Source organism: Coptis chinensis, chromosome 9 (genome assembly GCF_015680905.1).
Source record: "Coptis chinensis isolate HL-2020 chromosome 9, ASM1568090v1, whole genome shotgun sequence".
Classification (NCBI taxonomy): Eukaryota; Viridiplantae; Streptophyta; class Magnoliopsida; order Ranunculales; family Ranunculaceae; genus Coptis; species Coptis chinensis.
The window spans coordinates 5074615-5218793 of record NC_141464.1 but is presented as its reverse complement, the minus strand read 5'-3'; the positions used below and the strand labels follow the sequence as shown (position 1 = coordinate 5218793).

At 36.2% G+C, this 144179-nt stretch overlaps 1 protein-coding gene, 3 long non-coding RNA genes and 2 pseudogenes across 7 annotated transcripts in view; 5 read left to right on the top strand and 1 right to left on the bottom strand.

Moving 5' to 3' along the window:
- Window positions 1–36681: 36681 nt before the first annotated feature.
- On the top strand, window positions 36682–46985 carry LOC147474510 (uncharacterized; annotated as a pseudogene). The gene is made up of 3 exons (XR_015208642.1): window positions 36682–37184; window positions 37614–38819; window positions 46311–46985. The product of XR_015208642.1 is annotated as an uncharacterized LOC147474510 (transcript).
- A 3086-nt stretch (window positions 46986–50071) lies between these two features.
- LOC147474509 (uncharacterized) lies at window positions 50072–72465 on the top strand. 2 transcript variants are annotated; one of them, XR_015208045.1, is made up of 7 exons: window positions 50784–51065; window positions 51151–51298; window positions 52323–52452; window positions 60138–60234; window positions 65227–65288; window positions 65412–65483; window positions 71930–72465. It is a non-coding gene; the product is annotated as an uncharacterized LOC147474509 (long non-coding RNA). The 2 variants fall into 2 exon arrangements; XR_015208046.1 differs by lacking the exons at window positions 65227–65288; window positions 65412–65483; window positions 71930–72465 and adding an exon at window positions 50072–50137 and having other exon boundaries at window positions 50940–51065; window positions 60138–60249.
- On the top strand, window positions 71093–77835 carry LOC147474508 (uncharacterized; annotated as a pseudogene). The gene is made up of 6 exons (XR_015209658.1): window positions 71093–71674; window positions 71930–71941; window positions 74295–74931; window positions 75756–75842; window positions 76353–76540; window positions 76966–77835. The product of XR_015209658.1 is annotated as an uncharacterized LOC147474508 (transcript).
- Window positions 77836–79155: 1320 nt separating this feature from the next.
- LOC147474507 (uncharacterized) lies at window positions 79156–82396 on the top strand. Its single transcript, XR_015209248.1, has 3 exons — window positions 79156–79348; window positions 81475–81785; window positions 82000–82396. It is a non-coding gene; the product is annotated as an uncharacterized LOC147474507 (long non-coding RNA).
- Window positions 82397–141980: 59584 nt separating this feature from the next.
- LOC147474506 (uncharacterized) lies at window positions 141981–142748 on the top strand. The gene is made up of 2 exons (XM_086585100.1): window positions 141981–142223; window positions 142297–142748. The coding sequence occupies exons 1-2, from the start codon at window positions 141981–141983 to the stop codon at window positions 142729–142731; spliced, it is 678 nt and encodes a 225-aa protein (XP_086441226.1). The 3' UTR covers window positions 142732–142748.
- Window positions 142749–143952: 1204 nt separating this feature from the next.
- The window catches only part of LOC147474505 (uncharacterized), a 1188-nt gene continuing 961 nt past the window's right edge, over window positions 143953–144179 (bottom strand). Inside the window, exon 4 of the long non-coding RNA XR_015209555.1 lies at window positions 143953–144179. This exon is cut by the window's right edge and continues 214 nt beyond it. This is a non-coding gene — a long non-coding RNA (uncharacterized LOC147474505).

The window sequence follows — 144179 nt, the reverse complement described above, 5'->3', positions numbered from 1 at the left end:
GGTAGTTACTTCAGTCACAACACTCCCATCTTGATTCATCTTTTGTGAATACTCCTCAAAGAGTTCATACAACGTAACTCTATAATCCTTCAGTTTTGGATTCTCTTTACGAATAGGATTAGCTTCGGTAACAGGAGGGGCAACATAGTCATAATTAAGGTCCAAGAACAACTCTAAGACTGTGAGCTTATAATGAGGGTCCATGCAAGAAGCTGAGCCAAGAACCTTTGGAATGTCCTTCCAATATTTGTCATACTTCAATTTTATGCTTGTAGACAGATTCCTAAAGCTAGATTCATGTTCATACCTTTTCAAAAGCATTGCAATCTTAGTCAGCTGAAAGCAAAAAAACACTAGAGGTGACATATTTCATCCCAGAAAACAGCTTAGTCGACTCATAAAATGGTTTCAAAAAGTCTCGAATGACAGCTGCATTATGCCAATCAGCATCAGAAAGTATATATATTCACAAAATCTGAATCATAAAAAAAGTAGATCGAATGCACCCTTGTATGGTGCAGCAGCTAACAACATGAGGTAAGTCAAATTCCACCTTGTTTGAATATAAATGGGAAACCTTCCTTTTTTCATGTTGGAACTTTCAAAAGCATCGAAAAACTTCTCAAGCTTCGATTGAGAAGACTTGGCATGTCTCACACTTTCTCTTATATTATGAAGAGAGCTCTTAACAAATTTCAATCCATCTTTCACTAACAGGTTCAAAATGTGTGCACAACAACATTGATGGAACAACTCTCTACCCACCTTATCATTTCTAAAAAGCGAACTTCACAGCCTAGACACACACAAATCATTATTGGAAGCATTATCTAATGTTATAGTCCCTATCTTATCACATATATTCCACACTAACAAGTTAGCATAGATGGCATCACCGATTGCTTTACCAGTATGAGGTGAAGGCAGCATAGAGAAACTAATAATTCTCTTTTGTAATGATATTAGCCATTTTCAGTTTCTTTAGTAATTTAAATTTACTTTAACTTTACGTGCTAAAACTCAATAATTCCTTACTGTTTTTCGATTTTCTAGATCGAGTAGGGATTTCGTTCCAACTCCTAAGACAAGAATCTATGCTATCACAACTAAAATTTATCCTTTAGGGGAACTAAGTGAGAAGGATTGATTAGATAGATTTATGTTTCCTAAAAGTGAAATACTACACAATTTATCTAAAGATTACAAGTTCTTTACTTAAATGAGATAGAGATAGAAAGATAAGGAAAGGATTAACTCCACTCATGCAAGAATTAGTACATCTACTTAGGAAATCAATTTACTACATCTCTAATTCATTTTTGGTTCGTAGGAAACCCAAAAATGGACTCCAGTCGTGAATCCCTAGCACGACATACTTATCTCTAAGCATATCATGCTAGCATGTGGAGTTAAAATGATATTTCATCTCTGAAATATTACTCCAACACCTAGTTTTATTTTCCACCAGCCGGACAAGCATAATATTCGGAATTTTCAAGGTCTCGCGCACGTGACTAGTCTAGGCCTGAAATGGGTCGCGTGCGTGAGTTAATATAAAGCTCCAGGCTCTACTTTTGGTCGGACTCCGTCATTTTGTGACTGGATATCAAAGAAAACCCTAACTTCTAAGTAGTGAATCTATATTCCTAAAACGTACATTGATCCTCACATGAACATCATTAACCCTCCCCTTGGGAGGGTTTTAGCTCATGATCCTTGGAGTTATATGCAATATGTTTGATTTTATGATAAGTTTTAAAAGAAGAGGAGAAGAAGAGTTTAAATAACTGAATTTAAACTTCAAAGAACAAGATTTATTTAGAGAACACTAAGGTAGCCATTAACACTATTACACCAAAATTAAACTTAGCTAAAAATATGAAATTGCATAAAACATGGAATGAATACTCTTTTTTCTCTTTACTACATATAAGAGCATTTTTTCCTCAATCCCACGTGATACCACCTCCCATATTAACTTCCATCTTATCTAAAAACCAAAGCAAATTCACACCTTGAATTTTTTTACTATTAGCACCTAAATCCATCTAACTCCATTAATGTCATGCAAGGTGTCCATTTTGTGCCAATTATTTGCACATTTTGTCTTGACTTGCATGATGACTCATCAAATATTATGGGCCCGCATAGTTGGTCAACGTGCTGTGTTTAATAGCGGGCTGGTCTTTTGGCATTTTTAGAACTTCTCGCCTTTGCTTAGAGTTCATCACACTGATCGTCTGAGCAGCTCACTTGCCGAATTCGGAGCCCTTGTTCAAGAGATATGAGCTTTGGAATTTTGATGCTTCTGTGCACGTAATCCTATTTCTGACTTGATTCTATCATGTTTGAGCCTTTGGGCTTTAGTTCGGCTTCGTTGGGCTTCACATGGGATTAATTGGAAAGCTTTGCATATACTCACTATTTTGTGCTTAAATACTGGCTTTATCATCATTTTTATGTTGGTTGCGCAAACCTGCAAAAGCACAAAAATATGATTATTTCATGATTATTAAGCACATAATTAACCGAAATGTTATGTCTCTACGGGGTTTTATAATATAATTTTGGGTGCTTATCACACCACCCCCAAACAGCAATTTGCTTGTCCTTAAGCAAAGAAGAGACATATATACAGATAAGTGGCCAAAATGTGAAATCCTAAGCTAATTCTCATTTCGCAGAGTGTGGTTGCATTGACCGTTTGCAATAAGGGCTTAAACCACTAGGAATTCCCTAGTGGATGAGTTATAGCCTCGTAAGAGTTTTCCAGAGAAGATACTCATAAACTTCATCTATACTACAACGACTCAGTAGCAAAAGCTTGTTTCCTAAATTAATCTCAGATATCTATACATCTCCTTAGCTAGGAACGAGGATTAATTCCTTTGAAACTCAAGTTAATATGCATACAATAATTAAAACATCTACATATGAACATACATATAGTGAACTTTACATTGAAATGTACAAGTAGGGCCGTTTCTGGATCCTTTGGAGAGCCTCCCTAAATAAGTTCTTACAGGTATGTGTCGAGACACAAATTCGCTCTTAATTTTTCCACTAAGGTTTTGCTAACTCCAGTGTGCAGTGGGCACATGTTTCCTCACATACTCGATGACAGTCAGAGGAGCCAAGGTCGATCAATCACATCTACTACTTATTATCACACCATCTTACTCCTAATTGAGCTAGAGGTCTTTATTAGGTATTGTGGGGCTTAGGTGGTGGTGTAGAAGAAAATAAAAATGGAAAATAAAAAATGACAAGTATGAGAGAATAAGGTCTTTATGATATTCACACTAGAGAAATCGTTGTTTTCTTTTCCTGCTTCTACCTAAGTTTTGCTCTTAAGCTTTTGGACTCCTTTTTATCTGATTTTTCTTTTTTTTCAAAAGCTTAAGAAACATAATTCTATTTTTCTTTCCTAAAGCAAGTAACTGACTTTTATTAAGGACAAGTCTTTCTCTTTATTTTTCTACATTTCATCCTATTTCTCATACTTATCATTTAGGTAGGTTTATTTTATTTGGGGTAGATGGGTAAGGAAGTTGTGGTGAAAGTGAAAGGTTTCATGAAAGGTTCAGTGGAGTGACTAGCGGTAAAATTTGTAACAGGTATGAGTTTTTGGCTATGTCGATCTAAAGATAGCCTAAATTCTCGCCTAGGGTTTGGATGGTGATCAAGTAAGTAGACGCGTGATTTTCTCTATTTGGAAAAACTACTCATCTATGTCATTACGCACATATCACACATATCAAGGCTTTTTTGTTAGATTCTCACAGGATTGATGATTTAAGTAGACTAACCGTGGGTTCCATAAACTTACTGCTATGTATAATCGATAATACTTAGTGCATGAATACTCATGAAAAGATGTAAAAATTATTGCATACATATTATCTTAAGTTTCTTAAAAACAAATCCTAATTCGAATACTAATGTGAGATTTCTAGACGATTTTCATCATTAAAAGGGAAACAATACTTCACTAAGTACATTCACTAACAAGAAAGTAGAAACTATATACAGCCTACAAGTTGCCTAATTTTTTCTACAGGTTTAAAGCACCCCCAAACTGAATGATGCTTAGTCCTTGAAGTATCAATAAATAAAGAAAGAAATTACCTAAGAACCATGAGCAAAATTAGGACTAGATTGCTATAATAGAAAGTTATTATAGCATAATATATTATACAGAAATAAACAAAGAAAAATAATAGCACACTATAAACAACTATATACAGTTAGATATATGTACACAATGGCCTATTCAAATTTACCATCCAGTAGGTCCTGATGGTCTGGCGTCCTCTAGAGTGAAATGCATTTCCTTAGCATCGCGCCAAAAGATAATAGTTTGCCAAATGGTGCTCTCGGTCAAATGTGCCAACATTTTGTCATCGTTCGGATAACAACAAACATGCCTCAAGTACCATGAAGGACGTCGCCATTGCCGAAACCTTAATGAACGAATCATTTTGTTCGCCGGGCACATAGAATCTACTTTGACCCATTCATGAAAAGTAGCTGAAAACTATGGGAAATGTGTCCTCATAATTCGGCAAGCGGTTACAAGTAAAAGTATATACTGATGGCGAACAGTGCGAGCTCATTTCAGATTTGAGATAACTCAGTTTAAGATATCAAATAATATATGACCTTGAGCAAGCGAATTGAATACTACACAGGCAGCATCATTGGCAGTAGAAAAATGCCAATCTCCCATGATGTTCAGAAGGATAAACAACATTGCATTCCCCACTTTCATGGTCATGCTTGCTAAGGGAATGGTGATGTCTGGCCATCTGCCAAGTCCATCTCCTTCTTCTTTAATTTCAAGACCATCACCGTATGTTGCGCAAAGAGCAGGCAATGAAAAGGAACGGGGAGAGTTGTGGAGGATGTATGGCCATGTTGTTGCCGGCTCGTGATATGGAAGATCCAAAGTTAGGGCAAGCATTGGTTCAGAAAAGATATGTCATGTGCCACTAACTTGGATTGTGAACCCGTCTAAGAAGAAGTCGTGTGCATGGTTAAATGCTGGTGTGTCTTCCATATTAGCATAAAAGTATGCATCCAAACTTGGAGAATAAGTTTGGTCAGGTTGAAAAACTAGAGAAGACCACCCGATGTTGGTGATGTAGTCATGGAAGTACAAGCCATAAGCATTGGAATCCATCATAGCCTAGAAGGATTGCTCAGGAATGATTTTTGGAGTTTCCATGCTTGATGAAGATGATCTTTGATGGAGTAGAGAGAGGGCAAAGAGTCCTGGCAGACTATCAATCAGTGCGAGAAAACGTCCAAACTGAAGTAGCCACATTACGTAAAGCAACATAAGGGTCCTACCGGAAGGAACTCAAGTATGTCTCCCACGCCTGATGGATAAGGATATATATGAAGAGAAGTGGCCAATAAAGTCTGAATGGATGGATTAAAAAGTACGAAAAAAGATAGACCCCTCCTGTAATCAAATTTAAAATAACAGGTTAAAATTTGATGATTGGATATTAATAACAACTTGAATTATGACAATCCTAGTAGGCATACTCATTAAACTTTGCTTACAAAAGAAGACACAAGATAACAACAAATTTTTTATTATTCGAGCACACAACGAAAAACTTAATTAATAATTTAGTATTATTTTATTTATTTACTTATTTATTATTTATTTATTATTATTTATTATTATTTTTACTATTTATTTTTTTATTTAAGAAAAAAATCATGGATCACGATGATGACGATGATGGTTATGGGGACGCAGATCGTGCACAAGACTGTTTAGTTTATCAATTTGTTGGCTGAGCTAAAGCTGAATGGCCCCCTGGTTGGCAGATAGCGTAGTTTGATTCTCCATTAGGAGAGCGTGATTTTCCAAGGACTGAGGGTGATTTTCCAAGATTTCCTCTTGTTCAATGTTGTGCATTGCTTGACGTTCTTGAAAATCCAAAAGACTTTTGATGATGATTTCCTGGCGTGCGTGTAGTTCTCGCATGCCTTGGTGAAGAAAATGAATGTCTTCCATAGGATTAAAAATGTTCTGCATGACATTTTCATCAAAGAAATGTTCAGAGTATGAGCTTTGGTCTTCTTGTTCATCTGTCAGAGTATCTGGAGTCCAAAAACCAACGGCACAGTCTGTGTGAATTACAGTAAGGCCTGCTTTTTGAAGAGGTATTTTTGGATAAATATCTGGATAACCCCAATGCAACATAATTTTTGTGACTAGAGTAGGCAGAGGTGCTAACCATTTTTTAGGCCTGGTGATCGCGTTCCAGAGATATTGTATTATGCAAAAGTCATCCCTTTGATTATGCATAATCCAAAGTAGGTGGAGTTGAGCTTTTGTCACTTCAGATGTTTGTGTTGTACCTGCCACATTGTGTCCAAACTAGTGGAGCACAGCTCATTGATTCTGTTTCAAAGAGCGTTGAAGAACAACATGATGTATGTTTCCGATTTCACCACGAGATACAGTGGCATGTAGTAGTTGTTTGACGGTATCAAAGGGTGACTCTGGAATATGGAACTCCAGGTTATTCATTGGAATTTGAAGTATGTCAGAGATAATTTCCCTAGTCAATTCAAAACGTTGTCCATGGGCATGGAAATAGAATCTACCATGTTTAGGTCCGCTAAATTGGTAGAACATCAAAACCAATTCTGTGGAATAAGAAGCTTCCGAATGATATAGCAGAGGCATCCATCCTCGACATACAATTTCTGTGTCAAAATATGGAGAAAACAGGTCATCATCAAAAAAATTCAAATAATTTTCCTCGGGCACTATCTTTCTTGGTTGATCCATTTGAAAGTATAAGTGAAGGAAGGATATGAAAGAATGCGTGAAATGAAGATGGCTAAAAAGAAAAGATTTATAGCCAATATATGAGCCTTTATGAATCAAGATGGCAAGTGTAGTTAGATCCATAATTAATATGTGGAAAACATAAGTGACACATGTGTTGTTGTTACACATAATTATGTAACAGCAACTATGGGTATCCATAATAGGTTTTTTCATGTCAGATTCCCAAAACAATTAATGAGGTGTTCACAATGTTAGAAAATATGGAGGAAGGTTTCACATGGCAGTTGAACCCACACATATTTTCTATCATGAGTTGTTAAATAGGGTATTGAAAATAATGCCCCTAAGACTGTTAATGAGGTATGCAAAGAGATAGAACGTACGGAGGTACAGTAGCCACAGTATAGTTAGGCCTACAGGTAAATTCTGAATTGATGTAGCAAACCTCAATAATGACCGATGGATAGAATGATAAAGCTGCGTGCGCGACTTGTGTTAGGCTTACTGTGTAGCGTGCGCGACTTGATATGAACACAATGAGTCGAGATTGATGTATTTTTGTGAGTTATTGATTTTTTTTTTATTTGTTATGGTTTTTATGATGTTTTTATGTTTATGACAAGGTAAAAATACAACTAATACACGCAAATATTAAATAGAGGACTTCTCCATTTAATACGTAAACCGTACAAATGTTTGAGAATTATTTAACACACCACACTAATATACAAAGCGACAAAAGAAAAGAGAGATGTAGGTTACATAGATCCAAATATTCTGGAGGATGTTATGCATGATTAACAGTATCACAACGATAAATACTATTATCAGGAAGACCCGGAATGCCGCATCACATTGCTACTTTTCGAATTTCTCGATCAGATCCATTATGTTGAAGAAGATGAGAATTTGTGAAGATTAAGTTAGAGAGTGAGAGAATGGGATGAGTGAAGTTTGATGAGGAGTGTCAGATTTTATAGGCGAAAATCTGACCGTTTGTAGATATCTGACCGTTGGGCCTAGTGAATAAATCCGATAGAGTTACTATTTGAATCAGTCCGTTAGTCCTAAAGCTTAGGCCCAATGCATAAAGGAACAAACTAATATATTTATAGTAGGAAGACAATAATCTCATAACATAAATAATTTCTCATTTAATCCGTCTGGAGATACAAAATTATGAGAAATTAATCGATATGCCGTTTTACATTACTAGAAAAATAAAATGCAATACATAAGGGAAACAAATGACAGAGTCATTTTCAAACTAAAAGAATGAAGCTACTACTGTGAATCTTCAAGGTTAGCTAAAGATGAACTAGGGTTCCAACGACGACAGTTACTGCGAGCTCCTAAATTAGCTAACTGGTCATGTATGTTGCCTAAAGGCTGAACCACTTGTTCCTAAAACTGCTGCTGATTAGCCATCAACATGCGCTGGAAACGGCTCTGACGATTACGCATCTCTTGCTGAAAATCACCCATGGAAGTTTGCATCTATTGCTGAAAATCAACCATGGAAGTTCCAGTGTTTTCACAGCACCCTTCTAAAAACACAGAATTCCAGTGTTTTCACAGCACCCTTCGTAGCTTGCTTCCACCGCTTGAACTCGATTTGGATGTTTCCAAAAGTGATTAAAACACGGAAAGGAAGCTTTCTAAAGCAGCTCCAAGGCTTGTACGCCCTAAAGTATCTCTATATAAAGAAAGGAAGAAAAGAGCTCTCTCTCTCTCTCTCGCCCCCTACACACAAAATCCCAAAACCGCAGGATAGAACCACTGGAGAAGAATAAGAAGACTCTGCTGGAGACGAAGCCGCCATATAGAATGACGGTTTTGTCAATGACTCCCCTTCTTTACTGTCTTGTTTCTTCCACCATGTTTATGAGTAACTAAACTCAAAGCTAGGGCTTTGGTGAAGCCCTAGACTTGCGTAGGATATCTTTATTTTGCTGTTACTGTTCTTAAGCCAATTTTAATTGATTTAGATATTGTTTTCACACTGATGTTAGTGGTTTACTTACATTGATTATATCTTGAATGATTAAATTTCATATCTTGACTAGTTAATTATAGGATTACTACTCCATTAGCATTATATCATGGCTTTTAATTGTATATTGAATCTGTGAGGAGTTGTGTCCTAAGAAGACAACTCTTGCTAGGGATTCATATATTTACATGCTGAAATTCAATTCGACTTCATGTATAGATGCATATTAGGGCTTAAACGAACACATATTCGAGGAAGCTAGGGTTTCCTTTCCCTTATGCTACTCGTACTTACATGAGAACTTTAAAACAGAAAATTAAGAGAACCTACAAGAGTCTAGGGTGGAATCAAATGCCTTAGTGTTTCCACCATTCAAAAGTTAATACAAGTTTCATAATTTTTATAGTATAATTAAAATAGAAGTATTTAACCACTCTTTCAAATCAACCACCATTATATTCGGATTAGGTTAAATAGTATTTTAAGCATTCAGTTATTCCTAGATTACAATCCCTATCGGTTCGACCTTGTTCTTGTACACCTACTACAATAGACCTTGTGCGCTTACAAGTAGTAATAGTAATAGGAGTTAATTAACATATTTATTTAGGTTGGTTAAATCGCTATCAGTATGCATATCGCGTGCGCGAGTTTTTGAGATGGGAACAAGATCCGGATATTAAGGGGGAAGAAATAGAAGAGGCTGACGCAAGGGATGGGTCGCGTGAAGGTTTTATTGGCTGGGCACGTGACTTGGGTCTGTTTAGAATTTTTGGCCCAAGCCCATATAAAATCCAGAAATTCCCATTATGTCCTGAAATGTCCGAAACTTCCAATTCGAAATCTCGATTCGTTTCAACTCCAAATGGAACGAATGAGGTGCCAAAATGATCGGCATTAAAAATGCCATCCAATGGAATATGGAAAGGGCACATTCAAACTTATTTTTGAAAAGGTTGAAGAAGATTATAACATATGGTAAGGGGTTGAGTCCTATAGAAACAGAACTCAACCTTTTTTCTTTTTTCTTTTTTCTTTTGTACAAATTTACAAGGGGAGATTAACATGTTAACAACACAGGACGTCCAGAAGAATCACCACATATAGTACAATCAGGCAACTGGTCATGTCGGCTCTGGAGCGAACCCAATCCAGCCAGATTGTGGCTTAACCTTTATGTTTTGGGGGCCTAGGGTGCAGGACGGTACCATCCCTGACCGTTGTGCAATGGTCTAATAATAATATTACCCTTAGTACATATGGTATAGCCTTAAACTGCCCCGAAATGAAATCAAATAGCAAACAGCTACGGGTTGACCTGGTGAAATCCATTACCCGTCCGAATTAGGGAACATCCAATGTTGCACATCACCAATCTCTTTGTGCACAATGCTTAGTGCAAAGGAAAAAGAAAAGACACGAGTATATACATGTTGAGTATTTTTACGTCAGATCCTCAAGACGAAAGTGAGTCTTTTAACGTCAGATCCTCAAGATGAATGTGAGTCTTTTAACGTCAGATCCTAAAGACGAATCCCAACTTATGGGAGCAACGGGGCAACGATGAAGTTTATCCTTCTCAGCTGGTGTCTGACAAAAATATACCTTATACCGGCAAGTATCGGATAGTAATTTAAGACCCGGACAGAAAGGTGTTTGACAATGAATACACCCATCCTTCGCACACGTCGCTTACGAGCAAAAGTACTACGACCATTACCTATTCGAGATGGGTGAGATTTACACCAAATGATGAGCTGAAGTTCGCGAGGAAGAGAATAGAAAAGGGAAGAGAAGGAAGGAGGGAAAATTTTTGGTACCCATTGTTTACCAGAAGGCACGTTTGCTCAATTATCAGAAGACATTTATACTCAGTTCTAAAATAGAGTTATTGTGGACTATGGTTCTGGCGCTTGCAACCACACACTCTAAGAGATTTGAGAGAAGAAAATAGAAGAGGGCACGGCTACCCTAATGGTTTACTTCCCCTGTTTTAAATACATGGAAGGAAGTACACCAGCGAATCTATTAGTCTTTGTAGACTGGATCTTGGAAAAGAGTCTTTCCGACATCTGGAGAGCGCAACTCATGATAATGTTTAAGGCGTTGGCCATTTACTTAAAATTCGCTGTTATAGTTTAAAATTTTCAAATAGATAGCCCCATAAGGGGTGACAGCAGAGATAGTGAAAGGCCCAGACCATCGTGTGTTTAATTTTCCTGGAAAAATGTGTAATCTTGAGTTGTACAACAAAACTTTTTGACCAATTTTGAAATCTTTTCTCAATATGTGCTTGTCATCCACTCTTTTCATGTTAGCTTTATAGGACTTCAAGAGATCATAGGCATCGCTCTGAATTTCTTCAAGCTCATTTAATTGCAATTTTTACTTTTCGCCTGTCCCATTGGTGTTATAATTTAGGCTTTTGATGGCCCATAGAGCATGATGCTCATGTTCAACCGGTAGATGACAAGGTTTTCCAAAAATGAGGCGGTAAGGAGACATGTCTATATGTGTCTTAAAGGCCGTTCTATATGCCCACAAGGCATCAGATAATCGGAGAGACCAGTCTTTCCTAAATGGATTAACTGTTTTTCTAAAATGGATTTAATCTCTCTATTGGAGACTTCTACTTGGCCACTGGTCTAAGGATGATACAGAGTTGCTACCTTATGAGTGACTCCATATTTCTTTACTAACAGCTCAAAAAATTTATTACAAAAATATTTTCCCCCATCACTAATGATAGCTTTGGGAACCCAAAACGAGAGAAAATATTTTCTTTTACAAACAAAACAACAGTCTTATGATCATTCGCACAACATGCCATTGCCTCAATCCATTTGAACACGTAGTCAACAACTACTAGTATGTAGAGAAAGCCATGAGAATTTGGAAAGGGACCCATGAAGTCAATACCCACACATCAAAAATTTCCACAATTAAAATTGGATTTAAGGGCATCATATTACGCTGAGTAATGCGTCCTAGCTGCTGCCAGCGGGTACATGCTTTGCAATGATCATGTGCATCTCTAAATAGTGTTGGCCAATAAAACCCATATTGTAAAACTTTGGTCGCAGTTTTCTTACTACTGAAATGACCACCACAAGATTGTTCATGGCAGAAGGATAACACATCATTGTGTTCCCAGTCAGGAATGCAACGACGTATCAGTTGGTCAGAACAATACTTGAAGAGGTAAGGATCATCCCATAAATAAAATTTCACAGTTGATTACCCGTAAAAACTCAACTAGATTACCCTAACTTTATTCTTACGGTATCAATTTATTTATTTCCTACTCTCACATATAATGAAGTAATATATAAAGAGTCAGGATTCGTTCCACTCCTAAACTACCAAGACTAAATAGAATCTAATTAATCAAACACAAAGAAACAATGGTGAGAGTAATATTATGTTGAGAATTTATACTACGAGATAATACTATCAATTGATCTTATACTAATATTAACTAAAGTAATTAAATAAAGATGAATCAAATATGGATAAAGCTAGAGAGAGATTGAAATCCACTTTTTAATTTCTTAACATCCTATCATAGATTTGTATAGAAAACCCTAGTCTAGATATTCTCACACAAGGTTAAAATATAAAGATTAGACTTTAATGATCCCTAATTACTTTATACTATCTCTAGTCATAAACTAATTAGCATGAGAGAAAGTTTGTTCCCATTCTCATGGCAAACTCATTATTCTCTAGTTTAGGTTAAACTCTTCTTATCTCTAAGTCAAGAAAAACCTAAACTTAAACTTTAACAACTAATCTATACTAAAAAATCGAGTCCTCTAAAAGCTTCATTCAAACTCCCTCTAATGGGAGTTTAGCTATGAATCATGGGACTATCATGGACATAATAATAGAAAGAAGAAAACATAATGAATAACTACTTTATTAAAGATAACTTGAATTGAATTAATGGTGGCTACAAACTAAACTCATAAACTAAAACTAAAAAAGAGAGAAAGAGAGAGAACCCTAATTTATTCTAACTAATGGAAGGGAGAGAGAGAGTTTAAGGTTTTTATTCTTTTATATAATGATACAAAATCGTGCATGGATTTTTAGGTTAGTTTATGGACCCAGAAATCAAGTCCATAACCTAATTGGTTGAATCCAAGACTTCTAATTCTAGTCATGTTACTGTAGCTTGAGTTTTCACCAACTTGTACTATTCTGATCGAGTCAACACCTAGACCATTGAAAAGAGATTTTCTAGCCAATCATTTTGATACAAAATGGGCCTAATTCCGAGGTCTGAGTCCAAGGATATGGCATTTTGAAGTTATGTTGACTTTTCTTCAACTTTCTGATCCGGTTTGACTTTCACTTAGCAGTGTTGACTTGGGCTTTTTAAGGGCTTTTTCTCAATTAAACTTGGGATTTCTTTATGGAACTTCCCTAGCAATCACTTTAGCTCCTTTTAGTGCCTAATTAGTAACGAATTGACATTTATTCAACTCTGAAGCCTGCAATAGTCAAAAGCACATAATTAGTGATAAACCTATATTATTAATAACATAATTGGCTAACTATAAATACTATTAAAGGGTTTAAACTACAGTTTTGGGCTCTTATCAAACCACCCCCAAATAGCATTTTGCTTGTCCTCAAGCGAATATGTGAAATTAAAATAAGTGACCAAAAATGTATTTTTAACTAGTCTCGTTTCGCTAAATGCAACTGCATTGACCATATGCAATAAGGTCTTAAACCACTAAGAATTCTCTAGTGGACGAGTTATAGCCTCGTGAGAGTTTTCTAGAGAAGGTACTCACAAACTTCATTTATACTACAACGACTAAGAAATAAAACTAATTGTTCCCTAATTTTATCTCAGAATCTATACATCTCACTAGTATTTAAACAAGGATGATCATTCTAAAACTTAAACTAATACATGCATAATAATCAAATCATCTTAAGATAAACAACTATACAATGAACTATGATATGAAATGCAATGGCAGGTCCGTTTATGAAACTTTTGGGTAGTGTGCCTAAGTAGGTTCTCACAAGGAATGTGTCAAAACACATAACACTCTGATTTTTCCACTCTTGTTTGTTAACTCCAGTGTGTAGTGGGAACACGTTTTCTCATAATCTCAATGACAATCCAAAGAAGCCGAGGTCGATCAAACACATCTACCACTTACTATCACACCAACCTAATCCTAATTGAGCTAGATATCTTTATTAGGTGATACGGGGCGTAGGTGTTGATTAAAGAAGAAAAGAAATGGATATTCAAAAAGACAAGTCTGAGAAAATAGGGTCTTCATATTATGTAACTAGAGAAAACCTTATTCTTTTGCTTCTACACTTTGTTTCCATCCTTAGCCTTTTTATTTTGGCTTTTTTACTCCTTTTATTCTATTTTTAGAGTTTTTATTTTATTTCTATTTTTCTTTTCTTTTCTTTTCTTTGGATGGAAACTTCTTTTCTTTTTCTTTTCTATAACAACTAACTAATTTTTGTTTACACAAGTTTTTCTCTTCTCTTTTCTTCACTCATCCTATTTCTCATACTTATCTAGATAGGTAGGCTAATTTTATTTTTTATTTTGTTTTATTGGGTAAAGGATTTTTGGTTTGTGAAAAGGCTAATGAAAAGCTTAGTGGGGTGACTAGCGGATAATAAATTTCATATTGGTGTGAATTTCTGGCTATATCGATCCAAAGATGGCCTAAATTCTCGCTTAGGATATGGTATTGTGATCAAGCAAGTGGATGTGTGATTTCTCTACTCGGAATTTACTTCTCCCTTGTGTCATCACTCAGTTATTTCACTCTTATGAGGCTTTTAGGCTAGATGCTCACAGGATATGTATTAAATACTCTAACCTAGGTTTCAGAAAAATACTGCCAAGTACAATCAAAGATGCTCATGCAAGATGTTCATGAAAAGATGCAATGACTATTACCTATATATTAATCTAAGTTTCAAAAATTAAATCCTAATTCAAGTACTATGTGAGATTTCTAAACTAATATCATCATGGAGAAGGGAACAATACCATTATCACTAAGTGCCTAGTATAAACAATATTTATGATTTTTAATATTTTATAAAGAAAAGTGCCTAATTTACATCCTAAAAGTGCCTAATTTTTTTCAAATATTTCTATCCCACCCCCAAACAATCGAACACTTTGTCCTCAAAGTGTAAAGGGATAAGGAAAGAATTTACCATAGAAACATGGCAAAAATTGGCAGTACCTGTAATAGAAATATTGTAAAAATGATATGATAACATGAAGCACAATTAAACTGTTACGTACTAACTAAATTGGAGTAAACATGACAGACAATGGGTGGCAAAACATTTTGAAATGAAATACCAAAATACGCTACCCCCAAACAAAATTGGAAAACTCTTTGTAAGTTTGAAATTTTTTGTTTGGCCTATACTCTATAAAGGTGGTATTGTACAAAAACTTGGGTCTTTTAAAGTCAGATTCCCTAGACTTACTAATATATGTTTATGTTTTTATTTTATTGTATTTAGTTTTTATATGTTTAATTTTTAGAAAAACAAATTACGAAGAAGAAATAAAAAGGAAACTCACTCCATAGATAAACACTACTCAAACAATAAGAAAAAGTGCAAGAGATGAATACGTTAGTCACATAAAACGTGGACTAAGGATCCGACACTTATAACCACTCACTCCAAAAGGAGGGTCCGATTACCTTAATGGTGCATTCCCATAACATAAGATTGGAATAGAGTACACCGAAGAATAAAATGAGTCTGTTATAGTCAGATACTCTAGACTTTATCTAATATGTATGTATTAAAATACAGTTTACCATATATCAATAACCAAAAAAGTTGTGGGTCTTTCCATTTATAATTAACATGGAATGCACCCCTAAACAGAATCAAACACCAAGACTTTCTACGATGCAACTTAGTTGAATTAGAGGGTGTCCAAGTGAATGATCGTGAGAAAATGAATGGTCGTGGAAAATACTTGGAATGTGAATAAGTGTTAGAACAAAAGGATGGGAAGAATGATTGGATTTTATAAGGGATTAGCTCAGGTGGATGGTGGTCGGGTGGTGCTCTAGGTAGTTTTTGAGAAGGTGGATAATCACAGGCTCTTAGAAACTCATAGAATTCCTCATCTAGCTTGGTCACATCCATATAATTATGGTATTCATCTGCATCTTTGAAAAAGTCATCAATCTCGTCTAAGGAGTCGAAATTGTGATCTTTGTCTTCTTCTATAAGAGGGGTATCTACTAGTGTGGGGACGAAAACGCCGGCCACACTAATGTGAGATACAAAACTGTCAATGGACTTCACTTCTCTTTCTACAAGCAAACCTAGTTGTCTCTACTTTTGTCTAAACATGTTAACTTCTATAGAAAGATTTCCAAAAGAAAAAGTCATTGAGCCATCCCAACAATTGATTTGGGCATTGGCAGTTGCCAAGAAAGGAAGCCCTAAGATGATGGGAATAGAATCATGAGCAGCTTCTGTGTCGAGAATAACGAAGTCAACGGGGTAGTAAAAATCCTAAAATTTAATGAGAATGTTTTCAATTACGCCTTTGGGATACTTAATAGAACAATCGGCTAACTGCAAAGTCATTTTGGTTGGTTGAAGTTTTGTTAGACCTAGTTGTTTATATAAATAAAAACGGAGTAAGTTAACACTCGCCCCCAGAGCAGTTGTTATGAAGGTATCACCTAAGGTGCATTGTACAGTAGGACGACCAAGGTCCTTGTACTTAACAATTCCGTTATGTTCAGATAAAGAGGGATATTGTTCAGTTAAGAAGACTTTGTGGGGTATGTTGGTTTTCCTCTTCTTGGTGCACAACTCTTTTAAAAACTTAGCGTGTCCAGGTAAACTTTTTATAGCATCTAGAAAAGAGAGGTTTATAGTCAAATTTTTAAACACTTTCCTAATCTCATCAAAATTCTTGTCCTTTTTAGACACAACTAGTCTCTGGGGATACGGTGGTTTATCTCTAGATGGTTGGACTGGAATTAAGGCTTGTTGAGCATTCATGCTTTGATGTTGATAGTTCTGGGTCATGGGCACTAAACCTCTATTCTGGTCACCTAAGTTTCTTTGTCCTTGATATGGAGTTAACTGGTTGAAGTTTGATGGTTGTGGTGGTGGTTGTGCATAGACAAGAGAACAATAGAAGTCGGAATGCTCAAGACTAAAACAGACATTACAACGAGTAGAGTTAATGTTCATGACTAGAGTGGGTTGTTATTGAATAGAGAGGGCATCTACCATTTTAGTGAGAGCATCAATAAGAGTTTTAAGCTCGAGATCAGGTTTAACCTCAAAAGAAGGAGTGGAGCGGGAAGAGTCGTTACCTCCCCAATTGTTGTTCCTCTTAGATTGATCTTCTAAGAATTTATAAGCCTCCAAGGCTCCTTTACTAAGAAAACTACCCCCCAGTCATGATATCTAGAACCTCCTTATGACGATGTAAATGCCCCTTAAAGAAGGCACGAACAAGCATGTCTTTCGCAAGATTATGATGCGGGCATTCAATGAGAAGATCAGTGAAACGATTTCAGGCCTCTGAAAAGGATTCATGAGGATTCTGGCGGAAGAAATGAATCTTTTGAAGCATTTTATCTGTTTTCAGGGGTGGGTAAAACTGTTCCATGAACAATTGAACAAGATTAGCCCATGAGTCCACAGAGTTTGGTATTTGGGCAGTTAACCAAGACACCGCCTTGTCGGCTAGGGTGAATGGAAACACCCAAAGTTTAACTTGATCCGGACCTACGCTAGGATGATGGAATGTAGTGAGAACTTGTTCTATCTTATGCATGTGTTGATAAGGCTTCTCGTGGTCTAAACCATTGAAAACCGGTAACAAGTTAAATATATTCGGGGGAATTCAAAAATCCCCCACTAGGTCCGTAAGAACGAAGCACGACTGCCTGAGGGCCATCGTTTAGTGCTTTATAAAAATCAGATAGAGGAGTCTCTGGTTCTTTAGCCATTGATGCAGGTGTAGTGTGTAAAATTCTAGATAGGCATGTGGTATTACGTTTACAAAAAACAAACCTGATTATACTATAATTAAAACTCTTCTAACAGAAGAACCAAGGAGTGGAATAAAGAGTACCTAAATGCCTCCTTGCTACACGTATTAACGTCTTGTATACGCAATCTCAGTATATTTAAGAAGTTGGAAACACTTAATAACTTAAACGAAGAAAGTTGGAAACTAACCTGTAAAAATTGGGCTACCTCAAAAAGGGGCGTGGGCGCGCTTGGAATCAGGCTAATAAGGGCACGTGCACGCTCTTGCCTGACTCGATGTCCAGTATTTAGAACGCGGGCGCGCTTCAAAAATAGGCGTAGAAGGGTGCGGGCGCGTGCTCCAAAAAATTTGAAATTTTTAAAGTAGTTTTCTAAGACGTCCAGTAAGTCGCCTGTAAAATTTCAGATCAATTGGAGTTATGAAAGTCCTTCTACTTCCCTACAAAGTTTGTGAAACAGTTTCGGACACAACACAAACAACCGAATGGTTAGCCAATCAAAACAGAGCCAAAAACCTCTAAAATTTTATTGGAGACTCCTGACAAATCATGTGTGTTCCTATAAAACATTTAGAGCAATTGGAGTTCTATAAACCCTCCTTATCAGTTGTTGTTCCAGAAATTAAGTGTTGCGAAGCAGCAGAAATACACTGGAAACAATCCACTAGTTAGGTGGTCAAAACAAATCAAAAGCACTTCAAATTTTTACTGTAAACTCCTGACTTATGATAGATACTCCTATAAAAATCTTAGAATTTTTGTAACTGCATAAGTAACCTTACTCATCAGTTTTTTGCGAAACTTACAGTTTGAAAGCTAAAATGCAGCACTGTAAATATGGTATTAGTTTGCTAGGTAACATAACTTGGAAAAATCTGAAAATATTTTAGTAAATCAATAACACCTTAAGGATTATGCCTATACATATTCAGAATTTTTAGAAATTTACAAATACCTTTGCTATAGTGTTCTTCACTGTGAATCCGCAGACACAAGGGAGGGCGGGTGCGCTCTAAACAATGCAAAATGGAGGGTGTGCACCCCTGTGCCTAAAACAGTTAACAGTACATAAAATACAAGAAATAAGAAAGAAAAATTAAAAGGGTGGGTGGGTTGAGAATGGGGGATTGCCCCTTGGATTCAACCAATTGAATTCTTGTCCTTAATGAGTTTAAAATGGCAGTGACGCCATTTGATTACCCGTAAAAACTCAACTAGATTACTCTAACTTTATTATTACGATATCAATTTATTTATTTTCTAATCTTACAAATAATGAAGTAATATATAAAGAGTCAGGATTCGTTCCACTCCCAAACTACCAAGAATAAATAGAATCCAATTAATCAAACACAATGAAACAATGGTGAGAGTAATATTATGTTGAGAATTTATACTACGAGATAATACTCTCAATTGATCTTATACTAATATTAACTAAAATAATTAAATATAGATGAATCAAATATAGAGAAAGCTAGAGAGAGATTGAAATTCACTTTTTAATTTCTTAACATGCTATCATAGATTTGTATAGAAAGCCCTAGTCTAGATATTCTCATACAAGGTTAAAATATAAAGACTAGACTTTTAATGATCCCTAATTACTTTATACTATCTCTAGTCATAAACTAATTAGCATGAGAAAAAGTTTGTTTCCATTCTTATGGCAAACTCACTATTCTCTAGTTTAGGTTAAACTCTTCTTATCTCTAAGTCAAGAAAAACCTAAACTTAAACTCTAACAACAAATCTATACTAACAAATCGAGTCCTCTAAAAGCTTCATTCAAACTCCCTCTAATGAGAGTTTAGCTATGAATCATGGGACTATCATGGACATAATAATAGAAAGAAGAAAACATAATGAATAACTACTTTATTAAAGATAACTTGAATTGAATTAATGGTGGCTACAAACTAAACTCATAAACTAAAACTAAAAAGGAGAGAAAGAGAGAGAACCCTAATTTATTCTAACTAATGGATGGGAGAGAGAGAGTTTAAGGTTTTTATTCTCTTATATAATGATACAAAATCGTGCATGGCTTTTTAGGTTAGGTTATGGACCCATAAATCAAGTCCATAACCCAATTGGTTGAATCCAAGACTTCTAATTCTGGTCGTACTACTGTAGCATGAGTTTTCACTAATTTTTTCTATTCTAATCAAGTCAAGGCCTGGACCATTGAAAAGAGCTTTCCGAGCCGATCATTTTGATATAAAATAGGCCTAATTCCGAAGTCTGAGTCCAAAGATATGGCCTTTTGAAGTTCTGTTGACTTTTCTTCAACTTTCTAATCCAGTTTGACTTTCACTTAGCAGTGTTGACTTGGGCTTTTTAAGGGCTTTTTCTCCATTAAACTTGGGATTTCTTCATGGAACTTCCCTAGCAATCACTTTAGCTCCTTTTAGCGCCTAATTAGTAACGAATTGACATTTATTCAACTCTGAAGCCTGCAATAATCAAAAACACGTAATTAGTGATAAATTTATATTATTAATAACATAATTGGCTAAATATAAATACTATTAAAGGGTTTAAACTACAATTTGGGCTCTTATCAATAGTGGATAAGAACTTTTTTTGGTCAGTATAAGACCAAGATGAAGGGACTTCCTCGGTAACTAGGTAATTTACTATCAGCGTACCAAAGAGACGAAAATATGGAATACAAGTGTTCATCCGAAAAGGAATCACATATGGGTTCAGTATCATTATCGACATCACTGACGAGTCATGATAAATGGTCTGCAACCACATTCTCACAACCTTTTTTATCTCTAATTTTTAGAGTAAACTCTTGCAAAAGGGGGATCCATTAGATTAACCTCTGTTTTGCATCTTTTTTCACTAATAGGTAACGAAGCACTGCATGGTCAGTGTATACTATTGTAGAAGAACCAACTAGGTAAAGACGAAACTTATCCAAGGCACATACAACAGCAAGAAACTCCTTTTCAGTGGTGGTATCGTTACGTTGAGCTTCATTAAGAGTTTTACTAGCGCAGTAGATGACAATTGGCTTGTTCTCTCGGTGTTGCCCTAGGACATCTCCAATAGCATAGTCACTTGCGTCACACATTAATTCAAAAGGTTTAGATCAATCAGGTGGTTGAATTATAGGAGCTATAGTCAGGACAGATTTTAAGGTCTCAAAAGCTTGTTTGCAATTGAAATTAAAGTCAAAGACGACATCTTTAAGCAGGAGATTTGTTAAAGGTCGAGCAACCTTAGAGAAATCTTGGATAAATCTCCTATAGAACCCTGCGTGTCCTAAAAACGCACGAATATCGCGAATTGTTTTTGGTATAGGAAGGGAAGCAATTTTTTCAATCTTAGCTTTATCGACTTCAATTCTATCCTTTGAAACAATATGACCTAGAACTATTCCTTTTGTAACCATAAAATAACATTTTCCCCAATTAAGAATGAGATTTTTCTCTTCACAATGTGCAAAAACATTTTCAAGATTTGATAGACATCTATCAAAAGAATTACCATATATTAAGAAATCGTCCATGAAGACTTCCATAAAACGTTCAACCATATCACTGAAAATGTGAAGCATACAACGTTGGAATGTACCAGGGGCATTACAAAGGCCGAAAGGCATTCGTTTATACGCAAATGTACCAAAAGGACAGGTGAACGTTGTTTTTTCTTAATCAGCATGATCTATAACTATTTGAAAATATCTTGAATAACCATCGAGAAAACAGTAATATGCATGACCCGCTAACCGTTCAAGCATCTGGTCAATGAAGGGAAGTGGGAAGTGATCCTTACGAGTGACCGCATTAAGTTTGCGATAGTACTCCACTTCACTGGAATACGAGCAGAGATGCATTCATCTTTATCATTTCGCACAACTGTAATGCCAGACTTCTTAGGAACAATATGTACTGGACTCACCCAAACACTATCAGAGATATGGTAAATAATATCTGCATCGAGTAACCTTAAAACTTCCTCCCGTACCACATCCTTCATGGTGGAGTTTAGACGACGTTGCGGTTCACGTGATGTCTTTGCATTTTCTTCAAGATGTATGCGATGGGTGCACACACTAGGGTCAATGCCCCTAATGACATCGAGGGACCATCCAATAGCATAACAGTGTTTTTGAATGACATTAATTAAGCAAAATTCCTGAGCGTCAATCAATTGTGATGGTATGATAATTGGGTGACTACCATCCGGATCAAGTTGTACGTATTTTTGAATCCGAAGGAATAAGCTTTAAGTTTGGGGTGGGAGGATTGGGTATTAAAGATTCTTGAGGAAAGTCGTCTTCCATAGAGAAAACAGATTGATGTTCGTCCAAGTTGCTTGACAGCACGTTAGCACGGTCAAATAGTGGTATTGACTCTAATAACGCGTTTACTTCCTATGTATAAGCATCGACATCAAGTTCAAAAATGCCAAAGGAAAGAAATTGGTGTACTTCATCGTTAGGAAAATAGTTTGTTAAATACTCTTGCACAAGGTTGTCCACCATGTTAACCTCACCATCATTGTCAGCCTCTGGAATTTTTTTCATTAACTTGAACACATTAAACTCGATTGAAAGATTTCCGAAGGACATGGTCATGGAACCATCCCTATAGTTTATGAGATCGTTAGTAGTTGCTAGGAATGGACGCCCTAAGATGATAGGAATGGAGTCACATGCAACTTTTGTATCCAGAATGATAAAATCGATGGGATAGTAAAAGTCTTGGACTTTTACGATGACATTTTCCACAATGTCTTTTGGATACTTAATGGAACGATCGGCTAACTGCAGAGTCATGGTGGTAGGTTTAAGCTCATGAAGACCTAGTTGTTTGAATAAGTAATATGGAAGTAAGTTCACACTAGCTCCTAGGTCTAGTAGCGTAATAGCCATATATTTGTCACCTAATGTGCATGGAACTGTTGGTCTACCAGGTATTTGACTATACCATTGTATTTGATGATGGACGAAAACTATTCGGTGAGGAACACTTGTTGAGGAACATTGGTTCTCCTTTTTGTGGTGCACATATCTTTCAGAAACTTTGCATGTTTTGGCAATTGTTTGAGTGCATCGAGAAAAGATAAGTTGATTGTCAAATTCTTAAAAGTTTCTCGAATTTCATCAAAAATTTTGTCAGGTTTATTCTTTGCCAAACGGGCAGGAAACGGTGCCCTTAAGGCGGAATTTGGCATAGGGATCTGCTTGTTCGTTTCCCAATTTTTAAGTTGGTGACTTTGTTGGACTTGGTGCTTCCATCATAGGGTCATTATCAAAAACAGATTCATTGGGACCTCATGTTACCTTTGGTTGATCATCTAGCATACGTATTTCATTGGGACCTTGGTTTGGAGTATTTATACCAGGTGTATTGGTGAGTTCAAAGGCAGTGTTTGGCTTAGGGTTCGGAACTGCTTGTACAAGAAACACGCCTTTCTGACTCTTTTCTTGCACTAATTGTTGAAGTGATTGTTGGATAGACGTTAGTATTTGAGATTGTTGGTTCATGTAAGCTAAAAAAGTCTCGCTTGTCATATCAGTAGCGAGTGGCACAGGTTGTGCAACAGGTACTAGTTTACGATTATTGTTAAGAAGTTGTTGATTATAGCTAGAACTGGGATTGGCTGGAACAAGGCTGTGGTTGGTTTGGTAGTTAGCATTGGGATTACTTTGAAACTGATTTTGACTTTGTTGGTACTGCTGATTATTTCCTTGGCGGTATGGAATAAAGTTGGTGGATGGTGGAATAGGTGGATTGGCGAAACCTGGAGGAGCCATCTGTTGGGTATATGGGCGCTAAGCGAAATTCGGATGCTGTCTCCAAGGTGCATTAGGAATGTTGAATGCACATGCCTCTTCTGATGGTTGGGTAGGTGGGGCATATAACAAAGGACAATAAGCATCAGGATGGTCAGGACTGAGACAAAGAATACAGAGGGAGGTGTTAACATTCATGACCTGTTTTAGGAGTTGACTGTTTACTTGAACTGCGAGGGCATCTACTTTTTTAGTCAGGGATTCTATCATATTTTTTATTTTGGGATCGGGTTTTACCTCAAAAATAGATGTAGCTTTTGTAACAATTTCCTTAGATGATCTAGAAGAATCAGTGTTACCCCAATGTGTACCTCTTGTTGCATGTTTTTCAAGAAAATTATATGCTTCAGTAGCTTCTTTGTCCATGAAGCAACTGTCGTTCATTATATCAAGTGTTTCTTTTTGATGATCGGAAAGTCCATTAAAGAATGAACGAACAAGGACAACGGTGTCGAGCTGATGATAAGGACATTCTAAAAGAAGATCAGTAAATCGACTCCATGCTTCTGTAAAGGATTCATGAGGATTTTGACGAAAGAATTGGATTTTCTGAAGCAATTTAGTAGTTTTCTTCTGCATATAAAATTGTTGCATGAAAGCTTGCACAAGTTTATTCCATGTTTATATGGATTGTGGTTGTTGTCCTGCTAGCGAAACTGTTGCCTTATCAGCTAAAGTGAAAGGAAACAACCTAAGCAAGACTTGTTCGGTAGAGACTGATGGATAGTGAAATGTGGTGGCTACTTGCTGAATCCTACGAAGGTGATTGTAAGGTTTCTCATGGTCTAGACCATGATAAACAGGTAACAATCCAAAAACATTTGGCGGGATTCGAAAATCGCCGGCAATATCCTCGAGTTTGATGCAGGAAGAAGGTCCTTCCTGTAAGGCAGTATAAAAGTCCGAAAGGGGCTTCTCAGCTGGTGGAGTTTCGTCGGCCATAACGAATGAAGTTAATGGGGACAAGGGATCTTGATGATTTTTATTAACAAATGAAGAACTATGTTGAGGTGAGAACTTACGCAATTGCCTATCGTATTTTCTCCTACAATAGGTATGTTCAAATTCTTTATTAGTACCAGATTTTAATCTCATGCAAGCATAAAATTAGATCTAATGCACAGATGGAACTTATTATTACTTGAATTTTATTATTTTTTGAAGCATTAGATGTGAACAACGTAGGCCTAAGTTGCTGCTAACGTAGCAATGAAACTAGAAATACGTGTGTATAAACCCTAATTAAGTAACCTCAATCTTTCAAGTTTCCTAGACACCATTGGAATATGTTTAAGAATTATGGATTTTTTTTTTCCAGTTATTTAAATTTTAGGCATATAAAATCTAATCATGCAAAAATAAGATACTCATATGTAGCTAGGAATTGTAGCATGTGAAGATATTCTACTCAGACATATATAAATACTGATAGGCAAAGATGTATCATCTATAAGTATTTCTATACGAACAGGCAAATACATATCAGTAATACGTATATGGAGGCTAATAGGCAAATATATATTACGTATACGTATATCTACACTAACAGGCAAATTGTAACTACTCATACATATCTAGATATGGTAGCATGCAAAGATTATATATGTACGCGTATATATACTGATAGGCAAAAGACGTAACATATACATAAAAACTAAACAGGCAACGTATTATATATAGACTAATATACTACTCGTGTTTTGTAGAATAATTTGATTTCGTCAATACTCATTGAGATTGCGAATGTCATATAGAGAGCAGCTTCACCCCGCAGGGTTTAGAAACAACTTACCCAACTCAGATTTTTAACCCTCGTTGGAATGTTCTCCTCTTTCATAACAAAATTGACTTATTAACAAGACAGTTTACTCATAAGTATATAGATGCTAAACATGCAACAACAGCCACTTATACGTATATATAGATATAACCATACAAAACCGTACCACGGGCATGTATATATACATTAATATGCAATTCATAATCACTTAACCACATATATATATTAACAAGCGTATTCACATGATTCATACATATTTTTAACCTAATATGCAAATAATAGTCCATTACCTACGACATACTAACTACATACTTGTGAATCTTACAATAGGATATTAATATTAGAACTTATTAGCGTCCTCCAAGTCCAACAAAGAAAAAAAGAAAGACCGCTTGTGCAACCCGCGTTTATCCGAACTCTAAAAGGTAGTTGTTGCAGTTGTAGAAACTTAGGCCTGACCCTGTAATGAATAAGTCTAGGAGGTGCTTCTGTTGAAACAGGAACAAGAACGGAGAATCTCAACTAGCGCACGCGAGGTATGGATGGCGGATGCGACTCAAGTATCGCGCGTAGTAATCGTTCGCAGCAGGCTAAAATTTTCACATAAGTCTTATGCCAGGGTGTAGATTAGGCTCCAGTTCCTAACTTTTAGAACCTATAAGTGCAACCAAAAATCAGTATTCGAATCAGTACCAAAACGTGGGAAAATTAAAAAAAAAATGAAGAAAAACGCAAGAAAATGAAATGAAGGAAAGGAATGAGATTGGGGGGTTTCCCCTTGGAGCAATTCCAGCTTGGAAGGGAAGATCCTTTGGTCCTTAGGATGGCAATGGTGCCATTTGATATTAGCCCTTTTTAGTTTCTTTAGTAATTTAAATTTACTTTAACTTTACTTGCTAAAACTCAATGATTCCTTACTCATTGTTTTTCGGTTTTCTAGATCGAGTGGGGATTTTGTTCCAACTCTTAAGACAAGAATCTATGCTATCACAACTGAAATTTATCCTTTAGGGGAACTAATTAAGTGAGAAAGATTGATTAGATAGATTTATGTTTCCTAAAAGTGAAATACTACACAATTTATCTAAAGATTACAAGTTGTTTACTTAAATGAGATAGAGATAGAAAGATAGGGAAAGGATTAACTCCACTCATGGAAGAATTAGTACATCTACTTAGGAAATCAATTCACTACATCTCTAATTCGTTTTTGGTTCATAGGAAACCCAAAAACGGACTCCAGTCTTGAATCCCTAGCACGACATACTTATCTCTAAGCATATCATGCTAGCATGTGGAGTTAAAATGATATTTCATCTCTGAAATATCACTCCAACACCTAGTTTTATTTTCCACCAGCCAGACAAGCATAGAATTCTAAATTCTCAAGGTCTCGCGTGCACGACTAGTCCAGGCGTGAAATGGGTCGCGTGCGCGAGTTAATATAAAGCTCCAGGCTCTACTTTTGGTCGGACTCCGTCATTTTGTGACGGGATATCAAAGAAAGCCCTAAGTTCTAAGTAGTGAACATAGATTCCTGAAACGTACATTGATCCTAACATGAACATCATTAACCCTCCCCATGGGAGGGTTTTTGCTCATGATCCTTGGAGTTATATGCAATATGTTTGATTTTATGATAAGTTTTAAAAGAAGAGGAGAAGAAGAGTTTAAATAACTGATTTTAAACTTCAAAGAACAAGATTTATTTAGAGAACACTAAGGTAGCCATTAACACTATTACACCAAAATTAAACTAAGCTAAAAATATGAAATTGCATAAGACATGGAATGAATACTCCTTTTTCTCTTTACTACATATTAGAGCATTTTTTCCTCAATCCCACGTGGTACCACCTCCCATATTAACTTCCATCTTATCTAAAAACCAAAGCAAATTGACACCTTGCATTTTTTTACTATTAGCACCTAAATCTATCTAACTCCATTAATATCATGCAAGGTGTCCACTTTGTGCCAATTATTTTCACATTTTGTCTTGACTTGCATGATGACTCATCAAATCTTGTGGCCCCACATAGTTGGTCTACGTGTTGTGTCTAGTAGCGGCTGGTCTTTTGGCATTTTTACAACTTTCTGCCTTTGCGTAGAGTTCGTCGCACTGATCGTCTGAGCATCTCACTTGCTGAATTCAGAATCATGGTTAAAGAGATATGAGCTTTTGAATTTTGATGCTTCTGTACATGTAATTCCGTTTCTGACTTAATTCTGTCATGTTTGAGCATTTAGGCTTTAGTCCTGCTTTATTAGGCTTCACATGGGCTTAATCGGAAAGTTTTACGTATACTCACTATTCCGTGCTTAAATACTGGTTTTATCATCATTTTTACGTTGGTTGCGCAAACCTGCAAAAGCACGAAAATATGATTATTTCATTATTATTAATCACATAATTAACCAAAATGTTATGTCTCTACGGGGTTTTATAATATAGTTTTTGGTGTTTATCATGTAACTTCTAGTCTTCAGTAATAAAATGGGCAGTAAGACACACATACCCTAAAATCTGATTTGAAGTCCACATATCATATGTAGGATAGACCTTACCAAGGATATTTTTGAAAATCTCTTTTAGATCATCTTTTCCTTTTGAAAACATTTCAAACATATTAGCTCTTAAGGTTTTACAACTAATAGGCTTGAACTGAGGACCAAATGCCTTCAGCATATACCTTTTAAAAGCAGGTTTGTCAACTTTATTGAAAGGCAATTCTTCACGAATGATGTACCTAACAGTTTCTTTTCGAGCTATTTCTTGGTTAAAGGTAAAACAATAAATCCCACCAGTTTCGGTTATGCCTACTATGGTCTATCCCCCAACACATTCAGTTCACTTCACACACCGGATCATATGTCTCTTAAGGTGGGTTGTCCCATTACTACCCCCAAAAACCAATTTTAAACTACAAATTTTGCAAACGACTTTCATTAAGACCTTCCCATTAGGTTTTTTAATCACAACCCCATCCTTGTCTTTCTCGGGAACTTGGTCAAATTGTTTCCAAACAATTGACGTCTTCTGATAAGCACCCAAAAGTGTAGTTTAAACCCTTTAATAGTATTACATTTAGGCCAATTATGTTTATAATAAATAAGAGTTAATATTGTTTACGTGTTTTTGTGTATTTCAGGTCTTGAAGCTGTTTATGTGCTTAAAGATGTCATTTTGTATGGAAAACGAGTCAAGATGATTGCTAGAAGAGTTCTATGTTTAAATCCCAAGAATCAAGAAGAAATAGCCTTTTCAAGCCTAGTCAAAGATGGAAAGTCAAAGTTAATTCGGGTAGAAAAATAATAGAAAAGTCAACAGAACTTCAAATAGGCATATCTTTGGACTTGGGCCAGCCTCGGAATTAGGCCTACTTTATGTCAAAACGGCCGGCTCAGAATAAGATTTCCAATGGACCCGGCCTTGCCCCAATCAGAGCTGTAAAAGTAGTCGAAAAGGGCACTGAAATAATTTCCAACATAATTGGCCCTTTTAGACTTAACCTAATGGACTTTGGGCTCACTTTAGAGGCCCAAAGTCTCCCTTTTTGGCCCATGCACGAAAACATAACCCTAACCCTCTCCTATATAAAGAGGGTTAAGGCTATATTTATTCACTCCTTCCTCCCTTTAGTCTCTAATTAGTTTAGTTTAGTTTTAGTTTAGTTTAGGGTTAGAATTAGTTTAGCATTATAGCCTCCATTAAAACCTTATCAAATAAAGCTTTAGTTCATCATATTCAATTCTTGTTTTGCTATTTATGTCTTTAATTCATTGTTTTAGATTAATAAATCCAATGAAACAAGGCTAAACCTCCATTAGAGGGGGTTTATGAAGCTATGTGAGGATGATTGATTAATTATAATGGTTGTTGTTTAGAATAGCGTTTTAAGTTTGATTCTTATGATTATTTAGAGATAAAAATTATAAGAGTTGAACTAGAGTTTAGAGCCACCATCAAAAATATTTGTGGTGGAGTTAAACCCTCATGCTAGTGGAACCTTGATCCAAGATGACTTAGTGTTCACTAAAGATCAAACAAACAATTCGATAACTAACTTAATGGTCAATCGAATTGCGTGGTGGATTACGCCTCTCTATATCCTCCTCTCATCACTTTAAATCACTGTTTAGAACATGAAATTTACTGTTTTCAAATTCCATATTACTCTCTCATTAGTGCAATAGTTGTTTGGTCTAAACTCGTGTCAAGTACGTGCAAGTAAGAGTGGTTTGAACACGACTACTCCTCTATAACAACATGTTTAGAGAGTATTAATATAGATTGATTAGAATGATTTTAGCATGTTAGAACTACTATTTTCACATCTAATTTAATTCACTTATCATCTTCCTAGAGGATAATTCAGGTGGAATTTAAACCATTGGTTCAACATTTGGTTCCTCAGTAACACCCATATTAACATCGATACCCAAATTATCAACATCAACATCCATGACAAATTAATGAACATAAATTTTGAGTAAAATCAGAAACCGGCAAACCTTGAAAACGCGCAACACATATATCACGAGGGAAGAAATGCTACTAAAACATGTCGACAAATGAAATAGCATAATAATCAATTGCCAATACCATAACACAGTTGCATTCGACGCCTTGATAAAAACTAATGCATTATACATACAACATAACAATCTGTTACCCTTCACTAAACAAATGCATATGAACTACACATTCATACTTATAATACAATCAATATAATTATATTATCATTTTAAAGGAAGAAGCAATAGATATAAAGAAGAAACAGAATAGCTTTGATTAAGGGCCAAGGAAGTTGTTAAATTGTTTCCAATATCGCCGAAGGCAGGGCTAGTGACTGGAGTGAAGTCGTAACAAGGTAGCCGTACTGGAAGGTGCGGCTGGATCACCTCCTTTTTAGGGAGAGCTAATGCTTGTTGGGTATTTTGGTTTGACACTGCTTCACACCCAAAAAGAAGTGAGCTACGTCTGAGCTAAGCTTGGAGATGGAAGTCTTCTTTCGTTTCTCAATGGTGAAGTAAGGCCAATCCCACGAGCTTATTATCCTAGGTCGGAGCAAGTTGATAGGATCCCCTTTTTTATGTCCCCATGTCCTTTTGGGAGGCCTATGCCCCATAGAAACCTGTCTACACGAGATCGCCCCTTGGCCCGTGGGGTCCCCTGACACAAGGTTAGAATTCTAGCTCTTCCAGAGTGGTATCTCACCGATGGCTCGGGCCCCGGAGGGAGCCTTCTTCGCCCTCCACCTAAGCTGCAGAGGAAAGGCCCAAAGCCAATCCTGAGGAACAATAAAACTTCATAGGGTCTTTCTTTCCAGGTGCAGGTAGTCCGCATCTTCACAGACATGTCTATTTCACCGAGCCTCTCTCCGAGACAGTGCCCAAATCGTTACGCCTTTCATGCGGGTCATAACTTACCCGACAAGGAATTTCGCTACCTTAGGACCGTTGTAATTACGGCCGCCGTTCGCCGGGGCTTCGGTCGCCGGCTCCCCTGTCATCAGGTCACCATCTTAAACTGTTTCCAATATCATAAATTGTTTCCATAATAGATTTAAACGAATATAATATTACATTTCTTCTAATTTAAAAATGATTCAAGCTTTGTATGTGGAAATGAAAAAGATTGGCTTTTGAACAAGTGATGGAGAAAGGTTTGAGATTACAAATGCCATTTTTCAGACAAAGGTTGTTTTTTGGTTTATGTGTTACAAATGTCTGCTCTGTATTTCACTTTAATGATGTAGAAGGAAACCTTTAGTTCTAGACTTGGCTTGGATGTGAATAAAAATATAATTTATAAGAAGTAAGTGGGAAAAGAAATTGAGAATAATAAGTTCTAGACTTTGATTTGATGATCAAAGGAATAAAGCCTTATTTTTTATTAGGCTAGTGCTTATTGTTCTTCATGGCTGCTAGGTTGACAAGTTTTTGTTATATAAGACAAGTTGTTAGAAGTACTGTTGGGTGCAATTGATAAATTACAACGGACAATGTTATTTTAATTGAAAATATTTAACAAAGAGTTTGACAATTATGATATGTGTATTTATAGTGAAAGTGTGAAACTATAACTAGAGTTTGGTTAGGGCGGGGCTAATGAGGGCTGAGTTAGAGGGTCGGGGCTTATGTTTCAGAACTTTTGCCCTAACCTTGCCCTAGAAGGCAATATGGCTGGGCCGGCCCTGCCCTAAACTCTGTGAGGGTTTTATAGGGCTTAGGGTCGGGTCGGTCAGGGCCGGGTTAGGGTCGTTAGGGCCAAATTCCCACCCCTAGTAGAGACTAGACACCCATTTTCTTCCCATGATGATCATGCATGCAAATATGCAACAACCAGTTAAATGGAACAAGTACATCAGTAAAAACACACACTCGGCATTTTTGTTCATCTAAACTCATAATCAACGACACGCCCATAGAGTAGGCAAAACTGCATTGGGAAAAGCTCGTCTTAAGAGAGAGAGAATGTTGTTAACGAATATAATTCAAGAAGACTAGATGAGAGAGGTCATAGAGAGAAGACGATAGACTGGAGTGTTTTAAATGTTTATTTTCAATGTGGAAAAATACAGCCTTTAATATTAAGCCAAATTAAAAGTAATAATATGAGAAAAACAATAAATCACGTAAATAATAGATTTAGATGAGTAGAATGAACTACTTCCAAACAACATACAAACATACAAATTAAATTTGATAACACGTGCATCAATGAAATTATAGAGAAGCATACCAATTCAAAAAAACAAAAATCCAAAATAAACAAATAAATAAACAATACCACTCCATCCTTATTGCTAAAAAAATTGATTTGGAAGCAATTCACAAGTCTTTTAGGCTAACTTTATTTTCTACATAATCAGGCACTAAAAAATAATCTAGAGGTAGTCCAACAACTTTGATCGTGTCATATCCCAACTGTTGTTACAGTCGGTTAATATCCAATGCGTAATAACGTCTGAAGGGAGTTGCTGATTTTCATCCTATAAGCCGTCACGGATGTAACAGCACAAAGCCCACAAAGGAATAAAAAAGCAAAATAAAATAATAATAATAGCTTGCCGCCACTTCAACGGTTCAACCCACCATTCTAACACAGGTTACAGGTACCTCCTCTAAACCCTAATTTCTTTCTCTCTTTTTACCATTTGGATTTAGTTTTGTATTGTAAACTTTTGGAGTCCAAGGAGCATTTAACTTTTTGCATTAAGAGGTTGAAGAAGCCCAATTTTTTAGAGAATAAAATGAAACGATATCCGGGTCGGTAATATCATCAAGGGAAGTAACTCTACATCAATCCTAAAAGATTTTATCTCTACAAAGCCAGTAGTTTCAGATGCTCAATCACAATATCTAAGACACTCCACCTCCTCCTTTCAACAACTACTACTACTCCTCACAAAAACAAAAACAAACAAAGGCCTATGAAGATTCAGAAGAAGAATAAGAAGATGACATTCGGGATGCTTTAGAAGATTACATTTTTAGTTACTGCCACCACTGTTTGTTTGCCAAGGGCGAAGGAACAGTGGCAAAAAGAAGGGGATGTTCATGCACCAAAGATGCTTTCCTACCTGAAAAGTCATTCCAGAGGTGGGGCAACTATGTAAAGGCATGGAAGCCAACATGACATGAAGAAGACTCTTAATTGGTGGGATCTCATGTGGTTTGGTATTGGTTCTGGGATCTTTCTTCTTACTGGTCAGGAAGCAAAGGGGACTGTTGGCCCTGCAATGGTTCTGTCCTATGCAATTTCTGGTCTCTCTACCATGCTCTCTGTGTTCTGTTACACCGAATTCACAGTTGAAATTCCTGCTGCAGGTACATTTCTAAGAGAAACACAATGATTTCACACCATATTTCCATTTTGTATGAAGATCTAGTATCTACTAAAAATTGGGATGTATCTTGGAATCGATCCTTCTAGTTCACTTTTTAAACGACTCAATCTGACAATTTGTTTAGAATTTCTATTTTGATAGTAGGGTTATAAATTTAGTGTTTTGCTTTCTAGTTAAGTTGGTAATGACTAATCTTATATCCATAAATTGTTTCATTTTGCTTCTTTTGGTAGATATATATTATATACGTACAGTCAACAGTTTACCGGCCAAGTAAATGTATATTGTTTCATTTTGCTTCTTTTCGTATTAAATAAAGTATAATATTATTCATCCAAGTGTTCTCCTAAGACTTGAATGAATTAAATGGATTTAGTAATAGCTACAGGATATAGCATCATACTGTATTGTACGAGCCATCTTTTTCATTTATGTTACCCAAACGATTCAAATATATGTGTCAATAGATACTGGGGAGAGAATTTCACTCTACATGATCTTTTCTGTTAAGGTTTATTGAAGACTAGTGAGTGCCCGTGCCAATCGGCACTCTAGACACATTGTTTTTGAACAACACCCCAAGAGACCATCTCTATGGTAGCATAGAATCGATGATATAACAATTTTCAACAGTTTTATACTTCATAATAATTTCATTCTCATACTCAAGTGAGCTTAATTATTGCAATTCTATGCATTTTATTTTTCACAAACCAACTCATTACACATACCCTTACACATTCATTAATTCAATACATATTAGTATGAGCCGCATTAGATATTCAATTAGGAGGCACAACAAATAAAATATTGGGAGTCGCAGTTGATCTTCGATTAGGAGGCACATATAGATTAGGAGGCACAACATTTCTTCGATGTGGAGGCACATATACCAGATTGGGAGGTTCAATAGGATGACGTGCTATGGAATTGACTGGGTGAACTAACGAATCCCTTCATCTCTCTTCCATACGCTCTTTAACCATGATTGCCTAGGAAGTATCAATTCGCAAATATTTGGAAACATGCAAAATTAAATAATCAAAACGGAGATCTAATCAAAGAGCACGGTGAAGAGTCAAAGTAGTAAATTGTTGGATACCTAATTAAAAAGCATCAAGATACAGTTATATAATTAAATGTAAATTATTCGAAAGATTAAATTCGACGTAAATAGAATGGTATGAAGAAGTTAAGAAAGACATAAAAACTCGAAAGCAGTCCAAATTGCTCCCCATGACCCATGTTCATTCATAGCCCATGATACAACACAAAACTCTAACAATATTGTTTCATTGTTGCTTTAACTAAAGTAGATTTTAACAACAAATGTTGTATCATAAAATACCATTCAAACAACATTTTAACAATGAACCAATTTTTCACAGCGGAATCGATTTTATGATACATTTATATTCAAAGTTACATGATACAATATTTTTAGAATTTGCACCCAGTGTAATTGGGAGAAAGATACTCCAACCCTTGATATGGGATTCATTGCTACTGAATTATCAAAAAGCCCTCTAACATAGGGGGCACGTTGTTTGTGAAAAGTTGAAATCCACTATGAGGCAAGCTGAATGGAACTTGTACCAGGGTGCTACTAAATGGACTTTGGCACAGGGGACACGTTGATTTGTGAGAAGTTGATAACCACTTAATGGAACTTGTGCTTGCAAGTCTTGCAAGCAAATCGAGGAAGGCTTTTTTCGTTGTTGATAAGGACATGAATGAAAAGAAACTGAGATAGTTGGCACTTGGCAATATAGGGCAAGCTTATTATTAGGGTTGTTCATTCTATATTAGGGCTGTTCATTCTATAGGAATCACATACATAACTTCCCACCATTCACTTAACTCAAGTCTACATTATCAATCGTGATCATCATCCTCACCACAGGATATGCCCCATGTCTTAAACTATGATGAAATAGATCGACCGGTGGATGTAGAAAACATTAAACAGAAAAAGATACTAACACAAAAACAAATAAAAACTGAGAAAACCTGCATCAGTGCATAAGATGCACAAAGTTCAAAAAAGTGAAAAACCTAAAGTGTGAAAAGAAACATGCATCATCGTGCATAAGATACAATTTGTAAGATACGGAATAATATGTTAACTAACAGACGCAACTCATTTGGAACAAACGGATTCCTAATTCCCCACAATGCCCACATGACATTAAGGGGAAGAAAAACATAGGTCAAATTGCCTACTCTAATATGCCTACTTACTCCAATAGAATGACTAATATCCTAATATACTCTGCCTCCAACCATCAGACTCCTGTTATCACATACACCAAGTTAATTTTCACGTACACTAAGTTAAGCAGGTCACCTTCACTTGAGTTCAGGACTTGGAAGTCAGTATTGTTCAAGTCAGAAGAGAAATGAGAACAACCTTGGTCTGCTTCTTCAGTTGTAGCTGATGTTCCTTCTTCAATGGCTACTCAATCAAGAAGACATGATGATTCACTTTTTGGGATTTGGGGATTTTGGAATAAGGGGAGTTCGAGTGCTTGACGATGAGGAGAGACCCCAGCGAGAGAAATGGTATAAAACCCCAGCGATGATGAGGTGAGAAGATGTTTTTTTGGGAAAAAAAACCGAAACTAATGTTTTTTGGGCACAAACCCACGCCGTTAGATCTTGCTCAAAATGATCCCGACCATCCTTTATTATAATTTTGTCTTTTAGTGCTAAAAAAACCCTATCTTATTAGATAGATGGATCGCTTTTCAGCTCTTTCAGTTATGAAACTTGTGTGATTTATGTTCTACTAGATTAGCAGTATCACACAAGCTCTTGACTTCTCTTACTATATCAGGTTACTGATAAACTATGTGATTCAGATATTTGAAACTTTGATAGAAGGAGAAAATCCGCAGCTTTAAATGACTCATGCTACTAATGTTTGAAGTTGTGATGAAACCAAATAATGGGCATCGTTAAAAGACTGCACTTACTGGAATTCTGTAGTCTTGTATATATATGTCCTAATAAGAGCTATCACTGTCAATTCAGGGTTGACAGAGTCTCTATTTCTTTCTCACAAAGATGCCTGAACACGAACAGGCCTCGCTTAAGCAGCTCTATCAGGCCAAGGTTTTCAATGCACACCCTTTTTTGTTAATATTTTCCTTTCTAGATATTCAACTTGGACTTTGGTCTATTGAATCATTATGTTTATATTATTGGCATTATAGAACTTTCATTCTTTGTAGATGGAAGAACTATGTGCTGAAAGGCAACAATCTGAATCAGCTGGAACAATTGGGCGCTCTAAAGGAGCTTCACTGCCCTTGTCACACACCAGCAGATATGTGGTACTGTAGTGACTGAAAGATCGAAGTTTGTACGCTAGAATGAAGTGGCAATATCTAGATGCACTTTGCATTGTTTTCTTCTAAGGTAATATGCTTTTGAAATTGTTTTTCATGTTGTCTCAGGCAATATATAGATGCATTTCTACTTGGGTAAGTTTTTCCAGTTCTTTTTTAATGTAAATAACTTTAGGAAATTGGAACATCTAGATGTAGCCACATTAGTTAAGAGGTCATTGGCACTGCTAGTTCATATTTTTGTAGGATCTTTGTTAGATCATATTCTACTAGTGGACACCAAAATTAAATGATGGAGCTTGTTGATTATGTTTCAGGAAACAGATGTTTTGGTTCATAGTGGTATCTATGAAGCTGCTAAGGGGATATATGAAGCTGCTCGCGTATTGTAGATTTAGCCATAAAATACAACCCAAGTCCAAAGCCCACAAAGAAAAAAATAAGCAAAATAAAACATCACCTCCAACCTAATAATAATAATAACTTGCCGCCACTTCAACCCACCGTTCTAACACAGGTATCTCCTCTAAACCCTAATTTCCATTTGGATTTAGTTTTCTATTGGCAGCTTATGCTATAAAATTTTGGGGTACAATTTTAATAGTTTTCTCCTCTATGTCAATTGTTTATAGGGCTTATTTAAACGTTCATGCATCATAATTGAATATAAACTTGTTTGGTTTATGGTAATGATTGGATTCATTAAAAATGGAGCTCTCATGTTATATTATTTGATTTTTTGAAATACTATTTTTCTGTCCCACTTAATATTATGGTACAAAAATGAAATTGCTTAAAACTTTTTCTCACATCATTTTTGCCATGTAGTCTTGACTGTTTTTTGCGGTGTTGATGAAATTAATCTAGTAGTATGTATCAGGAGTTATATGTCGAATATATTTCAGTTACTGTGCATGTCATAATTCATAGTTTGTTTTCTTTGTAGGTTGTATAAACGCTTGAATTCATATTATTAACCATGGATGAAGATTCGGGAATGTTTAGGGTACCACAAACTATTGGCAGTGTCTTGTGTTGTAAATGTGGAATATTAATGGCACCAAATGCGGCAAATATGTGTGTGAGGTGCCCGCGGGTCCGGTTGATATTATCAAGGCTTGCAGAAAAGTCTCATCATTATGTTTTGCCCCAAGTGTAAGAAGTTCTTGCAGCCACCAAGAACATGGATAAGAGCTGAATTGGAGTCCAAGGAGCTTTTAACTTTTTGTATTAAGAGGTTGAAGAACTTAAGCAAGGTTAGGCTTGTTAATGCCGAGTTTGTCTGGACCGAGCCTCATTCCAAGAGAATAAAGCTGAAGCTGAACGTGCAGAAGGAAGTACTTAATGGGGAAAAGTTGGAACAAGCTTACATCGCGGAGTATGTGGTGACTGATGCTGACCATATGTGTGAGTCCTGTTCCAGGGTTCAAGCCAATCCCAACCAATGGGTGGCGGCTGTCCAACTTTGGCAACATTTTTCTCACGGGAGGTCATTCTTTTATTTGGAACAGCTTATACTTAAGCATGATGCACATGTCCGGGCCATTAAGATTAAACAGATGGACGAGGGTATTGATTTCTTCTTTTCGAGCCAGAGTCATGCCTTGAAATTTTTGGAGTTTGTGCGCAAAGTCGTTCCAACAAAGAGCTGCACTGACAAACAACTTGTATCTCATGATACTAAGAGCAATGATTACAACTACAAGCACACTTTTTCTGTTGAAATATGCCCAGTTTGCCGTGAGGATCTGGTATGCCTTCCGCCCAAAGTTGCAGTTGGTTTGGGGAATTTTGGTCCTCTTGTGTTGTGTGCTAAGGTGACCAATAATAATGTCCTAGTGGATCGTTTGACTCTGAGGCACGCTTTCTTGAATGCAGACCAGTATTGGTGACTTCCTTTTAGGTCATTGCTTTCATACAAGCAGCTTGTGGAATATATATAGTGTTAGATGTGGAGTCTGTTTCTTCCGAAGTCAATGTTGGAGGTTCAAAGTATGCTTTAGCTGATGTTCAAGTGGCTTGTGTATCTGATTTTGGTAAGAACGACAAAATCTTCAACATCAGAACCCATCTTCTAAACCCTTGTGATTATGCTCTTGGTTATGACCTATATGCAGCTAACCATAATGACATTGAATTAGACTAGGGCTGTGTTTGATAGCCCTATTTGCCATGACAAATGCAAATATTCTGCACTATTCATTTGTTTGCAACTGTTTGATAAGTTTTTCGGCCCATGGCAAATATTATTTGGATTTTCCATAAGTTGTGATTTACCACGATTTTGATGGCAAAATTTACTCTGGGGGAGCTATGTAAATTTTGCCTCGACAAATTTGTACTGAAATTTGTCACAAAAAAAAGTCAATTTGCCACCAACAAAAAAAAAACCCGATATCATCTCTCTAACAAGTACGGTGGTATCTCTTCCCTTCTCTTCTTCTCTCCATAATCTCTACATCTCTATTTGATTGATTTGGAGAGGCCGAGTTACTTTTCATCGATTTACACGACGACTCAAGTACGTTCATCTCTCTCACTCTCTCTCTATCTCTCATTCTTTGTTTATTCTTTTTCTTTAATTTTCTATTTTTTAGATCATTAGTTTAACATCTTTTAGGTTTTCTTTTAATTATTTTATAATTGATTAATAAATTGGAAGTTGTTTGACTAAATTCTCTGTGTTATTCTCAAAACTGATTTCATGCTCATTCAAGTAAGTTTGAAAATTTAGCAAGTTTTCATGCTCTCAATGTGGGATCTCAATACAAAACTATCACCAAATTAAACATGTGCTCCCCACTTCCCGAGCCTCCTAGTTACGCCACTCATAACCCAAGTAGTTCTGCTTATACGGCTCTTGTAGGCAGTACGATTATTGTGGCTGGGTCAGATTGCTTATTTTACTTTGACGTGGAAAACAACTCTTGGAGTCCTCAAATCCTAACGCCTCTTAGCGTACTAAGATGTTGGTCTCCTAATCCTCCCATTGTTGATGTCTAATGTTTAGTTATTCCGAAGGTAATGTGTATGCATATGATTTTGCTGCTGAGAATTGGTTGGGACCGATTGAAGGTTTGGATATTGATTCTTTTAGCGATTGTGGGTGTGTAATTCACCTTGGAAATGGATCCATGTTTGTTATGTGGGTCGAAAATCCTTTTGGAAATAAAGTTTGTGTTCAATGTATTACTTTTCGAGTTACTAGGGATAACAATGCGGAATGTGGAAAGTATTTGTTTGCCATTGTTCAAGCTCGTTCAACTTATTTTGCTGATGGAGGAATCTATTTTTCTGGTTGTATTGCAGTGTAGTTTTTATTGAGTTTGTGATCTTAATTATGGGCATGTTATTCACCTTGGAAATGGATCCATGTTTGATATTGTCTCTTTGACACTCGAATGTGTTCTCAGTTTGTGTTTATGGCCGCTTTCTGTTATATACCTATATAATACATTTATGAAGTTATTTAATGTGGGAATAGATTTCATTATCTCACTCATCAGGCTGGTCGATACATATATACAGCAAAGCATGTAAAACTTTTAGGACAAACTTACTGTTAACGAGTGTTAATTGACTAGGAATTGCTATTTTATTCTGAAAATAAACATTGTGATTCGTATATAATGTTACATTTTGGCTCGTTTCACCACTAGTATGCAAAGTGAATGCCTTCATTCTTCTGTAGTAGTTGCATTTCTAACTGAGACTGCTTTTTCTGCAGGAACTAGTGTTCAGGGATAACAAACTAATGAAAATGCCTGCTGTTAGCATTTTTGAAAGTCTTTTGGTGTTTGATGTATCTTACAACGAGATACCGTCCTTAAATGGTGTCTCAAAGGTCTCAAGCACCCTCAAAGAACTCTATGTTTCTAAGAATGAAGTGACAAAGATGGAGGAGCTTGACCACTTGTACAATCTGCATGTTCTTGAACTTGGTTCCAACTAATTAAGGGTTCCAACTGATTAAGGGTTCCAACAGATTAAGGGTAAACTGACAGCAGTGGATGACATTGAAAAATTGACCAGGTTTAGATGATTTTTCTCGAGGTTGTTTTTTTTAGTAAGGGGTGTTCTTCTGTTATTATTACTATCTGGCTTTTCTTTTTCCTCGTTTTTCGTCCTTTTTTCTTTCTTTGTCATTGCATGTATAGTTTATTTGCCATTTTGACCAGACATTCTTATGGACTGTTGCTATGTAGATTGGAAAATTTTTGAATGAACGACAACCAAATTGCATCACTGGATGGCCTTGATCTAGCTCTTCCTGGTTCAAGAGATAAACTCACAACCATCTACGTTGAACACAACCCATGTGTACGATTCTTTATCCGTCATATTTGTTTTTTCCAAAAGATTTACCTCCTGGATTGCATACTGAATGTGAGGTTTGTCCCATGATTATGTCCTATTCCGTACTGAAGTATTGAGTTGCTTTGTTTCTTCAGGCAAATTCTCCTAACTATACGAAGACCCTGAGACAGTTTTTCCCAAATCTGGAGCAAATTGATTCTTATACATTCTCATAAGGCCGGGCCTTGAAAAAGGACGAGTAATACACGCTAGGATGATTCAGATTGTATTCTCATATGCAATTGTGCATTTCCTGCAACTTGTTTCGGCGTTGTTAACAAATGTGACTTCATTAAATGCTAGTTGCTGGATTCATATCAGTTTTTGTAGATTAATTCCGAAAACATTGTAATTTACTTTTCTTTTATCAGTTGGCAGATGACATGATGTTTGGTTGTGAGACAGTTAAGTAGCATTTGTTATTGGTTTTATGCACTTACGTGTAGCAAGTTCTCACAACTCACGAATCTATGATTGAATCAAAAGCACAAAATAAGAAGAGTTTGAAGTTAGTAGAAGATTGAGTAGAATTACAGAATGGTTCTTTCAATGGAAATAACTTCAGAAACTCACATTGTCTTTGCTTTATGGTGTTTTTTTTTCTTGTATTATTTTTTATCCATTACTGAAATGAGTGCCCGAGTACATCATACATGGGGGGGATGCCTTTCTTTAACCGATACTTGTAACTCTACAAATACGGGTGAAGCCATTTTTATGCAACGACAATGGTAGTACCACTTCAAATCTTTGGATACTTGGCAATGAACAGATGAGTTTAAATGTGATAATTTTATGTCGGGTGAAATCTCAAATCATGATCAGGTGTAAATTTAGCCAAGTATTCATGGAAGAATAGATTCTACAGGGATATGGGCATGTCATATAGTCCATCTTCACACATCCAACGTCTCTTCATGCAACATAGGCACTGCAACATCTTCTCTCATTACATTATTGTAATGCTCGCAAACAACTCAACCACTGCACGCAACTTTCCATGGTACCGCTTCAACTTTTCCAAAAGAGAGTTACTACCATTTGTGTCTTGAACGTGCTACGCATCCAGTGGAGGGACCAAATCATCCAATGTCATTCAACCAAATTGCACCAGATTTTGGTACATTTTTTTTAATTGTGGCAAGTCTTTTATACTCTTTTTTAGTGTGATACTAGCCAATTAGTCCGCCTGCGGTCGGACCTGCTACATTGATAGTTCACGATTAACTATTTTTACTTTTATCAAACTATTAACAACTACAGTACAACATTACCTACCGTTATCTATCTGCCATTAGTTGCATTACCTACCATTGGCAGAGTATTGACTGACCTTCCTCCTCGTAAGCCAATATAAATGAATCTTTAGCTTTTCAATAGATTAGGCGATAAATTGAATATCGGAGAGTGAGAGCGGTTAAGGTTTTAATGGAGACAACAAAGGGTTTACAAATACTATTGTTGGAGACAGAATCATACTCAACCCCAAAGCCAAGTGAGCTACCTGAATGATCATCCGTCTCATCTATATTCCGAATCGCCATTGCTGTGGGGAGGATGCAGGAGTGCTTGTTTCAAGGGTATGAAATGTTCGTGAAAGTGGATTGTATGCACTTGCTGTTATGCCACTCCCTCGTTTGTTCCATTTGGAGAAGGCTTGGAAGAAGCCTTTGGTCGTTCCTTTTGTCTTTCTGCGCGACTTGTCCTTGGCCTTAGATTTGGATGCTGGAGACATTGTCTTGACCTCAATAACACTGCATAATTTATAAGTATTAAATGACTAAAGTGTTGAACAGTACTGGGAAACATTTGAAGGAAGTGACTTCCTCATGATCCAATTAAGAGCGATCAAAATTAAAACAATGGAATTTGAGGGAATAAGAAAGGTAAATTCAGTGAATTTTTCCTGACAGGTTATTTCGTGAAAGATCGATACCTTTCAAACCTTTCAAACCGCCAAAAGAACAGGAATAAGTATGTGCTCCCAAACCGCAAGGTAGTCTCAGATCACCAACCCTCCCATGTTCCCAAGGAACATTAATATTGTACCACGCACCCAAGCCTTCTCCAACCATGGTATGCGAACCATCATCTCCACTTGGATAAAAGTTCCAAAATCGAACCTACATGAGCGGGCATATACCCATAAGCAAATAGTCAGCTCCCTTAAACAACACATGAAAGTACGAACCACCTTATATATGAAATGAAGAAACACTTTACTTAATCCCCAAAACCACATTATATATGAAATGAAGGATAGCATTTGCAAAAGAGTTTTACCGAGTCATACTTATATACCTATGAACTGAAAGTACAACACCCGAGGATCCTTCCAAAACATCTTTTGGGTCCCATTCCCGTGATGTACATCCTAATCGACAATCAATATCTTTTTAACACCTAACTCGGGCTGAAAAAATAGATACATAACATTACAAAACTATATAGTATACTTAAAACGAATAAAATATGGCATACCCTTTGGTTTAAAAGATAATCGGCAGCAATAACAACATTGTTAGATAAACAAAACCCCATTGCTTCATCCGCTCGCGATGGTGTCCGGAGGTCTAACAATAGCAACCGCAGAACTCAATTCTCCTGTGGGTAACTTTCTAAGCCCGTCAAAATATACATTCAATCTTATTCTAAACGCGTGGCAAAATTATAGTACATTATTATTATAAAACATATAATAATAGAAACCTACCTCTTTCAACTTCCTCGATCTTCCAAATTACCGCTTTTCTTAGACTTCCAATCTAAACTCAAGTCTCTCTCTCTTCCTCCCCGATATTGCCTCCACGTGTTTCGGCAGCCCTGAAATTTCCGCATGGTCCACATATTTGTGCCGGTATTGAGACTAAGCAGGATTGGATTGACAGGTTGGGACCAACCACGCAGATCGATCTGATAAATAAGGTCAAGCGACCTCTCGATTCCTCGATCCCCGTGATGCTTGTGTCAAAGCCGGCTTTAAGGTTCAGGCTAGATTGACTTCTATTGATGGCAATGCGTCTCATTCTACTGAATGCTTTTATTTCACAATTCTATATCTTTGGTGGTGTGGTAAATGAATATGGAGCGGAGAGCTGAATCTTCTGGTTGTATATTTTGGTCCGCCACTTTCCTCTATATCAAAAATTCAAAAGGTAAAGCACCGCAGAGATCTTATCTTCACTCTAATGCTTGTTGTTGGCACGAAAAAGGAAATAAGTAGCTAGCTCTTTGGGTGAAACCCCAAAAGCAAGAGTTTTCGGGTCCTACGTAAGGTGCTGACAAACAAAATTGATAAAAGTGCTCAAGACTGTTAGTCTCGTTAACAATTTCCTGCATTAGGAATGCCATTTTTATCATATTAACGTGGTTACTGAAAAACCAAAATATAAGCGCCAAATCTTTTATACTCCTATAAAAGTCGCATCGTAACTAATACCAACAAAACACAAAATCCTACAAAAGCACCTTCAACATACTTAAATATCTTATCTGTTTCATTATAAATATGCCTCGGAAAAGAAGCCCCGCCTAACCACCGGTTGCTAGAACAAAAATACTTTACATTCACCTATCAGTTTGGCCAATTATATATCAACCTACTCGCATTCTTGTGAGCGTACAATAACATTTGGTGAGGAAGTACGGACATCAAGTCCATATAATACAATTATGCATATCATCAATAGAGATGACTACTAAAGACAGCCATGAATACCGATGTTTATGGGAAAGTGAAGCATAGTCGTATCCCATTTATATAGACAAGATGTAGGAAGTATCGGTTGTCATAGAAGAGTGAGAAGACATACCCGATGAACATCCTCCTTAACTTGGATGATCTTAAATGGATGCCAATCTGGGTCCTTTTAAGTACTCCTCCCCATTGTGAACACAGAATAAAGCCTTCTCATCGACTTCATCTGCAGAATACTTACGCTTGCAAGACTCACGGAATGGCTTTGAGTCGAAGTTCTCCCATTCTTTTCACTCCAATCAAGGCGCTGACCGAGTTATCTTTCGTGCCCTATGAATCGGAAGACACAGCATCAAGAAATCTCCACGACAGTATCATGAATTGAAGACTTTGCCAAAAACATGAAGTTTCCACTACAGCAATAGCCTTTTTACACCCGTGTTGTAAGATGCAGGTACAAAGTACAAACGCACAATTTACATCACATTCGAGTATGAGATCCTACAGCAAGACATATTCTGGTGCTAGAGAAGTTGCATTGTTGTGTCTAATAATTAAAAAGACCTGATTATCAATTCTAATGACTCTAAAATTAAAATGCACTTACTGCAATTAACTCTTTCCGCGCTTCCTGCAGTTCATCATTGCTCTTTCGTTCCTTCACTATAAGAGCTTGGTTCAGAGCTTCCAAGTCTTCCAGTTCTCCTTCCTTCTCTTCCAAGCTCTGGATCATTTCTTTCACTTTTTCCTTGACTTCCACGTCCTCATCACCACCCATGTGCTCCATGACCTTCAGATTCCCTTTCACCTCCATTAAGTCAAGAGAGAAAGGCGTCATCTTGAGAGAGTTTGAATTAATGTTTCTAGTGTTTCTGGACTTGAAGATGAAGGTGGTGGAGATATCTCTTCCCTGTTCAACTACGTTGTGTGGTTATCTTCAAATGCAGAAATCTTTTCATCTTCTTCTTCTTCTTCTCTAATGGTTCTTCTTCTTCGTCGAAATTTATAGACTTTATATTGATGAAGATCTTTGTATTTGTGGTAGCTTCTCAGAAGAAATTATTGTCTGTTCTTGAGAGTTCAATTATTTTGGAAGAAGAATAAGAGAGAGAGTTTGAAAGTATAGAGATAGGTTTTTAACTATTTTCGGCTACGAACAATTGAAATAGGGCGTAGAATTCATTTTTTTAGATAAAATCTGATGTGTCAGTGTGAGAGAAAAAAGGGGGGCTGACGTGGGTCACTGGGAGCATTCTCAACTACTGAGTATTAATGGTCTTTGATAGGTAAAACCATTTACAAATAAATAAATATACAAATAATAGTTATAATTTTTAAATTTTAAATATTTTAAAAGCACAAAAAATGAAAAAAAAAATATTTATATTTTTCCGTGGTAAATTTAGACAATCAAACCACAGCAAATGGTTGCAAATCAGGGCAAATGATATTTACCACATTATCAACAAACAAACACTGGCAAATTTAAATTTGCAACAAATTATTTGCAATTGTCACATAGGAAATTTGCCAATGGCAAATGGTGACAAAATTTGCATTTTGCCACAGCTCCTATGAAAGATAGCCTAGTACAAAAATCTTGTCCTTCCAGATGCAATATTGATAAAGAAGAGCTATGAAGAGAAACGCCTGAAGAAGCGTGGAAAGCCTCGTTCCTGGAAGCTTAAATCCATGAATATGGAAGTGGATAACTCTGCTAGAAGGCTTGACGAGGAGAAGATGAATACAGAGTATGAAGAATTCTTGAGAGACCTGGAGGAGAACCCAGAGTTGAGGTTTAACATATCATTGGATCGTAATAAAGAATACCAGCCATCGGGGATGCGTCACTGATGGGGAGGATTTGCCTTCAGTTGCACTAGAGTCTAGAGGAGTTGCTTGCTGATCTTGATTTAAGTGATGAAGAAGATGATGATGGTGGGAGTATGAGAGAATGATACCCTTCTTTTATTGTAATGGTTTTAGCCTCAGAATGAGTTATATGCTACTTGTTTCGTACAAAAGTGTGAGATCGAATAACATGTTAAAGGGTCGTTTTGAGTTATACTGTTACTGTAGGATTAGTATGTTCCGCCCAAGCAAACTTTGTAGTGTGATTGCGGTATTTTAGACTCTATTTTTTTTTTTAGAAGATTGTGTTGAGAATCTATTTTTTCTTTTATGGATAGTATTGTGAGAATCATATCACCTCCAAGTGAACTTGTAGTTCCAGTGTTTCACTTGTGATATTTCAGCGTTAATTATGAGATTGAGTCAGATTTTGCTGAAATGGGGTATTTTCAACTTTTCAAGTTGCACTTATAGATACATAATAGAAAAATCAAAAGTGATGTACAAGTTAAAATCTTTCTAGGATTCCCCGTGGGCCTTGTACAGCGAAGAACAGGATAGAACAATTATAACACCCCGGCTTTTTCTTTTGTTTTCCTAGTATAAAAAAATAATAATAATAATAATAAATAATAATAATAATGAAAATAGATAAAATGGATAGATGATAACTATCAGTTAAGGATAAAAGCCCCGTAGGTAAATAGATAAGTGTTGTCCTTGTTTTTCGGTGAGTTTTCTCACGTAGAGTTTTTGGGGAAAAATACAACGAGAGTTTTTATACAGAAAAACGGGATTTCACTGGAAGAAGAAAGGGAAGGTTTTCTTGTAGCTGGCTTATAATCGGAGAGCGCTACAGGTGAGTAGATTTTATCTCTCACGGACTACTATAACGATGTTTTTTTTTTCATCAATTTCAAATCTACGGATTTATTATCAAAATATATAAGTTTTATGTTTATTCTTTCTGTTCATTGTTCATTCTATTCTGTGCATAATTTTTGGATTGCTGTTGAAACTCTTTAGTGCGATACTGTCACTTCCATACTATATCATGGAGTCGCGAGCCCCAAACACCATCACCTCCTTAATACTTTTGATACTGTGATACTGTGGTTGTGTAGATTTTGTTTTTTTTTTAACTGTTAATTTGTGTATTTGTTGGATGATGTTGGAAATCGAATTTGTTGGTATAGTATAGTGTTGGTTTGAATTGAGGGTGATTGTTGGTGTCGTGAGAGGCGGCTGTCGAAGCTTTGAAGAAACTGTTAATGGAGTCGCCGGTCTTGTTTGGGTTGGTTTAAACTCTTGTTGTTTTAAATGTGTTGATTGTTGGTTGGTTATGGGTTAGGAGGATTGATGGAGGTTGGAATGAGGGCTGTCGAATGGGTGTTGTTGGGAGCTTGAAGACGCATCAATGGCGTCCAGTCGAGTTTTCCCAGTTTAATAAAATCGCGATTTCTTGGTATCATTGGGTAGGGGTTTTCGGCAGGAGCCAAACCGCTGGAGTCAAAGTGGCGGATTAGTGGAGGCTGGTGGTGGTTGATTGGTGGTGGAGGTGCTGGATAGTGGAAGAGAGGAGATGAACAGTGTCGGTTTTTGTTGGGCTTGGGCCGAACTAAAAACGTGGGCTTGAATGTTTTCATTTTTTTGAAACTTCAAATTGGATTTTAAGTTTAGACTATGGGCTTTAGGCTTTGGGCTTTTGGGGTTAGATAAGTTTAGACTGGTTGACTGCTGTTGACCCTTGGCAGGTCGACTTTGACTTTGACCAGAGTTGACCTTGACCAGAGTTGACTTTTGACCAGGGTTGACTTTAACCAGTTGACCCAATTTGACTTTTTAACTCGGATTATGATTTGCGTTATTAGGATAGTTCTAGGGCTATTAGCATGCTTGGCTTTAGGATAAGACCGTTATATATACGTGTGTATGTGTATTAACTACTATGTGATATTTCAGTTTTTAGGATATGCAACGTTATGACCCTTAGACATCAATCTAATTAATAACGCGTAAACCAAAATACTTGAATCAAGATATTCCTTCGTTCTCTGAAATAATATATACAATAAATTTCAATAATGCGTAAACAAAATTTACTGCACTCTTTTAGAACTCCACCGCCTCAATTTTTGAATTTAGTTTTATGATTTGTTGATGTCATATATTAGGTGGGCATTTATTGAATGTGCCATAAATGGCCCGTTAAGCGTTATATAGGGGGTATTCATTGAATGTGCCATGAATGACCGATTGTTTGGACCGCCTAGAGAGGAACTAAGGTATTCGGCCTTCATGGGTTAGTTGTATTATTTGATTATGCGAGTGTTTGGGTTTACTTTTGAATACCTAATATAATATCTACATATGTTATATAGAAGTTCTAACTTTCTTTTGCAGGAGGGTAGGACTTAATAACATTTTGTGTAGGACGGTCCTACCCCTTATACAGCAGTAGATATCGGTAAGTTTTAATTCAATGGTTTAGATATTAAAACGAGTTATTATAATGAGTTATATAATGGAAGTCTTGCTTGAGAAGAAATTATGCCGGTTAAAATGACGGAACTACCTGTCTTCCAAGCTGTGAATGATTAAGTTATGGGATAATATAAAGTGATTGTTTGAATAATTAAAGACTGGAAATGGTTATATGTGGTTAGTCTACTCATACCAGCAAATTCCATTTTTGCTGACCCATGTTTGCTTTGTTTTGGCAACGTGGGTGTGTTCTTGGAAACATAGGTGGAAGGCAGTGGAACCGCGGCGTTTGATTTGGAGTTGATCTGGAACAGTCCGTTAGTTTTCTTTTAGGTCTGATTCTTATTGGAAGGATGTAATAATGTTAGTTTTCTTTTCATATGACATGAGAATATGATGTTGAGGACCTATTATTCTTAGAATGTTATATTGATGATTTTTTATGGAAGATAGACTTGCATAAAGTAATAAAGAGAATTTTGGAGATTATTTTGTTGTTAAGATTCTTTTATGATGTGGGTTTTCGGTTTTGGCATGTGTAGTATCCACCCTGTTATAGCCTTGGTTTTTAGACAATTGAATATAGTGATGTTTGAGATATTTATATTTCAAATATTCATTTTTTTTTAATTGTTTAGAAATTCGGGCTGTGACATTTAACAATTCTTTACCATATGATGCAGAGACGCATAGTGTCTGTTTCACATAATTTCCTGTACACACAGTAGTTGGATAGTCAAGGACAACATAGATCTCGAGGCATAACATTTAATCTCATCCGTCTCTTCTTATATTGATTTGAAAAAGATAGAGATTGTTTTTAGTGGGAAATTTCTTCTTGTTTTATTACCAAATATATTTCATCAATTCAATCAAATTACTTCAGCAAAAAAAAAATCTCAAATCCGACCAGTGGGTGATGATGATGAATTTGCTCCTGGTACTGTTACAATTGGACCGAGTTGGGAGACTGTTGATTTGTCGAACCCGCAAGAAGCTGCCAAGGAGCGTGCAACTTGTTTATTGAAGAAGGCGGGAAGGGAATTTTGAAGGATGTTTCTGCTGCTCAAGTTACGTACAAGGTTCAGTTGACCTACTGCTTTTTGTATTTACGTTTTGATTATGCAAACTAACTTTAGCCGTACCAAAAAGGAAAAAAAAAAAAACATGTTTCGATGTGCTTTTCCCACATAATGTTGTTCACAGTTCACAGTTCACAGTTTCACACCATGTTTTACTGCATTGGTTACGGAACGGTGTCTCCCATCTGTCTTGTGTTGGAATTTTTTGTGTATTTCTAAATACTAGTGTGTGTAAAGTGGAAGAGATGAACAAATAGTATTTTCTCCACTTTAGTGTATAATAGATAGTCCCACATTGGTTATCCACCACATCGGGTCGGGTTCAGGCTTGGTTTCGGCTTACTGTTGTGGGTAGTGGTTTGACCAATTGCCTAAACTTAAACTTGTTTTGCTTTTTTTTAGCAACAAGTTTGGTTTAGGAGACCTGCTATAGCCGCCAGAGAGTTATATTGTTGCTGTAGCCGCCAGAGATAGTTATATTGTTGTTTTAGATTAACCATTGAATCCTGTGAGAAATAAGCCACTGCTGCCTTTCTGCACCATTGGAAAGGGCGAAATATTACCTTAAAGACAGCCTAATCCGCGCCTTGGTTATTACCTGTTAATTATGTCATTGTCTATTGTTCTTTCTTTTCTACTCTAGTTGCTGTGTTGATACAACTATTCTAACACCTTGTGTTGGGGTTCATTTATAATATGATATTTCTTTTTTGTTTGGAAGGGCAGAAATGTACTCCCAGAGGTAATTGTAAGTTTCATCTATATGCAACGGGTAGGCGATAATGGAGATTACTTTTGGCAGGATAATACTGATTTCGGTGATCATGGAATCGAAATAGAACCTTTCAATCTGGAACAAGAGAGGGAGGAAGGCTATTTTGATGATGATGGAAAGTTTGTTGAATATGTCAGGGAGAATGAAATCAAGGTATATGCAATCATTTTATTTGTCTATAACCTTTCAGTGAATGTGATTATTTATATTCTTTCTTGACTTCTTGTATTTAATGCAGGACGCATGGTTGGATAGTGTTGTAGTTGATTCAAGACATGCTGGGAAAAAAATTGTTGCACCTAATACTGAAGACCCCTGATCTTTCATCAGACGACATTGGAAAGATGACAAGACGTATCGCTGATCTGCTTGAGCCTGAGGAAACGGTAAAGCACCTCTAGTTCTGCCTTTGATTACGATTTAGAGAAAAATGTAATGTGTTTTGGTTGCTAATCTGATATGTGATCACTGAATCTATGAGATTTTTACTAGCTATCTGTTTATGTCCGTTGTGAACTTTTGCAATTGTACCGTCTGGGAGCTTGTTTTTGTCCATTGTTAATTATCACTGTGGTACTAACTGGGAGCTACAACATTCACTTATATAATGGGAAATATATTGGGAGAGTGGGAGCTGCTTTAACGCCTTTGCTAAAAACTAAAGAGGGTATTAAGACTGGAGGACCATCTGGTTTGAAATTAATTTAATCGGGAGCTACAACATGCACTTACAAAGAAACATGATAAAATGGAAAAAAGTGCATTTGTCTTCATATAATTAAGCGTTATTCAATTGTAGTTATCTACCAAAGCAATGAGGAAATAATGGCATATTGCATTGCGAGGCTGAGAACTAAATCAATCCAGGAATAGTATCTCGTAAAATCCCCAAACCCTTATATCTGGAATACGAAGTCTGAATTTCTATTAAGGAAGGCAAAGAATGGAGGAATACCAGTCAAAAGGGTAAAAGAGAGGATTAGGGTTTCCTTGTTTAGTATCATGATGATATGCAATATAAAATTTCTAAGGTATTTTCTCCTATTCTGCCTTCATCAGATCCACAGCCAGCCATTCCAGCCTTAAGCATAAAGCTTGTGGTGTTTATTGTTAGAGTCCTAATGGATTTGTGACTATCTTGTCGCACATTTCTCTTCATATATTGTGTAGGATAAGTTCTTCTTTATTCGAATAAATTGTTAAGTATTTTATTTACAGAGATATGATTTTTCATGTTTAGATTCCACCATGTTCTATTTTAGTTGAATTCTTTGATGTACACTTCTTTATGTATACATATTTCCATTCAATGTCTCTCTTGGACTACTTTAATTTCACAGTTATAAGCTAAAATGACTATGTTTGTCTAGATTTTAATACTGGATAGTGATTTATTACATGTTCTTGCAGGTCCTACAAGCTTTGAGAAGGTTGAAAGGGACATCAACTGACAGGAAGGAGAAAATGCCTAAAGACATAAAACATATGTTTGACCAGCTTACAGAAGATTCAATGAAGCTGATGGAGAATGGCGATTACAGTTAAGTTCGGTAACTGATAGTAGGTTGTAGCGTATAGTACTGCCTAGCTCATTTTAGAGAAATCTGTTGACCTCCCATGTTCTTTTGAAATATGTGGCTTTATATACTAATGTGTCTAGAACAAGGATCAAAGTATTCAGAAATTGAAATCGGCCTATGCATAATTTGTTAAATTAAAAAATTGGTAAATATACCATTATCGACGTTTCTACGAATTTGTGATGATTATCAGATAATAACAAAATGAATATATATAATGATTTTTTTTTGACATGTGAATAGGAATTATAAATCACTGTCGTGCTACATATTTCCAATCTCGTATTGAAGTACATATTTCTTGCCTCTAACTCAGGTTGCATTGAAAATGGGCATCCAACTTACAACCAATTGGTATAAGTGGAGAGGCCCTAGGATTTATATATTACATTGCGAGACTTCAGACACCTGATATGGGATTATAATCTCAACATGCTCCCTCAGGCGTGGTGTAATCTTAAGCCTAATGTTTTGACCCCCACCTACGTGGCAAACGTTCATTAGTAGGGGTCTCTATTTTATTCATTTAATCGACAGGGCTAAAGCCCAATTTGCAATATCATGGATCAAAGTACAGGCCCATTAACTCATGTGTCTAAAGGCTGAACCTTAGCCACATGACTTGTCACTAATGTACATTGATTTATGTCCAGATTCATTTCTTATCAAAGAGATAATTATCAGTTGAAAGTTATAGTCTATCACAATTACTCAAGCTACAAGATTACTTGAGCTACAATGACTCTCTACTCTACCTATATAAATACCAAACTATTTTTCATTCAGAACTACGTTCTTGAGACTTGATCCCATTGATAATTTGGGTACGTAGGCAACCGCAAGGTACAGTCTCATCATTCCCCCAATCACCATCATTTTTCTAATTACTTTTCTACGTTCTTCGTCTTTTCATCAACACTTGGTGTTTTGATCATATTTGGTCGAAACATAATTGGCGCCGTCTATGGTTCTTATGCAAAACCGACGATCACGTTCTACAAAAGTTATGATGAATACTCGACGAGCCTAAGTTCTCGACGCACTTACTAACGATCATCGCGAATGTGCGGTTCCAGGTCAACCTGGCGGTATCGAACTACTCCCTCCTATTCCTTTTCAACATCCGATTGCATACGACCCGCCACCGTTCCCGCAATCGCCCGGATTATTCAAAGACGGGTTATTGCCTCGACAATTCTTCATCATCCGTTCTGGAGATAATGTTCGTCATATGTCTCGAGGCATTCTTGTATTGAAAATATTACACTGGCCTTGTTTTATGTTGTCAGACATTTTAAGCTTATTTCAAAGAAGGAATAGTCGAAGTTTATACTTGTCGAATATCTATCGCAAGAAGTTTTTTTTAGCGAACGCCTACTCGAGTCGCCAGAATGGAAAAGTTACCTTAGCGTTTACAACATTGTCTCTGACACTGATACAATTAAACAGAGACAAACTTTGGTTTTGCTAATGAATTATTTTCTTTTTGATGATATTCCTATGTCGAAAACATTACTTGATGAGGAAAACGTCAATCTCTAATTGTCATTACCTCCCTGGGGCGATGACTTGAAATATTTATCGGATATATCAGCTACTTGCTAGATTTACACCAATAGTTCGCATAATAAGTCTGCCTCCGGTCTTGTTTGTGTCATCTTGAAGTGAATGAAGACATAATTGAGAGGTCTCTACATTGGGGATTTGACGTCAAATAATATGGCCGAAGTCCAAACCTATTTGTCGTTATCATGCACAACTCTTCACCGGGGCTTAACTAAGTTCGATTAATTATTCTAAGCTAGTCGTTAGCCAATTTGAATGATAATATGCGGCTCGCAATGATAGAATGGACGTTTATTTAGATTTCGTTCAACGAATTGCATGAAGTTTTACATCTATCATTACTATACAATATCCGCGTTATGATGTAAGGCATCCTGATTCTATCGCATACTTATCCGTGGAAAATCAAAGTCGTCACTGTAACGACAACACTGGATTAACCACTTATGTTGTCAGATGATTCCAACGAGCTTGGCACTGATAATGTCTCGGTATCTACCGACGACGATCATCACCGTGACGATGCTCGAATTTTCGGGGTGAAGTCTCTCAAGCTCACATAGCAATGACCCAATGGTATTGGTGGCCATACATGCCAAATGTTAAAGCGTTTGTCGAGAAGTGTGTGCCTTGTCAAACCACGGGATATATGATATGGGTCAACTTCCCCGCGACGGCCGTCATCCAATCCATAAACCTTGGTCATTTGTGAAATGGGGCCTTGACATTGTTGGTTTATTTCCGACAGCCCCTGACAATGTTCGTTTCTGGCTCGTCGCAACAAATTATTTTACTAAATGAGCGAACAAAATTAACAAGTTGAACGAAAAACCTAAGTTCTAATGTTATAATTTTGTTTCCATCACAACGTTATTATCGCTTCGACAAAATCTGACGAAATTACCACGTTTAATTTCGTCAGTTTAAGTTGAACGCTTTTACGCTCGCTTAGTTGTTATTATCGCTACAACAAAATCTGACGAAATTACCACGTTTAATTTCGTCAGTCTAAGATGAACGCTGTTACGCTCGCTTAGTCATTACTATCACTACAACAAAATATATGCGAAATTACCACGTTTAATTTAGGTCAATCTAAGTTGGCTTTTATGCTTTCGCTTTAGTCGTTACTATCGCTCGACAAAATCGTGAAATTACCACGTTTAATTTCCGTCGGTCTAAGATGAACGCTTTTACGCCGCTTTAGTTGTTACTATCACTCCGATAAAATCGACAAAATTACCACGTTTAATTTCTTGATCTAAGTTAAACGCTTTTACGCCGCAATTAGTTTACTATCATTACAACAAAATCGGCGAAATTACCACGTTTAATTTTACGTCGATCCTAAGTTGAACGGCTTTTCGCTTTCGGCTTAGTCGTTACTATCACTTCTGACAAAAAATATGACCAAAATTACCACGTTTAATTTCGGCAAATCTAAGATGAAACATTTGTTATGTTAAACTTGAGTCGTATTATCGTTCACGACAAAATCGACAAAACTTACCACATTTAATTTTGTCGGTCCTAAATTGAACGATTTTATCAGCTTAGTCGGTTACTCGCGTTACCCGTTTCGTTTAGTTTAAATGGGTTAGCGTCGAGACATTTTTCACTCAATCTAATTTTGCAAGCTTAAAGTTAGTATTGGGGCGTTTCATTCTATTTAAATTAATCACCTATATAAATCAACAACATTGTCGTTTTACACAAGTATGTTATCGGACATCGCAACTATATTCAATTGTCAAAACATACTTTATTTTTTATTTTCATCAAAAAGTTTTAGCTCTATGGTATTACATTCACACAATTACCTAATCAATTGTTTTACTGTCAATTGTCTTCACGGTTGTTCGATTAAATCTTCATTTTCTTCTTCGAATCTACATTAAGCTTGGCAAGCTTTTGGTTAACTATTTTCTGCGGTCATTCTTTTTCTAAGGAATTATGCTGATCTTTCTACGAAAAAATTTCCGAGCGAAAATTTTCGTCAGCGTCATTATTTTTTCTAAGGCATTCTGCCGATCTTTCTACGAGAGATTTACCAAGTGAAATTTTTTGACAACTTCATTATTTTTTCTAAGGCATTAAGCCGAACTTTCTCGAGCTAAACTTTTCGGCTTCGTTACAACCGTCGTTTCTCTGTGCGGCAAAAATTCACTTTACGTTAACTTTGTAAGCGAAAACTTTATTCAGCTTATTTATTTATTTCTCTACGGCATTGTGATCTTTCCGTTCGAAATTTTTCGTCAATATCTATTGCTCGTAATTCCGCCGTTTCAACCTGCGAACAAAATACAAATCTTTTCGTTAGTCTTTCAGACTTAACCAAAATTTGAAGCTAAATGGAAAAAAATACTAATATACCTGTTTCATGCTGTCGAAAGTCTTTGATACCGTTTTATCATATTCTCCGAACTTTTCTCTGTCTTCTTCAGCAGCCCAAATTCAATTTTGATCAATACCCAACAATGCAAACAATCAATATCCATCACAGATTACCACCGCCCACCACACCAAGTACACCCTTCCTGTCAACAATTCCTCCGAACGCCATATGTCTAATTCAACATCAGAGACGCTTGTGGGGCACAAGCATCCTTTTACCTTGGGTAAGCGAAAGTAAGTTTGGTCTTTGGGATTTTTCTCAATCTCTCTAATGGAACCTCAGTCCTCCTTTGGTTCTCTGTTGTGACGTCAATTGAATATATGTAACGATCCTGGAAAAAAAAATTAAAAAAATCCTTAACTTCGTAAACCCCTGTTTAAAAATATCTCAAGTTCAAGTTCCCTTTCCATTATATGAAATATGGTCAGGTCAACTCTACCTTCTTAACCAAACAAGGCAACTATGACATGGAGAGCCCTGTTGTTTTCTGTCTCCATTGAATTCCAATGATTGTGCGATAATTCAAGCTCCCATAGTAACTCGAACTCTAGCCTCTCTCCCCCTTACTACTATTTCTCTCTGCGTTTCTGTGTTGTCGAGAGCTCTGTATTATGGAGAGCCCCTTGTTTATATTTGGGTCTTCTTTCCTTGAGTATTCGGTTTTGATTTGAATGGAAAGTTCTTATTCGGTTAGCTCGCGCAAGATTCGGAATTCGATCGAGATTAGAAACCCCCAAAGATATATTGCTCCGTCTCTTACTAGTAGGAATCGGGTATTGTTTTTTTACCCAAAGGGATTGGGATTAGAAGGGATTCGTTACTCAGAATTGGATTTGCTCTTCGTGAGCATTTCGGTGTTTAGGCGTCGAATCGGAAAGAAGCGAAGTTGGTTTTTCTCTCGTTAAGTGAGAAATGGAGATGGAGAAGGAAACTATTGTTTTGATCCAATGATCCGGTTCTAGTATAACTTGAGGAGTGGTAGATCATAGCAAAACTTAAGCCTTCATCTTGGGTGCTGATCACTTAAGCCCAAAAGCCCATTGCCCTTTTTAAGTCCTTTTGTGTCTTCTTTTCTTTAGTTGGCCCAACATCACAACTAACAAGGCCCATCCAAATAAACCAAGCCATATCCAAATGCAAATAGTGAATTCACCAACCCTAGGCACCTCTACAAAATTACCAAAAACTAATTATGTCCACTTCTCACTCCAACTCTTGTTAATGTTTCAGTACAATTCTTTGGTCCTATTTTACTCCACCTACTCTTGTATATTTTTCAAATCCCAATTATTTCGTACACAATAATTCACGCATTTTTTTTGACAATCAATTTTTCTATCGTTTACGTTCACACGACACTTTTGTATACATTAATTTGACATTATTTCGTTTCCGATAATTCACGAATTTTTTCCGATTGTCCATTTTCCTATCGTTTACGTTCACACGACACTTTGTTATATATTCCACTTACTCTTTTCTTATTTCAAGTTTTCCTTGATTTTTCTTCTCTTCTTTGCCATGTGAACTTTGTTCGCATGACAAAGAGGGGGCGGTGTTTCGACCTCCACCTACGTGGCAAACGTTCATTAGTAGGGGTCTCTATTTTATTTATTTAATCGACAGGGCTAAAGCCCAATTTGCAATATCATGGATCAAAGTACAGGCCCATTAACTCATGTGTCTAAAGGCTGAACCTTAGCCACATGGCTTGCCACTAATGTACATTGATTTATGTCCAGATTCATTTCTTATCAAAGAGATAATTATCAGTTGAAAGTTATAGTCTATCACAATTACTCAAGCTACAAGATTACTTGAGCTACAAGGACTCTCTACTCTACCTATATAAATACCAAACTATTTTTCATTCAGAACTACGTTCTTAAGACTTGATCCCATTGATAATTTGGGTACGTAGACAACTGCAAGGTACAGTCTCATCATTCCCCCGATCACCATCATTTTTCTAATTACTTTTCTACGTTCTTCGTCTTTTCATCAACACTTGGTGTTTTGATCATATTTGGTCGAAACACCTAACACGTGGACAATTTTTTAAACGGGTGACGTGGAGTAACATCTGCCTTTTGGGCCGGAGAAACTAAAAGTAAATTCTTGAATATTTGGTTATGCTGTGTACTTTTTTTATATGAACTTCTACCATGAAAAATGAGAGGTCTTCGTACGTGAAGCAGGTATGTATAATGTTTGTTCTCTTTTCCAACTTTCCATTCATTCCCCATGATTCTTTTCCTATAGTTATCAAAGGAATATATGAACATTGCTACAATACTAAAGTTCTATTAAAATGTATTGAAATATAAATGTAAATAATGTTTATGCATTTGGAATTTTGAGATAGAAATGAAGTATATGGAACCTCTGGGTTGTTACAGACAATAAGATTATCAACATGTAATTTTTGGGGCTACCTTGTAAAGTAGCATGTTACAATCTAGCTAGTGCTTGTTGTACATGCATAAAATAATCACAGTTTTTATAGGTCATTTTCTAAATTAATAGAGCCTTAGTGAATTTATTTTCTTAGTTCTTATATATTCCGTGAGCGTAGCGAATTCTTGAGGTCGCTTTTCTAAAGTCACCCAAAAAACAACTTGCTTCGTGTCACCCTCTCCTGTGTCTAACCGTACCCCCAAATAACACTTCTTTTTTTGTCGGCCGTACCCCCCTTTTTCATCTTCCTCTATCTTCGCCTCCAATCTCTCCTCTATCTTTGCCTCCAATCTCTCCTCCATCAATCTCTCCTCTATCTTCCCCAAATAACACTTTTTTAACCAACCATCCAGTGAAAGTGAGAGGCGAACTTCAGGAAAAGACAAACCTACAAAAGTATCATCTTGATTTTAACATAGTTCGCAACCCATGCCATCGCTGCTGCGGGCAGTTCTGTTTGCACTTGGCTCTGCTCTCACTCATCCACTCGACACTCTCAAAACTCTTGTCCAGTTATTAGCTATATCCTCTTATCAATCCTTCTCTGTGTCTTTATATATTTGTCTAAGTTTCACGTAGTGTTTCAATCATATGTCCAAAGTAGAAAAGAATGTCTTATTAAAGTTAATCTGTTAACATAGGTGGGGCGGTTCCCAACAAAAACTGGATGCTACTAAACTTCCGGGACAGAGTCCGATCATTATCAAGGAACTCGGGTGACTTGCCCAAGCAATTTAATCTAGATTCAAATGGAGTTTCATGAGTAGATAACTTTTTTGAAGCTTTCGGCTTCATTTTTATTTTTGTATTTTTAGCTTTATGCCTCAAAGATAACAATGACTAGAGGGTAATCGTTTGATGGAAAAACCACGCTAGTTAGCTATGAGCCTATGATTATAAAGGAATAACCGACTATTATGATGTGCTTGATCATGAGGCACATTAGATCGCGGCTTGACGGTGGCTAGGAAATTAGATTGTGCAATAAATTTAAAGAATTGGAATTTGGAAAAGGTTGGTATGATTCTGCAAATATGGGGAAAAAAAAACTTAGGTAGCCATGCCCTTTAAATTTTGTTCTTTGGTGGTGTTGTCATTTGTGTTAAGACAAGGGTCTTAGGAAAACAATTTATTGGATTTTAAGCTGCAACAACATCCTAAGTATAAACCGTTGGATAGTTTAGTGATTTTGTGTTCTAAAATTTTCACTCATTATTATTTTTGTAGGATTATATAGTGGTTTTATGTCGTCCAACATTTGGAAGGATTTCTAGTGTCGGAGCTCGTTTTGGAATCTTTGAACTTTTAACGACTTTCTACAAAGGTAAGTCTTTGTTTTGACATATCCGGGAGCTTTACTTTCGGTTTCTTTTTCTTTTCGTTCTTTGATTTCTTTTTAAGGTTAAAGTTATTTACGTACTTTATTTTGTGAAAATCATTTGAAGTTCATCTATGATTTATGCCCATCTAATTTTCGACCCAAGTAGCATGTACTTGTAACATTAACACTTCGAGCACCATCCTTTTTAAAATCACATTCTCTTTTATATAAGCTATCACGTTTTATGTTCTACTCAAGCAGGCTTCTCTTGGGATTCATCTTTGTTATGTTCTCATTCTCCTTAGAATATGCTATCGAGATGTTTATAAACTCAGAGTGGTATCCCATCCTAGGATCCAACTAGACATTTGTCATCCATAATCTTTCAAATCTTCTACCTTAAAGAGTGAAGACTAACCTTTGTACTTCAACGAAAATCAAGAGTAAAAGAACAATATGGATGTTAAGCTTCATGATTGATCATGGAAGGTTCAATATGGGAAATCTGAAAAGAGAATATCAGAGGGTTCATTGATCAATAGCAACCGTGTCATTAGGATTTACGGGTACACTCATAGCACTTCTTGAAGTTAAAAATATGGTCTTTGGGACTTACTTATTTGATTATGGTAGCTTGACACAAAATGAGAATTACAAGAAATGACATTCATAATCTTATAAGACATCTACCCTCATAATTGTTGGGTATTGCACTTCTTTTAAGACTGGAGCCGAGGCTAATAGAACTCTTTTCCACCTTTTTTAATCATATGCTTAGTTTTTTACTTAAAGTAGCTTATTAGTTCAAAGAAACATCTTTTGCTTGATCAATATTGTTTTTTTTGGGATTTTCTCGCTTATCTCATCTCTCTCGCTTAGTTCCGTTAAAGGTAAAATTGAGTTTTATAGCGGGAAGCTACTTATTTAATAATTGAATTTTCATATTCTGGTCTGGTCCCTTTAAAAACACAAGTTGCATATACATACGCTCTGCTTGTTGACTTTGATTATTATCCGGTTGAAATTTTAACTAAATAACGAGTGATTCAGTGACTTGGTAGGTTGTTTCCACCACCAAATTCCCAACATTTGCAAATTAAAATTAAGATAGAACTTTTCACTTTTAAATTGTCGGTAAATAGTTAAGGAACTCTGTTAGGTAGATATTTTGGTGGCGGAACCACTTACACACACCACTTGACTCACCTCCTGTTCTAGTTCAAATCTACCTTAGATACTACTGGAAATTTGCAGAGTAAACAAGCACAGTCTGACTATTGTATGTCTGATGTCTCTACTAAGTTACGAAATGGTTCAAGATTGTTCTGCACTTAAAAATCATGCAAATGCTTGTCATGTCTAAATTGAAAGATAACGCAGAGTAGCTTTTTGTTTTTTGTTTTTTTGCTCGGTAAAGTGCAGCCAAGTGTGGCAAAACACAATTCAGTAATATTTATCAAAGGAGTTATGACAAATATCCAATATAATACTATAGTGGATGAAAAACGATCTGAATTTTAAAGGTATTACCCAAGCACATTCTTGAGACATAGTCGAACAAAGCTTTAAGCAAACTTAACTAAAGAGGAAGGACTCTTTCTCGGTTCGATCCTATGTTCCATGAGTTCACCTGATTTTGTTAGCGAATGCAAGCTTACAACCGGGCACCGGCACACATGCTAATCGAAAAAGACAAAGTTGACACAAACCCAGCGAGAGATAGGGAAGAAATTTACCTTATCAGCCCCGCCCTCCGTTTCCTACACGGTAAACAAAAGCGGATTAAACATACAAAAGTGACAATTTAAACAAGAATATAAGACATAAGCAGTTATTTTTTTTTTGGTGCATAATTTTTCAATTCAATGGTAAATCACATTGCACAAAATCAGTATCTAGCCTCACGGTACTCCCAAATCCCGACTACATTTAAGATCCGATATTTATGTGATAGGATACCTCAAACACAAGAAACTGAAATGTGAGATGACCCTCCAAAGACACCACTCATAGTTGAAAACCACGATCCCTAAGACAATCACATATAAAAACTTCGTTACAAACATAAAGAAATCTCATTCATTTTAACATGTGATCAAGCACAATATGATCTCATCAAGCCGCTAGTTGTAAGAAATCCCACAAGCTCGGTAATGATAATATGATATAACAACATAATCATATTTGTATGATGAGCATGAAAACAAATCGAAGCGAAGAAATCAAATAAAATAGATCCATTTAAAATTGACAAATTCCTTTCAAGTTTGAGCAAGTCTTAAAGCATATACAAAGATGTGACATCACCCCCAAGCTCTAATTATTGTGGTACATAGATCCCTCAAGTAGCTCAATTTTAGATGAACCATCATCCTCAATGACAATGACATCCGAATCTATATGTATAATGTCCAAGACCGCTAAAAAAGAAAGATATCGAAAGAAGTCACAAAACCAAATTAAACGTAACGTAACGATTTTTTTTTCCTCAAAATGCTTTCATGCACAAGCTACCAAGAAACACGATAGTTCGCAAAGCACAGTTCTAGATATATATGTTCTATTAGCTTCTTCTTTGGGTTATTGATGAATGTTGTTGCTAATTAGCTTCTCAATCAAATTTATTTGAACATCACATTTATTATGTGTACTTCCTCTGCCTATTTTCCAAGTGTATTTATTTATATATATCATTCATGCATGTTCTACCATGTCATGTCCCAATAACCCAATAGAAGGGATGTAAGTAGACTTACGGCTAGTGGGTTACACCATTACTGTTGGTGTCGAAAGCCCCAACCACATCACCAACTAGAGATCCATTAGCATTTACACTTACGGGGAGGTTTGAAGATGTGGAACCAAGCCTTACTAGATGCATTCAGTATAATCTACATAGACAAATAAATTTTTCTCGTATTCTAGTTGAACTATTTTATTTCTATAGGAGGGAGTGGAGAACTTGATAATGAATACCAAAGTGCCTAATAAAAGCCTATTGGAAATCATTAACAATGATTGGAATAGTGCTGATTGGATCAATTGGAGGCAAAATAGTGGTATGGGAAACACACTAACTTTAGCTAAACTCGAAATCAATTGGGCTTTCATAGAAGCACTTGTTAGATGTTGGGAGCCAAATGACATGGTTTTCAAATTTGGCCCTCATCAACTTTGTCCTACACTAGAAGAATGCTCTCATCTTCTTGGCATGTCTCTTGAAGGAAGCCCTGCTTTTCCCCACCTAAAAGATAGCTATATAAAGGAACTTGTCGATTTCTTGCGTATCTCCAAAAAAAAACTCTTGAAAAAGACACAAATGGTCAAGTGAAAACTTGCTCTCTTGATTTTCTTATCGCTAGACACTTGAATGTTGGTGATCCAAACGATAAAAAAAATTCATTAGGGCGTGCAAATTCAATAGACTTAGCAATTGTGGGACATGTTCTTCTTCCGAATAACACAAACAAAATTGATGCCTCTTTATGCAAAATTATTCAAGAAGTTAGAGCTAGGGCGTTACTATCATCGCATACCAATGATATTAGCGGAAACTTCTTATAGGTTTGACCAATTGTGTCATAAATAGACATACCAAGCTTTTAGGATGCATTCCACTTCTTCAAGTTTGGGCATATGAGCACTTATCAAATTCCTTGGTGAAAATGAAAATGTTGGAGATAGCAGATATAATCTTGTCAAAACAAGCATTAGCAAGCGTCCTTGTACAATTCCTAAGGATGCTAACGCATGGTACACCAGCTTAAATTCTTTGAAGACGGAGGACATCAAGTGGAAATGTGATTGGCTCTTGTGTCATAGAGATATTTATCTACATATTCCAGGTCGACAAAGTATTGTACTTGTTGGTCTTCATGGTTCCACTCCGTATGTGCCACTTCGAGTACTATGCCAGTTTGGTTGTGATCCATTCAATCCTACCACCGCTAATCTTGAAAATGACCGTGTTGATTTTACTTCTTACTCCATGAAAAAAGAAATTATATATGTCAAGATATGGGACCAGAGTCGTCAATCTGTTTTTTCGTTTCTTCAAAACAATACCTCTACCATAAGTGAAGTAAATCACCTTGCTCCAAAGCGTAGCAGAGAATTTGATGGAGATCAAGAAAACCCAAATAACAAGATGTCCACTTGTAATAATGCAAGAAGAGAGGGATTTAATCTCTGTCATGATCAATATACATCAACCTCCACCAATGCATGTAAGTCCAATATTTTAAATTATATTGTTTTATTTATTTGGCAATGTATTTTAACTTTAAATTAATGAACAAATTTATCCAAAATGAATAACAATAAATTAGATACAACTTTACTCTATCATTTTCAAACAATTCCAAGAAAAATAACAAGATTTATTACCCTTAACTCACTGTGCAATATTTGACGTATTCGGTGTTACCCTTTACTCTTGCCAAATATGATTAGTTGTATGCTTCTGTCCTAGAACAACACATTTATTAATTGTACTTCCTTTGCGCTATTTTCCATGTGTATTTATTTATATATATCATTCATGCATATTCTACCATGTCATGTCCCAATAACCCAATAGAAGGGATTCAAGTAGGCTTACGGCTAGTGGGTTACACCACTGGTGTCGGTGTCGAAAGCCCCAACCACATCACCAACTAAAGATCCATTAGCGTTTACACTTTTGGGGAGGTTTGAAGATGTGGAACCAAGCCTTATTAGATTAATAACCCAATTATCTATATGTTTAAATCATGATTGAGAATTTTTGTTTGTTTATGTCAACTGCATGTAAGTTCAATTTTAAATTTGAAAGTGTATTTATGCTTTAATTTTGTTAGAAATATTATCCAAAAGGAATAACAAGAAATAAGATACAACTTTACATTTGCATTTTCAAACAATTCAACATATAAAAGCAACCAAATCGTTATGTAGATTTACTTTATTGAATATTTATATTCCCATGTAGCTAACCATTTTCTTCTGTTTTTACAGCTGCACTTTTTTTGTTCTAGGTATTTCTGTTCTTGTGGAAAATATTGAAAAAAAAAAAGTTGGTATGTTTTCATTCAGATTTGTGGTATTCGTATTCCTACAACTAATATTTTCTTGGCCTCTAACTACCCGTTTTCATTACAATATATTTCCAAAGCTAACCACTATTTGTTTTGTCCTTGCAGGCCCAATTTTTTTGGTTTTGTTTTCGTTCCGAGTATTTATGTTTCTTGGAGATATTTTTGTCAAACAAATTGGTATGTATTCATTCACATTTGCTTTACTCCTTGTTTTAATTTGTTTTCACCTTGAAACTACGATTTACATGGTAATGCAATTGGTGGAGACGGTCTCATATAAGTCGTGCAATCCTCGTTAATATTCATGCATTTCTCTTGCTCTTAATATTCTGAATATCTCCTAATACATTAGTTACTTTGGGTGCATTTAATAGGTGAGTATTGAGTAATACTGGCCCAAATTTCATTATTTCATTTATATATAACAAAATTAGTGGTCATATTTATGTTTCATATATATTACAAGTTTTTCACATTTATGACAACCACGGTTGAAATAATAAGTTTGAAGTAGTTGGACTTTTTAGTTTTTATCCGTTTATTAAACTTTTCTTGGCTTAACTTCCTGTTAGATAAAAGAAACAACTTTCCTAAGCAAAACTTTCAACTATTTAATGCTCGGTTTGCCCACCATGTAGGAATTTCAATTGACCACGACATAAGAAGACTTCCCTCTCGTCCACTACTTTTCCACTCTCGGTGTTTTAATGCACAATGGATGCAGCTTTGGAAGGTTTTCCAAAGAGCACTACACCAAATTGATAGGTTCTTTGGTAGATTTTATAGTCGTCGGAATCGACATACTAACCTACCAACTACTACTCGGCCGCGTCTTCATAATCGCCGGCCCCGTAACTCTTTCGCCCAAATTTCAGCATACATCAGGAGATTAGTCTACCTACCAGAAATTGGATATCCAACTACTCGAAGGCGTACAATTATTTCCAGACGTACTTCTTCTCGGATTATGACGGCGATGGCATCTCAACCTGAGTGTTCAATGCATATTCATAGGAGACCTGATCACCCAGAATCCTCTATTAGTAATCACATGGTTAGAAATTATGTAGAAATATCTTCAGCAAGGGAGAGGGTCAATGATCTAGATGAAAATTGCCCGCTCATTGATTGGGTTCGTACGGTTGGAATTCCTGCACCAAATTCTATGGTAAAGGAGACTATATCTAATTTAACAGAAAATGTACCCCGTATTCAAATGGTTGCCAATCTACCATATCCAACAGAAACTTCAAGAGGTTATGACAGGGTTGGAAGTCAAGTAGATAAATATTTGCAACTAGATAGTGTATCTAATTTTGATTTAGCAGACAATTGCCCGCTCATTCATTGGCTACGAAATCTAAAGGTTGCATGCCCAGTTGATAATAATAACATTTCCCACAAAATGCAACGGGTGGAGTAGAAAAGGGCAAAAAATACTACAAAAAAGAAGAGAGCCCGTGCAAAATGCACAAGTGAAGCGGCATGCATCGACGCTTGATCAATTAATAGTGCTAGAAGAAAAGCCGCGCGATTTGCCAAACCTCCGAGCAAAGAGAAGCTCATCGTCACCTAGACAATTGCTTTCATAGAGGTTTGGCTGGTGGATTGCAAATGGATGCGATCTGACATTCCCTCATAAGGCAAAGTGTAGAGCATGGTAGGTCTACAAATACTGCAAAAAGAAGAGAACTCGTGCAAAAACGGACAAGTTCACAACATGCATCAACCGCGGTCGAATTAATAGTGCTATAAGAAAAGATGCACGCGATTGGTGAAACCTCCAAGCACCGAGATGCTAATCGTTAAGCCTAGACATCGCTTTCGTAAAGGTTTGGCTCTGGATTGCACATGGATGGAGTACAAAATTCCGACAATCTAAGTAGAAGATTAGCATTTGTAAGGCAAAACCCTGTTGAAAGGGTTGTTCAAAACTCCCTTAATGCGTTTCGTAGCAGAGTTGTTGGGCAAAGACTTGCACATCAAACAATTGCCCGTCAAAGAGTTATTTCACAGAACGTTCTTCATCAAAGACTTCCTGGTGTTCAACTTATGGTGTGTGAAGACAATATCCGTGAAAACACTGATCTGCCACCTACTACAGACGACTACATACCACTCTCCAACGCACAAGTATTTAGAAAATCCTGCAATGATATTTCATGGGTCAGTTGTCCTCTATGCAAAAGAAAATTTCCCGATCTAAAGATTTCTGCAGGTAATTGCTCTTCTTTGTATATTTTCTTGGAATATATTTGTACTAAGTGAGAACCTCGCTTATAACAAGAATTGATGCAGGTATTTGTACCTCTTGCAAGTTGGAAAAATGGGACAACACTAACGCTGGCATGTTCAGTGTTAACAATTCAATGGATCCGGGCATTGTACCTCTAGAACTGTCTCGTTTGTCCAATCTAGAAAGAATTCTCATTGCCAGGGTGCATCCCATGATGTCTGTGTATCGTGTTAGGGGTCAACAATACAAAATACGATGGTAATGTGATAAATTTCTCCCAAGATGTCAATCTGATTGCCACTGTTCTTCCATTCAAGCCCGCTGATTTATCTGCAATTCTTGTCGTTAATAGAGAGGGACCACATGCAAGCAAGGAATTCCGTGTTCGCGAGAATTTGTACGCCGCGGACCTTGGTTTGGTTGAAAACTTATAATCGGTACTATAATGATATAATTATTGATGATGGAACTATCGAAGGACTACCTCTAGATGGACAACCCGATGACCTACCACATATGTCCCGACACGTGGAAGATATCGACAACGAAGTTTCTGCCATACCTAGGGAAGCCGATGGCGATGACGGGCCACGACTTGTATAACCAGGGATTTGCACATTGATGAGTTTCATCTTTGTTGGAACTATTTCTATTAGCGCAACAACCCAATCAACAAGCACGCGTCTCGGAAGGCATTTATGGTACCAAATGTAGATCAAACTAATGTCCATATGCCTTTAACAACTCACATCATTGATGAGTTTTCAACCCTAGGATATATTGTTATGGCATTTCCAACTTTGTTTCCTTACGGTGATGCTAATCTACGACAAGCTTCGCCCGGTGAAAGTCAATCCATTCTTTGTACTTCCGGTTTTTGATGAAATATCATGATGACCGATTTGCTAGAGATACGAGATTCCGCTACTTTGCTTGGAACTCTCTTTCAAGGTGGCAGGAACTTTCTTTAGGTGATGTTTTTGTGAGGAAGAATCCAGGGGATGCTGAGTTGTCAATTGAGGAAATTCGAAATATGATTTAGATCCGTGACAAACAATTAGCTAATCGTGTCTCTTACTTTGCTAACAACATTAAGTGGTACCCGTGTTATTGGTATACAAGATTGAAAGAGCTGACTGCCATGGTTAAACAGTTAGGTGCACCAACCATCTTCTTCACACTCAGCGCTGCTGACATGCAATGGCCAGAACTGTTTCGTATTTTAGATCCTTCTAATGATCTTGAAAGGATGTCTCTTTTAGATAAAAGAAGGGGACGTGCAAAGTTAATTAATGATAACCCAAATGTTGTCGCTTGGTTCTTTCAGGCAAGAGTGGAATTCTTCTTTCGGGATTACTTACGATATGAGTTCTCTGTGGTTGATCATTGGTACCGGTTTGAGTGGCAAAATCGTGGTAGTGGTCATGTTCATAGATTTCTTTGGCTAGCAGATGCTCCAGATGTTACTAAGATTGCTACAAGTGCTATCGATAGATCTAATGTTATTGATTATTTTGATAGACTTGTTTGCACTGTTAACCCAGACCCAAGCATGTCTATAAATCTCCAAGAACATCCTTATGCAAGCATTTTGCCACTCGATTTACAACTTGATACAAACGAAGATGACTATGTTTCGTTGGTCAATTGGGTCATGCGACACTCTATATATGGGAGTCATTGTTTGCGCTTACACAAAGCAACCAAACAAATGGTATGTCGCTTTAGATACCCATTTGATGTAATTGGTCAGTCGAAGATGGTAGAAGAGCCTCCCAACAGTAACATGTATTGTTTCCTCGGCCGCCGAAATGATGAACTAGTCTGTTCCCACAATCGTAAGATTTTGCAGACCTGGCGTGCAAACATTGATTGGTCGCCCGATCCTTTTCGGTCTAATCTGTTGTCAATTACATTGCTAAATACGCCGCTAAATCTGAACCAGCTTCTAAAAGTTTCAGAGATACTCTTCAAGATATTGTTGAAGATTTTCATCGGCCCTGTCAAAATGCAAGATCTGCTTTCAAGCGCCTACTTATGAAAAGTGTCTCTGAAAGAGATATTTCTGCCCAGGAAGTATGTCACTTGCTAATGGGGTACCCATTGACCCGATCATCCAGAAAGTTTGTACTCTTAAATGTTAGCGAAAAGAGCATGCTAGCATCAATTATGCGGTCGAGCGATGGCCGACGAGGATGAAATTGTTGGAACAGATCCAACCTTTGTAGGAAGATATCTGCAATGACCTTTTGTTATGAAAATATTTCCCTCCCCGAATATGGCAAAAGACATTATTTCAAAGCGGCATGTTTGGCACACTTCTCGAGTTAGACGCGGTTAATGCGTTTGGTTCCGAGCTAGGCGGTGACATCCTACCAAACACTGAAAATGGGAATCATTTTGTCGTCAACAAGTCTTAATTCATCATCATTATCGAACTCTGAAGAAGCTCGGGGAGAATTTCCTTTGTGGTCCGAAAAGATACTATGACTTGGGTTTGAAATCACTCATGGGATTATTCTTCCGAAACCGATAGATGAAAGAGCTTGAAGATGGTATTAAGGTAGAGCTTGGTACTCAAGACTTACTTCGGGATGGATGGATGATGGCGGCAATGGGGCCCTTGTTTGTCCCCTCGGGAAACTGTGGAATTAGGAAGAAGAGACTTGACATTTCACACAATTGGTTTTGAAGGTTTACATCAATATCCAATATAGAAATTGATAGAAAATTTGTCCATGCTCTTAAGTGGTAGCAATGAACTAAATCATGAACCTCAAGCGGTTGTACGGATCATGATTTATCTAATGAACAAAGACGGCTCATGATATGGTAGTTAGAGCCCTACAAGGGGAGCATGTATTCGGTTAATTGTTTGTGGGGAGCAGAGTACGCGGCAAGTCCACACTCATAAATGCAATTATGTATTCGATTCTTCGCAATTTTCAAAACAAACAAAGCGGTCGCGTGTCATGGCTCCTACTTTGGAGTTGCCGCTTTTAATATTGGAGGTGCAACCATCCATCATGAACTATCTTTCACGTGGAAACGAAGGTGTGAAACAAACTTCCAAAAGATTGAAGGTGATCAATGTCGGCGTATGCAAGAAGACTTTAAAGACACCAAACTTATCATTATCGATGAAAGATGGTTGGAAGAAGTATGCTTTGCGGATATTGACCGGCGTTGTCGAGATATTTTCGCAAAGAACGAGCCATTTGGTGATGTATCTATTATCTCGTTGGTGATATGCGTCAATTACCTCCTGTACGTGGCAGTGCATTATATGTCCAAGGTGGGTCTATTCAAAACAACATGGTGGAATTGTGTATTCTAGTTTCGATAAATGTGTTCGGTTATCACATATATTTCGACAAGCGGGGGATGACCAAGCATCATTTTCGAGAAACACCGCTCGGACTAAGTAATGGAACTTCAACCGCCGTGATTGGCAATTATTTCTAACTTCGGGATATTTCCTCACTCAATATGGATGAGGTTAACACCTTCAAAGATGCTTTCGTCTTTTCCTACCAAACGGCACACGCACATGATTATAATCTCACCCGACTTATTGAGCTTAGTAAACCCGGTTGCTCGAATTGTATCACTAAATAATTGTGAGACCGCTACCAAGGCTTCGTCGGATGATGCAAAAGGCTTGGAGAAAGTTCGTGTCTATCATCACTTGGTGCCGCGTGTTATGCTTCGTTCAAACATTGCCACCACAAATGGGCTGGTTAATGGTGCAATGGGCACTGTTGTAGATATTGTTTACGGAAATGGCTGCAAATCACCAAAAGATATACCTCTTGCTGTTATGGTTGACTTCGACCACTATCGTGGTGCTAGGTTCCGTCCAGATTCTAATACAATACATATTACTCCACAGACATCAAATTGGAAGTCAGGTAATGCTTCATGCCAGCGCATTCAGGTTCCCCTAGTACTATGTTGGGCGATAACAATTCACAAGAGTCAAGGCCTTACTCTTGATCAGGCTTTGGTAGATATTGGTGAAAGGGAAAGCCTCGGTTTGACTTTTGTTGCTTTGTCTCGCACAAGAAAGTTGTGTGATCTGGCATTTTGCCCTATGTTCTCTTTGGAAAGACTTCAAAAGATTGGAAAATGTGTTGGTCTTAGAGGCCGATTGCAAGAGGAGAATCGTTTGTTGCACTTGTCTGCTTCAACCATTTGATGTTCTAAGAAAATCTTATAGTTGAAATGTTATTTTCTTGTTTTTATCTCGGTATGTAGTATTCATCTTTCTACCTTTATTTCTATTTATATTGTTTGCAAATTCACTTCATCAAGATATTATATATTTCTCATAAATGAATATCTACTGTCGTTATCATGCTTAATTTTGTTATTTGGATTTATGCAGGTTCTTCCACAAGTAATGTATAGGAGGACATTTTTTTATGGTTGCTGCATATGGATTTTGTCACTTCAACTACTGCCTTTTATATTATAGTTGTTTGGACTTTTGCTAGCCCCCCTTTTTGTGTCTTTTGAGTTGAGTTGAGCAGTTTGTAAACTCAATAACTGTGCAACTTGTTATATGTATAGTAGTTTAGAACCTTTGGGATGTTGTTATTTTGGTTCTTCTGGTAATATGACAGGTTTAATGATTTTTAGACATGACAGGTTTTTTATGATTTAATATTGAAAATACAAAGGAGGTTATGTCGAAATTTTCATTGAAGAGTTTGTTTTCCTTAAGTTGTAATGTCAAACTTAGTTAGTGTCGGCATCGTTTCGGCCTCTTTGATGCTCAATTTTGTATGACATTTATATTTGTAGTTCAATGTTGAGTGTTTTAATTGTCTTTGATGTATTATTGGATCTTCAGAAGTTGTTGATCATGGATTTCTTTGACAGAGCTTTATCAATCAATAAAATTGTCTCAGTATTGTGTTTGGTTTTTGGCCTTGATATTGATTATGATCTATAAACATTCATGCGTATGTGCACTTTGAAGTAAACCTTTGATTGAACTTTCTTCTTCAATTTTTAGAAATGGTTGTACTTGCAATATGTTTTTTTTCCTTTGCAACTATGTACTAGCTAGAGGTGCTTGATATGTCTTGGTGGGCATAGACTGCAGACCCTATTGCTTAGCTGAAATAGTGCATTGGTCATTCTATGGTTTTAAAACTTGTTATTTCATAACAAAGATCTTGATTGTAACATTTTATTACCATTTTCCTCGGAAGTCGTAGGAAACTATATTAATCTTGCACAAGTAAAAATGAAGTCACACACAACCCACAGTCTTTGTTTCACATATTAACTTGTTTGGGAAATAAACAATTTTTTTATCTTGGGATTAAAATGTCAAGAAATTGTTAGTGAGGCTGACGTGGGAATGTATATAAGAATACAACTCCTCTTATTAGTGCGAGATAGATAGAAATCGAGGGACAAGTCGTAGAAATAAATAAATAAATATAATTTTTGTTATATATATAAAAAAAGAGAGTCAAATAAATAATATACTACGCTCACACCCCACTGCAATGCAGTATACTAGTAGTGGTACAATTGTTGTTTAAAACGTGAAGTTAAGATTCTCTAAATTCATACAAAGTTAACATATGCGGAGAGATACTCATCTTTTGAGAAATTGGTGTGGGTAGACACGTGAGGCCAAAAAACCTCAAAGTATGTAAAATGTATGAGTATTAATCCGTGGCCGGGCTTTTGATTTTTTGGAGAAGGGGGTTATCTTGGACAAAACCATTTGGTTGGTTTAAATGCAATCTGTCATCATCTCTTTTTTCTTTTTTCTTTTTTGTCTCTCACTCTCCCTTTTTCCTCCATCTCCTTCTCCATCTCCACAAAAATCTCCATCTTCCTCCCACTCCGCCACCCCACTGCTTAGCAGTATACTAGTCAAGTGAGCGGAGCGAACGATCTTGGCCGACAGGGATATTTGGACAAAAAACCATTTGGTTGGTTTCTGTCTGTCCTCCTTCCTCTCGCTCTCCTTCTCCCTCTCCACGCCCTCCAATCTCTCCCTCTCCCTCTCCCTCTCCGCTCACGCCCCCACTGCCACCATAGCTCTACAGTTGTTTCACACTTCTCACTCGCCACTCTCAACTCGGCTCTCTCCCAGTGAAGACGATGATGAGCACCACCACCATAAATCCACTCAACTCGAAACTGAAACTCTTTCACCAATTCCAACCACTTTCCCTCAACAACAAGATTATCTCCCTATTAACAAACAAAAAGCCTACTTATTCTTCTTCTTCATCGTTAAACGCTCACCAACATCTGTTCTCTAATTTCCAACCTCGCTCTCTCCTCACCAATGCTACCAGTGACGGCACCACGCCCCAATAATCTACTTCTCCTTCTTCAGTAAGTTTCATTCCAAATATATTACATAATTCATTTTCAATCCCTTGTTTGTTAACTTTGATTGTTATTGTTTTAGAGGTGGTTATTTATAAGTGAAGCATTTTTAATTTGGCATTCCTGAAACTACATTGATTCTCTGATCCTTGGAACTTTACAATTTCAGTTTCTGAAAATATAAAACAAATCTACAGATGAAAGGAAAAGTTTGTAAATAAGCATTTTTCTAAATATATAAAGTTATATGTTCTCCAGGAGGAAAAATAAAAGAAAATACATTACTTGGACCATTGTATATATTTAAGTCTTTTGAATTCCTAGAAGTGCTATAGATGATTTAGTACTTCAAAATTGAGGAACTCTAATCATCATGAACACTATTGCAGGCCAAAATTTTGAAAGTTAATGTCGAAGGATCCAAAGTACTAAGGAAAGTAGCAAAAATTGTCTTGTTGGAACTTGCTAAAGACGAATTCTACAGAATTCTTGTCATGGAGGAGGGCCTGGTTTTAGTTCCCTTGATTGGGGCAGATGCATATAAGTCCTTGAGGCCAGTTTCACACTCGTGGCCTTCTTTTCCTGATGGCACCGAGTTAGAGCGAGGTTCATCAACTCTGTCTAGATGCAGGTGCTTCTGAGTTGCTCCTTGGGCTAAATATCCAAGACAAGAACTTTGACTTTGAGGAAGCCAAGATAAAGGCAATAGTTGGACGTACACAGCAGCACTTTCTTGCGTATTGGCAATAGAAATGGAAGAAGGGAGAAAGCCCCAACCTGAGTCAGCAATGTACTCTGTTGCCGTGGGTTGATGGTGTTGCTCGCTTAGTTTTGATTCTTGAACTTGAAGATATTTCAGCCATTTCAAGAGCTTCACTTTCTATTTCTGATGCATGTATCAATGAACATATCGCGGATGTCATTCATGGCAGCTGGAGCTGTCAAACATCTAGTCCGCCTTCTGAACCATACCGAAGAAAATGTTAAATTGGCTACATATCATGCTCTTGAGAGGCTTTCTATCAGGTTGGCATCTTTATTCTGTTTATTCGGTTTATGCCTCTAACAACTCTAAGTTTAGTTTTTCTTATCTTTGTAGAACACTTCTAGGATAGAATGTTGCTCATTGTTTCATTGACCTTTCCAATCTTCTTATAGGTCTTCTTCTGTCTCTTGATGCAGCAACGATGTTTGAAGCAGAAGGTGCGGTGTATCATCTAGTTAATACTTTGAAGGGCAAAGAAATTCCAGAGAATCTGTTGGAAAAGGTGTTTTCTGGTATTTTTATTATTTATAAACGCATTGTGTTTACACATTCCTATTTTCTTTAGCAATACCGACAAAAATCTTTCTGGAAACGCCAGACTGTGAATATACTTGCTCGGATTCTAGACCCTGGTAAAGAAATGAAATTGAAGGTTAGTTGCATATCTTCCACCCATAATTGTAAATCCAGACTCTAAATTTATATTTGAGGTTCTAAAATTTGGTTTTATGGAAGTCAAAATTTTAAACTAGTAGAGTCTATTTTACTAAAACATTGGGCTTATGAAATTTACTGAGTTTTTAAAAACGTTAAAAAAAAAGTAAAAGTGTGTACACATTTGATAATTTAGTTAAGCATGAAACACAAATGTACAACTCTCGTTGACCAATATATTACCAATTGCTATTACAAAATTTTGAATCAATGGTATAAATGTATACTGGGAGTTTTAATGTTATGGCGGCTTCATTCAACAGACCAAATCATTTACATGTTCAAACTAACAACTACAATTGACTGTTGACTTACGTTTAATATCAGTTTCTTCCAGTTTTATGATGGACCAGTAAATGGGTTGGCTAAGCTTTTGTATGGAACAGGAAGCGCCAGTCGCGGCTAAAGCATTAGGTGAAAACCCAGATGATGTAGAAGGATCAAAGGCAACTGCTAGGTTTGTTACTTTTAGCTAATTCTGCATTTGGTTGAATAATCTGCTATCATATGAAGTTAATTTAGTTGTGAAAAGAAAAGAAAGAGAGATAGTCTCCTGATCCTCTGATGTTTTGGAACGAATCAAACTTGCATGAGGCAGTGCTATAGTCGGCAGAAACACATTATATCTCCTAGTGCATTGTATTTTTCCTTTGTTGTTCCTTGAGATCTGTTGTTTCCCAATATTATCCACTTTATGAGTGGAAAAGAAGATGCATGTTAATGAATATGAAGTTCCATAATGCATTAGCTAGTTTATTAAACTGATTCCTACACAATCGATCAGTCAAACGTTAGTTGGATCACTAATAAATTTCAACAAAGCTGTATTCTACCTAATTTGATTGGCTGCTCCTTAACTAAAGCCTGTTGGTTTTGCTTATTTGATTAATATGTCATTTTGATGTGTTCTGCAAGTTGAATTTTAAACAATATATCGAGTCCATATGTGTGCTGCATGCCTTTTCAGGGATTATGTATTGGATTCTGGTGTGATATCTCGCTTCATTGAGATTATGAAGACATCTCCAAATTTGCAAAGAAAAGCTGCTTCAATCCTTGAGTACATAGCAACCATTGAGCCTTGTATGGATGAACTTATTGCAGCGGATATCGAATCCGGATTGGTTGCTGCTTTCCATCCCAGATGTAGTAATGGTAAGGGCCTGACTACTTTTCTATAGAAACATAAATAGTTACGCACATTTATGTTAACCTTTATCTTTCCCTTGAATGTGTTTGAAACTTTCCTGATTAGTTATAGGTTGAAAATGAAAATGGTATGAACCAAACTAATTTGTGGAAAAAAAGAGAGGAGATACTGGAGAAAAGCTGAAATTGAAGAAAGAATGCCTTGAAAAAGGGATGTGTGTAAATCGCAAATGCATCATTCTTGATCAAACTTTTGTTGACTTATGCCTCCAAAAGGAAGCATTTTATTTTACATTTCTTGAATATCTCCTGAGGGACTCATTGTATTTGGTCTTTCAAAATGCACCAATTGTCTTACTTATTTGCAGCCTGATTCTATTGTGGATCAGTGGATGTAAGTACTCATTTAATGGTTAGTAAATTCTTTGCAGACTTGGAGAATGGTAGAGAGAGACAGCACCAAGAGCTAAGTTCCTTAGAAGCTGGCCCGACAATATCTGCAGCTTCCCGGGTTGTTGACAAAGCTCCTAGATTCTGAACAGTTTCGTGTCTCTATAAATTCCAGTAATCTGACACAAAATCTGCACAAAGTACTAATGTCAGATATCCGCTTCGCAATAAGGACTGGGTTGCTGCATGCCTCATTAAGCTCGAGTCTTCATTTGGTTCCCAAGATCCCGAGAACCTTATTAACAAGGAAGTAACTCTTTTTGAGACAATACCGAGATTGATTGACCAGATTAGGGCCTCTTTCTCTCCGGAAGCACAAGAGTCTGCTGTCGTAGAACTTAACACTTTAATCTCTACAGGAATCGTAGATTTCACTAGAGCAGTTGCTGATCAAGGAGGAATACTCCCACTGGTGGAGGTGATTGAGGAGGGTAGTAAGAGAGCAGTTGAAGCGGGCTTAGCCATTCTGTTTAACCTTAGCATGGACGCTGAGAATCATGCGGCCATAATTGCCGCTGGAGCTATTCCTTCTCTGCGAAGGATTGTTCTCTCACAAGGACCACAGTGGATGCGTGCTCTTCGTTTGCTAAGATCTTTGCCAACACAATGACGTTTGCAAGGTATCAAATTTGGCAGCATTCTATGCTTGTGGTCGAGCTTTTCTCATTTGTATCCTTTACTGCTTTGTTTGGATCACCATTTATAGTTTACCGAGCAGAAGTTCAGGCTTCATCTCTGTATTTTCTCAACTAAGCTAATCCGAATGGTGATTACTGATTAATATAGGAAGTTGGAGTCTTCAGCACTAAACTGTTAATTTCATTTTTATGGTAGTACGTCATTCTTCCTCTCATCATCTCTTAAACAATGATCCTTTGGCAAAAGCATGTCTCTCTTGAAAAGTAAAAACAAGTGCAGAAATCCAAATCAATATTATGTTTATTGATAAAATTTGACGTAGATATCTGGCCAATTGATGTAAGTATATTTTGTGCCTGGCTTCATATTAGCATTTCAAAATACGGACCAATATTTACTGGATTCTTGAGAAATTATTCGTAAAAACTAAAAAAGTAAAAATAAAGATATGTTACAAGCTTTTGTTGGCCGTGTCTTGATCGCCCTACAACACCAACCATTGTGGAGACGAGGACGCATATACGAGCAGCTTCTGTTTACCACATTTTTTATACCATAGTTTATACCACACTCCTCTACAAAATGATTTCAAGGACTAATAATTTGTGGATATAATATACTAATCATAGATAGCATCTACACAAAAATTCATCTCATTTGGAAATCTCTAACCTAGTTAAAAATCATTGTCAACTTTAATTTTTTTTTAACGGCTCAGATTATTCGATTTTGCAATCATAAAATATAATATTTTGAAAAGAATCGGGTATTATAGATTATTCATGACATAGTCCAGAAAAACGAAACAGAAAAGTAATGATGTGAAATCCAATTGATTTTTTTCATTTACGGATAAAAAGTATTAAATTTGTAGCCACAAAATTGCATACTAGATTACCAGTACAATGACCACATTAGTAATTGCTGAGACTGTTAAAGGGATTTTATAGCCACAAAATTGCATACTAGATTACCAGTACAATGACCACATTAGTAATTGCTGAGACTTTTAAAGGGATTTGGGACATGATAAAATAAAAATTTCTCATTATGTAGAGCTGGGTTTAATTATGCCAAAGTGGCACTCTGGACTTGTGATTGTTTTTCTAATTTCAAAGCGTTTGAGTAATAGGATTACATGGTTGGGCTAATTTTAATAGAACATAGTATTTCAATCTTTTTAGAACATAGTATTTCAATTTTTTAACTGAACTTGGGTACGTGGTTTGCCTAATTTTTTATCTGAAAAATTTGAATTTTTTTCAAAATCTTTTAATTTTAGTTCAATTGTGATGATTAATTTTTTTTTTAGAAAAAATTTATAATTAAATAATAATTAATTTAACGAGTGACATTTTTATAATTAATTCAATTAAAAAATATAATTTATTTTTAACTAAATGCTATGCTCCGCTCACGCCCCCACTGCATGCAGTATACTAGTTAAGTTTCATATTTTTTTTGGGCCTTGAACTGTTTTGGGTTTTAAGCCCAATGAATTGTTAGCCCTCAGTGTTTAAAACATGGGTGGTGGTGTAACTTATTCTGGAGAAAGATGGGGGTAGTTATTGATGTGGGCATAGTAATGGTTATCTTTTTAGTATTCCCTTTCCATCAAAATAAATAAGAAAAACGGGAAAGGACTTCTTGGGTTTGGGGTCTGCTAGCTTTGGAGAAGAAGAATATCACACATCCTAATATTTGTATTTTTGCTTTGGACTCAAGGCAAGTGATTTTCACTTGCTACCTTGCTTTTCTTAGTTGGATTATCTTAGTTTGAATGGATTCATATTTAATCTTATCTTGTATTTCACTGTGCATGCATATGATTTTCTAGACTCATATTTAGATGTATACCCTCGATCATACTTTGTTTTATTGATTAATACACATGTATCTTCAAAAGTCACATGCTAATATGCTATGTTAGATTGCCATGATACATTTACATTTGGCTTGTATAGATTACATATAATTGAGTTTGCTTGCATAGTGAACATGGTGAAGTTATGGTCGTATGTTTGATATGTGAAAATGAACCGCTTATTAGCCACATATACTTTCATGGTTCTACTGTTGTAGCGCACTTTGTAGTTTATAGGTACGTCGATATTGACTACCTTATATTAAGGTTGGTATCTCTGCGTACTCATTAATAATTAGTATGAGTCAGTGCTCTATAATGACTATATATATTTTTGACGGTGGTGTTTCAGTACTATTTCTAAGTTATGTATACTAAGCTATGGTGGTGTACTAATACGAAGCATTGTATTATTAGAGTTAATTATGACAAAGTAAAAACTGAAGTAAGTAACTACCTTTTACTGTTTGTAGTTTAGGTAACGAAGAGTTTGGAAATGTAATCACCCGTACGTATTTCCATATAGAGCTGCTGTGTGGTATGTAACCACTGTTGCAGGCCGAGTTTGGATGGGGTGTAGTTTCATTGTCACGTAAGATATACCTTACTAGTACTTTTTACTATAATCGTGGCTATGTGTTTTTATGAGAACAACGATACTTAATTTATTTTTTGTCTATCCATTCTAGTATATTTTTATGGGAGGGGTTCTAGGGACATATATTTCAAAAACACGTAAACAAACTCATGATTGTTAGGGCATTTCTAAGTTTTAGATTTGGCTAATTTTTTGTACATAAGATCTTCCAACTATTTTAAACATTGTCACAAGATATTATTCAAATCCGAAACTTGTAACCCCATCGAATGTAGTCAACAAATTAAGAAATTTGGCTAATTGTGGACCGTTCATTTTCACGATTTTTGATACTATATTTGGGAAGTTTAGAATTTTTTTATTTTTTTGATTGGTTGTGACAATGTTTAGAATAGTTAAGGGATCATATCTACAAAAAATTAGCCTAACCTAAAACTTATAAATACCCTAACAATTTTGAGTTTGTTTACGTGTTTTTATAAAATATGACCCTAGAACCCCCCCTTTCTTATTTAGAATTGTAAGGTTACTTGTGGATTTCACTTGCTGGGTGCATTGATTTACGCCCACCTTATTATTATTTCAGGTGAACGTTGATCGTGCTTTTCAGAGAGACGATTAGATTAGCTAGCTATTTCTTAGATTTCCTTTTCAGTATTTAAGTTGTAATAATTTGGGAGACTTGTTACTTGTAAAACCTTTTGTGGTTACTATTTTTATTCAGCTGTAAGCACTTTTATTTTTACTAGTTGATTTTCTTTTGAATCTATGGTTATGATTCTATTTATTTTAAAATGTACTCCATGTTATCCTAATTATTTAGACCGGCCAGCTGAATGTAAGTTGGATTTTTGGGGCGTTACAAAGTATCAACTATATTGGTTGTTACTCACAGTTTTCCGTTTGCGTATGTTTGGTTACTATAATTGTGTAGCAGAGGTCAAAATGTTTATTGAACTTACTGCGAGCTGCGTATTATGTACTAATTAAAAGTGAAACGAATGGGAAACCAAAAATGGATGCCTCATTTTAGTATGTGGTTGCAGACCACTGTCTGCTATTTTCATGGTGCTCTAGGATAAAATGTACCCTTTGGAACATAATTGGCTCTTCTGCCTAGTCAGTTATTTTTAAAAATAGTTTATTAGAAGGGCTTTAAGGATCAAACACTATGTAATTGGGATTTGGTGAAGGAACATTATTTATCAGTTACTGTCGGCGTGTTTTCTCCTTTGAGCTGATGGTCTAGGCCTCTAGGGTGTCCAGATCCTGTTGTACAATATGATTGTCTTTATGTGCATCATCTATTTTGGCTAGCTTCCTTGTTTGGATTTCTTCTTACAAATAGTCTTTTTCTTTCTTAATAACTAATATTTTTTCTAATTTCAGAGGGATATGAGCGGATTGCTAAAGCAAAAGAGGGTACTAGCCGAGGTGATGACCTGATGATGATGAAAATCCATCTGCTATTGACAATGGTTTGGTTGTCGGCTCTACTCCTGACTCTCACACTCAACCTTCATCTGATGTCGTGCATACAAGTTCAGAAAGGAAACATCCCTTTGTTTATACTCTCAGACCAATTTTTTGTTGAGTTTCATGTGGATTGTTGAAAGCTTAGTTGTAACTCACATCTTGTGTTTGCTGAATCAGCAGGCTGAGATACTGAAAAATGATTATGTATACGATGAGTCTTCAGGGTAAGTTGTTTTGTTGATCATATTGCGCATGATTATGTCCTCATTGAATAGAATGTAACCACGGGAGCATATTGCTGAAGGAAATACCTGAAACTCGTAATTTTTTTTGATAAAAAAATGAGTTATAGTGTTAGTCATTTTACTTGTCATTGCAAAGTACTCCTTTTTGTTTCAATAAGATAGTAAACTTACCCTACATTTTGCCTTCTTTCAGTTACTATTATAGCAGTACTCTTGGATACTATTATGACCCAAATCAGGACTCTACTGTTCTGCAAATTCAGGAATATGGTAATTAGCTCGCGTTGTTTATTTTTATTCTATTAAATGTATTTTGGTGTGGCTTGGTTAGTCTATTAGATTTAGAAGGCATGCGTTCCGAGAAGATTAGATTTTTAGCTACTGCAACTACAATTGGGTTTCAGTGGAGATGTGTCTTTCTGGTTTTTTTGTAATTCACCGCTGGGTTTATTGAATTTTAGAATTGAAATTTTCAATGTTGGTTTATGTTTGTTTTGATATTAGAATTCAATTGTAACAAGAATGAACACAATTTTAATTAGTTACTAGAGAACATTTATTTATGTAATAAGAGTTTTCATATTGGGTCCGCTTGTTTAGTTGGAAAACACGAGAAAACTTTGTTTTAGAAAGTTTTACAGGCGTTTTTATTTTTCCGGGTGCTTGGTTGGAGTAGTGATGGGGTGGGGCTGTTTTTATTTTTCCGGGTGCTTGGTTGGAGTAGTGATGGGGTGGGGCTGTGGAAATAATTCTAAAAAGTATTAAAATGGAGAGCTAATTTTACATTTCAAAAATGGCGACAAAACTTTCCCCAACATGAAAACCCTTCGTCCTCAATCTTTTCTCCCATTCAACAACTGATTTTACTTACCTTACCGAGCACCGGCTAAATTATGGAACATTTTGTTTTGGAAATTCTTTCAGAGCAAATATTTCTAAATTAAAACTTTCCACATTTGCATCTATTTCCTTGATACCAAGCGGAGCCATAGACGCCACTGAATTTACAAAACACAAACGGGTCCAATAATTAGGACTAAAAGGAATAATTTTTAAAATAGTTTATTAATAATCAAAACACAAATCTTTACCAAATTATTCTAGATGGGATCATTCTTGAAAATGGGTAGGTGTGCTGATTTTCAAGTGATACTTTTACTGGAAAAACTGATGTCTTTTGTTCCCACAACACCATTTATTTAACCTAGAAATTGAAAAAAGATTGCAAATTTTGGAACGAAAAAACATATCATCATGCCCACTTCAAATAAAATCCTACTTGTCGTGATTTAGTATGCTGCCATGGTGTTCTAAGAGAAACGGTTGCTACTTGTTTTAAAAGTTCAGATTCTGACATCGTTACAGAGAACATGAATAGTTTGCATAAAAGAGAGAGCGAATTTGTGGCATACAAGCTAATCCTGCAAAGCCACCACATTTTAACGATATCACTTGATGATGATTTACAGAGAAAATTTTGTTGTCAGAAAATCAGGTTAGTCTACTGTTAGGCACATGCACAATCAAACCAACGATATGATAACATTTTTTAGATTGGGTGCGGAGGTTCAACTCTTTTTTTCCCGTCTTTTACTATTTTACACCACGAAGCACGACTTGTTAACGAGATCATAACCATGGCATCATTTGACATTGAAAAATGTCAACTTTTCTTCATACTTATTATAGAAGTTGTATTAGCTAGTGGAGGTGCATTTAGCAACTTCGCTGAGATTATGCGCTTGGATCTAGATGCAATGTGAGAAGACATGACCTTAGGAAAGCAATCATGTCGAAGATTATAATAAACGTTGAGGCCCAACAATCTAATGGTAACAGTTGGTTATTCTGTTGAAAGTTCTTGATAGTTGATACCAAAGAAGTTGATACCAACTCTTGCTGTCCCCACTTCGATGAAATAAGCAGACACGGGGAAAATTTCAAGATTTTGGGCCCATAGAATGTGGACGCCCATTAGAAACAGAAAGTCCAATATTAGCTGAACCACAAATTTATTAATGGAGCTCGAAGTGAGAATAAACCCTAAATTTTTTAGAGAATATAATGAAGATGGTATCCGGGTCAATAATATCATCAAGGGCAGTAACTCTACCCTAAGCAACATCAATCCTAAAAGATTTCATCTCTACAAAGTCAGTAGTTTCAGATGCTCAGTTACAATATCTAAGGCACTCCATCTCCTCCTTTCAAGAACTGCTTAATATTACTACTCCTCACAAAAACAAACAAAGGCATATGAAGATTAAAAAGAAGATTTAGAAGAAGAATAAGAAGATGACGTTCGGGAAGCTTTAGAAGACATGCGTCCCGAGAAGATTAAATTTTTAGCTACTGCCACTACTGTTGGGTTTCAGTGTAGATGTGTCTTTAAGGTTTTTTGGTAATTCATTGTTGGGTTTATTAAATTTTAGAATTGAAATTTTCAATGTTGTTTTAGGTTTGCTTTGATATTAGAATTCAATTGTAACAAGAATGAACACCATTTTAGTTACTATAGAATATTTATTTATATAATAAGGGTTTTCATATAGAAACCACTATTTTTTTTTTACCAAGGGCACCACACGCTAACCACAAAACAAATGAGGTCCTATAATTAGCTTAGGACTAAAAAGAATAATCTTTTAAAATAGTTTATTAAGAATCAAAACACAAATCTGTACCAAATTCTTTTAGAATGGATCATTCTTGAAAATGGATAGTTGTGCAGATTTTGAAGATTTAATCACTTTTCAAGTAATACTTCTACTGGAAAAACTGAGGTCCGTTGTTCCCACAACACCATTCATTTAACTTAGAAATTTAAAAAAAAATGCAAATTTCGGGACGAAAAAACATATTATCAAGCCCACTTCAAATAAAATCCAACTTGTTGTGATTTAGTACGCTGCCATGGTGTTCTAAGAGAAACGATTGTTGCTTGTTTTAAAAGTTCGGACTCATACCTCGTTATACAAAAGATGAACATTTTGCATAATAGAGAGTGAATTTTTGGGCATACAAGCTAATCCTGCAAAACCACCACATTTGAACGATATCACCTGATGATGATTTACAGAGATAGTTTAGTTGTTAGAAAATCAGGTTAGTCTATTGTTAGGCACATGCACAATCAAACCAACGATAATATCTTTTTAGATTGGGTGCGGAGGTTCAACTCTTTTTTCTTGTCTTTTAATTCTGTATTACACCACGAAGCATGACTTGTTAACGAGATCAGAGCCATGTCATCATTTGACATTGAAAAGTGTCAACTTTTCTTTATACTTATTATGGAAGTTGTATTAGTGGGGTGCATTTAGCAACTTGGTTGAGATTATGCGCTTGGATCTGGATGCAATGTGAGAAACATGACCTCAGGAAAGCAATCATGTCGAAGATTTTAATAAACGTTGAGACCCAGCAATCCAATGGTACCAGGTGGTTGTTATGTTGAAAGTTCTTGATAGTTGATACCGAAGAAGTTGATACCAACTCTTGCTGTCCCCATTTCGATGAAATATGCAGACACGGGGAAAAGGTCAAGATCTTGGCCCATAGAATGTGGAGGTCCAGTAGAAACGGAAAGTCCAATATTAGCTGGACCGCAAATTTATTAGGACTGCTCGAAGTGAGAATAAACCTTAAATTTTGTAGAGAATAGAATGAAGACGATCTCCAGGTCGGTAATGTCATCAAGGGCAGTAACTCTTCCTGAAACAACATTAATCCTAAAAGATTTCATCTAGATCTACAAAGGCAATACTTTTAGATGCTCAATCACAATATCTAAGACACTCCATCTCCTCCTTTTAAGAACTGCTTAACATTACTACTCATCACAAAATCAAACAAAGACGTACATATGAAGATTAAAAAGAATATTCAGATGAAGAATAAGATTATGACGTTCAGGATGCTTTAGAAGACATGCGTTCCGAGGAGATTAAATTTTTAGCTACTTCCACTAATGTTGGGTTTTAGTGGTGATGTGCTTTCCTGGTTTTTTTGTATTTCACTGTTGGGTTTATTAAATTGTAGAATTCAAATTTTCAAGGTTGGTTTATGTTTGCTTTGATATTAGAATCCATTTGTAACAAGAATGAACACCATTTTAGTTACTAGAGAATATTTATTTATGTAAGAAGGGTTTTCATATAGACACCACTATTTTTTTTTACCAAGGGCACTGCGTACCACACCCTAACCACAAAACAAATGGGTCGTATAATTAGGACTAAAAAGAATAATCTTTTAAAATAGTTTATTAATAATCAGTACACAAATCTTTACCAAATTCTTCTAGAATGGATCATTCTTCAAAATTGGTAGGTGTGCTGATTTTCAAGTCTTAATCACTTTTCAAGTGATACTTTACTTGAAAAACTGAAGTCTTTTGTTCCCACAACACCATTCACTTAACCTAGAAATTAAAAAAAGATTGCAAATTTTGGGACGAAAAAACGTATCATCAAGCCCACTTCAAATAAAATCCAACTTGTCGTGATTTAGTATGTTGCCATGGTCTTTTAAGAGAAACGGGTGCTACTTGTTTTAAAAGTTCGGACTCAGACCTCGTTATAAAGAAGATGAACAGTTTGCATAAAAGAGAGGGAATTTGTGGGCATACAAGCTAATCCTACAAAACCACCATATTTTAACGATATCACCTGATGATGATTTAAAGCTTTAGGTAGGGAGAGGGCATGCCTTTTCGGCATGAATTTCAGCATTCATATTCATAGCTGAGTCTACGAAAAGAGGGACCAGCCTCATCGTGGTGATTAGAGACAATTTAGTTGTCAGAAAATTAGGTTAGTACATTGTTAGGCACATACACAATGAAACCAACTAACATCTTTTTCGATTGGCCGGGTGCGGAGATTCAACTTTTTTTTCCTGTCTTTTACTGTATTACACCACGACGCACGACTTGTTAACGAGATCAAAGCCATGACATCATTTGACATTGAAAAATGTCAACTTTTCATCATACTTATTATGGAAATTGTATTAGTGGGGTGCATTTAGCAACTTCGTTGAGATTATACATTTGGATCTGGATGCAATGTGAGAAGACATCACCTCAGAAAAGCAATCATGTCGAAGATTATAATAAACGTTGAGACCTAGCAATCCAATGGTGGTAACAGTTGGTTGTTATGTTGAAAGTTCTTGATGGTTGATACCGAAGAAGTTGATACCAACTCTTGCCGTCCAAACTTCGACGAAATATATAGACACGGGGAAAAGGTTAAGATCTTGGGCCTATAGAATGTAGAGGCCCAGTAGAAACGGAAAGTCCAATAGTAGCTTAGCTGCAAATTTATTAGGGGTGCTCGAAGTGAGAATAAATCCTAATTTTTTTAGATAATAGAATGAGATGATATACGGGTCGGTTTTGGGTTGGGTTTTAGCGATTTCAGTTTGGGTTTTACTATTTGCGGTTTTATCGGTTACGGTTCTCAATGGTTTTAGTATGAGAATTATAGAACCCAACCCAAAACTATCAAAACCCACGGTTTTTTATCGGTTTCGGTTCTAATTCGGGTATTTATTATTTATTATGATTATTAAACAATTTCAATCATTTAAACACTAAAACTTGTTTTTATTTTTATTTTTTTCTTTTCCTACATGATAATATTTTATGTATAATTAGTGATGTATCAACAATCATATTTACATCAATCTATGAACATATATCAATCATACACGTTAAAACATTTACCATTCATGTGATAATTTCAAGATTTGATATAAAAATTAAAATAATCAAATATCTAACCCCAAAAATTTGATTTTTTTTTTACGTGCATACACATATATTTGTTTCCTTGTATTAACTCGATCGTGTACACGTGAAATTACATATATTTGTTACGCAATCACATATATTTGTTACCTTGATATATTTTACGTGCATACACATATATTTGTACACGTGTATTAACTCGCATTTTAAATCGAACATGCAAGTACATGCGTCTTACAATTACATGTCATCACTAATTTTTAACATGAACACTATATATTGGTTTATAATAAGTGCGTGTACCACAATATATCAAGCATGTGTATCATATTTAAATATACACATTCATTTATAAGTTAATAAATATAAAATGTATTAGTTAAATCATAATATACACGTTGACATTATTATTAACATCTATGATACACTTGTTTAACGTATTGTTATAAAATATACATTTAACAACACACATTTACTATTATGCTATACATATTTAATAGACTTTTACACGTAAAAAACATATTTTATATTATAATGTATGATTTTGATTATCTTAAATGTAATATAATACTAAGTTTTATATATCGAAATCATAATAATCGGTTCCGTTTTCAGTTTGGGTACCCACGGGCTTTTTACTATTTGGTTCTACGGTTTTGGTTATTTATCGGTTCGGTTCTTAATGACCCATTTTAAATGGGTCTAATTTTTTAAGACCCAGAACCAGAATATTCAGTTTCGATTCCGGTTCGGTTCCAGGTAATTGGGTACCCATTGACACCCCTTGAAAATACATTTGGAATAGTTATGGTTTTTCCAAGAACATTTAGAATAGGGCTTGAAACTTGTCCATTTCTTTGTGTGGTAGACTGAGTACAATATTTGCTCCTTCAGTACTACCATCATACTTATTATCTAGGAACAATATGATAATATCGTTCGAATCACTAACATCCTCCTCACTCTGGGAAATTGCATTAATCTCCAAACTAGGCGCCAACACAAATTTCCCTTTAGCTAAACAGCTAGTCAAACAATTCCATTTAGATGTGTGATAACCACAAATTTGGTAAACAAATACAATATTAATGCATAAACACTAATACCTAATCTAACAAACACGTGTTAACCTATACTAGAATAATGAGTTTTCCCGGCAGCGGCGTCATTTGATAACCACGAATTTAATAAACACAATATTAATGCGTGAACATTAATACCTAATCTAACAAACACGCGTTAACCTATACTAGAATAATGAGTTTCCCTGGTAGCGTCGCCATTTGATAACCATGAATTTAATAGACACAATATTAATGCGTGAACACTAATACCTAATCTAGCGGGATGACTTAAATTTTCACTAAATAGTAGAGCGGGAATGAACCTGAGAAAGCTCAATTTTTTACATTCACACTACGATGGCTATTGGGTTAGACTATGACGGCTAATGGCCCTTGTTATTTTACGAAGGCTAATTCCCCCCAGTTGTGGATGTCGCTATTTGACCAAGGGCGGTGTCAGCATAGTCAGTAACTAGAGAGAACTGATTTTTATGGGACCACATGCTATTAAAGGATGAAAATTTTCTTTGAAGAAAAGTGCATTGTTTATGTATTATTATGTCATAGGACTCATAATCCTTTTATATGCACATAGGGGCTTGAACGTGAGTGCTTGATATTAGTAGCTTAGGGACTCTGTCCTTTAGTGCATGCCATTAGTACTTATTGTACATATATTTTTTCCTGAGAAGTATATAGTTGTAGTAGACATGGTTATAAGTGGTACCTGAAAGAAACATGTGCACTTGTAAATTTGGAAGTTTGCTATTAAAACTTACTGGATAAGTACATTACTTATTCAATGGCATGGGATGCGCAAAATGATAGAACATGGAGTCATGCACTATATAAATGCATATATAATGATGCACACACACAGGACGTACGTGCATGAGTACATGAATTTATATTTGCATTTATGTACACTTCACATGTTACACTTTAATATTTGCATGATATGTATGTCCTAATGCTAAATTATTATATGATATATATTAGATACACACATTGCATGCTAAATTCGATCATTTTCTTATTTGCGTGCATGTTTTTTATGAGATAACTATTTGCATATGATATGCAAGCTATTCATTTTTCCGCAATACACTAATATATCAATGATAGATTTTTAATTTTGGCATGAAATGCATAGTATGTTAAAAAGAAAAGTAGAAAGATGCCATTATCTTAACGTTGATTTTTTGTTTATTAATACCCTCGGTCTATATAAAGCAAGTGGTAAATGCATTTAATTTACGAATTGAATCCCTTGCTACACCATTATCAATTCAATAGGAATTATATTTTTAGATGTGATTAATATGATCCCTATGGATAAATTAATTGCATGCTAAAATTATTTTTTCCTATTGTCTATTCTTGAAAATAAAAATTCATGCATGACTAGTGGGAGTGTTTTCCCTTACGGATTCATTATCTCACGGTTACATTAATGAATTATGATGATGGTACACTTGACTGAAATATAGTTGACAGCCCCACGGTTTGTGCAATTATGTTTTAGTAGCAAAAGGAATGATAATGGAAATCATATTACTTGTATGTAAAATTGATGAGTCTAGTAGAACTTGCCTGATTAAGTTGAATAATTTTGATGCCCTACGGATAAGATATTGTTCATAAGTACTTGGTTTCCATTGCTTATATTTGTCTTAATGATACAATATTGAGGGTGTTGCATTTTTATTATATAAGCGGGAAATTGGTTTATTAAATTCCCAAAATCAATTTTAAATGCATTATAATAATTTTTGTGTATATGTAAATGTTCCAGATATGTCTCAATCAAATTTCAGTCCCTTAGCATCTATCTTGAAAGAGAACAAGTTAACTGGTCCTAATTATGTGGACTGGAAGCATAACATTAACATTATCTTGACTGCTAAAAGTTACAAATTCTTTCTCACTACCCCTTGTCCCCCTGAACTAGCAAACAATGCTAGTGCAAGGCTAAAAGATGAGTACAAAAAATGGCAAAAGGCCAATGAGATGTCCAAGTGTTATCTCCTGGCATCCATGTCAAACGTACTCTAGCACCAACACCAAAATTTTGGTACAACTATTGACATCATGACCAATTTGCAAGAGATGTTTGGCGAACAAAATCGCACTAAACGTCAGATTGCAATGGCAAACTTGATGAATACAAAAATGGATGATGGGACTCAAGTTAGGGAGCATATCCTTAAAATGATTAGCTATGCCAATGAGTTGGAGATCCTAGGCGTTGAAATAGACGCCAATTCTCATGTTGATGCTATTCTTCAATCTTTGCCAGTTTCATTTAATCAGTTTAAGTTGAACTACAACATGAACAATATGGATCTGACACTGCCAGAGTTAATGAACTCTTTGCAGCAGGCTGAAGACTTAGTTAAGGTTAAGCCAAGTGTAATGGTCTCAGAAAATGTTGGTGTTTCCAAGCCTAAGCTGAAAGGCAAAGGCAAGTGGAAAAAGGGTAAAAAGTTTGCCCTTGGGGCAAAAGGGGGAGTGGAGAAGAATTCAGGGGCTAAAGCAAAAGGTAATTGTTACCATTGTGAAAAACCTGATCATTGGAAGCGGAACTGTAGAGAGTATCTGGCTATGAAACAAAAACAAGAAGAAGGTATGCAATCCTTTATTCTTGAAACCAAAGAGTTGGTTTTTCCTTCTAACACCTGTTATGTGGAATAAGAGGCCACTAACTACTTTTGTAAAATGTTATAGGAGTTTTAGGGGAAAAAAGGATGAATGAAGAAAAGGTGTACCAGGAACTAGGGACAGAGGCAAAGGTTGCTACAATATCAATAGAAGTTTAGCATTATAAAAGAAATTGTTGGTTTTAGAAGACTATTATTATGTTCCAGGGATAAGGAGAAATTTGGTTTTTGTTTTTGCACTTTATAAGTCAGAATATAATATTCTATTTCATTTTATTCAAAAGTTGTAATCAAATTAAATAGAAAGTTTATTGCCTCTGGTATTTTGGAAAATGGTCTCTATTTATTTTCTTCTATGCTAAAAATAAATGATACTGATATTTGTAATTCATCATAAGTTATTACCTCAAAAGAGGATATTTTCTTCAGTTAATCCAACAAACTTGTGGCACTTAAGACTTGGTCAAATAAGATTGATAGTTTGGGTGAAAGATGGGATTTTAAGTTCACTCCCTTTATAATCTTCCTCAACTTGTAATCTTACTTAGAAGGAGAGATGACTAAAAGATCTTTTAAAGTAAAGGGTCAAGAGCCACATAGTTGATGGAGTTAGTACATATAGATGTACATGGGCCTATAAATGTGAAAACAAAAGGTAACTTAATGCAAAATATGATTTTGTTTCAATTAAGTCCACCAAGAACTCTACAACAAAAATAGATTGCAAACAGAAGGAACATAACCTTATGGGGTATGGTTTTGGACTATGGTGAGTTATTCAAACTCTCCCTATATTTTTTTTGAGATAAGCCTTAGAAATGTCAACAGATATTCCTATTTATGTTCAATCTAGATTAACTTATAATTTAGATAAAATTTCCATGTAAAGTTCAGAGTTTATCTAAACCTACTCCGGTACTTCATCGTAGTGGGAGGACAATTAGTCCTCATGAAAAGTTAACCCTATTATTAAGGGAAACTTTATATGTTATATCAGATGACAAGGATGTAGGTCCTATAAACTACAAAGAAACAATTTCTGACATTGATTTGAGTAAATGGATTGAATCAATAAGATGAGAAATGGAGTCCATATATTCCAACAATGTCTGGGAACTTGTTGATCCATTGCCAAATATTAAGCCTATTAAGAATAAGTAGTTATTCAAAAGTTAAAGAGGAGCTGTTAGAAAGGTAGAGATTTTTAATGCGAGACTGGTGGAGAAAATGTTTACTCAAAAAAAGAGGGTATCGATTATGAGAGAACTTTTTCGCCAGTAGCCATGAAAAGTCCATTAGAGTCCTTCTAGTGATTGCTGTTCATTATGAATATATGATTTGGCAAATGGATGTAAAGACTGCGTTTTAGAACCTGGAGGGTTTACTGTTCCTACAAGCTTCAAGAAGTTGGAATGTAATCTTTGATTAAACAATCAAATCATTTGATTTTGATCAATGTGAGAAAGAACCTTGTGTTTTACAAGAAGGTTGAAGGTAACATGGCAAAGTTTTTGGTCTCATGCATATATATATGATACACTATTCATCATAAATGATATAATCTACAAAAACCAAACACTAAATATTGTTATATGATTATGAATACCTTTTTATAGATAATATGGGTCTTAGAATAGTTGCTAAATGGTTTTGAAGGCCAGTGGGAGATTGTTTGGATATTTGGCCTTTACAAAGCCAATGAACATTTATTATTTGTACATGATTATTATATACACAAATCTTATTATTATGCATATGGGTGAACTAATATCATATGATGAAACCATAAGTTCCATAGGTAATATAATTAGAACAATCAAGCATATGAAGAGTCATGTATGGCAGATTTGATTGTATCTATTTACCTAGAATGCTCACAGTTAGGGGTGAAGTCGGACGCTTCACTTATAAGACTGTAATATACATAACTGTTATATGATAGGATGATGATATCTCAATTATTTGAGTATGACTCTAAGTTTGTATATTGGTGTAGTCATATGACTAACACTGAGGAGATCAAAGTGAGAACATACTATAAATTCGCTGTTAAGGTTAGTGTGCAAATCTCACTCTACCAATTAATCCCTAGACTTGAGGAATTTTGAAAATTCATTGTGTCTCAAATTTATTACTTTGAGACCTTAAAAAGTAATGTCTATTTATATACTAGACTTGACATTTTGGGTAATGAATGTAGGATGTCTTGAATCATGAATTCTAATAAAGGATCCACCACTCTATGGAGTTATGTATTAAAAAATTGTGACATAACTAATTGAGCTCAAACCCAACTGGTATAAGAAATAGTTTCTTAATGCTCAATTGATGTTAATTGTCACATTGGGTCAATTAGACATGGGTGAGACAGTGAAGAACAAATTCCCAATGGTCTAATTGTGAATACAAGTAAGGTGGAGGGACTTAGATATAATTAATGGTAGGAAATGACTTTCTTGAAAGTTTTAGGGGCCTTATTGTAAATATGGATTTGCTAATGGGCACTTTCCATATTAAAGAGATATATATTAAAAGTGTTTTAGTATATCAAGTACAAGTACTTGTATGACAAGGACTTGTCCTCTTAAGATAAGACTTGGAATCCTAAGTGGATCCCACTACACACACAATTACGTATTCTCAAAGTTTCTCTTTATAAGAGAATGACTTTTTGGTGGAAGGAACCATTAGTTTTTCCAGGAAAAGTACAACTAAAAGTAGGAGAAAAGCAAAAGTGTTTTGTGTTGTGTTGTGTGGTGAATACTACTAGAAGGCTGAAGACTAAGTGATTTGGATTTAGCTTTGGAAAGTTTCTATTTACTGTTAATATCCAATTCCAGCTTTGAATGTTTTTTTCTTTGAATTCCTTTTTGATCAATAATAGATTAGCATGTTAAAGATAAGGATTAAAGTAATCCTAACAATAGATTCACTCAATGTTCGTTCTCTCAAGTGCAGCGGGCACTTATATTCCTCACATACTCATATGACGTCCAAAGGAACCGGGGTTGATTGATCACGCTTGCCACTTACTATCACATCATCCTATTCCTAATCGAGCTAGAGGTATTTTATTTAGGAGTTATTGGGCTAGGGTGATGGTTTAGAAAGAAAAAGAAAGAGAAAACAAAATCTGATAAGTCGAGAAACTGGGTCTTCAAGATACTTGTAACCAGAGAAGAACCTCGTTTTGTTCTTTTGCTTCCGAATTGTGAACATTCTTTTAACCCTTTGGCTTTGTGACTCCATATGATTTTGAATTTTAGGAGTTCTAACTTTGCTTTTGTTTCTTTTTGTTTTTGATATCGTCTCCTTTTGATTTTGAACTTTTGGGAGATTCGATTTTTGACTCCTTTGGAATTTTGGAGTTTTGGTTTTGGATGGGTCTTTCTTTTCTTTTATTCTCTTTCTTTTCTTTTTCTTTTTGAAGCAAATAACTGTTCTGTTTTGGTATAAGGTTTTCTCTTCACTTTTTCTGATAACCATCAAGTTCTCAACTCATCAGCTAGGTAAGCTTTTTATTGTGTGTTGTGATGGGTTAGGAATTATTGGTGAAGAATAAAAGGCTTTTAGAAAGGGTGAAGGCTCAAGAGGGGTAACTAGAGGAAAACTATATTTTTGGGGTTTTAACGTTTCTTTGGCTATAACGATCCAAAAAGGGCCTAAATTCCTTCATAGGATATGGCGTGGTGATCAAGCAAGTAGATGTGTGGTCTTTCTATCCGTACATCTTTTGTGTCATTACTCAATAATCATTCAGATGAGGCTTTTGGCAAGATTCTCATAGGATATGGAACTTAATTATTCTAACATTGGCTTCGGAAACTCACTGTTATATACAAACAAATGCTGATGCATGTCATTCGTGAAAAGATGCAGAAACTATTGTACATATATTAGTCTAAGTACGAAGAACAAGTCTTTACTCTATTGCTATTGATAAAACGATAAAATTGAATATAACTCTACTTACGAATAAAATGATAAACTTCTAAACGCAAGTAAAACAATTTCTTTATACAAAGACAATTCTTATCAAAAATTTCTACTCTCGATACTATTGAAATAGAGTTGGAATAGAAGATTCGTTCCACTCCTAGTTCTTTAGGATTCGATGTTTTCTACGACTATCAATCCTACCAAAGTCAATGAGAGTTTTACGAAGGGAATTATACTACGATGTGAATTCTAAGAACAAGATACGCTAATTCAAACTACGGAAATGCAATGGAATACTAAGGTTTGAATTTAGATAAATAATTAGTGGGGATTGAATTCACCTTGAATCCAACTTAATAAACTAGCATAGATTGTTGTAATCCAATTCTTACGTTCTTACGGTAAGAATTGGTCATTCTAATCCCTAATCAATCATGACAATCTCTACTAAACAATGACTAGTATGTGAGGAAGTCCAACCCATTCTCATGGCGAATCAACGACCTTCTAGAGTGGAATAGACTCTTACAACGATTCTACACTACACAATCAAGTTTTCATCAAACCTCTCTAATGGAGGTTTAGCCTTGATTCATCAAACTATCATTTCCATATGAAATTGAATTACACATAATATAAAGATTCTAACTTTATTAAATTCAACTAAACAATAATTGAAATCTAAATTAACAACTAAGAAATCATTAAATAACAAGAATTGAAATTAGATCTAAGCAAATTTAAATAACAAAAATCGAAATTATCAAGAACTAACTATTTTATTTATCTAATGAATGATAAACAATGGTTCCAATAACTAATCTAAAACAAGGAATGAAACTAATTAATGGAATGAAAACTAATTAATTAACTAATTCAAAACTCAAAACTAGATCTAAAATATTCTCTAATGGCTATCTTCTATCCTAAGCTAATTGATACTTAAGAGCTAAGTCATGTGTGTGGAAATGGAGGAGACCAGATCCACATTTTCGTGCATGGGCTGAGGGTCCATGTTTTGGGCCAAAAAATCGAGCCCAAAACCTAATTTCTTCAGTCCACAGTGCCCTTTTCAGCTGGCTTTGACTTCAACAGGATTTTCATCCACTTTTGCCCCTCTGATTGTGTCAAGGTTTGGACCATTGGAAAGCTCTTTCCGATCCGGTCGTTTTGACATAAGGTACACCCAATTCTAAGGCCTGAGTCCAAAGATACGGTCTTCGAAAGTTGTACTGACTTTTGTGTGTTGTTTCTGCTCGTGTTGACTCTGACTTTTCAGCTTATGACCGGGCTTTACAAAGGCTTTTTCTCCTTGAATCTTGACCTTTAACCACAGAACTTCTTAGCAACCAACCCTTGCTCCTTTATATTGCCAAAGTGGCACATTTCTGCACATAATTGACTTCAATCCCTGAAATACATAAAAGCACGTAATTAGCATTAAATCTTATTTATTACTCGCATAATTAGTCTAAAAGTATTATTGTTAATGGGTTAAAACTACAATTTTGTGCTCTTATCAAACCACCCCCAAACAGCATTTTGCTTGTCCTCAAACAAATATGAGAAATTAGCATAAGTGACCAAAAATGGAGTTCTAACTAATCTCGTTCCACCGAGTGCGATTGCATTGACCATATGCAACAAGGCCTTAAACCACTAGGAATTCCCTAGTGGACGAGTTATAGCCTCGTGAGAGTTTTCTAGTGAAGGTACTCACAAACTTCATCTATACTACAATGACTCAGAAATAAAACTATTGTTTCCTTATCTATGTCTAAATTATCTATACATCTCACTAGCAATGAATACAGAATAATCAAGTCGAAACCTAAGCTAATATATGCATAATCATCAATCATCTATGCATAAACATATATACAATGAGTAATACTATGAGATGTACTAGCAGGTTCGTTTATGAAAACTTGGAATAGCGTCCTTAAGTAGGTCCTCACATAAATATCAAGACAAAAACCACTCTGATTTTTCCGCTCAAGTTTCGCTACTCCAATGTGCAGTGGGCACACTTTACCTTACAATCTCAATGACACACAAGGAAGTCGGAGTCGATCAAACACATCTGCCACTTACTATCACACTAACCTATTCCTAATTGAGCTAGAGGTTTTTATTAGGTGTTGCGGGGGTTAGGAGATGGTTTAAGAAGGAAGGAAATGGATATTCAAAAAGGACAAGTCTGAGATAATAGAGGCTTCATATTATGTAACTAGAGAAACCCTTGTTCTTTATTTTTGCTTATACACTTTGTTTCCATCCTTAGCCATATTTTTTTTTCTTTTTCTTTGGCTTTTGACTCCTTGATTCTATTTTTGGAGTTCTAACTCTTTATTTTATTTTTTATTATTATTTTTTTATTTGGATGGAAACTTACTTTTCTCATCTGAAGTGACTAACAAATTCTTGATTTCAAAGGTTCTTCTCTTTTCTATTCTTCATCTTTATTCTCAGATATATTCAAAAAATTGGGTAGGTTGATTTTTTTTTTTTTTTTTTTTTGTAACAGGGTAAAGGATTTGCGGTTTATGAAAGGCTAAAGAAAGGCTCAGAGGGGCGACTAGTGGAGAATAATTCATAGGTTTGAATTTCTGGCTATATCGATCCAAAGAGGGCCTAAATTCTCGCTTAGGATATGGTATAGTGATCAAGCAAGTGGACGTGTAATTTCTCTATCCGGATTTTACTTCTCCCTTGTGTCATTTCTCAAATGTTTCACTCACTGGAAAGGGAACCAACAAAAAATTGACTACAGACGAATCTATGAGGACCTTTTTATGGGCGATAGGGAGTGACTTAACTTAAGTCATTCATATGATCTTGTGCTCCACTTTTGCGCTTTTAGTTAAACTTTTAGTTTGGTATATAAGCTTATCTCCTCTTCTTCTTTTTTCTTTCTAATTCGGGTAAAATCCATCGTTGATTACAGTGAATGTTCTGAATTGGAGAGGCTCTTTCCTTCCAGTCTGGGGTAAAATCCTCTGCCGCTTAACTGTGAGAGTTTTTAGGTCTAGATCATAAGGCTTGTATCGTTCCCTCTCTTCTATCAAGTTCTTATCTTCAATGGAGTCGGCATCCACTCCTCCTCAACCATCCACTCCTCCTCAACCATTCCGCTGGAGCTCTCTTTTTCAAAACGACAAATCATCTTTGGCATCTTCTAACTCTGTTTTAGAACCTTGCACTCTAGCTTTTGAAGAGGGGGCTGCAGTGGTACCCCAAGACATTATTGATGTGGGTATTGCTGAATGGGAAGATGTGTTAATTGGATTCTTCCTGGATAAAAGGATGAGTTTTCCCTTTGTAAAGAATGCTTTAGAGAAAGCCTGGAAGTTAAAAGGTTCCATGGATATTACTACAGATAGGGACTTGTTTTATATAAGTTCTCTGCTTTTGAAGATAAGCAAGCTGTCCTTGAAGGTGGTCCTATATTTATCGTGGGAAAGATCTTTGTTGTTATGCCATGGTCACCGGAGGAGGAAAACCAAAGGAACAACGTTTCAACAGTGCCAATCTGGGCAAAACTCTCAAAAGTTCTAAAAGAACTATGGACAAAGAAAGGACTATCTTTCCTAGCTAGTCTTATTGGGGGTCCTCTCTATATGGATGGAGCAACATCAATGAAGAGAAGGCTCGACTTTGCGAAAGTCTGTGTTACAATTCCTTTGACTTTGATTTTCCAACCTCGATTAAATTGAAGATACGGGGCAAACATGTTTTTGTCGACGTGGAGTACCCTTGGAAACCCCCGTCGTGTTCTAGATGTTGTAGGTTTGGACACCCAACAGTTAGATGCCCAGCAGCTCCTACTCAAGTGTGGGTTCCCAGAACAAGTCTGATCCGAGAACAAAATCCATCTGCGGCTGCTCCAACTACCCGTCCAAGCTTGCAAATTGTTGAAACTCTGAACTATAGTGTCCCAGTTGGGTCTGACGATATATCTACAGTCAATGATGCAGTAGTCACTAGGGAATCTCCTAGTACTGCAAGGACTTCAACATGACCTCCTACCTCCCTCATGGACGCAGTAGTCTCTAGGGAATCTCCTAGTACTGCTAATCCCTCTGCTGCAGCTACAGCCGATTGTCCAACTGCGCAAGTTGCCATAAATCGGTTTTATACAGCCCTAGTTGGTCCTGAAGAAATGTCTTCTACCAATGGTGTAGTAGTTACTAAGGACTCTTCTAGTTCGGCAAGAAAATTTTTTGAGTATCAGCAATGTCTGCTGCCCGTCTTGGAAGTTTGAACATAATTACTTTAGTGCAGTTGCTAGACGCATTTGGTTCTCATGGGACACTTCAATTCTTGGGGTTCAAAAGATTTTGGAGAGCGATCAATTCATACATGCTCAGGTCACCATCCTTGCTTCAGCGCAGATGTTTCATTTTACAGTAGTCTATGCAAGTAATAAAATAGCGGAAAGGTTGATTCTCTGGCAAGATCTCATCAGTCTTAACACATCCTTCTCGGGTCCTTGGTGTGTGGCTGGTGATTTTAACAATGTCCTCTATTCTCATGAGAGGATTGGTACTGACTTGGTGCACCCTAGGGAAACTACTCCCTTTGGAAATTGTCTCAACACCATAAGTCTCTATGATCATAAATCCAGTGGAGGGTTCTTTACTTGGACTAACAATGGTTCTGGTTCTATGCGGAGATGGTCTAAGATAGACAGGTGTCTTATCAATTCCTTGTGGGCTACCTATTTCTCAACTTCTGGAGTGGAAGTTTTACCGCAAGGTCTTTCTGACCATACGCCTATAGTTATCTCGATCTCCAACTCTTATTCATGCAGGGCACCTTTCAGGTTCTGTAATTACTGGGTTATGAATCCTTCCTTCAAGGACACTCTTATAAAGTGCTGGTCTATCCCTAGACAAGGTAATCCATCGTTCATGCTTTGTAAGAAATTAAAGATGTTCAAGGAAGCTCTCAAAGGTTGGCCTAGATTTAGTTCCACGGATCTTCAAAATCAAGTGGTAGCTGCCAAGGCCAATCTAAAAGACATCCAAATGCATATGCAGAAGCGTCCTTTTGATTCTCATCTTTCTAATCTAGAAAGAAGCCGTAGATCTGAGCTTTGCGATCTTATGCTTATGGAGGAGTATGACCTCATGCAGATGACCAACACTGACTGGTTATCCTTTGGTGACAAAGGTAACACTTTCTTCCACAATGCTGTAAAGGAAAAGAAGACAAGGAACAACATTTGGTCTATTTTAGATACTTAAGGAAATCAGCAGGAGGGCCAGGCTAATGTTGCTCAGGCTTTCATATCCTTCTATAGAAATCTGTTGGGTACTTCTTCTTCACCCTCTTGTAACCCTCGGTTTCTGGAGCAGCTTAATCTTCAGGAGTTGCCACCTGAGAGTGCAACTAGATTGAACAAGGATTTCGATATCTTGGAAATCAAGGAGGCACTCTTTTTTATGGATGATAACAAAACGCCTGGGCCTGATGGTTTCAATGCTTTCTTCTTTAAGAAAGCCTGGGATATAGTTGGTGAAGACTTCTCTCTTGCAATTCAGCATATGTTCAATCGGAAGTCCATATCAAGGGGTATAAACTCCACTCTTCTTTGCTTGATTCCAAAAATCTTGCACCTTCAAAGGTTGATGAATTCAGGCCCATTGCTTGCTTGTAACACTATTTACAAATGTGTGGCCAAGCTTCTAACAAAAGCGGGATGAAGGAATATATGCCACTCTTAATCTCTCCCGGCTCGATCGCCTTTGTACCGGCGGGAACATCTAAGATAATATTATACTTGCGCATGAGCTTATACGAGGTTACACCAGGAAATATGGAACCAGGAATTGTGCAATCAAGATAGACATAAAGAAGGCTTTTGATTCAGTCAATTGGGAAGCTATGGGTATGATTTTGCAGAGATTTGGGTTTCCTCCTCTCTTTATAGAATGGCTAAAGATGTGCTTCACCACCCCTTCTTATTCCATTAACATCAATGGAACATCTGAAGGATTCTTTGAAGGTGAACAAGGACTTCGGCAGGGCGACCCAATTTCACCGTATCTATTTGTCTTGGTGATGGAGGTGCTCTCTGGCCTTCTAAATCAAGCTCTCTATTTGGACACATTCATCCGCATTCTAAATGCGGAGGTTGAGTATCTCTCACTTATTTTTTTGCGGGCGATGCTATGCTTTTTGCAAAGGAGATATGGCTTCTATTCTTGCAATAAAGGAAATTCTTCTACAGTTTTTAAGCTCTTCCACGGGGTTGAATATCAACTCGGAAAATCATCTCTGTTGGTTGGTTGTATGTCTCATGAAGCGAGATTGGACTTGGCTAATGCTTTGGGTATACCCCTTATATCTCCGCCTCTTATATATCTTGGACTACCTCTTACTTCTTCAAGGCTAGGTATCACGATTGTCTACCTTTGGTAGAGAGATTGACTTCACGTATCTCTAATTGGAAGAATATATCCTTGTCAAGGGCCGGTAGACTTGAACTTATCCAGTCAGTTCTCTCATCCTTTCAAGTCTACTGGTCAAAAACCTTTGTTTTACCAAAGAAAGTTCTGGACAATGTATCTAAGATTTGCAACCATTTTTTATGGTCTGGTCCCAATATGACAAGGAAGATGCATCATGCCAGCCATGAAGTATTGAGGTATGCTAAGGAGCAAGGTGGACTGGGTATGATAGATGCCAGAACTTGGAACAAAGGCGCTTCTGCTGGCCTGATTTTTAGATTAGCTGAGAAGGATGGATCACTGTGGTCAAACTGGACATGGAGCCAACAGATAAAGCAGTCCTACTTTTGGACTATGAAAACACCGGCAAGCTGCTCTTGGGTATGGAGGGGGATACTGAAGCATCAAAACATTGCTTGGAAATATGTTAGATATGTTATAGCAGACAGGACTAGCACCTCCTTCTGGCATGACCCATGGTGCTCAAGTCAACCGCTTTGCGAATCAACAGTTGCGAGAAACTCATTTGTGCTACCAAAGGATGCAAAGGTGAGTGATATTTTGAATCAAGGTAACTGGTCCTCTCTGGTGACATCTATCTTGGACAGTCCCTTGAAAAATCTCATCTTGGGTACGGAAGTGAATTGTTATCTAGACAAAGACGAAGTTATTTGGTCACCGAGTAGTTCGGGAGAATTCTCAGTAAAATCAGCGTATGCAGTTCTGCGAAAAGAGAGACCAAAGGTAAAATGGTACAGAGTGGTCTGGGGAAAATTCTCTATCCCAAAATTCTCGTTTACATTGTGGCAATTGCTCTCAAATTCTCTTCCCACTCAAGATCGCTTGATACAGAAGAAGACCTTGCAATTCTTTGAATGTAGTCTCTGCGGTATATCTTTGGAGCACTCAAAGCATTTATTCTTTGACTGTCACTACTCTAAACAGGTCTGGGCCTCTGTGAAAAACAATCTTGGACTAGGGGAGCTAGTCAAAGACTCCTCTTCTGAATGGTATAGTATTTTCAGGTTATGTCGGCAAAACACCACCTGTGTCGATATCTTTAAAGCTTTTATTGGAGCCACTGTCCACGAACTCTGGTGCGAAAAAACAGGACGGAAGAAGAAGAACATCTTGTTGACGACCCAACAGCTAACCTCAAGGATTATGCCCACAATGAAGCTGTACATTCAGAAAAATCTGTCAGAGGTCAAAGACTCTTACTCGCTTCGAGCTCTTGCTGATAGGTTGGGACTGCAAATGAACTTCAAACCTCAGGAAGTTCTTTGGTGTAGGTGGAAGTCAGCGGAACAGGGAGCTTGCATGCTCAATACTGATGGTTCGGTCCAGCAAAATGGAAGTGGGTATGGAGGGACTATACGAGATGACTTAGGGAATGTTGTTCGCGCTTATGCAGGTTGCTCGACAAGGAACTCAGTCATACATCAGGAAATTCAAGCCATTGCAGTTGGGCTTAAGCAAGCCCAAGAGATGGGTTTAGAAAATCTGGAAGTCAACTCGGACTCTCTGGGAGCCATAAACATTTTGAAAGGGAGTGAGCGCTGCCCATGGTATTGTTCTAATATGGCTGCCTGTATTAGAAGTATTACTCGCACATTTGTTAAATGCTCTTTTAGTCATATCTTTCGAGAAGGAAATTGGGCAGCTGACTACCTTTCAAAAATGTATAGATCGCCCGAAAGAAGGTGTTGTTTTATTTTCTCTTCCTCTAGATGAAAAGTTACACCATATCATAGAGGAAGATAGAATAGGCACTATGTATCCCCGCTTTTCTTCTAATACAGGTTGAGGTCAACCATAACCTCTAGATTATTAAAAAAAAAATAAAAAAATGTTTCACTCATATAAGGCTTTAGGCTATATTCTCACAGGATATGTAGAATAAGCACTCTAGCCTAGTTTTCAGAAACTTACTGCCAACAATCATAGATACTCATGTAACATATTTATAGATAGATGCAAGGATTATTACCTACATATTAACCTAAGTTTCTAAAAACTATTCTAATGCAAAAGCTACATGAGATTTCTAGATTATCAAGGGCATAGAGAAGGAAATCAATACCAATATTCCTAAGTGTATAGCATACTTTTTATTTATATTTTTAAATTTTTTGAATTTTTTTAACTAGAAAATAAGTGCGTATTATACATATCTATATCCTAACAGATGCCTTAATTACACGTGTTTCTATGCCCCCAAACAAGAAGCATACTTTGTCCTCAAAGTATTTAAATAAATAGGGTAGAAAAATACCATGGAAACGCGTGAAATTCTGGAACATCTGCAAAACAAGGTTAAAACATACTAATATAGAAAATAAAAACTGACGCAACTCGATATGAGTTCCACCCGTTATGGGGTTAATGAGAATCAATTTGCTTGGGACATAAGCAGCCACTAACTGAAACTAAAACTAACCTGAACTCCCATTTAATCCTCATCCTCATTTCCCTCTCCAAAGAGAGGAGGTTCCTTCGCATCCTGCCATGCCATGATAACTTGCCAAGCCCGCCGCCGTGTGTCATCAACTTGTGCTAACCTGTCTAGTGTTACTATGTCTGATGGGGTGTAAGGAGCAACCAAATGAGGTTGCACCTGCCATCCCGGCCAAGTCATTACTCGAAATGAGTGAACCACCCAATTGGTGGGTCTCATGACTTCAACCCATTTCCAATCCATAAACTGGGTACAGAATTTAGGTAGACAACTGAGCATGATGTGGCAAACCAAAACAGGCATAAGAAGATACTTATGCCGCATGCTTTGGGCTCTCTTAAAACTAGCCACTAATACTCGGGGAATGTCATATCAACGATGTCCATTAGCTAAAGCAAGGAAAACGTCACCAGCGGTACTATTTGCAGAGGTAAACTGCCAATCCCCTAAAATATTCATCAGGATGAATAACATAGGGGTGCCTACATTTAGGGACAGGCTACCAAGGGCTATGTTGTAAGGCCCTTGGTCCATTATACGAAATACCCCTCCCCCATAATACTCATAGAAATATGTATAGTCAAAGAGGTATGAATTATCGGTCATATATCCCCACGTGTGAATAGGATCAGGTATTGGTATTCCCGAAACTAACGCTACCATGCACATACTTATTGAATTCTAGTGGTGTGTCATCAACCGTGATGGAGAATTCTTGTTCTCTATCTTGGTTACAATAGAACTTAACATTATTGTAAAAAAATTCAATAAGCTTAGGTGAATACGAGTCGTCTTCACTTACCAGAATATGCCTCCATCCGAACTGCATGATCCTTTCGCGGAACCAATGTCCATAAGTCTCGCTCCCCAACAAGTGTTCGAAAGACTGCTCCGGTATTACTATAAGAGAAGTCATCACAAAACTACTCTCTAGAACAGCTGTAATGATCCTGGAACAACCTACAAAAAATTGGAATTTTTCGTGCCCACAAGGGTCTAGGCGCGGAGTGTGCTCAACCTATGCCTAGGATGGGCGCGGGTCGCACTCTGGTAAATTTCGAGTTCCAGGCACTTGGCGCCAGGCTCACTTTTGCCTGGATGGGGGGTCATTTCCGGGATGAAAACTGGAATTCCAGTGTTTTGGGCGCAGGTTGCACTCAGCTCTGGGCTTGGTAAGGCGTGGGTCGCGCTCTAATGAAATTCTGGCTGACAGTGCCAAGGGGGCAGGTAACACTCCACTGGGGCGCAAGCGCGCTCTGAGTTGCTGCGTTGCTAAAATGGAGAAGAAAAGTGGGAAATGTGGGAGTGAAAGGTGAGAGATAAAAGTAAGGTGTAGTGTGGGTTGTGAGTGTAGAATGATTGAAGTTTTTATAGGTTTTAAGTTGCTAAAATGAATCGGGAAGTTGCCAAAAAGCTTTAAGGCAATTGCCAAAAACAAAATATTTCCGAAACTGAAAACGGAAACAACCCATATTCTCTATTCCAAAACAAAACTAATATCTTTTAGGTTGAATTTAGGATAGAAACTGCCTAACTCATCGAGATTTCATCCTACCACAATATCTATTCATAGTCATACCCATATCGACAATATTCCCAACAATCATCGCAAAATTATATAATAAATTTGTGGATCATATAAAAATCATGCTAGACTAAATAATACCACCCCAAAACAATTCGGGAAGGTGGGATTAACAATAAAAATAATGCACAATTTGAAAAGAACCATATTATATTAAAAAAAATGAATTCAAACAACATTGTAACTACCGGATTTAAATTTAACTACTGAATTTAAAGAACTTAATATCCGAACTAATAAAAACAATAAAAACAACTAAATAACATCGAAACACGAAACACGAAATTTTTCGAAAACCTAGTCACGTGATGAAGTTGGACCCTGAGATGGAGGTTGGGCCTGGGTTGAAGATGGGGCCTGATATGAGGAAGGGCCCGAGCCATCCGTCCTTTGACGACGACGTTCATGCCTCTTAGACTCATCTGAAACAGAAACCTCCAGGGGTGGCATGCGTCGTGGAATCTCTACTTGAAACAGGCGTTGTGCTTCCATTGTTGCCTTCATTTATGGCTTTAACTCTTTATATTGCGCATCATGACGCTGAAGGAGTGTTCCCATGTTATACAAGAGATCATCCTGACCCTTTTCAAGGTTTTCAAAACTCGTCTGAAGGGTATTTTGTTTCATTCGAATTTTAATCTACCTATCTCGTATATCTTCACAAATAGCATAAATGCAATGCACGCCAGTATGCAACACTGACATGCGTTCTGAATCAGACGTACACCTCTCCAAGGTATCTTCATCCAAACATGTCATGTCCTCCCTTTCCTCATCCGAATCAACCATCCTGTCCTCCGGCAACATCCAAGTCTTTTGGATGCACTCTGTATAAATAGTTTCATTTGAATGGAATTTCAACATAGTCCGCTCAGTTCTTGGTTTCCCCACCCCGCCCCCCCCCCCTCCCCCCCCCAAGACAACATTATCTTCGTAATTAAAGTAGGAAATGGTGTAATAATCTTCCCAACTCCTCTAATCATATTTATCAAAAACTCAAGAATACAGAATTCATACCTCTTCTCTTGCAATATCTAGATAACGTGCAGACATGTTAAACCAATGTCGCTCACTTTCTCCTTCCCAATGACGTTCTTACCAAACCACTAAGCTACAGCCAGTTGGTTGGTTCGCAGAGATGACTGTCGAGCACAATGAGAATTTGGATTGTATTGACCCTCCATGAGAGTGTCGTTTATCAATGCAGGAACTCCAGTATACTGGGATTCCTGCACGGTGGCGTTCAGGCGTAATGCCTAGAATCTCAACCAGCTTCTCTCTCAATAATTCTCTCCTAGTCCCAGTCACCTTCATGAAAATTTTCTGACCATCCAACTCTCTCTTCTTATAAAATTGTTCCACTAAATCGGAGTGGTAAAAATCATTTGTTGAGTACCACAACCTATTCCAATTCCTCCTAATCATCTCGTCACCGTAAAACGGCGCGAAGGGGTCTGCCATAAAAGCTTGTTCTGGCAGAATTCTTCATCTTAGAGCCATTAAAAGTTTTGAAAGGATTTGAGGGTTTGTAGAGGTGTAGGAAACAAGGTGAAACAACCTTACAAAAAAAAAAAATGGTGGTGGCGCCGTGGGTGGGTGTGTGCAGTCAAATTTTGTTGATTTTTCAAATTTTTCTAATGTTTTTGGTGGGGAAATTAGTGGGGAATGATTTGGAGAAGAAAATATGTTTTGGGAATGAACTTAAGCGTGAGCTAAGTTAGTTTTTTTTTTTTTTATTAATTAATTAATTAATTTTATTTGGTTAGGGTTTAAAGCTTGTTAATGGCGGTGGTAGGAGATGGAATCGCAAACTGTTGGTGTGAAGGAAAGGGACGCACGTGCGCACAAGTTTGGGCCCAAGTTCAATTTGATTTTTTCGATTTTTGTCGAGTTTTCTCGCAACTTCAAACTAAAATTGCCGCTTTGTTACCGGTCCGATTTTTGCAAATAAGCCATGGAAATGATCAGGAGAGAATTTCCAATCCAATGATCTATAAAACACTCTATTTTGACCGTGAATGACATATAAGAAGATGGAAAATGCCTCAAAGTGCGTGTATGACGTAAGTTATGCGAACGAATGAAATCTAATTTCATAGAGAATGTCAACCCAAGTCGGAATACGATTAAACGGTCTAAGCAACACAAATGGCAAGTTGAACAATCCAGTATGGAAAATGAACACCCTACCCCCAAACAAATTTCAGACAACAACGTTTAGAAAATTTGTTTTTAAAAGTGGGTCTTTTAAAGTCTGATTCCCTAGACTTCCTAAATTACTATGTTTGTGATTTTAACAATTTTTATTTTTTTATGAAAAATATTTAATATAATAAAAACAAGAAAACAATAAATGCATAATTCACACCATAGAGGAACATGACTCAAAATCCGAGAAAACATGCAAAAGTGGAAAACGTGAATTATGTTTAACGTGGACTTAGGATCCGGTACTTACAGCCACACACTCCATAGGGAGGGCCCGGTTACCTGAATGGTGCACTTACCAATATATAGAATTATAAGAAAGTACACCAAACAACAAAATGAGCCGTTTATAGTCAGATACTCGATACTTTAACAAATAACTGGATATGTATATATGGAAAACCCACAACTCTTTAAATTGTTGATATATGGAAAACTACAATATATATATATATATATATATATATATATATATATATATATATATATATATATATATATATATATATATATATCTTGTAGTTTTCCATATATCAACAATTTAAAGAGTTGTGGGTCTTCCCATAAATAAATAACATGGAATGCACCCCTAAACAGAATCAAATACCAAGATTTCTTACGACGCAACTTAGTGAAATGGACACGAAGTCTGATAGATCTATAACGTAACCGAGCATGCACCTTCTTCTTTATCCTTGAATGAGAGCGTGTCGAAGTGAATGATCGTGAGAAAATGGATGTTTGTGGAAGATATGTTGGATATGGATAAGTTTTAAAAGTAAGGAATGGAAAAAATGAGAATGTGGGTTTAGCACAAAACTCATTCATGGTGTAGATGGGAACTGTCTAAATTTGGAAAATGAAGGTGTCAAGTGCCTTTCCCTTGGAAATTATTTCTGTATTAAGAGGATTTAGAAAATCGTTAAGCATAGAAGAAACAAGAGGGTCAAGCGCAAACTCCAGGTTCTTTTGAAAAGGTGGAAGGTGGGGAATATTGGTGATGGAAGATGAATGATTGTTAGCTAGAGCTCTCAGGTCTAGATCATTAGAAGCCTTGAGATATGCCAGACATTCCTCAATAGGTGGGTCAAAATAATCACTGGGATAGAGGGTGAAAAATTCATCTTCCGTCATAGCGTCAAGGGATAAATGGATGTTGGTAGGGTGGGACTCGCTGATGTGGCAGAGAAGAGTTGAAAAAGAGTTGAAGGAAATCTTCCTCACTTTCATCTACGTCCAAGGAGTCCTTGTCGAAGTTGGAACTTCCAAAGGAAAGGAATTTGTGCATCTGGTCATCCGGAAACGTGGTTTTGAAATAATCATGAGCTAAGCTCTCGATCATGCTAACCTCTCCATCGATATTCATATCAGGCAACTGTTTGATCGTTTTAAAAATGTTTACCTCGATAGAAAGATGGCCAAAGGACAAGGACATCGAACCATCGCGGCAGTTTATAAACGCGTTGGCAGTTGCCAAGAAAAGACGTCCTAAAATGATTGGAACAGAGTCGTTAGCGACTTTTGTATCAAGGATAACAAAATCAGCAGGATAGTAGAAATTCTAGACCTTAGCCAGCACATTTTCAACCACACCCTTAGGGTACTTAATAGATCGATCCGCTAATTGCAACGTCATTTTAGTAGGTTACATCTCTTGTAGACCTATTTGTTTGTATAGATAATACGGGAGTAAGTTAACACTCGCCCGCAGGTCTAATAAAGCGGTCGTCGTGTGGGAATCTCCTAAGGTGTGTTGTACAGTAGGACGACCAGGGTCCTTGTACTTAACGATTCCATTGTGTTCCGTTAAAGTTGGAAATTGTTTCGTTAAAAAGGCGTCTTTAGGAATATTTGTTTTACGCCTTTTAGTGCACAACTCTTTGAGAAACTTAGGATGGTGAGGTAATTTTTTAATTGCTTCCAGAAAAGGTAAGTTTATCGTTAGATTTTTAAAAACTTCTCTAATCTCGTCAAAGTTTGTATCCCTGTTTAACATAGCTAATTTCTAGGGAAATGGTGGTTTTTCTCTATATTTAGCGTATGGATCAACAGGATGTCTAACCTTTCCTTTCTTGTTCTTAGGTTGTGGTTTAACTGGCACCTCTTGATAAGAGCCCAAAACTGTAGTTTTAACCCCTTAATAATAATACTTTTAGACCAATTATGCGAGTAATAAATAAGAGTTAATGCTAATTACGTACTTTTATGTATTTTAGGCATGGAACTCAATTATGTGCAGAAATGTGCCACTTTGGTGATAGAAAGGAGCAAGGATTGGTTGCTAAGAAGTTATGTTATTAAAGGCCAAGACGGGCATAAACAGTACACAAAAGTCAGCAGAACTTCCGAAGACCGTATCTTTGGACTCAGGCCTCGGAATTGGGCAGACCTTATGTCAAAACGACCGGCTAGGAAAGGGCTTTCCAATGGTCTAAACATTTATCTAATCAGAGGAGCAGAAGTGGACAAAAAGCTTGTTGAAGTCAAAGCCAGCTGAAAAGGGCCCTGTAGACTGAAGAAATTGGGCTTTAGGCTCCATTTTTCGGCCCAAAACATGGACCCTTAGCCCACGCACGAAAATGTGGATCTGGTCTCCTCCATTTCCACACACAAGACTTAGCTCTTAAGTATCAGGGAGTTTAGGTTAGAAGGTAGCCATTAGAGAATAACTTCTAGATCTAGTTTTGAGTTTTTGAATTAGTTAATTAATTAGTTTCTATTCCATTAATTAGTTTCATTCCTTGTTTTAGATTAAGTATTTGAATCATTGTTTATTATTGATTAGATAAATAAAATAGTTAGTTCTTGTTAAATTCGATTTTGTTATTTAAAATTGTTTAGATCTAATTTCAATTCTTGTTATTCAATGAATTCTTAGTTGTTAATTTAGATTTCAATTATTGTTTAGTTGAATTTAGTCAAGTTAGAATCTTTATATGATGTCTAGTTTTAATTCAATTGGAAATGATAGTTTGTAAATCAAGGCTAAACCTCCATTAGAGGGGTTTGGTGAAGCCTTGATGAAAACTTGATTGTATAGCGTAGAATCGTTGTAAGAGTTTATTCCACTCTAGAAGGGAGTTGATTCACCATGAGAATAGGTGGACTTCCTCACATGCTAGTTATGAATTCGTAGAGATGCCATGTATAATTAGGGATTAGAACGACCAATTCTTACCGTAAGAACGTAAAAATTGGATTACAACAACATATGCTAGTTTTTAAGTTGGATTCAAGATGAAATCAAATTCCCCTAATTCTTTATCCATATTTGATTCATCTATTTTTAATTACTTTAGTTAATATTATTATAAGATCAATTGATAGTATTATCTTGTAGTATAAATTCACATCCATAATTATTGCTCTCACCATTGTTCCTTGTGTTTGTTCAATTGAATTTGGTTAAGTCTTGAGAGTTAAGAGTGGAACGAATCCGTACTCTCTCTATATATATATTGCATGAATCTATATGTGAGAGTAGGAAATAAATAGTTGATACCATAAGAATAAGGTTAGAGTAATCTAATTGAGTTTTTACGGGTTATCTAATTTAGTTTTACTTACGTTTAGAGTTTCATCGCTTTATTCATGAGTAAAACTATCATTTTTACTATTATGAAATGGCGCCGCTGCCATCTTAATCTCATTCAAGGCAAGAATTCAATTGCTTGAATTCAAGGGGCAATCCCCCATTCTCTACCCACCCACCATTTTAATTTTTCATTCTTATTTCTTGAATTTTTGGAACTGTTCACTGTTTTAGGCATAGGGGCTGCGGATTCACAGAGGAAAACACTGCAGTAAAGGTATTTATAAATTTTGAAAAATTATGAAAATTTATAGGCGTAATCCTTAAGGTGTTATTGATTTACTGTAATTTTGTCAGATATTTCCTAGTTGTTTTACCTAGTGAACTAATATGATCTTTACAGTGCTGCATTTCATTTTTTAAACCGTAAGTTCTTGAAAAACAGACAAGTAAGGTTACTTAGGTAGTTTCAAAAATTCTAAACTTTTTAGAGGAGTATCTATCCTAAGTCTGGAATGTTCAGTAAAAATATGACGAGTTTTTGATTTGTTTTGACCTCCTAACTAGTGGAGTGTTTCCAGTGTGTTTCTGCAGTTTTGCAAACACTTAATGTCTAGAACAACAGCCGATAAGGAGGGTTTGTAGAACTCCAATTACTCTAAAATTTTTACAGGAACACCCATGATCTGTCAGGAGTCTCTAGTAAAATTTTGACGATTTTTTTCTCTATTTTGATTGGTTAACCTTTCAGTTGTTTGTATTGTGTCCAAAAACTGTTTCACAAACTTTGAAGGGCAGTAGAAGGACTTTCATAGCTTTGATTGATCTGAAATTTTACAGGCTACTTAATAGACGTCTTAGCAATTTACTGTAAAAATTTAAATTTTTTTGGAGAGCCAAATCTGAGCACAACCCACGCCCTAGATAGCCTATTTCCAAGCGCGCCCTGCGCTCAACCGCCTGGACATTGTGTCAAGCACGAGCGCGATCCGTGCCCTAGGTAGCCTATTTCCAAGCACGCCCTGCGCTCAACCACCTGGAACTTGAGTTAGACAGGAGCACGACCCGCGCCCTCTTTTGGAGCAGCCCAATTTTCACAGGTCAGTCCAAATTTTCATTTCTTCAAGTTATTTAGTGTTTCTAACATCATACAAACACTGAGATCGCGTATACAAGACGCTATTCAAACGCGTAGCAAGGAGGCATTCAGGTACTCCTTCTTCCACTCCTTGCCTCTTCTGTCAGAGGAGTTTTAATTCTAGTATAATCAGGCTTGTTTTTTGTAGACATAAATACCACACGCCTATCTAGAATTTCACACACTACACCTGCATCAATGGCTAAAGAACAAGAGACTCATCTCTCTGATTTTTATAAAGCCCTAAACGATGGCCCTAAGTCGTGCATCGTTCTTGCAGACTTAGTGGGGGATTTTCGAATTCCCCCTAATATATTTAACTTGTTACCAGTTTTTCATGGTTTAGACCACCAGAAGCCTTTCCAGCATATGCGTAGGATAGACCAAGTTCTCACTACATTCCATCATCCTAGCGTAAGTTCGGATCAAGTTAAACTTAGGGTGTTTCCATTCACCCTAGCCGACAAGGCGGCGTCTTGGCTAACTGCCCAAACGCCAAACTCTATGGACTCATGGGCTCAACTTGTTCAATTATTCGTGGAATAGTTTTACCCACCACTAAAGACAGATTAAATGATTCACAAGATTCATTTCTTCCACCAAAATCCTCATGATTCCTTTTCAGAGGCCTGGAATCATTTCACTGATCTTCTTATTGAATGTCCGCATCATAATCTTGCGAAAGACACGCTTGTTCGTGCCTTCTTCAAGGGGCTTTTACATCATCATAAGGAGGTTCTAGATATCATGACTGGGGGTAGTTTTCTTAGTAAAGGAGCCTTAGAGGCTTATAAATTCTTAGAAGATCAATCTAAGAGGAACAACAATTGGGGAGGTAACGACTCTTCCCGCTCCACTCCTTCTTTTGAGGTTAAACCTGATTCCGAGCTTAAAACTCTTATCGATCCCCTCACTAAAAAGGTAGATGCCATCTCTGTTCAACAACAACCAACTCCAGTCATGAACATTAAATCTACTCGTTGTAATGTCTATTTTAGTCTTGAGCATTCCGACTTCTATTGTCCTCTTGTCTATGCACAACCACCACCACAACCATCAAATTTCAACCAGTTAACTCAACATCAAGGACAAGGAAACTTAGGTAATCAGAATATAGGTTTAGTGCCCATGACCCACAACTATCAACATCAAGACATGAACGCTCAACAAGCTTTAATTCCAGTCCAACCATCTACATACAAAGTAGTAGTGACCTTGTTGGAGAAACAAAATCAAATTATGCAACAAAACTCCAATTTGATGAAAGATCAACATGATCAAAACTCTAATATGATGAAACAAACGATGCAAATGATGCAGTCTTTGTGCCAAAAGGTTATTGACATGTCTCCTAACCAAAATAATAACCAAACAGGCGTGTTTCCAAGTCAAGCAGTGCCTACTCCTAAGTCAACAAACACCGCCTTCGAAATAAATAGTATTCACTCTAATGGTAATATAAACCAAGGGGACCTATAGGCAGTCACTACCCTTCGTTCAGGGAGAGTAGTTGATAACAAAGTAACTATGCCGAAGACCACCCAAAAAACGAAGTTGAAAATGAAACCATACCAAATAATTGTAATAGAAATCAAGACCCTACAACCGTAGAAGTACCCGGTTAAACCACGACCGAAAGGGAAAACCTTACAAGACCCAATAATAGAAATTGAAGACCCTACACTTGTAGAGGTTCTAATAAGGACACCTAGATGGAAAACGGATAGAGATAAAGCAAATACTAATAATATTGCTAAATATATAAACCACCATATCCCCAGAAACTAATTATGTCTAAAAAAGACGAAAATTTTGATGAGATTAGGGAAGTGTTTAAAAATCTGACTATAAACCTACCTTTTCTAGATGCTATAAAAAGTCTACCTAGACACGCTAAGTTTCTAAAAGAGTTGTGCACCAAGAAGAGGAAAACCAACATACCCCACGAAGCATTCTTAACCTGAACAATATCCCTCTTTATCCTAACATAACGAAATTGTTAAGTACAAGGACCACAATTCGCCCCCATCAGATAATGCACCTTAGGTGATACCTTCATAATAACTGCTTTATTATACCTGGGAGCGAGTGTTAACTTACTTCCTTTTTATTTATATAAACAACTGGGTCTAACAAAACTTCAACCAACCAAAATGACTTTGCAGTTAGCCGGTCGTTCTATTAAGTATCCCAAGGGTGTAGTTGAAAACATTCTCGTTAAAGTGCAGGATTTTTACTATCCAGCCGACTTTGTTATTCTTGACACAGAAGTTGCTCATGATTCTATTCCTATCATCTTAGGGCGTCCTTTCTTGGCAACTGCCAATGTCCAAATCAATTGCCAGGATGGCTCAATGACTCTTTCTTTTGGAAATCTTTCTGTGGAAGTTAACATGTTTAGACAAAAGCAAAGACAACTAGGTTTTCCTATAGAAGGTGAAGTTAAGTCTATTAAGAGTTTGGTATATCACATTGGTGCTTCCGACGATCTCGTCCCTACACTAGTAGATACCCCTCTTATGGAAGAAGACAAAAATCACAATTTGGATTCCTTGAACATAGCTGAGCTAGAGAAAGAATTTTCCACCTTGCCTTCCGACACTACAAGAGATGGAGTAAACCTCACAATAGACGAGATAGATGAATTCCTCAAAGATGGAGATGAATACCATAATTATATGGATGCGAACAACCTAGATGAGGAATTCAACGAGTTTCTAAGAGCCTGTGATGATCCACCCTCTCAAGCACTGTCTAGAGCACCACCCTACCACCAACTACCTGAGCTAATCCCTCACAGAATCCAATCATTTTTCCCACCCTTTTCTTCTAACACTTATCCACATTCTAAGTATCTTCCACAACCATCATTTTTTTTCACACTCATTCACTTGGCCACCTCTTCATTGGAGGAAAAAGAAGGTGCATGCTCAGTTACGTTCTAGATTTATCAGACTTCGCATTCATTTCACTAAGTTGCGTCGTCAAAAATCTTGGTGCTTATTTCTGTTTGGGGGTGCATTCCACGGTAATTATTCATGGAACGATCCACAACTATTTCGGTTATTGATATATGGTAAACTACATGTTCATTATATACATATGTGTTAGATAAAGTCTTGAGTATCTGACTATAAAAGACTCATTTTATTCTTCGGTGTACTTCCTTTCACTTCCATATATTGATAAGTGCACCATTCAGATAATCGGGCCCTCCCTAGGGACTGTGTGGCTGTAAGTACCGGATCCTAAGTCCACGGTTAACATAATTCACGTCTTCTACTCTTGCATGTTTTATCAGTTTTTGAGTCATGTGTCTCTATGATGTGAATTATGCATGTATTGCATTATTGTTTTTATTAGTTCGGATGTTAATTTTGAATTCCGTAATTAAATTTGAATTTGGTTGTTAAATGTTGTTTGAATTTCAATTTTAATATAATATGGTTCTTTTCAAATTGTGCATTGTTTTTATTGTTAATCCCACCTTCTTGAATTGTTTGGGGGTGGTATTATTTACTCTAGCATGATTTGTTATATGATCCTCCATTTTAGAAATTGTTTTGGAGTGATGGTTGAGAATATTGCCGATATGGGTATGCCTAGGATTAGATGTTGAAATCTATAAGAGTTTAGAAGTTACTATTATAAATTCAGTCTAAGAGATACTAAGTTTGTATTAGAATCAAGAATATGGGTAGTTTCTGTTTTCGATTTTGGAAATTTCTGTTTCCAGCAATTGCCTTAAGACATTTTGGAAACTTCCCAATTCGTTTTGGAAACTCAAACCTATATAAACTTCATTCATTCTTCACACAAAACTCACATCTCTCACATTCATCTCTCACCTTTCACTCCCAAATTTTCTTTCTTTTTCCTTCTCACTTCGATTTCAAAGACTCGGGAGCGCACTGCGTTCTAGTGGAGGCCCACTCGCCCTAGGCACCTGTCATCAAAATTTAACCTCGAAGCGACCCTTGCCCATCCCAGCCAAAAAGTGAGCGCGACTTGCGTTGAAGCGCCTGGAGCTCAAAAAATTTCTGGAGGCGACCAGCCCTACCAAGACAAAAGTGAAGCTTTCTGCGCCAAGTGCCCGAACTAGAAATTTACCAAGGCGCACCCCGTGCCCTACCCAGGCATAGGTTGAGCGCACCTCGCGCCCTGAACCCCGTGGGCACGAAAAATTCCAAATTTTTGTGGGTTGTTCCAAGATCGTTGCAGCTGTTCTAGAGAGTAGTTTTGTGATGACTTCTCCTATAATGATACCGGAGCAGTCTTTCAAACACTTGTTGGGAAGCGAGACTTATGGACATTGGTTCCGTAAAAGGATCTTCCAGTTAGGATGCGAAGGAACCTCATCTCTTTGGAGAGGGAAATGAGGAGGAAAATGTTTAAACGGGAGTTAAGGTTAGTTTTTATTTCAGTTAGTGTCTGCTTATGTCCCAAGCAATTTATTTCTCATTAACCCCATAACGGGTGGAACTCTTATAGAGTTGCGTCAGTTTTTCTTTTCTATATTAGTATGTTTAACCTTATTTTGTAGATGCTCCAGAATTTCACGCGTTTCAATGGTATTTCTCTACCCTAGTTATTTAAATACTTTGAGGACAAAGCATGCTTTTGTTTGGTGGGGGGGCATAGAAACACGTGTAATTAAGGCATCTGTTAGGATATAGATATGTATAATATGCACTTGTTTTCTAGTTAAAAAATTCAAAAATTTTAAAAATACAAATAAAAAGTATGATATACACTTAGGAATATTGGTATTGTTTTCTTTCTCTATGCTCTCAATAATCTAGAAGTCTCACGTAGCTTTTGCATTAGAATAATTTTTAGAAACTTAGGCTAATATGTAGGTAATAATCCTTGCATCTAGCTATAAATATATTACATGAGTATCTATGATTGTTGGCAATAAGTTTCTGAAATCTAGGCTAGAGTACTTATTCTACAAATCCTGTGAGAATATAGCCTAAAGCATAATATGAGTGAACATTTGAGAAATAACACAAGGGAGAAGTAAAATCTAGATAGAGAAATCACACGTCCACTTGTTTGATTATTATACCATATCCTAAGCGAGAATTTAGGCCCTCTTTGGATCGATATAGCCAGAAATTCAAACCAATGAATTATTTTCTGCTAGTCACCCCTCTGAGCCTTTCATAAACCACAAATCCTTTACCCTGTTACAAAACAAAACAAAATAAAAAAAATCAACCTACCCAATTATTTGAATAAGTCTGAGAACAGAGATGAAGAATAGAAAAGAGAAGAACCTTTGAAATCAAGAATTCGTTAGTCGCCTGTGGATGAGAAAAAGTAAGTTTCCATCCAAATAAAATAATAAAAATAAAAATAAAAAAATAAAAGAAAATAAAGAGTTAGAACTCCAAAAATAGAATCAATGAGTCAAAAGCCAAAGAAAAAGGAAAAAAAATATGGCTAAGGATGGAAACAAAGTGTAGAAGCAAAAGTAAAGAACAAGGGTTTCTCTAGTTGCATAATATAAAGCCTCTATTATCTCAGACTTGTCCTCTTTGAATATCCATTTCCTTCCTTCATAAACCATCTCCTAATCCCCACAACACCTAATAAAGACCTCTAGCTCAATTAGGAATAGGTTAGTGTGATAGTAAGGGGCAGATGTGTTTGATCGACTCCGGCTTCCTTGTGTGTCATTGAGATTGTAAGGTAAAGTGTGCCCACTGCACACTGGAGTAGCGAAACTTGAGCGGAAAAATCATAGTGGTTTTTGTCTTGACATTTATGTGAGGACCTACTTAAGGACGCTATTCCGAGTTTTCAGAAATGGACCTGCTGGTACATCTCATAGTATTACTCATTGTATATATGTTTATTCGTAGATGATTGATTATTATGCATATATTAGCTTATGTTTCGACTTGATTATTCTGTATTCATTGCTAGTGAGATGTATAGATAATTGAGACATAGATAAGGAAACAATAGTTTTATTTCTAAGTCGTTGTAGTATAGATGAAGTTTGTGAGTACCTTCAATGGAAAACTCTCACGAGGTTGTAACTCGTCCACTAAGGAATTCCTAGTGGTTTAAGGCCTTGTTGCATATGGTCAATGCAATCGCACTCGGCGAAACGAGATTAGTTAGAACTCCATTTTTAGTCACTTATGCTAATTTCTCATATTTACTTGAGGACAAGCAAAATGCTATTTGGGGATGGTTTGATAAGAGCCCAAAACTGTAGTTTTAACCCCTTAATAATAATACTTTTAGACCAATTATGCGAGTAATAGATATGAGTTAATACTAATTACGTGCTTTTATGTATTTCAGGCATGGAACTCAATTATGTGCAGAAATGTGCCACTTTGGCGATAGAAAGGAGCAAGGGTTAGTTGCTAAAATGTTTTGTGATTAAAGGCCAAGACGGGCAGAAACAGCACACAAAAGTCAGCAAAACTTTCAAAGACTGTATCTTTAGACTCAAGCCTCATAATTGGGCATACCTTATGTCAAAACTACCGGCTCGGAAAGAGCTTTCCAATGATTTAAACCTTTACCTAATCAGAGGAGCAGAAGTGGACGAAAAGCCTGTTGAAGTCAAAGCCAGCTGAAGAGGGACCCTGTAGACTGAAGAAATTGGGCTTTGGGCTCAATTTTCTGGCAAAAAACATGGACCCTCAGCCCATGCACGAAAATGTGGATCTGGTCTCCTCCATTTCCACACACAAGACTTAGCTCTTAAGTATCAGGGAGTTTAGGTTAGAAGGTAGCCATTAGAGAATAGCTTCTAGATCTAGTTTTGAGTTTTTGAATTTGTTAATTAATTAGTTTCTATTCTATTAATTAGTTTCATTCCTTGTTTTAGATTAAGTATTTGAATCATTATTTATCATTAATTAGATAAATAAAATAGTTAGTTCTTGTTAAATTTGATTTTGTTATTTAAAATTGTTTAGATCTAATTTCAATTCTTGTTATTCAATGAATTCTTAGTTGTTAATTTAGATTTCAATTATTGTTTAGTTGAATTTAGTAAAGTTAGAATATTTATATTATGTCTAGTTTTAATTCAATTAGAAATGATAGTTTGATAAATCAAAGCTAAACCTCCATTAGAGGGGTTTGGTGAAGCCTTGATGAAAACTTGATTGTGTAGCGTAGAATCGTTGTAAGAGTCTATTCCACTCTAGAAGGGAGTTGATTCGCCATGAGAATGGGTGAACTTCCTCACATGCTAGTTATGAACTGGTAGAGATGTTATGTATAATTAGGGATTAGAACGACCAATTCTTACCGTAAGAACGTAAGAATTGGATTACAACAATCTATGCTAGTTCTTAAGTTGGATTCAAGGTGGAATCAAATTCCCCTAATTCCTTATCCATATTTGATTTATCTATATTTAATTACTTTAGTTAATATTAGTATAAGATCAATTAATAGTATTATCTCGTAGTATAAATTCACATCCATAATTATTGCTCTCACCATTGTTCCTTGTGTTTGTTCAATTGAATTTGGTTAAGTCTTGAGAGTTAAGAGTGGAATTAATCCGTACTCTCTCTATATATATATATATATATTGCATGAATCTATATGTGAGAGTAGGAAATAAATAGTTGATACTGTAAGAATAAGGTTAGAGTAATCTAATTGAGTTTTTACGGGTTATCTAATTTAGTTTTACTTGCATTTAGAGTTTCATCGCTTTATTCTCGAGTAAAACTATCATTTTTACTATTATCACCTCTACAGGGGTAGGCTTTTCAGTTTCTAATACGGTATCTAGTTCAATCTCCGGCGTAGGGACAACTGGTGGGGTAACTATAGGCATAGTTACTTTGTTATGAACCACTCTCCCATAATGGAGAGTGGTGATGGCATTTAGCTCACCTACGTTTGAATTTTCCATACTAGTATTACCATTCACCTCAAAGGCTGTGTTTGTTGTTTTAGGATTAGCTATCGCTTGACCTGGAAACACACCTTTGAGTTGTACTTTCTCTTGAGCTAACTGATATAAGGAAAGTTGGATGGCTTGTAAAATTTGTTTTGAGATTGCATAAAGGTATTGAAACGATCCGTTGTGGAGGAGTGTTAGCTATAGGTTGTGTGACAGAACTATGTCACGCTTGATTATTAATTGGTTGATTTTGATAGTTATTATTATTAACCGTAATCGATACCTCTATTAGCAATATAATTATTATTGTTATAATTATTATAATTACCCTGACCTTGTCCTTGTTGTGGTTGAGCTTGGTTGTTATAATTATAATTACCCCGACCATGTCCTTTGACCTTGTCGTGGGTGGGCCTTGGTTATAATTGTTTGCTTGGCCTAACATTTTGATTATTAAACCCTAGAGATGTCATTTGTTGATTATTTCTCCAACCGAAGTTGGGATGTTGTCTCCAAGGGCCGTTAGGAATAAGATAACTATTAATCGAGCAAACATTATCTTGTTATGATTGTTGTTGTTCATAGGCTTAGAGAACAATAGAGTCGGGATGCTCGACTCAAACAGAAATTACATGGATTGAGTTGACATTCATGACGGGGATAGGCGCTTGTTGAACGTAAATAGCCTCTACCTTTTAGTTAGAGATTCGATTAAAATTTTAAATTCAGTGACGGTTTCATCTCAAACATACCGACGGCTTTAATTGTTGTAGAAGAACTAGAGGAACTGGAGAAATCGTCACTACCCCTCAGTTATTATTATGCTTAGTTTGATCTTCTAAAAATTTATAAGCCTCTGAGGCTCCCTTATTTAGGAAACTACCCCCATTCATTATGTCAAAGACTTCTTTATGGTGGTGTAGAAGTCCTTTGAAAAAGGCACGAACTAGCGTGTCTTTCGCGAGGTTATGGTGTGGACACTCTATAAGTAGATCGGTGAAAAGATTCCAAGCCTTTGAAAATGATTCATGAGGATTATGTCAAAAGAAATGAATCTTGGAAAGCATTTCATCGGTCTTTAGTGGTAGGTAAAAGTGTTCCATAAATAGTTGAACAAGTTTAGCCCACGAGTCCACAGAATTAGGCGCTTGGGCAGTTAACCAAGATGTCGCCTTATCGGCTAAAGTGAAAGGAAATACCCTTAGTTTAATTTGTTTAGCACCAACCGTAAGATGGTGGAATGTAGTAAGGACTTGGTCAATCCTACGCATGTGCTGATAAGGCTTTTCATGGTCTAACCCATGAAAAACAGGTAACAAATTAAATATATTTGGGGGGATTCGAAATCCCCAATCGGTCTGATAGAAAGATGCAAGATTTAGGGCTATCGTTCTAGGCTTTGTAAATGTCAGAGAGAGGAGACTCTCTTTCTTTAGCCATTATTTCAGGTGGTGTGTGTGGTATATTAGCTAGAGGTGTAATGAGTGGTATACTAGAAAGGCGTGTTTGTTGACGTTGCCGGTTGATTAAGTTAGGCGTTTTTCTTCGGCCTGACCTTAATCTCATGCAAGGCTAAGCCAAGCTTAACGAAATACAACAACACTCCAAACAATCCTGATATGCTAGTATGAACCTCTAATAGGAGATGCGAGGTGTGGAAGAAAAGAGTACCTAAATGCCTCCTTGCTTCGCTTATGAATAACGTCTTGTTTATGCGTGCTCAGTGTGTATAACAAGTTAGAACACCGAAAACCTTGAAAAAAATGGAAGTTTGAAACAAACCCGTGGAAATCAAGCGGTTTCAGCAGAGGTCAGTCGCTCTGAATAAAGGCCTAGGTAGGGTGCGCAGTCGCTCAAGTCAAGCCGAGTTCCGGCATTTGGGCTGGTTGCGCTTTGAACTTAGCCTTTGGTAGGGCTGGTTGCTTCTCGGGGAAAAACTCAATGTCCAGGCACTTTAGCGCAGGGGGCGCTCATGTTTTGCCTTGGCAAGGTGGTCGGCCACCCAAAAGTGGAGTTCCAGGCGTTTGGGCGCGGGTGGCACTCCTATTTAGCTTGCCCAGGGAACGGGTTGCGCTCCGTGTAATGCGAGGAAAATTTTCAGTGCTGAAACGGACAACCAAAGTGAGAATCAAACAAGGGTGGGTGGGTTATGGGACTTTGGAAAACTAACAATTCTAAAGAAAACAATACTAAAGGGAACTAAGATGGCAGCGGCGCCATTTGATAAAACGGTAAAATTGAATATAACTCTACTTACGAATAAAATGATAAACATCTAAACGCAAGTAAAACTATTTCTTTATACGAAGACAATTCTTATCAAAAATTTCTACTCTCGATACTATTGAAATAGAGTTGGAATAGAAGATTCGTTCCACTCCTAGTTCTTTAGCATTCGATGTTTTTTATGACTATCAATTCTACCAAAGTCAATGAGAATTTTACGAAGGGAATTATACTACGATGTGAATTCTAAGAACAGGATACGCTAATTCAAACTATGGAATGCTACGGAATACTAAGGTTTGAATATAGATAAAGAATTAGGGGGATTGAATCCACCTTGAATCCAACTTAATAAACTAGCATAAATTGTTGTAATCCAATTCTTTCGTTCTTACGGTAAGAATTGGTCGTTCTAATCCCTAATCAATCATGGCAATTTCTACCAAATAATGACTAGCATGTGAGGAAGTCCAACCCATTCTCATGGTGAATCAACGACCTTCTAGAGTGGAATAGACTCTTACAACGATTCTACACTACACAATCAAGTTTTCATCAAGGATTCATCAAACTATCATTTCCATATGAAATTGAATTACACATAATATAAAGATTCTAACTTTATTAAATTTAAATAAACAATAATTGAAATCTAAATTAACAACTAAGAAATCATTAAATAACAAGAATTGAAATTAGATCTAAGCAAATTTAAATAACAAAAATCAAAATTATCAAGAACTAACTATTTTATTTATCTAATGAATGATAAACAATGATTCCAATAACTAATCTAAGACAAGGAATGAAACTAATTAATGGAATGAAAACTAATTAATTAACTAATTCAAAACTCAAAACTAGATCTAAAATATTCTCTAATGGCTACCTTCTATCCTAAGCTAATTGATACTTCAGAGCTAAGTCATATGTGTGGAAATGGAGGTGACTAGATCCACATTTTCGTGCATGGGCTGAGGGTCCATGTTTTGGGCCAGAAAATCGAGCCCAAAGCCCAATTTCTTCAGTCCACAGGGCCCTTTTCAGCTGGCTTTGACTTTAACAGGCTTTTCATCCTTTTATGCTCCTCTGATTGTGTCAAGGTTTGGACCATTGGAAAACTCTTTCCGAGCCGGTCGTTTTGACATAAGGTACACCCAATTTCGAGGCCTGAGTCCAAAAATACGGTCTTTAGAAGTTCTACTAACTTTGTGTGTTGTTTTACCAAGTTGACTCTAACTTTTTAGCTTCCGACCGGGCTTTACAAAGGCTTTTCTCCTTGAATCTTAGCCTTTAATCACAGAACTTCTTAGCAACCAACCCTTGCTCCTTTATATCGCCAAAGTGGTACATTTCTGCACATAATTGACTTCAATGCCTTAAACATAAAAGCATGTAATTAGCATTAACTCTTATATATTACTTGCATAATTCGTCTAAAAGTATTATTGTTAAGGGGTTAAAACTATAGTTTTGGGCTCTTATCAGCTATAATGAAACTTCTAAAGTTTTTATTCATCATAGAAAAAAGAAACAATACTTTTTAATACTAAACGCAAAAATATTTTTGGTCTTTTTCGAAAAAAAAAAAATTGGAAAGGAAGAAACATACTATTATATATACTATATATAAAATGCATAGTTTTCGCAAAATGTTCCTATACCAACTCTATGATAGAACTATGTTTGTCCTCAAAGTATGAAGTGGTAAGGAAAGAGATTACCATAGAAACATGAGCAAAAATGGCGATATACATGTATTATGTTCTTCATGATGAAAATACACCACCCCCAAATAAGCTTGGGGCGTGGGTTGTTTGATACATAACAAGAAATACATGGGTTTATTATACTAGGAATATTTATTCTACTATAAAAACTTTTTGGGTTTTTGTATTTTTTGAAAACATATATAAAATGCATGAAAGAAAATGGAAAATCTTGGCATGATGTATATGTTTTACATTATACTCATATACTAAATTCCACAATAAAAGCAAAATAAAACAAGCAGATAATATTAAACATAAAGTTAAACTTATACTACGTCATACACGTGAAAAAGAAACATAAAAATAAATAGATCCAACTATACGGATACTAGGAATCCTAGTCAGAATCCGTGCGTGACTCGTCTCGACGTCTAGAAGATCCTTCTCCTTGCTAACGTCTAGAAGACCATTCTCCTTGCTGACGTCGAGGCCTGACATGTCTATCACTACATGGGAGCACGTCTCTGATGCTCTGCAATGTTCTAGTGACACTATGCTAAAAACGTTGCTGCTCCTACTGGAAGGTCTGTTGCTTCTCTCTGAGGGTTCGTTGTTCCGCTATAATGTTCCCTTGAGTTTCCCTGAGCTGGTGGAGATACGAATGTAGAATCATCTGGCCTCCATGGAGGAAGTGAATTCCGTTCATGGGCTGAGTGAACTGTCGAGTGGCATCTTCGGCGAAGTAATCCACCTTCTCAGTTCAAGCGTGCTTGCTCAACGACTTTGGCTTCAGGTGGAACACATGACTTCTGGACGCAGTGGGCATAGATGGACTTGTGGTAGTGTCCTGACCTCCACTAGGGCGTCTGTGGCTTGGAACCCCCAGTGCTACATGATCTTGGTGACCAGCACTGGTAGAGGGGCAGATGTCTTCTTTGGTTTGCAGAGTTACTTGAAGATAAAGGAGACTATGCAAAAGTTGTTCTTCTGCTCTTGAAGAACCCATAAAAGATGAAGCATCGCCTTACCTAAATCCGAAGGTTTGGTCGAGCCTAGCAGGTTGTAGGTTGTCCACTGAGATACTGCTAGTTGGTTCCTTCGTAGTGAACTCTAGTAAGCGCAGTGAGACTTGGGGTTTTTGACCCCTTCGAGAAGCGTCTCTACCATCATCACGTCGATGGTCTTACCGTCTGGGGATTGTTCCATTTGAACATAGGCCTTCAGAGGAATCCCCAGAACACCACTCACCACCTCCTTGGTGAGCTCCAGCAAGCGGCCATCCTTAACAACTGTAATGCTGTCATCCTCCCCTCTAATCATTCAATTATAAGATGAAAGAGTAAGAAAGGGAGAATAAGCCGCCTCTTCTAACAAAACCAAGGGTTCCCATCCTCTTCTTCTGATCTCAGCCTGAAGTGCACTTCAAACAGATCGGAATAGAAGAGGTCTTGAAAATTTTGCTCCGGCACGATTTTAAGAATACGAGCCATTTAAAGTAGGGATTTGAAAAATTGTGGTTTTGAGCTGGAATGGGGGTTGAAAATGGGGTAGGCTGTGAAAAAGTTGGATGGAGGTGTGCTGAGTTTTAGGGGCGGTCGCGAGCTAAAAGAGGGCGAGTGCGAGTCGGCTAGTGGTGGCTAGGGTGGAATTTTTGGGATGGAGAAGAAAGGAAGGTGGACGATCGCGTGGGCTAAAAAGGTTGATGGCACGTGCCTCTTTTAAGAAATTAAAATTTTGGCCCAAGCCTAAATGAATTAGGAAATTCCGATCTTGTCTTCAATGCCTTGCCAATTTCAGGAGCCGATCCATGCTTCGTTACTCACCCGATCTTGACTTGTGAGGTACCAAAACGATCAGCATCGAAAATGCAACGTAACGGTATAAGATACACTCACATCAAATGGTAGATGAGAAACAGATGATGGAAAGAACTGTACAGGAACTGTAGGAAAATATGTACAGATAACAGAAAAAAAAAATTAATTAATTTTTTTGGGTTTTGAATAAGTTTGACAAAATTTTTAAAAAGGTGGGTCGTTTTAAGTTAGATCCCTAAGATTTGGAAGTTTTTGAAAACTTGAGTCAATCCCAACTAGATGGTTGGATTACTCTCCTCAGCTGTGCTCGATGAGTAGGTGGCTGGCACATGAAAACCATAAAAACTGAATTGTTATGAGGTTGAAGACCGGGGCAAGTTGATGTTTGACAGTTCGAGCACCAGCCTTCTCTCTTAGCTCGTCTCTTACGTGCATATGAACTCTTACCTAAACTAGGAATGATTTTCGGTATGTGTCCATATCTTAAGTTGTAGTTCTCTAGGAAGTGCTCACACACGATCATTGAAACTGATCCATCTAGTCTTGCTATGTGGAGGGTTTTTATTTGCTACTAAAGACATTTTTGAATTTTTTTTCAGAAACGAGAGAGATTTAGAATGGGAAAAGATCTAAACGAGAGGGGAAAGATTTTTAAGAAAAGAAATTTTTTTGAGTCTTTTAAAGTCAGATTCTCAAAACAAAATAGAGAGGTGGAGGCAAAAAGATAGAATTAAACATAGAATACTATCACTTTGGGTTACTTTATTTGTTTAAGTATCATTTGGAGACACCTCATCTCTTTTTTTCTTTTGTTTTTTTGGGTTTGTTTTCTCATTCGAAATATATATATCTCTATCCATATAAAGGTTTTGCCAAGAAGATAAAATTATAAGTTAATCCAGTATCATTTTGGTTACTCCAGACATATCACTTTCATTTTTATATCTTCTGGTTTTGAAAACTATAGAGAGATGTTTTAAGAAACTCGTACTCAAAAGCGGTGATTCTAGATGTTACTACTTTAAAACAAATCATAACAGATATTCTTAGGCAACTTTCATGTCGGCTCTATGGCGAACCCAATCTAGACAGACAGAGCTTCAGCTATGTGAGTTGGGGGATTTATTGCGCAAGACATGGAATGTCCTGACCCGGGAGAATAGCTCAGTGATATAGGCAACCCTTAGTAAGCAAAGCTGATATCAAACCGCCCCTAGATTGTGTAGTTTTTTCAAAATACATTGCCCGTTTTGAAAAATCACTTAACTATTGATGTAAAATAAATAATAAAAAATTTGTATACTCGCTCCACAGGTTCACACTTACTCTAACGACGAGTAAAAAGTGTTTTATAAATAATATACAAGATATACTATGGACTAAGGCTCCGGCACTTACAACCACACCCTCCAAGTGGAGAGGTCCGGTTACCTTATTGATGTATCCCTTTTAAAGCAAAAGATGGAATGGAATGGGAAATGAATACATCATAACAAGAGGAGTCAATCCTCATAAATTGGATGATTAAGAAAGGGTTTTTAGCGCTCCAACTTCGTTCACGTCACTTGTTGCTTCAAAGGCTGTGTTTGTTGGTTGATGATTAGGAATAGCTTGACCTAGGAACACACCTTTCTAGGTTTTATCTTGGGCTAACAAGTTCAGAGATTGTTGCATGGATGCTAGGATTTGGATTTGTTGTTGCATGATAGATGACATTATTTCGGTGGGCATATCTGTTTGGACACTAGTTGATGGTGTAACGGGGACTAGATCTCTTTGGTTGTTAATAGGTTGGTTTTGATAGTTCTAGTTAAACTGGGATGGAACCAACACTCTGTTATGATTGTTATAGGTACCTTGTCCTTGTCCTTGTTTGAAGGTATTTGTTGGTTTGCTGAAACCTGGTGGTGTTTGGTTTTGTGGAATGTTTATCCATGCGAAGTTTGGATATTGTCTCCATGGTGCATTTGGTACATTGAAAGCACATACTTCTTCTGGCTGAAGTGATGATAGGTTTGTGATCAAGGGACAGGTGGCATCCATATGATTTAAACTTAGACAGAAATTGCATGGTAAGGTATTTATGTTCTTGACAGGATGAGGAGTTTGGTCTTTTTGTTTGGGTGTGAGGGCATCTATCTTTCTTGTGAGGGTTTCTATTAGGGTTTTGATTTCTAGATCTGATTTCACCTCAAAAATACCACTAGCCTTAGATGTACTGGGTTGGGCTATTATGGAATTGTTTATGTCGCCCCAATGGGTACTTTTTCAGCTTGGTTTTCAAGAAAGGTTAAAGCTTCGGTTGCACCTCTATCCAAAAAATTACCATTACTCATGATGTCGAGGGTTACTTTGTGTTCTGGGAGAAGGCCTTTGAAGAAACATTGGACAAGAGTGGATTTTTCTAGTTTATGGGGAGGACAATTTTTCTAGTATTCAATTGTCTTAAAAGTTGTTATGTATGCTCACAAGGCATCAGATAATCGTAGAGACCAGTCTTTTCTAGATGGATTAACAGTTTTTTCCAAAATGGATTTGATCTCTCTATTAGAGACTTCTACTTGGCCACTGGTTTGAGGATGATACGGAGTTGCCACTTTGTGCGTGACTCCATATTTCTTTACTAATGATTCAAAAAATGTATTACAAAAATGTTTTTCCCCATCACTAATTATAGCTTTTGGAACGCTAAATCGAGAGAAAATATTTTCCTTTACGAACAAAACAACCGTTTTATGATCATTAGCACGACATGCCAATGCCTTAATCCATTTTGACACGTAGTCAACTGCTACCAGTATGTAAAGGAAACCATGAGAATTTGAAAAAGGGCCCATGAAGTCGATGCCCCATACATCAAAGATTTCCACAATTAAAATGGGATTTAAGGGCATCATATTGCGTTGAGTAATGCGTCCTAGCTGCTGGCAATAGTTGCATACTTTGCAATGCTCATGTGCATCTCTAAACAGTGTTGGCTATTAAAATCCACATTGTAGAACCTTGGCCGCTGTTTTCTTACCACTAAAATGATCACCATAAGATTGTTCATGGAAGAAGGATAACACGTCATTGTGTTCCTAGTCGGGAATACAATGATGGATTAGTTGATCGGAACAATACTTGAAGAGGTAGGGATCATCTCAGAAACAAAATTTCACAGTGGATAAGAACTTTTTTCGGTCATTACGAGACCAAGATGAAGGGACTTCCTCGGTAACTAAGTAATTTTCTATGTCAGCATACCAAGGGGACGAAAAAATGGAATATAAGTGTTCATCTGGAAAGGAATCACAAATAGGTTTGGTATCAATATCAACATCACTGACAAGTCTTGATAAATGGTCTGCAACCACATTTTCACAACCTTTTTTATCTCTAATTTCTAGAGTAAATTCTTGCGTATGAGAATCCATTGGATTAACCTTTGTTTTGCATCTTTTTCGCTAATAGGTAAATCGGTTTACCGCATGGTCAGTGTAGAGAATTGTAGAAGAACCCACTAGGTAAGGATCGAAAACTTATCCAAGGCATATACAACGGCGAAACTCTTTCTCGTGGTGGTATAGTTACGTTGAGCTTCATTAAGGGTTTTACTCACAGTAAAATGACAATTGGCTTTATCTTCGGTGTTGCCCTAGTATAGCTCCAATAGCATAGTCGCTCGGGTCACACATTAATTCGAAAGGTTTAGACCAATCAGGTGGTTGAATTATGGGGGGTAGTTAAGGCGGATTTTAAAGTCTCAAAAGCTTGTTTGCAATTGAAACTGAAGTAAAAAACGGCATCTTTAAGCAAGAGATTGGTTAAAGGTCGAGCAACCTTTGAGAAATCTTGAATAAATCTCCTATAGAAACCCTCGTGGTCCTAAAAATGCGAATATTGCTTAACTATTTTTGGTATAGGAAGTGAAGCAATTTTTTCTATCTTAGCTTTGTCGACTTCGATTCCGTCTTTTGAAACAATATGTCCAAAAACTATTCCTTTTGTAACCATGAAATGGCATTTTTCCCAATTAAGAACAAGGTTTTTCTCTTCACAACGTGTAAAGACCTTTTCAAGATTTGATAGACAGCTATCAAAAGAATCTCCATATATTGAGAAGTCATCCATAAATACTTCCATAAAACGTTCAACCATATCACTAAAAATGTGAAGCATGCAGCGTTGGAAAGTACCAGGTGCATTGCAAAGGCCGAAAGGCATTCGTTTATATGCAAATGTACCAAAAGGACAGGTGAACGTAGTCTTTTCTTTATCAGCAGGATCTATGACTATCTAAAAATATCCTGAATAACCATCAAGAAAATAGTAATATGCATGACTGGCTAACCGTTCAAGCATCTGATCGATGAAGGGCAGTGGAAAGTGATCCTTACGAGTGACTGCATTAAGTTTGCAATAGTCAATGCATATTCGCCATTTCACTAGAATACGAGCGGAGATACATTCAGCTTTATCATTGCACACAACTGTAATGCCAGATTTCTTTGGAACAACATGTACTGGACTCACCCAAACATTATCGGAGATAGGGTAAATAATATCTGCATCAAGTAATCTTAAAACTTCCTCCTGTACCACATCTTTCATGGAGACGACGCTGCGGTTCACGCGATATCTTAGCATTTTCTTCAAGATGTATGCGATGGGTGCATACACTAAGGTCAATGCCCTTAATGTCATCGAGGGACCATCCAATAGCAGAACGGTGTTGTTGAATGACATCTATTAAATAGGATTCTTGATCATCAATCAATTGAGATGATATAATAATTGGATGACTACTATCTGGATCAAGATGTACGTATTTTAATTCTGAAGGAAGAGGTTTTAAGTCAGGGGAGGGTGGAGTGGGTATTAAAGATTCTTGAGGAAAGTCATCTTCGATGAAGTAAATAGATTGATGTTCATCCAAATCGCTGGACATCACGGTCGTAGGGTCAAATAATGGTATTGACTCTAATAACTCGTTTACTTCTTGTGTATAATCATAGTCCTCAAATTCAGAATCGCTAAAGGAAAGAAATTGGTATACTTCATCTTCAGGAAAAGTGTTTGTTAAATACTCTTGCACAATGTCAAGCCAACCCCGCTCACCTCACTATCAATGTCAAGCTCTGGAATTTGTTTCATCATCTTGAACACATTTACCTCGATCGAAAGATTTCCGAAGGACATGGTCATGGAACCATCCCTACAGTTAATAAGAGTATTAGCAGTTGCTAGGAAAGGACGTCCTAAGATGATAGGAATGGAATCACATGCAACTTCTATATCTAAAATAACAAAGTCTACAGGATAGAAAAAGTCTTGGACTTTTACAAGGACGTTTTCCACAATTCCTTTTGGATACTTAATGGAACTATCGGCTAACTGTAGAGTCATGGTGGTTGGTTTCAACTCATGAAGATCTAGTTGTTTAAATAAGTAATATGGAAGTAAGTTCACACTAGCTCCTAGGTCTGGTAGCGCAGTAGCTATATATTTGTCACCTAAGGTGCATGGAACTGTTGGTTTACCTGGGTCCTTGTATTTGACTATATCATTGTGTTCGGTAATGGATGGAAACTGTTCGGTGAGGAATGCTTGTTGAGGAACATTAGTTCTCCTTTTTGTGGTGCACATATCTTTCAGAAATTTTGCATGTTTTGGCAATAGCTTTAAGGCATCGAGAAAAGGTAAGTTGATTGTCAAATTCTAAAAAGTCTCTCGAATTTTATCAAAATTCTCATCAGGTTTATTCTTTGCCAAGCGTGCAGGAAACGGTGCCTTAGGGCGAAATTTGGCAAAGGGGTCGACTAGCTTGTTTCCTAAATTTTGAGATGTTGACTTTGTTGTATTTGGTGAATCCTCCGTAGGTTCATTATTGGAAATAGATTCATTGGAACCGTCGGATTCCTTTGGATGATCATCTGGCATACGTATTTGATTGTCTACAGTTTTTCCAGATCGAAGAGTAGTGATTGCATGCACCTCACCTTGTTTGGGAGTACTTGTACCAGGTGCATTGGTGAGTTCAAAGGCAGTGTTTGCTGGCTTAGGGTTTGGAACTACTTGTCCAGGAAACACGCCTTTCTGACTCTTTTCTTGCACCAATTGTTGAAATAATTGTTGGATAGACGTTAAAATTTGAGATTGTTGGTTCATGTAAGCTAAGAAAGTCTCGTTTGTCCTATCTGTAACGAGTGGCGCAGGTTGTGCAACAGATACTAGATCACGATTATTGCTGAGAAGTTGTTGATTATAGTTGGGATTTGGATTGGCTGGAACAAGGCTGCGGTTGGTTTGATAGTTAGCATCAGAATTATTTTGAAATTGATTCTGACTTTGTTGGTATTGCTGATTATTTCCTTGGTGGTAAGGAATAAAGTTGTTGGTTGGTCGAACTGGTGGATTAGCTTAAACCCGAGAGAGCCCCACCGTTGTTAGTTATTTTGGCCCAAGCCAAATTCGGATGTTGTCTCCAAGGTGCATTAGAATGTTGAATGCACATGCCTCCTCCGATGGTTGAGTAGAGGAAGCATATAACAAGGGACAATATGCATCGATGGTCGACTAAGACAAAGAACACATGGGAGGTGTCAACATTCATAACCTGTTTTGGTAGTTTATCGCTTTACTTGAACCGCAAGGGCATCTACTTTTTAGTTAGGGATTCTATCAAATTTTTAATTCAGATCGGGTTTTACCTCAAAAATAGATGTAGCTTTTGTAACAGTATCCTTTGATGACCTAGACGATTCAGTGTTACCCCAGTGTGTACCTTTTTTCGCTTGTTTTTCAAGAAAAGTATATGCTTTAGTAGCTCCTTTGTCCATGAAGCAACCGCCGTTCACTATATCAAGAGTTTCTTTTTGATGATCAGAAAGTCCATTAAAGAAGGAACGGACAAGGACGGCTTTGTCTAGTTGGTGATCAGGACATTCTAAAAGAAGATCAGTAAAGCGACTCCATGCTTTCGTAAAGGATTCATGAGGATTTTGACGAAAGAATTGAATTTTCTGAAGCATTTAAGTAGTTTTCTTTTGAGTGTAAAATTGAAGCATGAAAGCTTGAACAAGTTTATTCCATGTATCTATGGATTGTGGCTGTTGTCCTGCTAGCCAAATTAACGCTTTTTCCGCTAAAGTGAATGGAAACAGCCGCAACAAGAGTTGTTCCTTAGAGACAGCTGGATGGTGAAATGTTGTGGCTACTTGTTGAAGCCTACGAAGATGATTGTATGGTTTTTCGTGATCCAAACCATGATACACAGGTAACAAACTAAAAATGTTTGGCGGAATTCAAAAATCACCGACAATGTCCTCAAGTTTGATGCAGGAAGAAGGTCCTTCCTGTAATGCAGTATAGAAATCCGACAGGGGCTTCTCAGCTGGTGAAGGATCGTCGGCCATAATGACAGAAGTTAATGGCGACGAAGGATCTTAATGAAGGTAATTAACAGAAGAAGAACAAGTTTTAGGTGAGAACTTACGCAATTGCCGATCGTATTTTTTTCAACTATAGGTATGTTCAAATTCTTTAATGGAACCAAACTGTAATCTCATGCAAGTATAAAATTAGATCTAATTTACAAAAGGAACTTATAATTACTTGAGTTTTACGATTCTCTTGAAGTATTAGAGTTGAACAACGTAGGCCTAAGCTGCTGCTAATGTAGCAGTGAAGCGAGGAATACGTGTGCATAAACCAACGGCCAGGTTACAAGAGAGATATGAGGGAGGATTTCCATGCAAGCACGGTTCTAATTAAGTAACCTCAATCTTTCAAGTTTCCTAGACACCGTTGGAATATGATTAAGATTTATGGAATTAAAATTTATGCAAGGTCGTTCTTATTTTTTTTTTTTTTTAAGATTTATACAAGGGTGAAAGTACAAGCATGCAAATACGATCTACTCAAACAATACTAGATGCAGTAGCATGTGAAGATACTCTACTCATACATATAACTATACGAATAGGCAAGGTTGTATCATCGATAAATACTTCGATACGTACATGCAAATATACATCAAGAATAGGTATATGTATTTAATTTGTAAATCGATATTACATAGACGTATATCAACAGTAACACGCAAATTTGAATCACTCATACGTATATAAATACATTAGTATGCGAATATAGTATACTTACGCAGATAAATACGACAATACTAAAACTAAACATGCAACGTATTATGCATAAACTAAAATACGACTTTTGTATTGCATAATAATTCGATTTCGACAATACTCAATGAGATTGTGAGTGTCATATAGAGAGCAGCTTCACCCCATAGGGTTTAGAAACAACTTATCCAACTCATATTTTAACTCTCGTTGGAATGTTCTCCTCTTTCTTGACAAAATCGAAGTATTATACAAGGACGTGTACTTATACGTAGAGAAATACTAAACATGCAACAATAGACACTTATATGTAGAAAGACAGATAACCATGCAAAACAGTACCATTTATATGTACTAGCATTAGTGCACGTGCCCTGCACGTGGATGTTAAAAAAGACTTTCTAAAGGAAATGTGATAACAAATGCATTGGATTCCCTGATAGCAGTAATTATTACATACATGTGTCCTATTAATGCATTTAATATGGAAATTGTAAAAAGGGGTCTTATGAAAGAAGCAGTTATTTCAATAACAAAACATATTGACTATAAAATATAATAACATGGTTAAATGTTTTTATTGAATTTAAAACATTTATACGTTAAACAATTACCATATATTTGTTTAGGGCTAGACCCCTAAAGCCGTTTTCCATAGTAGTAGTAAAACACAAATAATTACTGTTAACATTAAAACTTTGACTGCATCTCCAAGCTCGCTTTCATCAATATCAAATGTGTTGCTCATGGTTGTAATTGTTGTTGAAGATAAAAAATTTACCAACAGTTAAATAAATTAATCATATGTTAGTCTGATGACAATACGAACAATTATGAAGTATAACAAATAAAAGAATCAGCAAATAACATTATATAATAAGCAGTTTGAATTGTAAGAAAATGAATTACATTAAGTGGTTGGAACAAATTCAACATATTTCCCATTGGCACGTAAATTTGAGTCCCGCGAGTGATAATAACTTGGTAGATATATTGAAGGTTTTGGTTTTTTTTTTAAAAAAACTTTAAAATTGTTTTTTTAATCAAAGATTGACTATTTTTTTTCTTGACCAGTACAAATTTATATAACTTTGTCATGATATATATTAGAAGAAGTTGTACATATTTCAACTATATATGGTTATCTTTTAAAAAAAACAAAATAGTATTGGAAAGAATGTATAGAAAATCAAATTTATTTAAATATATATTAAAAAATAATATATGTTGTGTTGTTAAAATGGCTCAACATGGCAAAGATATACCACAGATATCTATATTGGTTACATCGTGTTTCAATATATTAATTACGATGATTTCAGAATGTTATAAAAGATATTACATTAAACGACTAGAACAAATAAGTCATCTGATTTGTTATTGTTATAATAATTAGTATTATTATGGTTATTATGAAAATTATTATTTTCTAAATTACAATGTCTGTTTTTTTTTAATTTTTTTTTGTAGCTTTATCCTTTAAATCAGGTCACTATTAAGTCAAAAAAAATCAAAGGTCATGATGACCTGAAATGGAAAATGTGTGAAGAAGACAACGGAACAGAAGGATAATACATTTAAGGAAAAAAATGATTAAAATAAGAGTAAAAGTTTTAAGAGAAGAATTACCTTAGGGGGGTTGGTGGTTGGAATCTAGGAGATGCGAGAGAGATGAATACTGTTGTTGAGTCGCTTTCTTAAGAAATCATAAAAGAAAGAGATAAGGTTAATATGTAAAAGTTAGTCCATCAGTTGGAGACAAAGGGACCCGTTCTTTTTTGTCTAAGTGCGTGCGAACTGTTTAATATATCGTGCGAAAACTTAATATAAAAATTTTGAAGGAAACGCTTTAGATTAAATCTACTTACGTAAAGCTGATGGGATGTTGGATATTAAGGGTGGTTGACCTAATGTATGTTATATGTCCACATAGTATAATAATATAATTGGACAGTTTAGATTCAACTATATTTCATGAGACGTGTCAAATAGCTACATATTCATCCATGGAGCAGAAATAAAGAACTTTTCATTTCTTTTAAATGCATTATAAAAGGGTAACCACAACTTTTCTTAGCAGTTATTTCTTTATATTTTTTTTTTGTGTGGCAGACGCTTTCTCTTAGGTTGATAAGTTTAACAGAAATGGATGGAGCTTCTATTCAAATATTTTAAGCACCGAAGGTATTTTAGACAACTTCATTTAAAACTTCATTTTTATAACTCTTTTGTTATTAAATTAGGCACAAATCTTAATTGACCTAACAACTGAATGGAGTCAATCATTATAGACAACATCATGATATGGATTAAATTCTGATCTTAGTTTTTTTGGTTATTTTTTATCTAGATTTGCCAACTGTGTGAGCAAGAAGGCCACACGGCTCAAATTTGCCCTTACCTTAATCGAAGATGTAGGGAGGAAAACTGCAGAGGTGTTATGTATTTGGTTAAATGTTGGGATCGGTCAAGAAAAGTTGTTGAAAGGTGGCTTAAATGTGATTGGATTGGATGTTTTAGTAAAGAGATGCAATTTACTGCTTGTAACCAACCAATGTTGCCAAATGAAAAGAACATTACCCATGTTGTCAGTTGTGATGTTTGTGGTTATGAGTGTTGTTGTCATATTGATTATCCTATGTGAGGTTTTTTTCATGTAAGATGTAATGTCAGTGCTATATGTATTTTTTGAAGGACTATGTAAGTGTTAAATAAAAGTTTTTATTTAGTTCTGACATATTTATATATATTACAGACAATATTCAAAAACATAAATGCACACTATGAAAATGTGGCATAACTTCAATATTACACATACAATAAGAATCTTAAAGAAAACAACTGGGAACTTTTACTCTGAGGTATGATTAGATTATGAAGGGCCAGGTGGACAATTATAACGGGGAGGATGTGGAAGAAAAGTTGTAACAATAGTGTGAAGTTGTTCTATATGTTGGAGAATTTGTTGCTGAAGGGCTCCTTGGTGCTCGAAAATTTGTCTTTGGCTCTCCAAAATTTGTGAGTGGTTCTCTAAGAACTGCGAGTAGTTCTCCAAAAAGTGTTCTTGTTCTTCATCAAACACTATGATACGTTGTTGTAAATCTATTAACTGTTCATGCATAAATCCTTGCCAAGCATACATTGCTTTGATACACTCGTGAAGAATATGGATCCCTTCCATGGGATCAACTGTGTTCTACAGGACATCTTCAGCGAAGTAATCTATTTGGATCGGGGGTGAGATAGGGCTTATCTGCCTGTTTGGAGCCATTGAGAACTAAGGTTTGCTATGAGGAAGACTAATGAGACTGGATGAGGAATATAATTATTGTTTGTAGAAAAATAAAAGGGTGCGTTTTTTATAGTGGCAAAGAAATATTAAAATATGAAAACATAATTAAAATGGTGGGGGATCTGTAATTTTTTTTAATTGATATTTAGAAGCATAGGTGGGTGTAAAGGAAAATTTGGTTTGTCAAGTAGATAGAGGAGGTTACTTCCATAATCTAGTTTTAAACCACGTGATATGCGTGTAATGTGAGGCGCTAATTTATTCAAGAGTCGTAAGTTATCTCAATCAAGCAATTTGCAAATTCTTTATTATTTCATTCTAATGTACGTTTTTGTATGTACCAGATTGAGGGAATAACATATACATTTCTGCATAGAAAAAAAAATTTATAGAAAACTTTAAAAACCTCAGACAATGAGCTCAACTATTTTTCTTAAATTACAAAACAAATCTACAAATGGTCAAAACAGTTTGACCACTATCGATTTGAGTAATTTGATGTCAATGGCATAAATTCGAATAGTAGATAGAACTAACTCTTCAAACTATACATTAAGGTAATGATAATCTATGCTGTGGAAGACATCAACGACCATCACAGTTGTAACGACATAAAGGAAATCTCACTAAGCATTTGTCATCGGCAACGTAGGAATTATATATTGTGGAGTATTGTGGAGCAGTTCCTGGCAGCAAGTTAATAACAAAAAGTAAAACAAAAGACAGTTCAACAAATTCATAACTAACTGTAAGTGTATTCTTCGTGCTATAAAAATATCATGAATCTAATATGTAGCAATCAATTTGAGAGCACAATGAGTTACATGTCCGGCGGTAAAAAACACAGGGAAAGGGTCTATCGACTAACCTTTTCAATAAAGCAAGGTATTGTTGTAGAAGAAACGCTTGCAATAGTCTCATTGAGGTTGATTTCTTTGTTATCACTTCTGCATTAAAACAAACATAACGCATTATAAGTTATTGACACATTATACAAAGATTAAATTAGTATTAAGTAGTATGCAATACATCATCAGAGTAAACTAACTTTAACTATAGTCTATGACATGATATAAAATTTTAAAAATTGTTAAAAGAACAAAAAAAAACCCCCAAAATAAAAGTGAAGTTGTTAACTGTGATTGAATAAGCAAGAAAATGGATTTAAAAAATTATAACAATAAAACATAGAAAAAAGGAATTAAATCATGATAAGTTTGACAATACTAAGAAAACAATTAAGTATTAAGTGCTTACATCAAGGTAATTAAAATTAATACGGCTGTTAAAATCCAATCATATATGATTATCCAATAACTTAATCGTAAATGTTTTCTTAATTGGTAAACTTAAGAAAATAGAAACTTGTGGAGTCAACGGTTATGGTGGGGATTTTTCTCTGGTGTGAAATTAGATATTAAATAACTTTCAGTTTGAGTTGCAATATTTAATATGAAAAAGTTTACAAAAAAAATATAAAACAAATTGGAAAAATCAAACAGTTTTAGTTTTTTTTTTTTGTTAGTAGAAGAGATCAACATAGTAGGTTTAATATTGATGCTGCAACTGCAATAAGAGGTGTAGGGTTAATCGTTGGTTATGCTTCACCTTTTGCTTTTGTTATTATATATCCACACTTTAAAAACATTTATCTCAACTGCATTCTTCAAACAAAAAAAGCCCTAATGGCAACAAAGATCACTTTTCTTTGTTTTCCAACCTAATCTGTTAGCAAACTCTGTCATCTGCTTCTGCTGAGCTTATGTAAATTTGCTTCTAAATCTCTTACTCTTGACACTCTTAGAACCACCACTAATACAAATTTCTTTTCCCATATGATTACCAGGTACATCTGACAATCGATTTTGATTAACTTTACTCGGACCAAAAAACTTCTGCTGATGAAAATTCCGATGACACCCACAGGCTGCACATTTAAGTGATAAATGTTTATTCACAACAGTTGCGCTAAGTGAAGTCATATGATATATTGGCAACAACCATCATTAGCATATCCACCAATTGAAGCAGCATGATTTTTCATACACTCTATAACTCACACCAGTTTGCTTTGGATTTATGTACGATTTATTTTTGTTTGATTCGGTTTTTGTTTGAATAAATGAAAGAACTCTTACGTTTTCAAATGCTTCCTACATCTTTTCTAAAGAAAAAAAACTTTTTTTTAGGACAATGAAAAGCTCTTATGATGATGCAATGATATTTACAAATTTTATAGTGGAGCTTGTATAGTATTTTCAAAGTAATGACATGTACATACTTGTATGTTTCAATATAGGTTTTATGTTTTTAAAATAATAGTACAGTAGTATGTACGCAAAAAGTAATTGTCATTAAGTGGACCCATGCATAATGTTTTTATTTAATGATAAATGTAGTGATTTTTTTAACTATTTTGCCAATGGGGTTAACTTTAACAATGATGTAATCCTCGAGCCCCTCGCAACGACTTCTGTATGTTTTTTATTTTTTTTTAATGTGGCAGACAACTTTGGAACTCGGGTTTGAAAAAGTGTCAGAAGATATTATGGGTAACAGAAGTGGGCATTATCTCATCAATGTTTTGGAAGTTGGGCCTTACAAAGTGGTCATAGTAACTGTAATGCCGTTATTGAACCCATTTAATTGGGCCAATTGGTTTGCAAAGGTGAACTGCTCAACCTAATCATATGCGATGGAGTATATATAGTTGTTTTCTAGAGTTTCATTTTATTTATTTAAAAAATTGTGTTTTTTTTTTTCTTTTACTTTAAAAACCACAAAGATTCTTTAAGAACCTTGCAAGTTTCTTTAAACATATAAATATTCCCTTCTTTGTCTTTAACAGTTGGTGATATATATAAACAAATTAGTACCTTTTCATTTAGAACAGTTGTACTAAGTGAAGTCATATGTATATATAGGCAACAAACATCATTAGCATATTTACGAATTGAAGTAGCATGAATTTTCATACACTCTTTATAACTCACAGCAGTTTGCTTTGGATTTATGGACAATTTATTTTTGTTTGCATAAATGGAAGGACTCTAAAGTTATCAAATACTTCATGCATCTTTTATAAAGAAAAAAAAAATACTTTTTTTAGTACAATGAATAGCTCTTATGATGATGAAATGATGTTTGGTAAATTTTATAGTGGAGCTTGTATTGTCTTTTAAAAGTAATCACATGTCCATACTTGTATGTCTTAATACAGGTTTTATATTTTTTAAAATTACAGTATAGTAAGATGTATGTTAAAAGGAATTGTAATTGATGGGACCTATACGTAATTTTTTTATTTATAATTAATGTAGGATCATTTTTGACTATTTTGCGAATAGGGTTCACTCTGACAATGATGTAATCCTCGAGCCCATCGCAATGATTTCTGTATGTTTTTTTTTTTTTTTTTAATGTGGCAGACAACATTGGAACTCGGGTTTGAAAATGTGTCAGCAGATATTATGTGTAACAGTGGTGGGCCTTATCTAATTAAATGTTTTGGGAGTTGGGTGTTATTCAATATTCTAAGTAACTGTAGTTCCTTTGTTGTACCCATTCTATTGGGTCAATTGGTTTGTAAAAGAGAACTGCTCAACTTAATGATATGTAATGGAGTATATATAGTGGTTTTGTAGATTTTTCATTTAATTTATTTTAAAAATTATGTTTTTCTCTGCCTTTTGCTTTTATTTTAAAAACACACAGATTCTTTAAGAAACTTGTGAGTTTCCTTAGACATACATATATTCTCTTCTTGGTCTTTAACAGCTGGTGATTGTTTTTCTTTTGTTTTTTCTAATATATATAATTTTTTTTTGTTTAAACATTTCTTATTACTATATATGATGAAATACTGTTTCACAAAGATGACTAAGAAGGAGCCAAATAAGAAGGGCAAAAGAAAAACATATAATGGGGCCGATGGTTACGTTAAGGTAATGGAAGGGTATATACGAAAAATAAAATGTTAAAGAGTTCTTTAACCGATTATAATATGAAAAAGAGAGAAAGGGCCTGAGTTGAAGGATGTGTAAGAGGTTAGGAGCAGGAGATATGGAAAAAAACTATAGTTCAAAGTGTATTTTTTTTTATTGCTTCTTCTTTAAATAGGCTATGTTGGGCTATTTTATGTTAGGCATGTTAATTGTCAAGTTTAAGAGTTATACCATGACTTTTATACATAAGATTTTTAAAATATGTTTAAAATAACCCTCAGTAGGAAAAAACGTTTAAAAAAAAGTTGGAAGAGACAAAGGGAGAAAGAGACATTAAACTGCTATATAATTGTTTGATGGCTTTGCTTTTTTTTTTTTATGGGAGAAGGCAAGGGTGAAGCTGCTGAGGAGCATATGAAGCGCAAGGCTATGGAAGAGTCTTTAACACACGTTAAACGTGTCCATGCTACCGGCCGGGATTGTCTAAGCAGTACAAGTGTCTCAGAACCAAACAAAAGTCAGGAATGGTCGTCACTTAGTTCTAGAGATGGGGCTGTTCGGGAAGGAAACAATGATGATGTCATTTTGCGAATTACAAATGTTCAAAATGGATTAACTTCTGTAAGGCTTTTTTTTTTTTAATTTTATTTAGTTATTTTTTTGTTAGATTTATAAAGTCAAATGTTTTATATAGGTTCAATTACTTCTTGATAATGTGGCACGTCAGTATCAAGAATATTTAGACGTACAGAGTGGTCGGATTGTTAGTTTAGTAGCTGACGATGAAAGGCTGGATATTGGAACCCATGTTGTCAGCAGTGTTAAGAAAGAAACTGAGGGAGCAGCAACACAGAAGGGTGCAGTCACCGGTTTGGAAGAGACAAAGCAACATATAGTTCAGATAGAAAGAGTTCTTACTCAGTATCATTTGCGTTTTGAGGAGCTAGAGGAAGATCAGATGACTCTGAAGGATCTGATAGAGGCCCAAGAGTTTGATTTCCGATGGTCCGATGGAAATCGCCAGCGAAATGAAGAACAGATTGACATGTTGGAGACAACGATATGTAGTTTAGAAGAGAAAATAGTACGATTGCAGTTGAACAGGGAGGATATGTGGGAGGCTCCTTAAGGCTTGGCCCCACTGATTGCAAATGGAAAATATTGTTTAAAATTATGTTCGTAGTTGGTATACATATATTGATATATATGTTTTTTTTTTTATATATATATATATATATATATATATATATATATATATATATATATATATATATATATATATTGTGTTATTTTATAATATTGAAGTATGGTAGGCATAATGCGAGTTGTTTCTGACTTTTTTTTTATATGCTTAATCGATAAGTTACCAATTTTGTTTTTTTCAACTTGTTGATAAATGGACATTTTTTTTTTTCAATTGATATTTTCTATATTATGAATTACACTTGTTAAATAATCAAAATTACTTTTTTTTAATGCGTGGTTTTTTCTCACCAACAAATGGACCTCATTGTATGCTAAGTCAAGACTAAACTATAATTTTTGTTTTTTTTTTATTGGTTAAAATTTTGCATCCTTTTAAATTTAAAAAAAAAAATAAAGTTTGCAATAATAAGATAGGAATTACCATCCAAGTAGTTTTCTTTAACTTAATCAAGCGGGAAAGTCAACTTTTAAAGTCGAAGGGATGATTCTTGAGGAAGTCAAGGGATGCTTGGGAGGAATTTAAAACATCTCTATTAAAAAATATTGAAAAAAAAAAAAAAAAATACATGTTAATTCTCAAAACATGATTTGTCATAAGCCAACTTTTAAACAGTGTATCAAGATTTAATAACTATATATATAATATATATATATATATTTTATATATGTTTTGTTGAGAAAATAAAATAGTATATAGTGTTATAATCGGGGAGAAGCAAGCAGACATGAAGATGATATCGCATAATATGTACACCCACAAAGTGTAATACTATTACAAAGATAGTTACCATGCATTTTGGTCGTAAAGTAGTTAGTTAGTTATTTTGAGAAACCGCTTTGAAATGCCACCTAATATTTCGAGCTTTGTGAAATTAAGTAATTACAGATAGTGTGTCAATAAATCTAAATTTCATAATGTTCTTGTAATATAATGGAATAAGTTTCGTAATTTTGTTTTTTAAAATCCGTAGAATCACGAAGATTTTGAAATATTGGAATATGGTTGCAAGTAAGAATTTGAAATGGAACAAAAAAAGGATCGGATGGAGGCATAATATAGATCATTTATATTTTTTATAATATTTTGATAAGTATATTTTATTGATAGAAAGCTCAAGTGGAAAGGTTGCTAGATTTGCTTCAAGTAGCAAATTATTTAAAAATAGACATATGTACATAAATATTATTATAACACTCCGAGCCACATGACTTGAACAGAGTCAAATCAACAACATTTATTAGATGGACCTAGCGTGGGATGGAGTAGGCGTCGTAGCATCTCGTTTTCTATTTTGCAGTTGACTTTTGAAAAATTAAAGATAGAGATGTAACACAGTTAACTCTTCATACATGGATGTCTCCTGCATTGTA

Excerpts from the sequence above, each read along its gene's own strand:
- LOC147474506 (XM_086585100.1), top strand. The coding sequence starts at position 141,981 with ATGGGAGAAGGCAAGGGTGAAGCTGCTGAGGAGCATATGAAGCGCAAG. Across the intron at positions 142,224-142,296 it reads TTCAAAATGGATTAACTTCT|GTTCAATTACTTCTTGATAA; the intron begins GTAAGGCTTTTT and ends TGTTTTATATAG.